Source organism: Rattus rattus, chromosome 8, assembly GCF_011064425.1.
Source record: "Rattus rattus isolate New Zealand chromosome 8, Rrattus_CSIRO_v1, whole genome shotgun sequence".
In the NCBI taxonomy this organism is placed as follows: domain Eukaryota; kingdom Metazoa; phylum Chordata; class Mammalia; order Rodentia; family Muridae; genus Rattus; species Rattus rattus.
This window is the reverse complement of record NC_046161.1, coordinates 60,836,388-60,980,223: the sequence shown is the minus strand read 5'-3', so window position 1 is coordinate 60,980,223 and position 143,836 is coordinate 60,836,388. Positions and strand designations below refer to the sequence as shown.

General features: G+C 42.9%; 3 protein-coding genes and 1 pseudogene across 5 annotated transcripts in view; 2 read left to right on the top strand and 2 right to left on the bottom strand.

Annotated features, from left to right (window-relative positions):
• Window positions 1-31,894: 31,894 nt before the first annotated feature.
• Window positions 31,895-104,531, top strand: Usp3 (ubiquitin specific peptidase 3). Of its 2 annotated transcripts, none has more exons than XM_032911303.1 (15): window positions 31,895-32,179; window positions 54,912-54,972; window positions 59,208-59,339; window positions 71,335-71,418; window positions 73,024-73,105; window positions 74,711-74,793; window positions 76,196-76,309; window positions 78,586-78,699; window positions 85,906-86,052; window positions 88,768-88,874; window positions 88,963-89,043; window positions 99,916-100,034; window positions 100,277-100,390; window positions 100,496-100,563; window positions 102,122-104,531. In XM_032911303.1, exons 1-15 carry the CDS (start codon window positions 32,089-32,091, stop codon window positions 102,285-102,287), a joined length of 1,563 nt encoding a protein of 520 aa, XP_032767194.1. In that variant the 5' UTR covers window positions 31,895-32,088; the 3' UTR covers window positions 102,288-104,531. The 2 variants fall into 2 exon arrangements, with proteins under 2 accessions (XP_032767194.1, XP_032767195.1); XM_032911304.1 differs by lacking the exon at window positions 31,895-32,179 and adding an exon at window positions 51,784-52,480.
• Window positions 66,684-67,341, bottom strand: LOC116907147 (annotated as a pseudogene).
• A 51-nt stretch (window positions 104,532-104,582) lies between the features above and the next one.
• Window positions 104,583-109,104, top strand: Fbxl22 (F-box and leucine rich repeat protein 22). 2 transcript variants are annotated; one of them, XM_032911307.1, is made up of 3 exons: window positions 104,583-105,240; window positions 105,973-106,523; window positions 108,692-109,104. In XM_032911307.1, the coding sequence occupies exons 2-3, from the start codon at window positions 106,189-106,191 to the stop codon at window positions 109,065-109,067; spliced, it is 711 nt and encodes a 236-aa protein (XP_032767198.1). In that variant the 5' UTR covers window positions 104,583-105,240; window positions 105,973-106,188; the 3' UTR covers window positions 109,068-109,104. The 2 variants fall into 2 exon arrangements, with proteins under 2 accessions (XP_032767198.1, XP_032767197.1); XM_032911306.1 differs by lacking the exon at window positions 104,583-105,240 and having other exon boundaries at window positions 105,509-106,523.
• Window positions 109,105-112,585: 3,481 nt separating this feature from the next.
• Herc1 (HECT and RLD domain containing E3 ubiquitin protein ligase family member 1) overlaps window positions 112,586-143,836 on the bottom strand; it is a 183,683-nt gene continuing 152,432 nt past the window's right edge. The window contains exons 48-68 of the mRNA XM_032911483.1: window positions 141,612-141,758; window positions 141,068-141,169; window positions 139,167-139,340; window positions 138,089-138,382; window positions 136,797-136,862; window positions 136,500-136,625; window positions 135,483-135,621; window positions 133,946-134,127; window positions 133,057-133,212; window positions 131,960-132,082; window positions 130,857-130,959; window positions 128,661-128,830; window positions 126,811-126,949; window positions 123,959-124,128; window positions 122,716-122,885; window positions 122,314-122,479; window positions 121,227-121,303; window positions 119,631-119,883; window positions 118,988-119,140; window positions 116,566-116,871; window positions 112,586-113,225 (exon numbers count right to left, since the gene is read on the bottom strand). Of these exons, the coding sequence (XP_032767374.1) occupies window positions 113,040-113,225; window positions 116,566-116,871; window positions 118,988-119,140; window positions 119,631-119,883; window positions 121,227-121,303; window positions 122,314-122,479; window positions 122,716-122,885; window positions 123,959-124,128; window positions 126,811-126,949; window positions 128,661-128,830; window positions 130,857-130,959; window positions 131,960-132,082; window positions 133,057-133,212; window positions 133,946-134,127; window positions 135,483-135,621; window positions 136,500-136,625; window positions 136,797-136,862; window positions 138,089-138,382; window positions 139,167-139,340; window positions 141,068-141,169; window positions 141,612-141,758 (3,402 nt within the window). The 3' untranslated portion in view covers window positions 112,586-113,039. The remainder of the gene's footprint in view (window positions 113,226-116,565; window positions 116,872-118,987; window positions 119,141-119,630; window positions 119,884-121,226; window positions 121,304-122,313; window positions 122,480-122,715; window positions 122,886-123,958; window positions 124,129-126,810; window positions 126,950-128,660; window positions 128,831-130,856; window positions 130,960-131,959; window positions 132,083-133,056; window positions 133,213-133,945; window positions 134,128-135,482; window positions 135,622-136,499; window positions 136,626-136,796; window positions 136,863-138,088; window positions 138,383-139,166; window positions 139,341-141,067; window positions 141,170-141,611; window positions 141,759-143,836) is intronic.

The following is a 143,836-nucleotide window of genomic DNA, read 5'->3' as shown; positions in this document are numbered from 1 at the left end:
AGGATGGACACGTAGGTGGGGCCCAGTTGCAAAAGACCTTGGATACCTGCCAGGGCTGTGGGACTTTATCCTATAAGCTGAGGGTGGGGAGGATGACTTAATGAGAAATAGGTCACAAAGTGAATGGAGAACAGCTGGATGGGGGCCAGGAAGGCCCACAGGTGCTGACTACCAGCAGAGCCAGACACTGAAAGAAGCCATGAGCTTGAGTTAGTGAGTGCCTTTTGGCCAGAACGATATAGGAAGCACCCCGAGAGGGAAAGGGACAGGCCAGTTTTGGTCCTCTGATTCCAATTTGCTCCGCTGGAACTGCAGAGGCCAAGGAAAACTAGCCAATCTGAAACATAACCATAGGACGGTTTTAGAAGGTAGAGAAGTGATGCGGCGACATGCGTCTGTAATCTCTGCACTGGGGATGGTGGAGGCCAGCCTGAACTGTGTGGTAAGGCCCTGTCCCTTATCGTTACGTTCAGAAGACCTACATGTTAACGATCCTGCCCATTTGGTCTCTTACAGCTGCCGCTCTCCAAGCCTGATTTCCCAAAATTTGGACGTGTCGGCCACACGGGGGCTATGACCAGGCCTTCAGGACTTCTTCCCCTAGTGGGGGGTGGGGGTTGCCTAAGGCCCACTCATCAGGCTGTTTGGATTACACAACAGTAGGGCATTATAAAGCAAATAGAGCCAATCCATTCATTGGACGCTCAGCAAATATTTGGCTGATGCAACTGTGTGCTTAAGAGACTTGAGTGAAAGGAAAGGACAAGAGAAGGGGGAGGGTGGGAAGCAGGGAGCTCACATCGTGAGGACAGTGGCTTTTCTCACTGGGGGGGGTGTCACACATTGTGCATCCAAACGGCAGAGGGATGTACTTCTTGATCAATTTGGTATCTTTATGTCTTTCTAGCCTAATGAGGGCATAGCCATGGCACAGACTATCGTTCTGAGCAGCCTGTGAAATGTCCTTAAAGCAAACGATCCCCACTTGGATGGATGAGCTTCCCTCGAATGTACCCACGGGGTTCTTTCTCTAGGGTCATGGAGGTAACAGTGACAGTAATGAGACGCATATCTATTATATGTCGTCCACCCAGCCAAGTGTTCTCCCCATATTCACCCCTCACCTGACCCCAACCCTGCAAGGCAGATTTCTCGTGCTCAGAGAGATCGCTGGCTGGTCCATAGCCCTGCAGCCACTGAGGGGGCAGAGTCAGAATCTGAATTCAGATCTTTCTGGCTATGAAAGTTGTAGCCGTGCCTGTGTGAGGTCATCTCCCGCATTTAAATCAGGAAGGAAGACCCAGTTAAGTAAGCAAAAAGCATCTGCCGTGCCAGCAAGTTCCAACAGGAAGAGTGAGCAGGACTCTCTCACTGGAGACCTCCTCAGAACCACAGGCCACAGGCCCAGTTTCTCATTCCCTCATCAGGTGTGAGATGAGGCCCCCGCATCTGCATTCCTAGCACCCTGGATTTGGAGCTGATGCTGTGGGTCTTAGGACCTCAGGCCATAGTTGCCGATCTCTGCTCTTTCTGTTCAGTTTTGCATCTCTAAATCCCAGTTCTTCACCTCCCTGAAGAAGGAGCTGGAACAGCGGCTGCCCATCCCCAGCTTGCCTTCCTTTGGTTTTGTAGAGCCTGTGGGGAAGACTGCAGACTCCATGCTGACCCACCACCTTCACAGAGCACTGAGGCTGCCTGGCCATCTCTTCCTGGTTCTTTACAGACTTGCCTCTCTTAGGTACTGCTGTCCCTTGGGCCATCTCAAGGCTTTGAGCGTCAGTCACTAGGACTTCTGAGCCTTTCACACTTAAGTGTGGCCTGTGGACTCTGGTAGCCTTCAGACTTTGGACAGGAAAGGAGAAAGAAAGCTCTGTTCCGGGGAAATGTGTGAGCAGAGATTGTCCCTGTTCCCTAGGGATCCTGGTTCCTCTCAGAAAGATAAGCTTTCTAAAGTTTGTTGACTTTTCCCCAGTTACAGTTTGACAAGGGAGCTTGTGTTTCAAGGACACGTAGGTACTAATACTTAGATGAGGTCAATGCAGAAGAAAAGGACAGGAAAGAAACAATGAGGTCACGCATGTCCACCGTGTGTGAGGCATGCACACAGAGACGTCAAGCTTGTCATTAACAAGTCTTCTCTATAACTCACTGTTGTTGCTCTAGCTGAGATTCGAAGCTCAGTGGTTACAGACATGAGGCTGAGCCAGGATTCGAACAAGTTCTGGCCATGCTCCTTCCATCACAGGCCTGTCAGCTCACAGGGCTGACAGTCTAGATATAAATCCAACATGCAGTTTGTTGAACTTTGGACCAAACATTAGGCCTATCCCATGACGTAATAATACAATCTGTGGGTCATCATATGGTGGCCAGTGATGGGCAGGTATAGTTAGGTAACCTGGTCATGAGAATCGGGAAGAACAGAAGGAAGGAATTACCATCAAGTACTAGGTGGGCGGCTGAGAGGTGCCAGGAATCTCCTGGATTGGTGGTCAGAGTTAATAAAAGCAAACCAAAATGGAATCACAGGAGTCTCCCAGAAAAAAACACACGGTGAGACCAAGGGGCCTTAACTCAGGCAAAGCCAGCCAGGACATAGTCTCAAAAGGTAGCTGCTACAGGCTCAATCTGTCTGGTGTCCACTTGGTACCCAGCATTGTGCTAGCTGTTGACACTACTCTTTTCAATTAATTAATCAATCAATTAATTAATTAAAGCATCCTTCAGAGAACTCAAAGCTCGGGTACTAAGCAACTAAGTATTTTTTTTTAAACATGGCACTTTGTAACTCAGAGCGCCAATTCACAGACAAACCTAGCATCCATGAGTATGTAGACCGCCACAGGGGAGAGAGGAAGGACACAGTGCTGAGGAAGCCTTCCAACCCTCCACTCCTGACATGTCACAGCCCCTTGGCACAACACAGGGGAGGGGTGGGAGACTTCCTGGAGGCCCAGAGAGGTCTTCACACAGACTGTGAGACATTGCAGCTATGGCGGAGACTGTCACGTTAGTCTTGTATCTCTTGGATACAAAAAGGCCAGAGTCCTTGAGACCTTTCTTACTCCTGTCTGCCAAGTACTACCTCTTACATCTATCTCCTGTGACAAATCTCTCCAGAAAAGCCAGGCTGCCCAAAGTGCTGGCCCCTTAGGGCCTGATGGGTGACAAGGACTAGATGTGCAAACAGAGATCTCCCTATGTCCTGCATTTTTGTTGTTGCTGTTGTTTTATTTTTTCAATACAGGGTTTTCCTGTGTAGCCTTGGCCGTCCTGGAACTTTTCCTGTAGACCAAGCTGGCCTTGAACTCAGAGATCTACCTGCTGTTGCCTCCTGAGGGCTGGGATTTTAAAGCATGTGCCAACACTGCCTAGCTGCCTTCTAGATTCTTTTAAATTTTCTTTTTCTTAATGTGTATGTGCATTTGTGTGATGTGTGTTGGTGGTGGTAGTGGTGTGTGTGTGCGTGTGTGTGTGTGTGTGTGTGTGTGTGTGTCTGTTTGTGTGTGTCTGTGTGTACACCATATGTATGAGGGTGGATGTAGCATCCAGAAGAAGATATTCATTTCCTTCCAGCTGGAATTACAGGTGTTTGCGAACTGCCTGATACGGGTGCTGGAAACCGACCTCAAGTCTTCTGGAAGAGCAGCAACTGCTCTTAACTGCACGTCTCCAGCTCCCCCCCCCCCAAATGACTATTTCCCTAGAACTTCAGTCACACAACAACCACAAGAGACAACAGACAAGTGAAGAGGGAGCTATAAAGTACAGAGTGTCTGTCCTCATTGGATAGCGGAGGTGTGAGTTAGCCTGGCATCGATGAAAACTTGAGCAGGCAGCCGGAAGGAGAGAGCTCAGTGTGACTCTTTACTCCTGGTAAGTGCAGGAAGTGTGTTCTGAATTAGCAAGCAGTACGGTTTTACCCTTAGAGGACTAGGAACAGGACAGACAGGGAAGGATCCTAAAAGAAAACTTGGATGTTAGCTGGGTGATAGTGTGTTGGGGTGAGAACCTTTGGGCTGCCTGGTCCCCGACCTACCCCACAACCAAACACACAATACCAACATACCTAGGCCCCTCCTAGCAGGTCCAGGACAAGCCCTGCCTGAGGAAACTTGGACAATACCCACAAGGAGTCAGTCCCAACTCCAGCAGTACAGGGATGAGGCCCTGGCCAGAAGAGGTGGATAACACAGGTGGCAGAAGCTGTGAGGAGTGGCTGTGAACAAGAATGCAGCCTTCCTCTACCCTCAGTGTCATTTACGTCCCCGACATCCCTCACCCTGCTCCTGAGCTGCCCAACACAGGCCACTCTCTGCTGAGTAGCCAGGACAATGACATCATGGACTGTACAACAGCTGGGATTGTAGGAAGCAACAGCTCTATACGCCTGGAAAACCCTAGAAGGAACCATGCTTAAGTTGTTAGCTGAGAGCCTGTGGGGCCAGCCAGGCCAAAAAGAGTTAACGCCACTGGGAAAATGACACCAACTTCACATTGGCCCACAACAGCGTAATGATTTAGACAAACCCACTAGACTGGATTAATCCACAAGACAACTCTTGGGGCGGTTTGGTTTTTCAAATGTGGTGAAATTCACATAACATGGGGCCATCTGTTTTAAAACGCAGGATTTAGTGGCATTTAGAACATTCACAATTTTAACCACCATCGCTAGCAAGTTCTAGATCATCTTCACCCTCTGCTGCTGCACACTGAATCTATGAGTGAGGAGCTATGACGTTTCAGGAAAGAGAAGTGACTGATTCCAGTGCACTGTGGTAAAACAGGACTTGAACCCAGACCTTCTAATTGTTGACATCTGTCATCAAACTTGAGACTGCCCGGTTCTGACTGACGCCTTGCCACCCCCACTCCCACCCTGGCCAGAGTATCGTGCACAGAAACAGCAGGTAGAGTAAGACTGCCAGACTCCTCTCTCTCCTCGGGCTCCAATGGGTTCTCACTGGTGTCCAAGTAAAGCCAGCTCCTGTTATGTAACACAATCAATGGTATCCTCACCGGGCAACTTGTCCTGAGCACGTAGACCACATGAAGTGCTCTTCCAACCAGCAGCAGAACTGCATCTCAGGTCACACTGTCCCTTACTTGCTACCTTACATGTCTGCAAGACATGAGGATCAGAGTTTGGTCTCCAGGCCCCATGTTTAAAAAAAACAAACAACAAACAAACAAACAAACAAAAGTCCCTGGATGTGCTGGCATTCACCTGTAACCCCAGAGCTGAGGAGCAGAGCTAGGCAGATCCTTGAGGCTTAGCCACTGACCAGCCAGCCAGCCTAGATTATTTGGTTAATTCCAGGCCAAAAAAGGGGGGCAGGGGGAGTAGAACCTGAGGAACAATAGTCCAGATTGTCCTCTAGTTCCCACATGCGGGCACACACACACACACACACACACACACACACACACACACACACACACACACCCACACCTCTGAAAAGATACTACAAACTGAACCAGGGATGATGTGTTGATGACGGTGATTCACGGTTATGATTTGGAGTGTCATCATTCATTTTTCCCTTTTGTATGTTTGCATATATGCTAAGCTTCTTTGTATACCAACATGTCCCGTGTAAGAAAGAGAATGGTAAAGAGGGGGAATTCTTGTAGAATTTTGTTTCCCCCCACTCTACCTCAGAGTGTGACTGTGTATCTGCCTGTCTGTTCTCCTCTCGCCTTAAGGACCTGTTCATTCTGCCTCCTCCATGACCTCTCCACGATGTACTCAGAAATTAATTACCCAGCAGAGTAGACTCCGCTTCTCTCATCCTCTTCCTAGTCTAGGTCCCCGATGCCCATCCCCCTCCAACAGTTCTCAAGAGGCCAAACTGGGACTTCCCAGCCTGAGGTCCGGGGCTCTCTCCTGCCAGGCAGTGATATCAGTGAGTAACTTGGGCTGGCCCCAGGCTTTCACAGATATCTAATCTGTTTCCTCCACTCACAAGGCCAGTGTCTGGGCTACAGGCCTAGAAACCTTCTTGTGGGTCTCGGCCTATGATTTCATTACTGCTAAGCAGATGTGTAATTACCAGGGCAACCAGGAGCAGAATATTACTCAGCAGCCTCCACTTGGAAGTCAGCTCTATTTGTTAACTGCTCGCCAGGCTCTGAGCTCACATCGCATTTGTGGCTGTAGGAATGTAAACATTCTTCAGTTCTTCTGGGTTTTTCCTCGCATCTTACTTTGCCTCTCTCTGGATGGCATGCCCAGTCTCTCCTGCAATTTTCCAGCATGTTTGTCTTATTTCTACCAGTTCACCTTGATCCTTTTCTCTGCCCTACTGTCTTTGGATGGGAATTGCTCACTGAGAATAGATGGTTATCTTTTTTTTCAGTGTTTTAAAAAACTCACCAGGATGTCAAAATTGGAAATTTCCATTAGAGAGAATGGTTAAGAGGGCAGCTTTAACTATGTTTATTTTCCCTCCTTGATTTGCGCCTCCTCCCCCCTGCTTGATTTCCTGTTCTAGCTCCATGGCTGCACACACACACAAACACACACACACAGGCACACATACACAGGCACACACAGGCACAAACACACACACACAGGCACACACGCACAGAGGAGGGGGCCCTCCCCAACTTCCCTGTTAACAACGCCCAGTGGCCCAGCCTGTCTGGTGTGACTTCTCTTTCTCCTATGACTCTCAGAGGTCTCATCATGAGGGCCAGGGCGGTGGTCCCCTCCCTCAGTACTGACCAGCACCACACAGTCCAAAGTGCCTCTCATCTCAGCCGCTGCCTGGTTGATTATTCTTTTAATCTTTCCTCGCCTGCGTACTAAGGACAGCAGGTAGGGGTTTGCACATGCTAGGCAGATAATCTACTGCTGAGCTATGTCCCCAGCCCCTTAAAAATATTATACAGCATTCACTTTATTTATCTTGCATGTGTTTGTACGTCTGTGGGCACACTCCTGCCATGGTGCACATGCGGAGGTCAGGGACAATTGGGTGGGTCGCTTCTCTCCTTCTGCTATGTGGGTCTCAGGAATTGAATTCAGGGCTTCAGGCTTGGCATCAAGAGCCTTAATCTGTTGAGACAGCTCACTGGGCGTCCCTCCCGAACCCCTTTAAAACTCTGTGAGTGTACAAAATGTGCACATGCACATGTGTAAGCATGCATGTGGACCAGAAGCCAACACCGGGTGTCTTCCTCAGTTGCTCTCTGTCTTAGTGTTTGAGACAGGGTCTCTCATTGAACCTGGGACTCACAATCCAGCTATATTAACTGGGAATCAAGCCCGGGGTTCTTCCTGTCTCTGCCTCCCCAGTGCTAGAATTACAGAAGTCTGAGTCAGCCCTAGCCTTCGTACATGGATGCCATGCCCTGGACTCAGGTCTTCATGCTAACAGACGGGCACCTCAATGATTGAACGGCCTCCGGGGCTCCTCCAGCGCCTTTTGAGTTTTGATTGTGAAACAGAGTCTCATTAAGTCGTCAAGCTGGTGCTGAACTCGCTCTATAAACCAAGATGCCCCTGAATTTGTAGTCCTGACTTCTCAGCTTCCTGAGTGCCTGGGACTACAGGCCTGTGCTGCCAGGCCTCAATCTTGCCCCAATTTAAATACCTGTTAATTGGGTTTTATTTTCGGAATTATGTTACTAAGGAAGCTGTTTTCTGGGGAATTGGCCATTAGCAGCTTAGACACACTTGCCTTACCCAGCACCTGACACTTAGATGTTAAATAAATCAAGTCTAATTGAATAGAATCAAGCCCTATCAAACAAACAGAGGGCCAAGCGGCTCTTCCAGTAAGGACCAAGGCTGCTCAATGGCAGCCCACCCAGAGGGTTCTCTGGAGCCTGAGGGAAGGGGCTCACAGTGCAGGGCCTCTGATGGGAAACTGGGGTTTCTCTTCTTAACTCTTGACTCTTTTTGTTTTGTTTTTGAGACAGGGTTTCTCTTTGTAGCTTTGGCTGTCCTGGAACTCCCTCTGTAGACCAGGCTGGCCTCAAACTCATAGAGATCTGCCTGCCTCTGCCTCCTGAGTGCTGGGATTAAAGGAGGCACCACCACCAACCTTTCGTAACTCTTTGTTCTGGGGGCCTGTGTTGGCTCTCACTGTCACAGTCTTGTTTATGTGTGTTAAGTACTCAGCAACTGTTCTGTTTTCTAAAAATAGGAAACTGTCTCTGCCCTCAAAATGTTCCCCATCTGCTAAGAGTGGATGATCACGACATTCCTCTTGCCTCTGAGCTTGGCCCAAGGAAGAAACTGATCCAGGAACCCTATAAACTTTAGTGTCAGTTCATTACTCTCAAAGCCGGGTACAAGGATGTGGAGTCCAGATGTTCTCTCCCCCTTTCCTACCTAACACAGCTGTTTTATGCAAAGTAGGGAGTCCCCGGAGGACTTGCCCAGTGGTAAACCTAAACTAATGGAGGAGAGGCAAGAGGGAAACTGCTGAAGGACACACACTGCTGAGAGCTGGGACATTCCTTCATGGGGAGTGGAGGAAAAGTCCCCTGAGTGAGGCACACCCAACTTGGCCTGCTGGGATTCAGGAGTCCCAGAACAAGATGGCGGCATACAGCACGGATTTACTGAAGTGTGATGGAAGGGAGAGAAACACATTCATAAATGTCCCTGTGGGTCAATGTGTGTGTGCTTCTCATATGGGTGTGTTACCCAGGTGTGAGTGTTTGGAGAGGCATCACCAGATGTCCTGAGTGAGGCATTGAGGGTAAAGCATTTGCAAGGAGTTAGGACTGGCTAGGGGCATGGAGATCACTGTTTTAATGTGTTAAGGGCTGGGGAGTCTATGGTCTCCCCAACGGCAGAATTTCAGGCTACTGATACCTGAGCAGGCTCTGGGTGACTCTGGAAGGCCCTGGGATCCTGGGATCTTACCCGAGAGGACTAGGCTGAGCTGTATGACCTTCCGATGATGCTTGGGTGCTTGATTTAGGGCCAGAAACAGGAAATCACATTCTGCCGACACCCCCCTGTTCTATGTATCAGGCGCCTGTTCTGTACATGGCTTTCTTTATATTTAATCTTCAGAGTCCTGTGAAGTGGGCATTGTGATGTCCAATTCACAGATGAGGAGCTCGAGGGTCCGGAGGATAAGTTGTTACTCCAAGCTATGCTAATGTTAGGGGCTGTTGCAGCTGATATCTAGACCTCAAAGTGCTTGTCTAACACACAGGAAGACGTGGTTTGGTCCCTGGGACTGCATAATACTGTATGTGGTAAGCACACCTGTAATCCTAGCACTCAGGAGGTGGAGCCAGGACACCCAGAAGTTCAAAGGTCATCTTTGGCTACATAGTAAGGTCAGCCTAGGATATATGAGACTCCCATCACATACATACATACTCGCATACATACATACATACATACATACATACATACATACAAGATTTCCTTCAAAGCATAGTATTATGCTGACTTCTGGGCCTCAGTTTGCCCTTCTGTGAAACCGGTGTAACATCTGTGCCACAGGTCTTTAATAACTAAGCGTAGTGGTTGACTTTTTTTGCTCCCCTCGCTGTGCCCCTGGGATGCCAATACTCATCTCGATAGGTGAGGCTGCTCTCAGGTCCCTCTCAGGACAGGGACACTCACACACACACACACACACACACACACACACACACACACACACACACACACACACACACACACAGAGAACTGGAGAAAATAGCTAATATAAAAATATATTCGCAATATATCTTATGAAAAGTAATTCTACTTTCTAAGTTTAGGGAAAGGAATGGCTCTGTCTTACATTTCACAAACCTCTATTGTCTGGGGCTGGAGAGGTTGCTTAATGGTTAGAGCACATACTGCTTTTGCAGAGGAGTTCTGTTCCTAGCAAACAAGTCAGACAGCTTACAACTGCCAGTAACTCCAGTTCCAGGGAATCTTATGACTCTGGTTTCCTCAAGCACATGTAGTCACATGTGCACACACACACACACACACACACACACACACACACACACCACCTACAGATATAAATAAATCTTTTTTTTTTTTTTTTTTTTTTGGTTTTTTTTTTTGGAGCTGGGGACCGAACCCAGGGCCTTGCGCTTCCTAGGCAAGCGCTCTCCCACTGAGCTAAATCCCCAACCCCTAAATAAATCTTTTAAAATAATCTCTATTATCTGGCTTGCTACCGTGTGATTTGGCCGGCACGCACAGGGAAGAGCTGGCTTCCCACAGGTCTGTAACTGAGGAGGATTATTTCAACAGCCCCTTCGGTAACTGGGGCTGTGTCATGCAGCCTCCACGGCACACTGACAGAGTGAGTTCGAACTATTATGAAAATAGTCTTAACCTCTCAGACTGCCTGAAAGGGCCTGGGGGACCCTGCTGCTCCCTGGATCACACTTTCAGAACTGCCACCACGGCAAATGTATTACACATGTAAAGAATGTGCGCGATGGGAAGAAAGGAAAGCGGCCTGACGCTGGTTGTCATCGGTGGTAAGTGAGGCCGCGCACAAAACAGGTGTTAAGAAATGGATGCGCCTGCCTGAGCGCCCCCACCGGAGAGGCAAGGCGAGTCACCCAGCTTCCTGTTGTGACTCGTGTCACATCAAACCTTCCTCCAGCTGGAGCCTTTTCATTTTCTGAAACACTTGACTTCAGCCCAAAGATTAAAAGCCTGCTTCCTGTTTTGAAGTAATGTTTATGCTGCTACAAAATACCCCACAAACGTAAGACTTGAGAAACACGGGCCTCAGAGGATCTGACAAATGGAGCGATCGTCCCGTCCCCCCCCCCCCGCCCCAGAGATTTGGAAGCACAAATCTAAAGTGTGTTTTATGTTTAAAGCTGGGCCTTTTTACTGGAATAAAAATCTTTCAGGGCAAAAATAACTAAATAAATAAATAAAATAAAAATAAAATAAAAATCACTGTCCTTCTGGTCTCAATTACAAACTAAAAACAGTGAAGAACTTTCTAGAAGCCAAATAGGCCACTGAAATTATCCTCATCAACACATAACCCCGTGGGCTATAGGGAAGTAGACGAGGAGTCCTATGGGTGGAACTGTTTCCCTGTGGGCTCCACCCTACACTACCGCCAGCCCCCACAAGCCCCCACCAGCCCTCACCAACCCCACCCCACCCCCACATGCACACTCACAAGGCTTCTCATATGGGATCAAGTGGCCAAAGAGATCTGAACAGGAGCCTGGTGAAATGGCTCAGCAGTTAAGAGCACTAGCTACTCCTTTGGAGGTCCCTGACTCAATTCCCAGCCTCTACATGGTGACTCACAACTGTCTGTAACTCCCATTCCAAGGGATTAGCACCCTCTCTGGCCTCCATGGCGCGCGCGCGCGCGCGCACGCACGCACACACACACACACACACACACATACACACACATACACACAGTGCATATACATACATGTACGCAAGACACTCCTACACATAAAATAGAAATAAATAAATTTGAAGCAAAACGTCTGAACTGAGAAGCCAGTATCAAAGGTCACACACTAACCCTGGACTTACACACCCACACTAGTAATCAATACAGTGAGACCTCATGGACCCAGGCTCTTTCCTGGCAAAGCCACTAGCTTCCCATCTAGATTGTTCGAGTGCTAGTTTTAAAAGCATTTTTGAGATGTTAAATAACAGGAATTTTCCTCCAGGTGTTCCTATCATGTGATGCCCTTGTGTCTCCAGCATCATCCCCCAAACTCTCACTCTCTTCCCTAGTATAGCTTCTAAGGTCCAGGTAAGCAGATATGAACCTCCCAGGTCAGAAGAAACTCACGGAAAGGAAAGGTCTAGAGAGAGAAGGCTTGATTAGCCACCTCATATTCGGCTGAGGGATTTTTGCCCAGTTATTTGGAGCTTTTTAATCAGTAGCTCTGCATCCATTTGTTCTCCCTCTCTGTCTCTCTGTGACTTTTCCAAACAGTTTAGGGTATGGCCCTCAATCTCTAGCACTGGAATGAATATATATATATATATATATATATATATATATATATGTATGTATATGTGTATATATATAAAATAGGTAAGTGTGTGAATGTAAATTTGCATGTGTATACACAACCACTCCTAGCTCAAGTATGTACTTTAGCTCTATAATAAAACTTCTGATTTCTTTTAAAGAAACTGATGATTGTTCTAAGTAAACCATAAGGATGAAAGGAAAGAGGAGCGTGGGTTATTGAGGAGATGAGGAGCAAAGTCCTTCAACAATGCCTGACCTAAACATACGTATGCACACACACATAGGTACAATAGCCTCTGAGAGGTTAAGAACAAAGCTAATATTTAGTTTTGCTTTCAGGGTGGAGACCTGGAGAAAGTAGAACATTTTGTTGTGGTAAAACTATACAAATCATAAAACTTATGCTGTTGTAACTGTTGTAAAATACGTAACTCAGTGACTTTTAGTACACTCATAACACAGTGTGATCTCTACTGCAGTCTAACTTCAGGACATTGCCTCACCTCAAAGAAGACCCCACATTCATGAGAGAACATTTCCTGTTCTCTGCTACCCCTAGCTCCTGGCTACCACTAACCTTGCTACACACCTCTATCAATTCGCTTCTTCTCCATATTTCATAGAAAAATGATATAGTGTGGCCTTTTAAGCTGGGCAGTGATGGTGCACACCTTAATCCCAGCACTGCGGAGGCAGAGCCTGGAGGATCTCTGAGTTCAAGGTCAGTCTGGTCTACAAAGCGAGTTCCAGGACAGCCAGAGATACGCAGAGAACCCTGTTTTGAAGAATCAAAAACAAACAAACAAACAAACATTTGATCTTTTATGCCTGACTTCTGTGGTGGTTTGAATAGGTATGGTCTCCATAGACTCACGTGTTTGAATGCTTGACCCATATGGAGTGGTACTATTGGGAGGTGTGGTCTTGCTGGAGGAAGTGTGTCACTGTGGGGGTGGGCTTTGAGGTCTCCTATGCTCAAGCTATGCCCAGTGTAGCACAGTCTCCTCCTGCTGCCTATGAATGAAGATGTAGAACTCTCAGCTCCTGCTCCAGCACTGTGTGTACCTGCAGGGCACCATGTTTCCTGTCATGATGATAATGGGCTAAACCTTGGAAACTGTAAGCCAGCCCCAAGTTAAATGTTTTCACGTATGAAGTGTTGCCTTAGTCATGGTGTCTTTTCATAGCAAAAAAAAAAAAAATCCCTAAGACAGCTTCCTTCACTTGGCATGCCCTGAGAGCTTGTTTATATTTTAAACTGCTATCATTTCTTCATTTTTTCCTAGGGCTGAGTAGCACTGCCTTGTGTGATGGAAACAATGTTGTTTGTTATGGTAGGAGGTGGTTCTGCTGTCAGTGTGTGCAGAGGAAAATCCTCCGGAGTCAAGGGTGGGCTTGGGTGGTCAGGTTAGGCAGCCAGCCCTTTTCCCTGCCGAGCCATCTCTCTGGTCTGTAGAGCCACCATCGGTGATGACGCTTGAGCCATTCCCAACTTCAGTTATTGTGATCAGCCCTAGGAACATTGTATATAGCCGAAAACCCTTCAGTGACGTTTCAGTCTTGTGTCATGTCGCATGTATTACCTAACAACCCGAAAGATTGTTTTAATAAAACAGCTAGAGACTTTATAACTGAGACTCGTCAGCTCTTTAAGATCATTACTGGATCTACAAATGGGTCTCCTAGGACCTAAGAGAAACCAAGGAGCCGGGAGTTTAAAATAGAATCCAATTTTAAAAATAATCCAGTGGCTTTTCAAGCTGCAACATCATTGTTCCAGAAGCCTTGCCCAGGCAAGCGTGGAGAGGGCTGTGAGAATGTGTACTTGATCCATGTTTTTCAAAAAGGGAAAGCGGTAATTAAAGTTGGCTTTACCATGTGATTATGTTGACTTGGTCTGATGCACAGATTCTCCCCGGGAGTCGGGCCCCTGCAGCGCCACAGATGTCCTCTAGGGGGCGAGCCCAGGAGACGCCGAGTCCCCTGAGGAGCTCTGTGAGGTAGCCAGGGGGAACTGGGCCAGCGGAGCCTTTGCACAGGGAGGAGGAGAAAACACCGTGACGAAGCACCCAGTGCTGGGAGGACACTTGGGAGACGCGTTTCTCAAGCACTTTATTTTTATAAACAGAGAGATGGAGAGCCAGAATAGTTGCTGCTGTCACAAACACTGGAGGCAAGAAGTCTGGGACTGTCTGTTATGATGCAACAGGCAGCACAGCGACTTTCCATGGAAGAGTGGGGCATTTAAATGTCTCCTCCTTAGTCCTCTACCTTCCTGCTTCCGATCCCACCAGTTACATGCGTGCCCAGGGCCGGTAACTGAGTCCTTTTAGGTCATGTCAGTATCTGCTTACTGGGTGTGCTATCTCCAGACGACAGAGGTTATGACCAGAATTTCATGTTCATCAGACCTCCTTAATGCTCTGTATGCAGTCTCAACATGTGTGTAGTTGGTGAACTACTTTAGCCCTCTCACAAGCTATGGTTCTGTTGGATAAACGAATGAATATTTCTCTCTCTCTCTCTCTCTCCCTCTCTCTCTCTCTCGTCTCAGTACATACCCCAGCTGGCCTGAAACCCATGAACTTCCTGCTTTAGCCTTCTAAGCACTCCACCTACCCCAATAAATCTTGAACTTTTATTTTCTGTGTCGTCGTCGTCAGTGAGGGGGTGGCTGTTCACACGTCACAGTACTGAGCCTGCAGCTATCAGATGACAACTTCAGTCAGGTCTCCTTCCATCATGTGGATTCCAGGAACCTCAGGTGATCAGCTTGTATAACAAGCTCTTTTACCTGCTGTGCCATCCCAGGCTCCCAGATAAATCTTGACTGATGACATCTTCTCATATTTAAAAGGTTTACCCTGGGTGGGGAAGAGAACAAGAGTTTTGAGTGTAAGCACCACAGTTAGGGTCAAAAGTTCCTCTGTGAAGCCCATTCTGGGTAGGCTCTACTGTCTGCCAACCAGGCTTCCTTGGAAGCTTTCCAAGGCCAAAGGGCCACATCCTCCTGCCTCCCCATCCCATTTGGACAAAGCTGGGTTTGGGTGTTTCAACTATCACTGATCCTTTTTACCATGGGTATCGCATGCACAGATTCAACCACCCATGTCTGGAACTGTTCTTTTGGATTTGTTTTTATTATATCCAGAATAATTTGGAAAATGTATAACTCTGGGGTCAGAGCACACATCTGTGGTGCTAGGGTAGGAGTGCAGGGGATTCTTTTTGTTGTTGTTGTGTGAGACAAGTTCTCTCTACATAGCCCTGGCTGTCCTGGAACTCACTATGTAGACCAGGCTGGCCTCAAACTCACAGAGACCTGTCTGTCTCTGCCTCTCCATTAAAATAATGTACCAGACGCCAGCTGGGAGGGGATTCCTAAAATGTGTTCTGTCTTGACTGTCATAGCTATCCAAAGTTTGTTGTGTCAAAATTCATAAACATGTGCAAGAAGAGAGTGGAGTTTATTGTATACAGGAAACTATGGCTGGCTGAATCTTCCCATCCAGTGCAGAGCAAGCAAATGGTTAATGAATTGAAGCTTTTAGAGTTGGTCTTAACAAACTGTATGCTCTCTCATATACAGATTTTACCCTCTAATTTTTTAAAAAGAATTTATCTGGGGACTGGAGAGATGGCTCAGCGGTTAAGAGCACTTACAGCTCTTGCAGAGGGTAAAGTGTAGTTCCCAGCACCCATACTGGGGAGGGCAGCTTTCCACCTCGGGTAACTCTAGCTCTGGGGTATTCCATTCTGCCTTCTGGTCTTGGTGGGCCCTTGTGACACACACAGTACATACATATACTCAGGCCTTCACACATTCATGCAGTTTTTTAATTGTTTTTATCTTATTTTTAATTATGTGTGTGCATGTGTCCAGGTGCCCACAGAAGCCAGAAACATTGGTTTCAGGAGACTGTGAACCACCCATCATGGGTGCTGGGAATGGAACTGAGGTCCTGAGCAAGAGCACTACATGCTCTTAACTGTTGAGCTGTCTCTCTAGCCCCAGAGATAGGGGGTTTTGTTTGATTTGGGGGCTTGTTTTAGGTCTTAGGCTTGAACCTAGTGACTCCTGTGTGCACAGCAAACACCAGGAAGCTACAGGCCCAGCTAATTTTTTCGGGAGTGTAGTTATGGGGATTGAATGTGTATAAAGACCATAAAACCAGAAAGGGCCACTTTAAGGAAGAAGGGTGGGGAGGGTATTGGGTCACATGACAGGGAAGTAGAAAGGTCAATCTGGGGTCAGAGAAGGCAAGCAGTTAGGGAGCAGGGAGGATTAATCAAAACAAAGTTACTTTGTATGCTGGGTTTTTGTTTGTTTGTTTTAATTATGGGGAACTGGGCCTGTTGGCTCACTTCTTAATCCCAGCACTCAGGAGGCAGAGGCAGACATAGCTCTGAGAGTTTAGAGGCCATAGTTCTAGGACAGCCAAGGCTACACAGAGAAACCCTGTCCCGGAGTGGTGGGAGGAGAGGGAGACAGGGGCAGCTGTGTGAGTACATGATTTGGTCGGGGCCAGCATTAAGCTCCAGATTAGGGTGGCTTCGTCAGTAGAGCAAGGAGCCTCGTGTCTGAACTGAACGTGTGCAGGTTTTTCTCTAGTTCTGTTATTTATTCTGTAACAGCCTTAGAACATAGCATTTATATCGTTTTACACCGTAAATAATTCAAGTGTCCAAGAAAACCACCTAAGTCAGATGCAAATATCTCATATGCATATTCTCTGGGAGATTTGAGCCTCTGTGGATTTTTTACTGGAGGGTTTCTGTAACCAATCTCCCTCAGCCTGTGAGGGGTGACTTGCTACCAACCCCAGTGTTTAATGAGAACTGTCACCTGTGCCTAGCTAATCAACAATTATGTAGGGCTAGAGAGATGGCTCAGCAGTTAGGAGCACTGACTGCTCTTCAAGGGGTCCTGAGTTCAAATCCCAGCCACCACATGGTGGCTCACAGCCATCTGTCATGGGATCAGATGCCCTCTTCTGGTGTGTCTGAAGAGAGTACAGTGTACTCACTTATAAAATAAAAAAATCTTTAAAAACAAACAAACAAAAGAACCCAATTACGAAGCTTGTCAAACATAGCTGCAGAATGTGATAGTAAATTTATTTTATTTCTTTGCATTGTGAAAGTCACTTCTCTAAGTCTTCATAATTTATACCTAATATGTAGCAAGAGTTAAAAATTAGATTAGAAGTCTTAATTCGTGCAGGTCTCTTTTGGAAGTGGTGTTAAACCACACACTTTTTCATTATATAAATCTGTGCAGAGCTAGCAATGTGGCTGGGCAAACATGGGGACCTCAGGTCGGATTCCCCACACCTGTAAAAGCTGGCTGTGGCAACGTGCATTTGGGACTTCAGTGCTCGGGACTCAGGGACAGGCAGATTCCGGGAACTCATTGGCCAGCCAATCAGACCAAAATGGTGAGTTGCAGGGATAGTGGCAGACTCTGTCTATAAATAATAGAGTGGGGGAGCCCGGAGCGATGGCTCAGTGGTTAGGAACACTCGCTGCTCTTGCAGAGGACCCAAGTTTTGCTCCCAGCACCCACACATCAGTCAGTTTACAACCACCTGTAGCTCTAGTTCCAGGGGATCTAACACCCTCTTCCGGCCTCTAAGGACACCTGCGTACATGTGGTGCACAGACAGACGAGCGTGGCATGAGCACATACAAACAAGCAAATAGGTAGGAAGGAGGAGCGTGATGGAGGAAGACACCTGGGTTTTACCTGAGGCTTCCACGTGTGCCCTGCCTTGCACCTTGTACTATGAACGTACACACAAATAAACAAACAAACCAATGTGGCTCTTAAAAAAACAAAAACAAAAACAAAAAACAAAAACAAAAAAAACCTGCTACCAGTCTACAGAATGAGGGGACAGAAATAGAGAAAAGAATGGGGGGCTGGGGATTTAGCTCAGCGGTAGAGCACTTACCTAGGAAGCGCAAGGCCCTGGGTTCCGGTCCCCAGCTCGAAAAAAGAACCAAAAAAAAAAAAAAAAAAAAGAATGGGAACCATATCACAATCCCATCACCCAAGCACCATTAGCGGGTTTTGGTTTGGTTTGGTTTGGTTTGGTTTTGGCAGATTTTAAAATATCTTAAATGTATCTTTATACAAAGTTGAGATCATGACATATCTCTTTAAAAATATGCTTTGCTGCACGATAGTATTTGTTTCTCCATCCAACGTGTCTTTTTAAGTGCTTAACACGGGCACGGAGATGAAGCAGACAGCATGTCATGCCTTTTCACCTTCACAGTGGCTCAACTTCATCAGTGCGGAGGCAGGAGGTCGCCCTGGGCTGGCAGGTAAAGGCTGGAACTGGGCAGACCTGAGAGGAGAAGGAAGAGCAGGGAGCCTGGGGAGGCTGAGGAGCCTGGGCCAACAAGAGGAGTCAGGTAGTGTTTGCCAGACAAGTGAATCTTGGCCAGCGTTGTGAGCAGACAGTTTGGCCCTTAGAGTGCCTGGGTAGCGCTTGGATTTCATCTCTCCTTAATCCCTTTCTCCAATATTATTATTTTTTTTTTTTTGGTTCTTTTTTTCGGAGCTGGGGACCAATATTATTTTTTAAAATCACTGTATAGATATCTTTTTTTTTTTGTAATAGATGACCCATTTTTGAAGATGTCATTCTTTGAACTTCACTCTCCAGTTCGCTGGGAATATACCCGACTCTGAGCTTTCTCTGTGAGTCACGTGTGGGAATCCTGCACCCTTCCTTGTTTGATTTCCTCGGAGCTATTTCCTGGTACAGTTAAGTGTTCATTTTGAGATCATGTGTCTGAGTGAATGGATTTCCTCCTGGGAATTTCACCACGACCATCTCTTCCCTCCTCCCTCTTCCCTAACCTCAGTTACAGACACACTGGGCTCATGGACTCCCCGGCAGGCCCCGTGAGTTACCTTCAGGTTTCCACTCAGTCTGTTCCTTTGCCTGGCTGAGTGCCACCTCCCAAAGGTGTTTCAGTGCACACCAGGCTCCTTAGGTCTCGAAGCGGCCAGTGAGCTCTGGGAAAAGAGGAAGGGGATATCTGCTTAGCTGGACAGGACCCAAGAAAGCAGGCTGATCAAGTCAGAGCCCTTCACACCTTGGACCTGCCCCAGCTCCACCCAAAGAGACTATCAGTGTGTAAATCTGGAAACTGTTTGCACAAGTCTTCCTTCTGCCTACCCTTTTCCCCAGAAAGAAGCTACAGGCCAGGCAAGATGTGAGGGTAGAACTCCAATCTGACATTAGGGGAGCAGGGTTCACACTTTCCAGTCAAAGCTGGACTTATTTGCATAGCCGCACCTGTATCACACTACAGAAAGATGTCTTTGTGAGACTGTGACAGAGAACAGGATAAAAATCTTGGCATGGAATGAGTATATCTGGGTTGTTGGCCTCTAGACTTGAGCACTTTGGGTCTCAGTTTCCTTACTGGTAACAGAGTGGATTGAACTACATGGTCTCCAAGTGCCTCGAGTGCCGAGGTCCTCGTCCTGGATCCTGTCTCCAGGGAGAAGGCCACTACAGGGTGTTTGACTTTTCCCATGGTGACCACTCTGCCCTCAGAGTCAATCCCATAATATTGGCCCCTCACAAAGACCTAGATTTAGGGTAGGTTGGCAGAGATGGAGTGTAGAATCAAGTGGGTCATTTTATTCAAAGGAACCGAACTCTTAGAAAAGCCTACATTCTCAAGAGACTGAAAGGACTCTAGGGGCCATATGGCGAGATGCCCTCGAGCCACAGCTACCAATGGGAGTCCATGCTATGATGCCATTGGATTTTTCCACTCCCGTTGTCCTTCCCTACCTCCAAAAATGCTGCTCCTGGAAGCTAAGGTAAGGTTGTTTGGCATGGAGAGTGTCTCACAAGAGTGCTCTCTGACCTTTACAACCCTGATCCCTAAGCCTCTATCCCCCTCATCCCCAAAGCCAGAGACATTAGCCAAGTTCCTAGGGAGTGGGAGGATTCATTTCTTTGTGCTTCAAGCTTCAGGCTCTAGGTAGGCTCAGGCTCCTTCTACAGTCTGGCGGTGAGCCTAGGGAGGGCCTCTCTTACAAGTACTAATCTGTAACCTGTCTTCATGGAGATCAGAATGATTTCTTAGGCAGTATCTGACCTTTTTAGTCAGGAAGAAAGTCTCCATCACTTCCAGGGCATGAAACTGCCCAACTCTTCAAAATCCTTGTAGTCTTTATTATATTATGGCTGGGGTGGGGGGGTGAGGGAGAACAAACCCAAGGTCTTGTGTATGCTGAGCTAGCATTCTATCACTAACTAAGCTATGCCTTGGCTACAATTTTATCTTCCGGTTTGGATATACTGGCAATCTTTTCTCCAAATGACCCATCCTAAGGAGGCTAGGTCAAAAGATAAAGTTCCAAAACAAGTGGATAAAGCTGTGGACTCATGTTTATCACCTACTGTGTGGGTGGCAACTATTACTCGTTCTACACAAGTGGATACATTCCTTGTGTATGCATGATGGGGGATGATTGTATCCCTCTGCTTTATAGGGTTGAGATCCCAGAGGCTCGGTTAGTAAGGCCTTTATCCGAGGTCACTTTGTTAGTAGGAGGCAAAGGGACACACAGACTCAGCTCTGTCCATCCAGCTGCTATACTCAGATGTCAAACATTTACTAAGAACCATTGGTGATCAACGGCCAGGCCAGCATGAGGTTATCTGTTGGATTCTGTTGCTGTGAGAAAACACTTAGGTGAGAAAAGGACTTATCTGGCTTCTACTTCCAGGTCACAGTCTAAGACTAGGAAAGCCAGGAAAACAAGTTACAACTTGAAACAGAAACCATGGGTGAACACTGCTGCTTGGCTGGCTCCTAGACTCATTCTTAACTCCCAGGACCTCTTACCCAGTGAGTGCTACCACCCAGAGTGGGCTGGGTCCTCCCACATTAATAATCAAAACAATCCCCACAGACATGCCTACAGGTCAGTCCCTCAACTGAGACTCTAGGAAGTGCTCCCAAAGAGATAGAAACAAGGGCTATCTCAGCCAGACAACCATGTGCTATGGAGACATGTTCTAAGGAATAGTCATTTGATGATTTCATTGTTGTACATACATCAAAGAGAGAGCTTCCACAAACCTAGATGGTACATCCTGGACCACACCTAGCTATATGGTATCGAGCCTGTTGCTCCTGGGACAATTATGAACAAAACAGGAGGTTACATTAAACACAAGAGACAATGATGCAATCCTGAGGTGGAGTAACCTCCAGATGTGTGCAAGGTTGCTGCCAGCACAACGTATCATTCCATGATAAACATTTTTTATAAGTAGGACTGTACTCTAAAACACCAATCAGAAGCCTAATAAAATAAATGCATAAACTAGCAACAGTCATTTACTATCAAGTATTTACTGAACATCGTTACATGTGTCATACTTTGGTACAGCTGTAGGTTTGTTTACATCAGCAGCACCACAAACACAGTGATGTGCTGTATTCCCCCCTTACAGAAGCTACATTGTCACAAGGCAGTGGGGATCTTTTAACTCCATTGCAGTGTTACAGGGCGACTGGGATCTGCCAGGGACTGAAATGTAACTAAGAATCACAACCACATAGGCAGGGTGTCATGGGGAAGTAATAAAACTTGGAAGAAGAAGGAGATGGGGGAAAGAGAAGCGTGGAAGGAGTAGTAGGAAGAGGAGTAGGAAAGAAGGGAGGAAGAAAGAAAGGGAAGAAGGAGGAAGGAAGATGAAGCAAGATGGGTAGCAGGGCATTTTTGTGGATGATGGAACCTGTATATATGGGAGAACGTCTCCAGATTGGGGGCGGGAACGAAGAGGAATGACCTGAGCCAGAAACCAGGATGAAGACCTTTAGGGTCTGCTTGGCAATCAGACCCATGGAGGAGTGGGAGCAAGAGAGGCTGGCCTGTCAGTAGAGACCAAGTGCAAGGAAGGCCCTATGCCGGGGAGGGGCCTGAGCTTGCTTCTCAGAACAACGGGAGCCAATGGGAACCTTTGATAGTTCACAGGCAGAAAGAAGCCATGAGTGGAAGGAGACGGGAAGCCGGGAGCCAATGGGAACCTTTGATAGTTCACAGGCAGAAAGAAGCCATGAGTGGAAGGAGACGGGAAGCCGGGAGCCAATGGGAACCTTTGATAGTTCACAGGCAGAAAGAAGCCATGAGTGGAAGGAGACGGGAAGCCGGGAAGCCATGATGTGCCTCTCCTTCTTTGGACAGCCTCAGACACCACATGAAGAGGTTTGGTCCTGGTGTTGGGAACTTCATTCTAAATATGGGCTGAGCACGAGGCCTGAGTGAGGGTCTTTCCAGTGAAGCGTGGCCTGGTGGATCTATAGGAAGCACCGAGGGTCCTGTGGCAGCATCAGGGGAGGCAGTGGAGCGACAAAGGAAAGACATTGTTCTGAGTGATGAGCTCAACCAAAGAAGGATGTCCCTGGTCCCCAGGAATCCAGGCTTACTTCTGAGGATGAAATTCTTGTGGGGGGAGTGAAGATGGAGGAGTGTTTCAGACAGCCTCTTACTACATAGCCCAGGTTGGCTTTGCCATCCTCCTGTCTCCACCTCCCAAGTGCTGGGATCGTAGTTGTACACAACCATGCCCAGCCCCTCCCCCTCTTTTTTAAAGGAAATGTAGACAAAAATTTTCCCTAATTGCACTAAAAGCTAGATGAACTTGTGAAACAGTTGTCAGAGACATTCAATTCTCTGTAAGTTTTCTGATTCCATTATAAGAAAAAGAAACAAATGATCACAGCCAAGTTAATAGCCTCAGACTGTCAAACACCAAAGTGTCTACCATTAATAATATCATAAACAGGGATGTAAACATCAGGCACTCGAGTCTGAGGTCCATTGGCAGAGCGTGGGAAATACATGCGTTTTCTCAACCCAATTTATGTTTTTAGAGGCCCCTGAAGAGCTCATATTATTCCTCAGTATATAATTTTAAAATCCTAAAAATAGTCCCGATTTATCTCTCCCTCTTGTTGCAGGGCAAATAGTGCTGTGTGAGGAATGACATTAAGTTTTAATTTGAAAATTATTCTCTCTCTCTCTCTCTCTCTCTCTCTCTCTCTCTCTCTCTCTGTGTGTGTGTGTGTGTGTGTGTGTGTGTGTGTGTGTGTGCTGCAGCACATTCCACAAAATGTGTGGAGGTCAGAGGGTAACGGTGAAGGTGTTGGATCTCTCCTTCCACCACAGGGACACTAGGAATTGACTTCAGATTCTCAACTTGGCAGGTTTTACCTGCTGAGTCATCTCTCTAAAACTCAAAAGAAACAAACAGGTATCCAGCGAAAAGTAACCTCCCTTCCTCGTCTCTCTCTTCCCACCAAGGCTCCCTCTGCTGAGCCAGCAGCTGTTCCCTTTCTTCTGGGTCTTCCGGGACCAGCTTTTGGTGAGCTTTTCAACATGGGTACACATTTATTTGCCAGAGTAATGTGATTTCCTGAGGCCCCTATGTGCTAGGCCTTTTATCCTGGGCTGCCACTGCCTTCAGAGGGCTCATCGTGTTGAGCCTAGAGGCTGTGTTCTGTTATTTTCTATTAGCATTTAGCTAATAGAAATAAGCATATATTAGGCACCAACTGTATACTCTGCTGCTCATTCCACATGCTGAGAGAAACCTAAGCTTTTTTCCCCCTCTTTTAAACACTGGGTATAGTTTTTATTGAGTTTTTTTTTCCTGGTCTAAGCAGCCATCCTGTGCTCCAGTAGAAGCAGTGTGTACATTCTGTACATAGAAAAAAGTCAGGCCAAGTGCACCAAACTCTTTAGTGTGGCCCCTTGCAGAACCCAGCAAGCAAAGGCTGAGATAGCATCAGGAGCTACCAGGAGGACTCCACAGTACTGGGCCTCTGTGTGTTCCCAGACTAGTTTCTTTCTCTGAAGCTCTGGTGTCTGTGAGCTCTCTAATGGCTCTGCCCAAAGGGTGCTTAGTCATCTCCCATGAAGCCTTGCTGCTTCTGATCTCTAGCTTGAAAACTCCAATTACTCAACAGGGAACTGAGAATGGCCAAAGGGCTCTAAGGCCCCTTCCTGCTTTTCCAGCGTTGTTCTTAGGAAGGTCTAATGTTAAATAACCACTTCAGATGCTGCCAGAAAACACTGATAACCAGGCCAGTGCTGGACTGTGTTAGTGACGATGTGGTTATAAAATAAGCTTATGACAATATTTTACTTATTACCAGATAAGTAAATTATGGATGTTGACACCTTTAGAAAAAGTTTTGGCCAGAACTGTGATTCCCTACTCTTTCTTTTCAAACATTAAGAATTTGGGGGAAGGGAGCAGAGCAAGGATGCCTTCATTTAGAAGCAGCTGTTGTTATTCCTGCCTGTAGATGGAGGCTCAAGAGAGGTGGGCCCACAGCCTACCGGACCCCACCGTGTTGCTTCTCTCTCGTGCAGCAGTTCTCAATCTGTGGGCCACGATCCCCTTGGGGGTCAAATGACCCTTTTGCAGGAGTTGTGTAAGCCCATCAGAGAAAAGACAGATATTTACACTAAGATCCTAACTGTGACAAAATTACAGTTATGAAGTACCAACGAAAATAATTTTATGGTTGGGGGTCACCACAACATGAAGAACTGAATTAAAGGGTCGCAGCATTAGTTAGGTTGAGAACCGCTGCTCTAGTGCATTGTGGATTGCACTGACTGGTTCAGAACTATAACATCCGTGCTCTGGGTAATTGAGAAATCCGTTTCTGGGTTAGCTGAATATTCTGATGGGTGAACTTTCGAATCAGATCAAGGCTAGGGAAGAAGATGGGAGACAGAGATAGGGTTCTCTAAACCTAGGGTTCTCTTCCTTCTCAGTGGGCTCTGAGCTCTTCGGGGTGCAATTGCTGTGGGATCTAGCCAGTCAGGGCACACTGTGGACGGTCCTGACCGCACTCTCAGCTCTGCTTGCTTCTGGCTACAATGCCCAATGCTTTCAACTTGCATTTCCCAGATGATTAATGCACTTGAACATCTTATAGATGCTTAATCATTGCTAGTTTCTTTCATCTTCTTACATCTATGTCCCCTACCCCAACTTCCAGGACCCGGGGAAGTACCAACTAAAAAGATACCAGAGTCTCCAGGGATGTAGACTTCTCAGGACCTTCTTTCTCTATCTCCCCTGCCTCTCTGGCCAGTCTCCTAGTTCAACTTTCCACCCTGGCGCTATCTGACTCTGGCCAGTTGGATGGACCTCACCTTCTCTCTTCTACCTCTTGAACTTTTAGCAATATGGTTCCCTCTCTGCCCTGGGGTGCTAGATCCTCTCTCTTTCCTCAACTGAGCACATTTTACCTGGGTAGCTGAGGTATCAAACAGTCCAGGAGCACATACTGTTTCCTCCAGGAGGCCTCGGTTGACACGCTCCCTCCCCCCCACTCACCAGTCTGGGTGAGTTGTCCCTTGTTTGTGGCTTAGCAACAGCTTGCACTTCCCCTCCCAGCACTCTTATTGACTGTTGCAATTGCCTGTTTGCTGGCCTGCTGCTCTTAGGCCTCCCCTCCTGATCACAGATAGGGACTGTGGTCCTCACTTTTATAACACAAAGCTTAGGGCAACGATGATATTTGTTAAATGATCTGGTCCAGATCCCTTTAAGAGAATAATAGTTAAAGAATCTATAAACCTCTCATCCCAGCACTCTGGAGGTAGAGGTGGGAAGATCATAAACTCAAGGTCATTCTCAGCTACAGAGTGAGTTTTCATCTAGCTTGGGATACATAATACCCTGCCTCAAAAAAGGAAAGCAGGACGAGACTCTCTCAGAGGCAGGGGAAATGGGGCTGCTGGAGAGGTGGCTCAGAGAGTACAGGCTGCTCTTCCAGAGGATGCAGGTTCGATTCCTAGCACCCATATGGCAGCTGCAGTCCCAGGGACTCCAACTCTTTCTGGCCTGCAAAGGCACTGCATGCATGTGCTGTATAAACATCCATGCAGGCAAAATATCCATACGGTAAAACGAAAGATAAATAAGATAAAGAGCAAAAGTAAACATCTTCTAACCTTCTCTGCTAGTTATTACTAAACTAGGGATTTCAAGCCACTGCCCCCACCTTCCACGTCAGCCCTCCTGACAAGGTCTGCAGGAAACAGACTTCTACACCACACACCACACACCACACACCACACAGCACGCCATGGTCCATGTCACATTACCGTGTCCAGCTTAAAAGTTCTCAGTCTAGCTGGTGCTGTGAAACTCAGGGGCTCCCCTGTGCACTTAGGCAGTTAATATGTGAGTTGGGGACAGGTTGGGTAGATGAGTGACATCATCAGAGCACTTTTCATCTTTACAGTGGTAGAGTGACGTCAGAAGCCCGCACAGCACTGCAGCCTGCGTCTCTTTAGTGCATGAAGGACAGCATGTGTCAGACTCATCTGTGGAAGGGAGGGAACAGTTTACCTGGGAAGACAGAGAGGGCAGCATGAAAACTTAGAAGACCTAGGGTTCCTTGACCAAGGGTCCCTTTGGTATTTGTTGTCCCCTACTCCCATCTGATAGACCTCACTAGATAATAAAGTATTTGTGTCATGAGCAACTGTCCACAGTACCAGGTACAACTGGTAGTTTCCATTTCCACTTAAATTCCATAGATTAAAAAAAAAAAATTGGCCAGACTTCAGCACGGGGGTGGGGGGGAACCGGTCATTTTCTATGTGTGAATAGGGTGATAGTGAACAATTAGCACGGTTAGAGTGGACAGGGATGACCTTGCATCAAAGAGGGCCCTCAGTGGCTGTGTGCTATCCCAGAAGGGTGGAAGGGCGATGGGGGGTCATTCAGCTTAATTCACTGATTTTGTAAATGAAAAGACTGTCAGGAGCCTGGGGAGGGGGTTACTCTTGCCTTTAATCCCAGCACTTAGGGGACAGAGGCAGGTGGATCTCTGAGTTTGAGGCCAGCCTGCTCTACAGATCCTGTTCCAGGACAGCCAGGACTACATAGAGAAACCCTGTCTCAAAAACAAACAAACAAACAAACAAACAATCAAACAAACAAAAAAGAAAACAAAACAAAAAACCAGAGACAAGAACAAAAAGGAAAAGGAAAAGAAAAGGAAAGACAGCTGGGCACTGGAACCCCACTGCTTTGCTTTATCCGACAGCACTTTTATCTGCAAAGTAGGGCTTTGATAAGAAATTTTTTTCATCTGCTTAAAAAACGGAGCTCCCAGAGATAAAGAAAAAAAGGGATAATCCAGCTTTGGGGGGGGGGAAACTGAGGCCAGAGGATCAAGAGTTCAGGGCCAGTCTTGGTTATATAGTGAGATTCTGTCTAAACAATCAAATAACAACAGAAACGGTGAGGTGGATGGTAGATAAGTATGACACTGACTCTGTGCATGAATACTTCTCCAGCTACAGAGAAGCCCTCCATGGTGGCTTCTCATCAGAAAGAACATCAGGTTCCCCAAACAGTACTGCAAAAATCACTTAAGCAATCTTGCGTGGGAGGGGTGAGACTGCCTTCTTTGGTAATCGAGCTCTTACTGTGTAAATCCGTGTCATTATTTAACCTTTAAGTTTATCTTGAAGATAGTGGAGATGATAATGTGTACCCCAGAGGTTAAAGGAGAAATGAGAACTCTCCACATAGTCTCTGGCACTTACTTGGGACTCAATAAACGTAGGTTTCTGTTCTTAAGTGGTCCAGGTCTTCTTTCTGAGTACCTACAGGACCATTAGGTATAATTGTTGATGCAGTCACTCTCAAAGGGGACACTTGTATCCATCAGCAGATATAATCAGTTTTAATATCTTGCTATTGCTAACTTGGAGCGGGAGACTCCACAGATGAAAAGAAACATACGTGCTCCCTAGGGAGATTGAAATGTGAACGGAAAATAACAGCACCATGTGACGAGCTGCATGGGGCAGAATAGGGGTGGTGGGAGTGGGGAGCACAGTTGGACATCTGCTTGGGTAAGTGACAAAGTGACAGAGGGCAGCCCTGAGAAGGCTCAGGCTTCAGGTCGAGGAGGAGGTAGCAGGTGGGAAAGGATGAGCTGGGGTGGGACACTGGAGTGAAGAAACACATTTTGTATAATGAGGGGCTTTTTTGGAACTGTTGGGACAATTAAAATAAAATAAAGGAACTTGAGGAAAAGGGAAGAGGCCAGGTGACACTGACAAACGTGAGTTGGGACTTTACTCCCTCAGTCATGGGAGCAAGTGAAGAAATTTGAGCTGAAAAGTGAAAGAGAAGGGATGAGTGGAAGGTGGGGAGAGTGACCCCATTAGTCTTGCCTAGTGGTGAAGTGGGAGTAGGCAAACTAGAGCCTCTTGGTACCCAGCCCAGCCCAGCCCACTCTATTTTGGGAAATGGTACACAGGACTGAACACAGGGCCATGCACATGACACATCTACCTGGTATCAGTCTATCCCCCCACCCCCACCCCCATTCTTCCTTTAGTCAGTCATTTAACAGAGTTATGGAGGGCCTGCTGTGTACGGAGGGAGGGTCAGCTGTATTCCAAGAATTAGGAACCAGGCAACACACAAGGACTGGGCAAAGTCTGCTCTCAAGGAGGGGGAGGATGGTATGAAAGCAAGGCCATACAGATAAAGGGCCAGGAAAATGAGGCTCCGTGTTTGAAGAATCCTCAGGGGCTGCCCTCCCTCAACTTAACAATGCCTACTAGTCTCCATTGGTCTAACTTTGGTTTTTCTTAAAAAAGGCTTTGGCTTCTGGAAACATTTCTATGGTAAATAATTAAACCAGTATGTTGTGTATTTCCAGGGTGCCTTGCCTGAGCAGGAACAGTTAAACTTTCCCCAGGACCTATTCAATCTTGGTAATTGAGGGCCACAGAACCAAGATGTTACAAATCGAATGTCTTAGAAGGGTTGCTATGACCTCAAGATGTTCTCCACACCATAGTTGCCCTGTAACGAGACCCCCCACCCACTTCCCTCCTTTCCTCCCTTCCCAATGCACAGAAAGATCATATTGGCAAAACTGTGCATGGCTCCCCTGTACAATGTGCACACTTTAAAAACAGGTCCACCCCTTCTGGTGGGGTTTAAGCTGAAACTCTGTTTCTAATGCACCTTTTCAGGCAGCTGGGCAGTATACATCCCCCTCCTCCCCACAGCTGCCAAGCATAGCAGAGTGGGGGTGGGGTGCTGGAGGCTAGCACATCACCTTCAGGGGTGCTGGTATGTAAGCCTTTGGTGTTCTTTGGTGCCAAAGGGATGCTGGCCAAGAAGAAGAAGCGAGCATTGTATTAAAAGCAGCTGCAGAAGCCAGGGGCTTGAAAAGGCAGATTTCCCAGTGTACCCTGTGGTCTTCCCACTTTTGACACATTTACTCACTGTGGTTTTATTTTAGTTTTCTGTGATAACTTTCAAAGACATAGGAAAATTCAGTTTTAGGGTTACAAGTGAAAGCCCCTCTGACCCAGTTTCTTTGGATTACCTGTTAGAATTTGTTCTCTGAGAGACAACTGTCATCAGGGGTGACTAAATTAGGGCTCCAGCTCCAATTTCTTTTTTAAACTCTGAGAGAAAACACTAATAAAAATTGTAACATTGTTTCTTTAGCAGTTTACACCTTACAAGGTCCTTTTCACATTCCTTTTAAAATTATCAACTCAGAACTGAATGCTAATTTACTTATCATTTCTGAGATTCTGGATATGTGCTCTACATTGATTGACCCTACTTTTTTTTTTTTTTTTTTTTTGTTTTTTTTTTTGGGGTTGGGGGCCGGACCCCAGGGCTTTGGCCCTTGGGGTTTTAAAGAGCTCTCCCTCTGAGCTAAATCCCCAACCCCTTGACCCTACTTCTTAAGCCTCTCTCTTCCTGAGTCTTGAGACCCACTCCTAACTCATTCATCCGCGGAACAGACGTCTTCCAGGTTCTACATATATTTTTTTTTTTTTTTAGAAATAAAGCAGGAAATCAGGCAGACTTGTTTGCTACCTTATGGCCCTCCAAGGGGAAGACAGATATTAAACAAATGATTACATACATACAAAAAGAGTGTTTTTAAAAGGCCCTGTAGGGGCAATCAATGGCATGACACCCTGGGAGGTAATCTGGGGCTGGAACAGTGTCAGGAAAGACCTCTGGTAGGAGATAGGAGTGGTGTTTAAATTGAGGTCTAGGGGATTAGAAAAAGTTTCTCAGAGGTTGAAAAGAACATGGCATTACATGTTAGTATGAAAGACAGGGTGGGCCGGGGTAAGCTCCACACTGAATGAGCAGCTGTGGACAAACTGATCAGGATCGTGTCCAGAACGACACTGAGAAGGTTGCTTGAGGAAGACTTGTAAAATAAATAGGTGGACGAGACTGAATAGGGTTCAGATATTTATCTCCTCTCTCTTAGAAAGGAAGCGGTCTTCACCTACTGTTTTTTAAAAAGAGGAAAAACAAACTATCTGTTAATTACTACAGGGTAGGAATTCACACAGATAAGTATTGTTTTTCCAGTGGATAGGCGAGGAAAAAGACTCCGGGAGGACTAGCTAAGGTTTGCCATTAAGTAGCTGGCAGAGCTAATCTGAATACACATTAGGCAGCTAACTTTCCACAATTTCTCACCGTCAAAACCTGTCCAAACCTTGTTTTGACAGCAATCATTTACAACTCGGGGAAGTGGCAGAACTGCTCGCACCGTGGGCAGAGAAGCCCTAGGTGGGTGGACATTATCAGGCAGAAGGTTACCAGGTGGAGCAGTGGGGTGTACGGAAGTGGCTTAAAGGGTGCTAGAGGCGTGCACTTCTGGGAGGAGTCCTGTGCTAACTAACCACTATCCGGCCCAGCCGGTTAATCATTTCCTGACCTTTCCTTTCCTGCCCCAAGGATTGCCACATCGTTCTTCCCTCTCCCCTTGCTTGCCAGGAGATGAAGGGAAGAAGCTCCTTCACCAAGTTAAACAAAACAAAGCCAAATTTTGGAGGTTAGATTTGTGGGAACTCTAGATATCCTCAAGGCGGAGACTGTGAGGTTTCAGGCTTTCTACCTCTAGATGCTTGTCCCCTCTTCTTCACCTCTTTCTAGACAGAGATTTGAAGCGGTGCTCCAATTTTCACAAAGCAAATTATACTCTCGGTTTCACTAGCTATAAAATAGGGGACCGTAGCAACAGCTTGAGAGGGTGTTTTGAGGATTAAACGAGGTGTGGTATGCAAAGTGCCTGGCTGGGAGCCATGTGGGCTTCTAACAAATGTTACACTGCCTCTTTTTATTACCTCGCACCCCGGACCTTACACAGCAAACTGGATGGTTATTTCACTCAACTTCAAGAGGTATAGGTATAAAAATGCCCATAATGGGCAGGAGATAACAGTGAGTCATAATGGCATGGCGTGGACCGGGGAGAACGGGCAGTCTGGCAGTACCATGCAGTACCCAGGTGACGCTCTCAGGCCAGAGTTTGGAACTCAGAACGGTTCCGGACCGCGCCTGCTACTGGGAGAACACGAAAGTCAGGACTGTTCTGGGCTCTTTGCAGCGGGCTGGGCCATCGAGGGCCACGCCTCCAAAGTCTGTTTCTTCCTGTGCAAAATGGGGCTTCAAAGCGTGAACCTGCGAGTGGTTTTCATTTTCATCACACTTTCTGGTGTAGCTACATTTTCTACTTCGCAGTTGTAGTCAACTCATTGCAGTAGACGCAGCGGTCCTAACCGGTCTGCCCCGATGAGTATCCACACTTGTCAGGTCCCAAGAGTCGCCTGCCGCGGCCCGGGGCAGTCAGAGTTGGGAAAGTCACTTCACATCCCCTTAGGGACCCTACGCGAGCAGCCAGCGGAGCGTGAGCGCCAAGGCCCCGCCCACCGGCTAGCGTGGGGGCGGGGCGGGGCCGGGCCTGGGGGGCGTGACCAGCAAGGTGGGCGGGGCAGTCCGAGAAGGCGGAAGCCTACTGTTTCTGGACCGTGGCAGAACCAGGAGTCCGGATTTCCACGTTCTCTGGAGCGGGGCGCCGGGAGGCGGCCGGTGGCAAAACCCGGCGCCCGGAAGCCCTTGCTTTCTTTGACGCAAAGGCTCGGGACCCAGCAGCCACCTTCTGCCCAGCGCCGGGTCAGAAGCGACCCCAGACGGAGCCTCCGTAGTCCCTCCGCCCCAGAGCCTCGGCCGTCCCCGCCGCCGTCCTCGTGGCCATGGAGTGTCCGCACCTCAGCTCTAGCGTCTGCATCGCCCCGGACTCAGCCAAGTTCCCCAACGGCTCCCCGTCGTCCTGGTGCTGCAGCGGTGAGTGCGGCTCTGGTGCTGGCCGGCCGCGCACCCGAGGTCCGGGCTCTGGCCGGGGCCTTGCCGTCGAAGGGCCGCGGGTGCGAGGGGCGGCGCGCGGCCTCCGGGAAGGCTGAGGGGAGCGGGCCCGGCGCGCGGGGCGAGGGGACGCGGCGCGGCGCGGCGGGCGCGGCGGCGGCTCCTTTGTTTCGCGCGGCCCGACCGTCGGGCCGGCTGAGGTGAGGCCCGCGGGGGCCTGAGGCGAGCGCGCAGCGGCGGGATGACGCGGCGGCCCGCACCCCAAGGCTCCACAAACATAAGGGCCGGCCCCGCGTGCGGCCGCACGTGTGGCGGGGCCGGGCTCGCAGTCCCCCGTGGGCCGGACAGGCAAAGCGCCGCTCTGCGGGCGCAGCTTTGTCTGGGCTGCCGGCGCGCGAGCCCCTTTAGACTGCGTTTCCTCCAGTTCCCACAGGCTCTTGCCCCCCGCAGCCCCTAAGCGGACTGCGCTGGGGGCGGCTCATCTCGGAGTCTTGCCTCAGCCTGTGAGGGTGAAGTTTGAAAACAGGCTGTGGGCTCCAAAAGCTCGGGAGAAGGCAGCCAACAGCTGCTTTGGAAGGGTGGCTCGAGTTTTTTTTCTTTCTTTCTTTCTTTTTTTTTTTTTCCCCCTTTCGAAGATTGTTTCGAGACAGTCTTTCGGGTTGGCCGGGATTTCGTTGGGAATTCCCGAGTGCGTTTAAGTCACTTTGTAGGTTTATGCTATGCTTTTGAGTCGCTTACGCGTTAACTCCTTCGGACCCCTTGGAAGTCCCGGTGCCCTCTCATTGTCTGGCCCGACTTAAGGTCGGACGGGCCACCCGGCTTTGATTACTTCCTGGTAGGGCCTGGTGCCGACGCTGGTCTTTGTTTATGAGCTTTAAGAATATCACTGGCAGGTTGGACTGTAGTGTAAAATGTGAATCGCAGTCATCAGAAATCAAGTTCATTTGCAAAGCTGGAAGACGGCGGTACGATTCTGCAGAGTGGTTTTTCATCCTCCGTTGGATTGGAGCTAGGAAGGTAGTTTAGGGACTGCTTTAATACTTTTGACATATTACTTCTTCAAAGGTGATTATATTTTTGAAGCAAAATATATGGGGTGACACAAAGAGAACTGTCCTCCGGGATAAGGAATAGAAGTAACTGAAGTTTTCTGGAGCACCAAGACTTGGTGTCTTACTTACCTTTGTAAAGTCAGGTGTCTTTTTCTGTTCTGCATGAAGCCTTTAAAAATTAATAGTTAATTGGTCTCACAGGACAGTGTTGCAGTTCCTTTGGTTTGTGAGACTGGGTCTCTATTATAGCCCAGGGTGACCTAGAATTCATAATTTTCCTGTCTCAGCCCTTGGAGTGCTGGGATTATAGGCATGTGCTACCCTGCTGGGCCAGTATTGCAGTTCTTTGTGGGAGTGCAGAACTTGTGTGAATGAGCCTTACCTGCAAATGCATCTTCAACAGTGAGTCTCGAGCTTGGAACATAACTACTACCAGACCAGTTCAAGTGGTCTGTTAGTTAATTAACTATAGCTTTTGGGCTATAGTTGAAGTTTTTCGAGTCTCTCTCTCTCTCTCTCTCTCTCACACACACACACACCCTCCCTCCCTCCCTCCCTCCCTCCCTCCCACTAGGAAAAGCTTACACCTCACAAGGAATGAGGGCCCTTCTTGTCCATCTGTAGTCAACTACAGGAATTCAGAGGTGGGCGCATCAACACAAGCCTAATTTTTTTTTCCTATGTAAAATCACATCAAACTTAGAAATGGCTTCATTGTGCACATGCATCTAAAAAAAAAAGGCAGGCAAGAATTATGCAAGTGGCAGATATCCTGTTGTGAGTCAGTCTTGCCTCCATCAGTTAAGGAGTCCACTTTGACTGGGGAAGAGAGATGCAGCAAATGAAGCCTCTCTTGAGGAATTCAGCACATTAAAATGGAGCATAACTGGGAGACTTGTGCTGAAAACAAGAACAAATTAGTAATGGAAGGGCGATTTCTTTACCACGTGTAGCAAATGGTTGCCTCTGACCCTGATGGGTCTAATCACTTGCATTTGTAGGACCAATAAAGCTAGTTTCACAACTCTGTGGGTGTTTTTTTCTATCTCAGGCTCGTTTCATAATGGCCTCCCATTTAAACCTGTTGGCATCCCTTCTATGGTACAATCAAATGTTATTGTATTAAGCTTGATCTTGTTCTTGCCTGTCTGTAGTATCAGTAATTAAATGATCGGTAAATCTGTGATCCCTAAATCTGTGATCCCTTAACTAACTCATCATCTTGGAGTGTTATGTATTCTGTTTTTTTTTTTCTTTTTCTTCAACACTCCAGTATTTATTTATTTATTTATTTATTTATTTATTTATTTATTATTTTTTGTAAGAGATTAGAAGGGTAGCCAGTGAGTTGAAATAATGCTCTCACTGGTATTGAGTCTCATACTTCTTACTGAGGAGGGAGAAAATCCCTGTTTTGGCACCTGGACAATAAAAAGTAATGCCCCTGCCTTATTTTTCATTGGGAGTATGCAACTATACCCCAGTGAGACAGCGAGGCAGATTACAAAAAACCAACAGCACAGACTGTAGCAGGCCCCACCTCATTGGACCAGCACTCCTTTTTCCTTGAGTGTGAGTTTCATTATGTCATCTGAAAAAAGAACAGTGCTTTGCATTTACTCCACAAGTCTCTGTTAGGATGAGCAAGATTGTGTGTGTGTGTGTGTGTGTGTGTGTGTGTGTGTGTGTGTGTGTGTGAAATTTTGCTTTCTGGTGTCTTAAGTAATTTATGGTATCACAGATTAGTACATTTTTATAAATAGGACTCTGAAAATTAAATATCTGAGCCCACTAAATGGAGCCCAAACACGTTGGCTTTATGACGAATTGTTTTACAAGGAGAGAGTAATGATATTTCAGAACTTACTAGAGCTACTTAGCCATGGAGGGTACAGTGTGTTAGGTTATGTAATTGTATGCTACAGACTTCATACGACTTTTGTTTGTAAGGCCTCTTTATAATCTGAACATTTTTCAGAATCCTGGGTATTTGTGTGACTTAGGTCTATTAATACTATATTAGAAATTAAAACTAAATATTTACTTATTTAATTATGAGTAACAATAAATCTGATACTTATAAACAGAAATGATCATTTATGTGAAAAATTTTCAAAATTGAATGGGGAGAGTAGCCTTTTAAGTTTATATGGTTTTGTAATTTTTTTTTCCCAAGCCAGTGTGGCCTTGGCTGTCCTGGAACTCACTGTGTAGTCCAGGCTGGTCTTAAACTCAGAGATTCACCTGCCTCTACTTCCTGAGTTCTGGAATTAAAGGTGTTTGCCACTACCACCACCCAGGCATATTTTTGTAAACACATTTGGATTGTCACATCTGCTTCTCATTGCAGTCTCTTCAGATATCAAACTTCACATATTATGTAGAAAACCTACTTTGTGCTCTTGAGAGATCGAAAGAAAACATTCAAATAACATAGACCTGGTGGTAGTGGCAGATGCCTTTAGTTCCCAGCACTTGGGAGGCAGAGGCAGGTAAATCTCTGTGGAATTGGAGGCTGGTCTACAGAGCAAGTTCCAGGACAGCCAGGACTACACAGTGAAACCCTTTCTTGAAAAACAGCAAAACAGAGCAACAAGCACAGAACCCAAAGTAATATAGTAATATCTTTTTCTTTCTCTCTACCTTCATATCATTCATGGACCTTCTGGATCTACTGAAAAGGGACTCCTGAAGTCTAGGGTTAAAGATCCTACTTTGAGATCTCATAGGCAGAATGGTTAGGGGCACCTGCTCTTATCAAACTCACATTATAAAATTAGAGAAATTCATGAAGCTGGCAACAGGTAGTCATATTTGTAAGTACTTGAAGTTTGAAACACTTTAGCTGAGAAATAGATCATGGGGTCTAGTGGATACTTGCTCTCAAAAAGTAGGTCTATTCTAGTTGGAGAGCCAGGAAACTCCTGTTTAGAAGACAAATCCATGTAGTAGTTTAAGGTAAATGTTGAAAATAGGGATCTCCTAATGAGGTAAAAACTTATGGCTGCCTAATGTAGCTAAGAACATTCTAGTTTTAAGTTACAAAAGTTTAAATTAAAAAAGTTTGAAAAGTTAAATGGGCCAATCTCTCGATCCTTGTGTTCTATGCACACACCAGATGTTATTTTCAGGAACTGGAGGCTTGGGCATTCCATATTTATTTTTGTGGTGGAAAGTTTAACTAGTGACAAAAGACAGGGATAAAACATGAAATGCTTAAAAACGATATCCTAACCAGCTCTGTTTTTAAACTAAGGAAAGCCAGGAGTTTAGGGCTATAGTGTTGTTTGTTTGGAGCTATGATATAGTAGGAGTCCTGAGACTTTCTCCTGATTAATTCTTCAGAAAGTTGAGGGAGCCTCTAAATTTCCAGGACACTCACACTTAAATCACTCTGTTCAAGAAAAAGGAATGATTCGATTGATCTGCAGTTTGTGTTTGGAGGGGTTGTTGGAGGTAAACCTGTCTGTCTTATTTTTTAAAAAAATCCTTTTAGTAGGATGAGGTGCCGGCTGGTTCTTTTGTCCATGGTGATAAATTTATAATGTACTGATCAGTTTGTGATAAAGGTAAGAGGTCACCTTGATGGAGTGATGAGTTATTTTGTATCCTATTTCTCTCAGCCTACATTTAAAGACGACTAGTTTGTCCCTTGGACTAAATTTTCTAGATAAGATCAATTAGTTTACTGTGGTTGAATATATTAATTACTTTTAAGTAGCATTCTGTGCTGTGTTTACTAAATATCCACTGAAGTGCTGTACTCAGTGAATGCCTGCTTAATGAAGTTTTTTCACATAGATTATAAAATGGTCTCTGACTTCATTTTGGGAATAAATGCAGATGAAGTGAGTTTATTCCCCCAGAATGCTTTCCCTAGCCTCCACTTCCCAGTGGGTTAGCCAGAAAGCTGGATTGTAAGAAGGTGACCGTTCATGACCTTGTTAGTACAGAATAGGTAGTCTTTAGGCAGTGTAGACATAGATGGGCAGATGGAAAATTAGTTGTCTAATGAGTAGGGTCATTTAAGTCAATGGTTAGATGATATTCATACTGATTTGAAGATTAGTATTTGAACTTTGTATTATGCTTGTGTACTTTCTGAAGAATTTGAACTATCTCAGTAATATTAATAAAGCCTAAGTCAGTGGAGTTGTCTTTCTAGTCATGCTGGCAGTGTTCTTCCCCAGCCCAACCCTAGTACTTTAAGCCTTAGCCTGTTCCTACAGCCTCTAAGTGATTGATTGTGGATTTGAAAGCCCTGGAGCTGTCCACGTGCTCTGTTTGACAAGGCACAGGGCTGAACCTGAAGGGGTGAGCCAGGGCTGTTTCTTTTGTGATCAGATGTTATTTTCCAAGTAATATATAAAGAATATAAAGTATATAAAGAATATCCTGCATGACTTAAGCAGAAGGAAAGGTTGGGCTGAGGGAGAAATTAGGACTCTTTGTTTTCCTGGAACTCATTTACCCTCAAGAAATTATAACCATTTTTTACATTGATACCATGAACAGTAAGATTTTATAACATTCTACTTCCCCTCATTGAAATTTATTTAATATTTTAAAGTGTGTGTGTGTGTGTGTGTGTGTGTGTGTGTGTGTGTGTGTGTGTGTGTGTATGTATGTGTGCCGTGTGTGTTTGAAGCACTATCAATTAGAAGATAACTTACTGTAACCGACCCCTTCCTTTCCAGTGATCTACCACATCAGGCTTGGTGGTATGTGTCTTCGCATGCTGAACCAATTGCAGGCCTCCTTGTTGGAATTTATGCAGTTTTCTTCTGAAAGATTTGCTTGTGCTCTTTTAAACTAGATGTAGAGATGCTAACAACTTTATAGTATTTTGTAGGTAGTAAGCAAAATAAAGAGTAGTTAGTAACTGAGTAATTTAAATTCCTGTCTTAAATTTTGAGTCCTCTTCTGTTGGAATAATTTACATGTGAATTTTTTCTTCATTTTTTTCTTTTTGAGCCCTTCTTGTCTAACATTATCTCTGTTGGGGGGAAAACAGTCTTTGATTAAGCTGCTTCAAACTTACTTCTATAAATGTTTTGTGTTCAGGCCAGGCTTGAGAAGGGATTTAGTAGGAAGCACTGCAGTAGAGCATGTGTGCTGTGCAGTCTGTCAGTGTTTGGTTTATTCATATCCTTTTAGATAGAAGAGCAAATGCTCTAGGTGTTTTCATAGCGCTTTCCTGGACAGATGGCTGAGGAGGAAGTACTTTGATAGATTCTCAGTGGGGGTTGGTACTTGGAGGGTATGCTTGTGATGATTGACAGTTGAGAATGCTGAGAATAGTATCAACCTCAGTAACAGCTTGTTCATCTTACCTGGATTTGTCTTGTGCCAAGACCTCTCAAGATGCTCTGAGATTTTTATATAACAGTCTGTTTTGGGAATGTAGGTAAGAATAGATATCATTGAGGCTCAAAAGGTATTCACCAAAAAACTGTTCATTGCAGTCATATCTTGAAATCAGTGGTAATTGTTGAATGAACTTTGGCTTAGAAATTTGTAAACATAAACCATCTTTTATAACTACTATGAGTCTGCAAATGTTATTATCTGTAGTAATTCCAGATGTTTTCTCATCTGTTGTTTTACTGAGTAGGAGGAAAACTGAGAACAATATAAAGTAACTTCAAAGCAGTTCGCTAGCATTTAATCCTAACTAATTTAATTAACCACCTATCCTTGTAGTTTCTCTTGATTTATAGATTGTGAAACTGAGACAGAGGTTAGGAGTTGCTTAAGATGTTCCGGGATATTAAAAGATAGCCCAAAGCTTAAATTCAACCACTGAGACTTTTTTAACTTGTCTTTTGAGAGTAAGGTCTTTCTTTTGTCATTTAGAAACTTAATGCTTAGTGATTTAAGGGGCTTAAAGGGCTTGGAAACATGCTTGAAATGAGTTCCTTGAAAGATTTTTGCTATGAGAATATGTTTTTTAAATTCCACATCTTAAAAATCATTCATTTTAAAACTTGGTGTTTGACTTCTATCATCCAATTTATTGATTAAAGTGCTAGCAAATGGGCACAAAGCATTGTCTATGTAACTGGGAAGAAAATAGCCTTGGAAGTCAGCTTCACTATGCTCAGTTCCACTTTATTTTTTGTAGACTGAAATTCACCATGCGGATATAATGTAACAACCGGTCAGTATAGGTATAGAAACAGGCAGTAGGCTTCTGGTTGTTGAAAAACATGTCCTTCAATTGAGTTCTTGTCCCCCTGCTTGTTTCATTTTGTTTCTAGTATTGGAGATTTTTGGTGGTGGGGTTTGTGTTCTGTAGAAGAGGGAGAGATTTCTGAAGCTATGGAATTTTGCTTTTGCCTCTGATAATTCAGAGGTAACCTGAAATCCGCTTTTAGGTAGCATGTTTATTATATTTAGTTATATTCTAAGATTTTCCAGGTGTAGTTCCTATAAAAGTGAATTACAGTTTTTAAATTGCAGGTCTTAAGACATATTCCTCCCTTGTAGTGTGTGTGTGTGTGTGTGTGTGTGTGTGTGTGTGTGTGTGTGTGTGTGTGTGTGTTTGCTTTGAGTTCCGGGCCAGCCTGGTCTATATAGGGAGTTACAGGACAGCCAGGGCTACCTAAAGAAATTCTGTCTTAAAAAAAGAAAGGAAAAAAAAGGGGGAGGGGGGAAGAAAATTAAACTTGGACATTACAAAATAAATTTGCACTTGCCTTTAGTTGTGTTAGTTGAATATGTCCACAATAAATTGTAACTAACTTAATTTCACAATTCTGAGAAGGCAATTAATTGGGTGTTTCTTTTAAAAGATAGTATTTCGAACTGGATTTTATCTGCTTTAGGACTGAGTAGCTATATCAGTGATGTGTTTTCCATTCTTGAGTAGAAACTGGATCTTGTTTTTTTCTTTATTTTAGCTGGATTGAAGATAATCTTCCTTGTAGAAATCTGCTTGTCTTTTTATCTTTGACCTGCTCTCAAGACTAGCTTTTAGGGACTTTTCTGTTCTTCTCATCTTTGAGAAGAGACTACTATATTTTTGTAGATTTAATAGAACTAGTTGTAAGGTAGTACACTGTTAGCTTCTTTAAGTCTTTGTTTGACCTTGCTGATTAACCTGAGGTTTCATTTTTGACTTACTAGGCTTTGACCTGTGGCAGTTCTCCTGCCTCAGCCTTCCAAGTAGCTAGGAGTACAGGTGTGAGCCATCACACCTGGCTTGGATGTTAATGCTTTGATAAGTTTTGGAGGAGAAAAATTAATTTTTTTATGAAACAAATTTCTATGATGAATTGTTTCTCTATGGTTATACATATGCTGCAGAAATCTTCTTGTATACTAGGGAGCTGCAGAAATGGCTCAGCTGAGAACATTGGCTATTCTAAAGGATTCTGCTATTCTCCAGCATCCACATAGCAGCTCTCAACTGTCCCTTACTCTTCCAGGGAATCTGATGCCCTCTTCAGAACTACCCAGGCACCAGGCATACATATGATGCACAGATAAACAGGCAGGTAAAAACACCTATACACATGAAATAGAGATTTTAAAAAATATATTACGTGGAGACCATAGAGCAACGTTATTATTGATAAAAGAATTTTAAATTTTACTTTCATGTAGTAAAGTTTGGATTTAGTTGAAATTTGATTTAATTCAAGTTAAGTCTTCATGCGGGTTATGCTAGCTGCTAACAATGAGCTACATCAGCTTTGTTGTTGATGTCTTTAGTTTTTAGTTTTTCTGTTTTTTGAGACAGGGTTTCTTTGTGTGGCTCTTGTCCTAGAGCCTGCACTGTAAACCAGGTTTGCTTCGAACTCAGAAATCTGCCTGCCTCTGCTTCCCGGAGGGCTGGGATTAAAGGCATGCAATAATACTGCCACTGGGCCCTGTATCAGCATTTCAAAGAGAATTATAATATATCTAACAGATCAAGCCTCACTTGTGTGCACCATAACTACTGAAGGTCAACATTCATTATGTGAAATTAGTCCTACAGCCTAATTAATTGTTTTGATTTATTGATTTTCAGTATTTTTGTTTGATGTTTTAGAACCTCATTAAAAATCTTTTTTCAGATCTAAAAATATTCATGGTATATGTTTTGGAAGATTGTTATATTTGAAATTGTATCTTTTAAATTTAAGTTAAATTTAAAAAATAAAAAAAGTCCAACCTTTTTTTTAAAGTAATAATAACTATTTAAAAGAAATGAAGTAGTTAATACTTGTGGAGTTTGTAGGTGACTGTTTAATAGAATTTGGGAGACTGGAGAAATTGCTTTGAGGACCCACATTTTCTTAGCCCACATCACAGGACTTAACAGCAGCCAGAATCTCCAGCTCCAGGGGATCTGATGCCCTCTTCTGGGCTCTGAAGATACCTGAATTCTCAAGAGCACAAATTCATGCAAATAATTGAAAATACAAATCTTTGCCAAAAAATGGAATGTTGTCTCATATTTAAATACATGCCCAATGTGTATTTTTTCTGTTTTTTCATTGACAGTCTCATTAGTTTTAAAAGAATAAAATTTCCCATCCCAGCTAGCAGTTAGTATGGGATTTTTTTTTTCCACTCTGCTTTAGCACTAACCTTTATTACAAAAATCAAAAGAAACTAGAAAGAAATGTAAAATGTGGGTGTCAAACTAGTTGTTCTCTGAAGAAAGTTTTACACTAAGAGGTCTGTAGATCTCAGGGCCTAGATAGATGGGTCAGATGGTTAAGAGGTTAAGAGCACTTGTTCTTCTTGAGGAACTGTGTTTACCGAACCTATGTGTGACTCAACCATCCTAATTCTAGTTCCATGGGATCCAATGCCTTCTGACCTCTGGAGACACTGCATGCACATGTTGCAGAGACATATATGCAGGCAAAAATCACCTACGTACAAAATCCAAATATTTTTACAAAGGGACTGAAAATGTAATCATTTTTTGTATACTTATAGGAGGAAGTATTTCCTTAATACATATAAATTTTTCTTAAAAATTTGAGTACTTGCTGTTGTTTTGAAAAAAATAATGTATATGCTTATATTGACTTATTTTCTTTTAAAATATCAGTACTTTTTAACTGTATATTTGCTTGCTTAGATTGTTGGCAGAGGCATAGAATTTTTACATCAGATCTTGCTATAAATACATGGAAATATGTATTTACACTAGATTTTCTTAAATGATTCATGGCTTTTGTTTTCATTCTCTATATAATTGGCTTTTAAGGGAAGTTATTTTTGAAACAATATTAAACTCTTAGTAATTTGTTGCTATTTGTGTCTGGTTTCCTAGACAGGAAAGTGTCCTATTCTGATTGTGATTTAATGATCTGTTGTAGCTTGATCTTAGCCAAAAGGTCAAAAAGTGATCCTGTTGTGGCTTTAATGGTTATTGGCTTCCATGGGTAGAGACACAGTGTAGGATTTAAGTTGAAGACTGCAAAGTAGAAACAACCGAGAGATTTTTGTTTCCCAGAATAGGTCTGAACAAATCTGAGTTTGTAATAGAAGGAATAATTACAGGAATGTTTAGCATGTTACAGTTTTGAGAATGTGGTTTCATACATTATTTTATATGATGTTGAAACTGATTTTAGATGTCCTCTTAAAACTAGAGTAAAATACTTGAACCATTTGGGCAATGAGCCTTATGTATAAGTTTGCTTTCATGTGTGGGAGTCACCAGGACCAAATGCCCTCTTTTCCAGCTCTGTAGGTATCTGGATCTGGTAACATATAGATGATAAGTTTTGTCCAGCTTTGAAATTGCATTTATTGTAGGAGAGAAGGACAAATTAGTGTAAAAGTAATAGGAATTGAATAGGTGGCCTGGTCCAAAATGATGAACTGCTATTTAAATTTTATGCTTTGTAATAGAATTTAGTGCCCTGCCCCCATCCTCTCCCTACAGTGGTTGGGATTTGATTCAGGCTCTTGTACACACTAGAGTCCTGACAAGTTTTTTGAATTAAAATATGATTTGGGCAAGTTTGTGAGTTGATATGACTGTTTTACCCCTTAAGAATTAATCCATGGGGCTGGAGAGATGGCTCAGTGGCTAAGAGCACTGGCTGTTCTTCCAGAGGTCCTGATTTCAATTCCCAGCACCCACATGGTGGCTTATGACCATCTATCTACAAAGGGATCTGATGCCCCTTTCTGGCATGTAGGTGAACATGAAACAGAGCACTCATACATAAAATTAAAAAAAAATCATGTTTTCAGAAAAGTAATGTGTATATACATAGTTGTTGATTAGTAAACCAAAGATCTTTGAATAGAAAAGCAATTTCCTTCTCTACTGTCAGGCCTACAGTCATTTTCTAGCTCTGCTTAGTGCAAATGCTCTCATAATTACTTGAGTACTTGTCAGAACACAGTTATAAGTTTACCAATTTGAGGCTTTATTCCTTACCCACTTTCTATGCTAAATGACCATCATTTATCCTGCTGTTGCCTATCTTTACTTCCTAACATAATTAGATAATAAATTTTGATTAATACAGTGACTAATTTTTCTTTCTTTTTAACATTTATTTTCCTTATTGTCTTAGAATTGTTTAACTTTAGACATTTTCCCCAAGTGTTCTTATAAATCAGTCAAGGGTGGTGAATGATACTGTGTTCCTGCCTCTGTAGTAGGTTAGATAATCTCCCTTTTCCTGGAGACCTTTCCAGAACTCTGTGCTCCCATTGGGGATAATTGATTCTAGGCTCACAGGGCAGGCAGCTTTCCTGTAGTTACCTTTGTTCTCTTATGTTAGCTCTTCCACATTCTGGATCCCATACCTGCTTCTTTCTTGGTTTATTCTATTCTTTTGTGCAGTATATTACTTAGGTCCCTTCCCATGGAATGTCAGTTTTTGACTATTTACAAGTCTGGCATTTTGATTATATCTTTAAAGTGATAGCTTGGCCGAATATGGATTATTAGAGAAGTTTCCTAGTTGAAAGACTGTTCCTTTATTTTTAGGTTCATTGTGTTGCGGTTAGGACCCTGATGCCTTCCTAGTTACCTCTTTCATGCACATGCTTTTATTTTTTGCAGTGGTTTTCTTGAAAATTCAAAATGTTATCTTGGTGTGCATTTTTTTTTACATTTAAAGAGACTTAAAATTTTTTTATTATTACTGTGTGTGTGTGTGTATGATGTGGGGGAGGTGCCTGTGTGTGGAGGTCAGAGGACACTTGTGGACTCAGTTTTTTTCTTCTACCTTTATGTAGGTTTCAGGTGTAGAAATCCGTTTTCAGGCTTGTGTAGTGAGTGCTTTCCCCTTCTGAACCATCTTAGTTCACTCTACAGGCTTTAATCTCATACCTATAAGTTAGGTATATCTTTATAACATACATTCTTAAATAGGTATACGTTACCATATCATCCTTATTTAGATTTGTTAATTGTTAGGATTTTATCTCATTTCTATTTATTTTATCACTTTTCCATAGGTACCCTCTGTTGATATAATCTACCTACCCCTGGATAATTTGTGTACATAATGTCCATTATCATAAAATAAGTACATAAAAATAAGTACAAGGACTCTCTTTGCGGTAAGCATAGGATATTGGTCAAAATTAAGACATGTAGTAGTAGTATAATATACATTTCATATCCAGATTTCTTCAGTTGTCCATATGTGTGCTTCATATCTGCCTTCCCCTTACCCTAGGTAAAAATCCAGGATCATGTGTTACTTGTAGGTGTTGTAACTGTTTCTCTTTCATATGGAATAGTTCTTTTATCCATTTTTTGAAGAACTCCAGTTTACCTGTCTATAAAATACTACTAATTTTGACACTCTATCATAGATAGATATAGTAGAGATACTTGCTACTGTAACTAGCAAGTACTATGTGCTCACACTAGGCAAGTGGTATACTACTGGGATTCACCAATCTGTTTTGAAATATATATATATATATTCACAGGTATGAGTGCATGCAAAGGACCTGTACAAGATCAAGCCTACCAAAATCCCAAAATCCCAGCATGGTAGGTGAGGGGCTCATAAAGACCAACCACTAGCAGAGGAGTTGTTCTTGGCAACTAAAGGATGCTGGATGAGGGAACTCAATTTTCTTAAGGGATGCATCCCTTGAGGGGCTACCTGTGCTCCTGTAGATAGCCTAATATCCATGGACATACTGGTAACACTAACACATGTGCACACATATGCACATATGTGTGCACACACACATTCCATTAAACATCAGAAGATTAAACCTCTTTACTCTCTTGCTGGCCCTACCCCTAGTTAAATAAGTAAGTAAGTAAGTAAATAAATAAACACAGAAAGGAAGGAAGGAAGGGAGGGACAAATGAATGAATGGTCAGGATTTTAGTCACCTAGACTGCATTTGAATTCACTCTATATGATCAGTCCTTGGTATTATGCGTGCCACATGTCTGGCTCATTAATCGTTCTTGATTTTACTTTATATCACTAGGTATCTCAAGATGGTGGTGCTCTTTTTCTTTTTTAAATCTTTTTCTTCTTTTTAAAGATTTATTTATTTAATCTATGTGAGTACACTGTAGCTGTCTTCAGATACACTAGAAGAGGACATCGGATCTCATCACAGATGGTTGTGAGCCACCATGTGGTTGCTGGGAATTGAACTCAGGACCTCTGGAAGAGCAGCCAGTGCTCTTAACTGTTGAGTCATCTCTCCAGCCCAAGATGGTGGTTTTCTAGCTAATGCTTCTTCCACATATGTTGGTTGGTATTCTGTAAGGAAGAGTTTTCCTTTTTCCCTTACTTGATTATGCATTTGCTTACACATTATAGCACAGGCACAGATTTTCATTTATTTGGTGATACTGTTATCATTATTTTAAAACTCAACTTGTCTTAGATTTGGCCATTGGGAGCCTTCTTAATCTGTAATTTTGATATGTTCTTTTGGGCCTTTTCTTTCTGCTACCACAAGAAGTTCCATGTATGCTTTGTACCCAGCTTACCACAACCTTGCTGTCAGTCATTTTCTAAAAGAAGCTCTCATTTGTTTTTGGTTGGAAGTAATGTTTTATAAACTAAGATCTCTCAGCAGAAAGATCTAAGTAAGAAGTATGAATAGGTATGTCTACTTGGTATATATGTTTATATTTGTATGACCACGAGTTCCCATTGGCATCCATGATTCCTTTCAACATCTTAGGTTGACCCCCATCCCTTCATATTTGCTGCATATGTTCAATACTGAGAATCTGGTTCTCTTTGCTTATAGTATGTATACTCACTCATTTAATTCTATAATCAGAGAAAGTAGTTCTGGAATTGTTAACCCATACCATTGCAAAAGGTATTCTGGTAATTAGAGTTCGGCAGTTACTCATGGTTGATTTTGTCTGTAAATGAGCAATAAATAAAGCAGTATGTTCAAAGTTGGAATTAGTCATCCCTCCCCTTCAATACACTTAATTGAAATATAGCTTGGCTCATTTGTATGTATTTGATTTTTGTTTTAGATCTTCCACCTGATCTTTGCTGCTTTTATTTCATATTTTGAATACCTAGACTATTAACATTGTTTTAAAGGTTAAAATTTTACAAAAAGCTATTCTAAGTAAGACTCATCAGCGGGTGAGCCAGCAAACTATATATACTTTCTGTGTATTTTTGTTTTTAATCATTTAACATTGTATCTTGTATATCAGTCCATGTTTGTAGAAGTATTTTTTCCTTTTTCGTGTGTGTGTGTGTGTGTGTGTGTGTGTGTGTGTGTGTGTGTGTGTATGTATGTATGTATGTATGTATCTGTGCTTTTTTTGTGTGTGGAGGCTAGAGGTCAATGTTACATGTTTTCCTCTAATACTTCCCACCTTATATTTTCTTATATTTTAATTATATTACTTACTATTTTTTCTGAGGTAGGTGACAGAATAACTTTTGGGGGTCATTTTTCTGCTCCCCCTGTGGTTTCCAGTTGAATTTGGATAATCAGGTTAAACCCCAACAGTTTGGCAGCCTACCACCCTGATTTTTCTCAGTGAGCTCAATTATTCAGCTGGACTGGCTGGGCAGTGAGTTCCAGAGACCTCCTATTTCTGCCTCCACCTCCCCAGTGCCAAGATTATAAGCCAACTCCATCATGCCCTGTTGCTGCTGCTTTTGTTGTTGTTGTTTGTTTGTTTGTTTGTTTGTTTTATCGGGACAGGTTTCTTTTTGTAGCAGTGGCTGTCCTGGAAGTAGCTCTGTAGACCAGCTGGCCTCAGACTCAGAGATCACCTACCTCTGCCTCCCTGGATTTGGGATTAAAGGTGTGCACCACTACCTGGCCTTGCCTAGCTTTTTAAAATGTGGGTTCTGGTGTTAAAATTCAGAGCCTCATGCTTTAGAAGAAAACATTTTTCTGGCTGAGCCATTTCCTGGGCCTCATTGTGTACCATCTTTGTCTGTTCCTCTATCATTCATCTGCTTGTCTGTCTGTCTGTTCATCTGTTTATCTGTCTATTGATCTATCACTTTCTAGTGTATTCAATTTGTGTGTGTGTCACAGTAAATTGCAGCTGGTCTTCCATGTGTAAAATGTAGGTTGTTTAGAGTATTTTGCAGCTAATAATAATAATAATAATAATAATAACTAATAGCTTTGTATACACAGTTGTTATTATTATTATTATTATTATTATTATTATTATTATTATTATTATTATTAGGCACCTTAAGGGATGAATAAACATTTAACTCTTTGTGTAAGTAGTAATGTATAAAAGATTTTATAATAATATAATAATATAAAGGTTTGCATAGCCTGTTTTCATTTCCTGTGGTTTTACTGAAATAAAATAGTCAAGGCTATTGAAATGAAATGCTTTGTTGAAATTATTTTTCTGACTGGAAAGCCTTGAAATCAGTTGGAAGTTGCCTTGGGAACATTCTTAGTTAAGAAATAACTACGCATATGGTTTGGGTCAAGGTTCATGTTGAGCAGTAGTCTGTTCCTAATACATATTCTTTATCAGTGCTGTTTCACCCCACCAGACCGCTGAATGTCTGCTGTTTAGTGAGACTTTTAATTTATATTAGGTTCCTCTGTTTTGCCTATTACCTGGTGCTTCTTAAGGATTACAGAGTGGCTGTAGTACAAGACAATTCTGCATTGTCTAGAAATAAGGATTTCAGCTTCTAGAAATAATGCTGATCCTCAAGGGCATGGTGTCTTAGATTTTGAGAAATGCCCCAGTCCTCTGAGGTGATTGATGACTTCAGGTCTCCTGACTCAATGCAGTGAAATAGGAGGGAAACCTGCTGCATTGCTAGTTACCCATGCAAAAGATTGGTAGCATAACTTCTCACTGGAACTGACATGAGTGGGCTACATATATATGCTGAGGTAGATGATCTTGGCTAAGGGTGGCTGGAGCTCCCAAAGCAGATCACCTTTGCCTCTGAGAAGTCTTCAGTTTCCATTTATGAACCACACAGTCTTAGTTTCTGTGTATGCCCTAACATGGGAATGGCTTGAAGGTGGGTCAGAACACAGTGTCAAGAATATAATGCCTCTAAGGAAGTTGCTTTTTAAAGGAGACTCAGGTGATATGGTGGATAAGGAAAAACTGGGCTATCTAGAAGTTAAAACTGCTGGCCCAGAAAAGTTGGTAACCATATCTTAAATCTGTGTGACTTGAAGTCATTCCTATTCACTTATTTGCTAAAATTAGTTAGAAATTAAAAACATTTTGAAATGACTTATAACCCCTAATAGATGTTGAAATATAGTACAGATCACATTAAGAAGCTGGGTGTGGTAGCTCCTGCTTCCAGCTTCAGCCTGTAGGAAGGCTAATGCAGGAGGTCTGAATTAAGAGGCCTGCCGGAAGACCCTGTCTCAAACAAGAAGAAAAAATAGACTTTATCATATGTTTTAGTCTGAACTTTTGACATTTCCATTTGTTGGAATACTGAGAATGTGTATTAACAGTTGCATTAAGAATAGTTACCAGGCTGGAGAGATGGCTCAGAAGTTAAGGTGCCTGTCACACAATCATGAGGCTCTGAGTTCAGCACCTACATAAAAGTTACGTGTGGCTGTGCTAATCTGAAGTTCCAGTATTGAGCTGGGGTGGGCCTGAGGCAAAGTAAGTCCATGGTGCTCGCCAGCTAACTACCTTAACCAAATTGGTTAGCTCTAGGTTCAGTGGAGACCCTGTATTAAAAAATGAGGTGAAAGGACTGGAGACATGGCTCAATGATTAAGAAAGAGTGCTTGCTGCTCTTCCAGAGAACTGGGATTTGGTTTCCAGCATTAATATTATAGAACACTACTTACTGCCTATAACTCCAGCTTTAGGCTATTGGGTACCCTCTTCTGACCACTGTGGGGTTCCTCACACACGTGGGTGTGTGTGCTTGATGCACATATATACATTCCCACACACATCTTTAAAAAAATCATAGAGACCTACATACACAAGTGAACATGGTATACAGCCCCCTACACACACCTCACATCAAAAGCAGCACAGATACCAAGGTGTGTTTCGGTGGATTAGGTTGGTGAACCAAGATCTAGTGTCTCTTCTGCAAACCTCTAGAGTTTGCTGTATTTCAGTGTTCTGGTACTTGAGTTCCTTCAGCCCTTATGTGTTCATAGTATGAATGGTTGGTTACCTGTATGAATGTTGTGTGCCGCATGCATGCCTGGTGCCAGAAGAAGGTGTTGGATCCCTGGTAGAGTTAGGGATGGTTATGAACTGCCATGTGGGTGCTGAGAACAAAACTCTGTTCTCTGCGAGAGCAGCAGCAAGTGCTCTTACCAGCTGAGCCATCTCTCCAGTCTTAGTACTTAAATGTTTTATCTGATTAGCATCTTATTAATGTGTTTAAACCTCTTTATATTATTTCTCAAAATGTGCTTCTAGATGTATTTTATTTTCCTAAAGTATTATGCTAGACATATCTGATTTTAAATATAACACTAAGGAAGTTTTAACAATTGTGCCAAATCTGGAATAAAGTATTTCATTTAATGTGGCTTTGAATATAATTTAGTTTAGGTCAGGCATAGGGAGTCTTTTGTTGGCTAGTGCTTTCTATGTGTTAGAAATTTTTCTGTGAAAATATGTCTTCAGCTCCAATTTTTAAAAATTTTGTTTTCAAGACAGGGTTTCTCTCTGTGTATGTAGCCTTGGCTGTCCTGGAACTCATTTGTATACCAGACTAGCCTCAAACTCAGAGACCCATCTGCCTCTGCCTTCTGAGTGCTGGTACTAAAGATGTGTACCTGACTACAGCTGCAATTCTTTTAAAGAGTTTAAGCTAAAGGAAAAACTTTTTCCACCCCCTATACATGTGAACATCTTCAGTGCAGTGCATGTAGTAGCCTCTGGCATTAACTCCTGGCAGTTGTTTTATTCTTTTTAATATATTTTTCAGGTAGAAGAAGCCAAGGCTTAAAAAAAGTTCTTTGCTGTATGATTCATGTTTCTTCTGAAGTTCTTAACAAACTCATATGAGGTAGCTGTGTCCCATCTAGTGGTGAAGAAGCAGGCTCTGGTACAACCAACTGTTGTAGGTTAAAGCACAAAGAATTAAAAGAATGGTGGATTGTGGACTCAGAAGTCCAAGTTAAATAGAAGACTCTAGCATGTTTACTTGGAGTCTACAAAGTAATAATTAAATTTCTGAGAAGGCAACCTATTTTATTCCATATACTTTATATAAAAAGGAAGGGTTCTTTTGGTAGGGTTGGGGGGTCATTGATCAAGGATTTTCCCTTGTTCAAACAATACAAGCAGAAGTTCAGATCACTGTTTCTCCTGGTAAGGATTTTAAGAGAAAATCTAATACTTCCTTCAGAAATCTTGGGGTTCTGATTAAGATGTGGGCTCCTAATAATGGGGAAGCCTAGTATTAGGCTTTGCTGGGTGTGGTGGGAATCAAATTACAATATCAGAACTCTTGGGGTGAAGTCAGAATTAGAAACAGATGGTGTAGGTATCTTCAACTTTTAAAATTATTCAGAAGTTTCCAAGAACCTTTAGTTCAATCTGAGGTTTCTCAGAATGGTTATTACATAACATAACCCAGAGGCAAGAAGATTGAAATATAGGCTCTGTAGCTTTTCATGAGGAGAAAAGGGAGTCCTGTAATTGCCTAAGGTGCTTTTTAAGAATCTTCACACATGGTCTGGAGAGATGGCTCAGTGGTTAAGAACACTGACTGCTCTTCCAGAGTTTCTGAGTTCAAATCCCAGCAACCACATGGTGGCTCACAACCTGTAATGAGATCTGATGCCCTCTTCTGATGTGTCTGAAGACAGCTACAATGTACTCACATATAATAAATAAATCTTAAAAAAAACTTCACACATGACAGGGAGGGTATTCTAGAGAAACAATGCTTTGAAACTTTTGAAGATTTGACCTATTTGTTACTGAGGCTTTTTTGATTTTGTCTTGTTTTTTTTTTTAATGTAATACAGGGAGACAATAGAAGTGATGTTTATTCTCATGAAAGAATTACTCAGACTTAAGACTGGGAGCATACATGGATTTGAGCTTTTGGGTTTCTATAATACTCCCCAGTACAGAAAGATCCCCAATGTAAAGCAGCCTAGTTCAAGATGACTGCCATGACTTTGCCTTCACTGTCTTTTCTGTAGAAATGGTTGTTGAGCCATTGGACAGCTTCAATTCCTGTTAGGTGGAACCCTTATTCATTTAACTAAGAGCGCCAGTAGTGCTGGCGAGCTGCTTGGCAGATGGGAAAATGTTTCATTCTGGGTGGCTCTCTCGTCACTATATCCTAGTAGTTCAAAATAAGTGCTTTGTTTGAATTTACAATTTTGTGGGTCAGAAAGAACTTGACTAGGATTTTGTCAGGTAGCATATCTGTACCTAGAGCATCTTAACTCAGGTCTTTGTATAAATGATTGTTTTCCTGTGCTTCTATGACCTCCTATGATCCTGTGATTTCTTCAGTTTAGGCTTACAGTATGTTTCAGAGTAGTCAGACTTCTCACATGGTGGCCGAGCAAGCCTTCCGAACAGTAGGGACATGTTGAGTTTCCTAAGGCTTGAATTAGCATGTAATCACTTTTGTCATATCAGCTACCCAGGGCAGTCACAGAGTCAGAGAATGAGAAGAGGAGACTCTTAGTGGGAACAACCACAGAACAATTAAGCAGAAAGGGAAAACTGTTATGATGAATGCTTAACTGACTTCATCAACAGATAATTTACTCATCTAATGAATGATTCAAGAGAGGCTGATTGCCAGCCTGGAAAAAGAAAAGGACAGAGGTAAGAAGAGTGGAAAGGGTTTTCAAGGAGAAGACTGAGTTGTGCCTCATAACTCTTCCTTGCCTCCGCCTTAAACTCTTGGTTCTGCCATCTTTCCTTGAGGCTTTGTATAGCACATCTACACACTTGGACTTAGGTATTCACACGTGGGCTTCTCCGTGATTTGATCTCTGCTTAGTCCTTACAGTCTTCCCTGGCTCACCCTTCCTAAATGCTGGACATGGTGTGTGCCTAATGTTCTTCGAAGCCAGAATAGTGTGTTGGATCTCCTAGAACTGGAGCTATATGTGGTTATGAATTTCCATGTGGTTGTTGGAAACCTAATTCATATCCTCTGCAAGAGCAGCAGGTGCTCTTACCTGCGGATCCATCTCTCCAGTCCTTGTTAAAGCTTTTTAAGAACATTAGGTAGAAAGAACTGGAATTTTTTTATATGAGGGAGGATGATGCAAGTGCTTTCCCCCTAGTTATACCCACTCTTAGAATTTTATGATTTTAGAGGGTATGTTAGTCATTACCTACTTTCCATTTTACAGTGAAGATAGAAAAGAAACATGATGACCTCACTCTGTCTCTGGTAATGATGGAGAGAGAGCCAGTGCTGGAATCTGGGCATCTAGTACTCACTTTTTTTTTTTTTTTTTGGAGTTTTTCAAGACAAGGTTTTGCTGTGTAGCCTTGGCTGTCCTGCAACGAACTCTGTAGACTCAGAGATCTGCCTGCCTTTGCCTCAGGAGTGCTGGGATTAAAGGCATGTGCTACTCACTGCCACCCAGCACCTTTCCAAATTCTAAGGAAGAAAGTTTTCTTCTAGTTTGGAAGGGCTGGGTCTGATTGATGGTAGAGGCTGGAGCCCTCGTGTGCATTTGCCTTTCCTGATGTGTGTTACTGCATATAACCTCTTGAGCCTGGCTACCTCAGGAGAACAGCAAGATTCTTCATTTCAGGACACATGAGCTGTCTTACTTGAGCTGGACAGGGACAGAAAAAGAGTCTGTGGCTGAAGAGGCAGATAGTGAAAGGGGCTTCCCAGTGCTGTCCTCCCATTCAAAGTGTTGTCTAAGGGCTGGGGGAACAGCCTGTGACTCCTCCTAGGAGAAGACAAGGAAAATGGAGTGTTTTTGTTGAAGTGATGGGTGGATCACTGTGATACAGTGTGATGAAGCTTTATAATCTGAGTGATACATAGGAATCTGATTTTCAGATGTCACAAGAGCCTGCTGTGTGTGAGGTGTGAGCATATAAGAAATACACTACATGGCTCTTTTGCGTTGACACCACCCCCTTGAAGTATATTATAGGAGTATTAAAGAGTTCTTGTAAGTTCTCAGCTTTAACTTTTAGAATGTTCACAACACTCTAGTTGGATATTGCTTAAAAATCCCTTTGGTCTAATATTTTTATGTTTTTCTGAATAGACTCTGATTATGTGGTGTGTGCACATGCTCCAGCTTCTTCTCATAGAAAAGTCTGGAAAAAGTTCTGGTCCTGTAAGAAATGTGTTCACCTATGGTTACACTTCTGAAACTCACCTGTCTGTAAATTGAAGCTTCCTTTCATAATAAGGTCTTGTATGAAGTAAAATTTCAGGTTATAACCTGTTCTATTCTTAAAATGATTGAGAGTTAAATTTATATCACATTAGACTTTTGGGTGATTGAATGAGGAAATGACTTTATTTTTTTTTAAAATAAGTTGCTGAACACAGGGACTCCTAATATTTTATGTGCAAATGTCCTATCACTGACTTATAACAGCCCAACACCAAAAAGTGTAATCAACAGTTTTTAAAAGTTTCCATATGTACTCTTGCCTGGCTCAGCTGTATCCCCCCCCCCCAGCTGAGGGCCTTGCGCTTGCTAGGCAAGCGCTCCACCACTGAGCTAAATCCCCAACCCCTTAGCTGTAATTCTTAAAATAATTGGCCTACTGACACCGTCATTTAGAATTTTGTGCATTTCACATATTGTATTAGAAAAATAGGATTTGTCTTAACTGTGACTTTAGGATATACCTCTAACTAAATAAAGAAAGATTTGCTATTTATAGTTGTAATTATTACCTGAATGGAAAAAATTATGTGATTAAAAGATACTTGAGAAAAAACCCACCAAATGTTTTTTAATGGGAAACTAGCTTATTAACTTGTTGACTTCAAAAGAGAGTAATAGAGGGAACACTTGTACATATGTTTAATTTATGGCTAGGCTATTTGAATTAGTCAAGACACACAACACCATGGGCATGCATTTAAGTTCTTTTTGATATAGCTTTGGGTAGACAGTCATCTGTGTTAGTATTCATGTAAGCACCTGTGTAGCTGTGGGATTTATAATGGAATCACAAGCTATGATTAGAAATTGGCAGGGTTGGGGGCAGGGATGGGAAATAACACGATCCAAATGCTATGTTGTATTTTTCTTTTTATTAGTGTGCAGGTCCAACAAAAGCCCCTGGGTCTGTTTGACTTGTTCAAGTGTCCACTGTGGAAGGTATGTGACATATCTATTATTCATTACCTACTTGCTTTAAAAATTTGCCCGAAAATTTTATATTAAAGTATAACTAACACTTTTCCTTTTTTTTTTTTTTTTTTTTTTTTTTTTTTAGTGGGGACCAACCCAGGGCCTTGTGCTTGCCCTGAGCAAGCGCTCTGCCACTGAGCTAAATCTCCAACCCCCTAACACTTTTCCTTAATCATAGAATGTCATACTTTTGTTAATCTTCTGTTAATCATAGCATGCCTTTCTTTGTAGTACTCTCAGGTTGAATACTTGTCTGACACAACAAGGGAAACTCTAGGGGAAATCCTTTTATGCTGCTATGTAGAATTAACATTTGGTGATTAAGACAACTTACTAGTAATATTTGGCTGGGAAAATGAAACAAGGAAACATTTAAATTTTGAAACAAAAGTTGAGCAACTGGCTGTTTTTAAAAATCATTTTAGAAGTGGATTTAAGTGCACTTGAGTAGAATAGTTGAATCTTGTGTTTTCATTACTTCAGCAGTATCAGTGTGAAGCGATCTTGCTTCACTTGCTATCTGCCGTATCTACTTCCTTTACTTGAATAAAAAAATGTAAATATTTATAGATAATGGAATTAACTTTGTACATTACTTCTCTGTGGAGTTATTTATTCCTGCCTGAGATATACCAAACATTTCATTATTCAATTAAAATATTGTGCCTTCTGAGTCTGGGGATGTGTTTCAGTTGGCAGAATACTTCCCTGGCATGCTTAAAACCCTGGGTTCTGTTCTCAGCACTGCACAAAACTTAGTGTGGTAGTTATGTGTGTGTTTCCAGCTCTCAGGAGGTAGAGGCAGGGGGACTGGAAGTTTAAGATCATCCTTGGTTATGATCAGCCTGGTAAGTTTTAGGCCAGCCTGGCTTATATGAGACCTTGCCTCAAATCCAAACCAAACCTAAGCAGCATATGTTTTGCTTTTCATGTAGATTTAGCAGCTCCTGTTTCAATCCTCAGCAGTTCTTTCCAATTTTTGGCTTCAAAATGCCATTACTTAGATACATCAATAACTAATTCTAACACCAACTCAAGGACAGTTAGAAATCATCTATTGTGAGAGCTGGGCATGGTGTTTTCACACCCTTAACTCTAACATGTAACATGCAGGAGGAGGATTGCTGTGAGTTCTAGGATAGCCTGGACTAGAGAATGGTATCTCTCAAAACTATAGCAAACAAAACCCAATCAAAAAGAGGGAGAGATGATCTACTTTGAATTTCTTTTTTCTTTTTTTCAGAGCTGAGGACCAAACCCAGGGCCTTGCGCTTGCTAGGCAAGCGCTCTACCACTGAGCTAAATCCCCAACCTCTTGAATTTCTTTAAGTAGTCACACATTGGCTAAATTTAAGGGATTTAAGTTTATATTATATTTATTTGGAATATTTTCCCATTGTTACTTTAAATCTTCACTACATGAAAGAAGCATTTTTGTTTTGATATTGCACATTGAGTATTGGAATTGAATATCTGTCCCATGCACACTTAAAGTACTTTTGGAAAATGCTATGTATCTTAATTATGGCTATTAGGGTTTCAAACTCTCTAGGATCTAGGGAGCTTGAAAATACTTTGCGCAGATAATTTTTGAAAAAAGACAAGTAGACGTACTTAAATTTTGCACTGAGGAGTTAGGTGCCTCTCCTAGCTTTGAGGGGTGAGACTGATAATGCAGTAAGGGTTCTTTGGCTCCTCCAGATGTTACAGAGCAGTTCAGATCTAAATGTTGGAGGTCATGTGCCAGTGGAAAGCCCAGGACATTTTTGAGGAGAAGGGAAAAAACCAAAAAACAAAACCAAACTGGGGGAGAGGAATGTTTTTGACAAATAGGAAGCAACAAGCAATTCTCTGGGCTTTGGGAAAGTAAGTTGAAATTTTTTTAGACACTGAAGGTGGATTCTTTCTAATCAAGGGTAAATTCAAGTTTAGGAATTTAACAGGCTTTCAGAAAACTATGATTAGGTAGATTAAACAGATAATGGAGAGCAGCCTGATTTGATTTTGGTATTTCTTATGTAATTCTAATGACTGTTGCCAAAAATACTGGTTTTTCAGTAACTTGAGACTATTTGTCTACAGGGAACTCTTAAATGAATATTTTTTTCAATTTAGCATTTCAAAAAATGGTGTATAAGCAGATCTGAGATAAACATTCTACTGTGTTTTATAACACCATCCTACTTAGTTTTAAATTTTTGAGATTGTTATTGGGATCTCTGGCATACATGGTAGACTAGCTCCTTGTATAATAGTTAAAATTAGTTAAAATAGTTAAAATTGTGCAAAGTTAAAACTGAGAGAAAATTATTTTTTTGATGTAAGCTAGCTTTATATTGTTAACTTCTGACTAGTATGTTTGGGTATTAGCAAAACATTGCTAATGTTAATGTTATTCATCAATAATTATACTTTTATCACTGACCTTTATAGGGACTTAATTTGGTTTTATCAAAATTTCAAATTAACATATTGGGTTTTACCATGACATCTCCATACACCTCCGTCTCCGTCTCCTCCGTCTCCGTCTCCGTCTCCTCCGTCTCCGTCTCCTCCGTCTCCGTCTCCTCCGTCTCCTCCGTCTCCTCCGTCCTCCGTCCTCCGTCTCCTCCGTCTCTCCGTCCTCCTCCTCCTCCATCTCCTCCTCCTCCTCCTCCTCCTCCTCCATCCCCTCCTCCTCCGTCTCCTCCTTCTCCTCCGTCTCCTCCTCCTCCTCCTCCTCCTCCTCCTCCTCCTCCGTCTCCTCCGTCTCCTCCGTCTCCTCCGTCTCCTCCGTCTCCTCCGTCTCCTCCTCCGTCTCCTCCGTCTCCTCCTCCTCCCCCCTCCTCCTCCTCCTCCCCCCCCCCCTCCTCCTCCCCCCCCCCCCCCCTCCTCCTCCCCCCTCCTCCTCCCTCCTCCTCCTCCCCCTCCCCCTCCCCTCCTCCTCCCCCTCCTCCCCTCCCCTCCTCCTCCTCCTCCTCCTCCTTTTTTTTTTTTTTCCTTCTGGAGCTGAGGACTGAACCCAGGGCCTTGTGCTTATTAGGCAAGAGCTCTACCACTGAACTAAATCCCCAACCCCAAAGTGCAGCTTCTTGATTAACTACTGCACCTTGAGATGAAACTTCCTGCTCTCTACGTCTGCTATTTTGATGCCAGTGAGCCAACATTTGTTTTTTTTTTGTTTTTTTTTTTTTTAACCAGTTGAGTTTTTAAGTAATTCCCACCTTTTGCACACTGGTTGTTGTAAAAGAACTGGGATGTTTTGTGTCCCAAGGGCTTTCTTAAAGAGGCCAGGGACAACATTCCATAGTCTTTAGGAAAAGTGTAGCTAAATGTGGGTACATAGATACTTACTTTGGCTTCAGTTTTCCTGCTGTAATAAAATGACTTATTAAGGCTTGCAAGATGGCTCAGCAGATAAAGGCACTTGCCACCAAGTCCGATCCTTCTGGATAGACCTATTAGGGAGGAAGGGAACTCACCCCCATGGATCATCTCCTGGCTTCTGCTTATATTCTGTGTCATGGACAGCCTCTCACTCCCAAGCAAATAAATGTAATAAAGCATGGTTTATTAAACTCAATTGGAAAGTTATGAAATTGGTAGGAATATAGCCAATCATTGGCTATGTTTGTTCACATGGACAAATTACAGTTTTTCTAAACTCAAGTTGATTTGTGTTTTGTTTGGATTGTTCTACACAAATGCATTTCCATGTGTGTTGGTGATGAGGCATTCAGAGGAAAAATCTGAAGCCATAGCCAGGAAAACACAGATTGCCCTATTTACTGTCTGACTTTCATATCGTAGGTGCAACTTCAGCATATGGCACTGTGGAAGGAGGTTGATTAATTTATGTACAGGGTTCTTATTTACTTATTTTTAAATAACAACTCAAGCTGGGAATTAGCAATTTGAGAAAACCCTTAAAAGAAAGAAAACATAGGAAAACATCAGCATAGAAGATAGTATAAATAACACTGAAACCAATTTGGGTAAGTAATGCCTTTCCTTGCTTGGCCCTACTCTAGGTGTAACTAAATTTGACTGTAGTATTGAGTTGCAGATGTGAGTATACTTTAAGTATTTAGCTTAATATATTGCCAGATGATTAACTTTCTTTTTCAAGAGTTCTCTTTAATTTGATTAACAATTTCACCATCTTTGACTACTTTCCAAAGCAATATTTAAATTAAAGTAATAATTTCATTTGGCTTTGTAAGGTATGTGAATGGCCATGCAAAAAAACATTATGAAGATGCACAGATACCCTTACTCAACCATAAGAGATCAGAAAAACAGGAGAAAGCTCAGCATACAGTGTGCATGGATTGCAGTAGCTACAGCACATACTGGTAAGTTAATATTTTCTGGAAATGGAATTGTTTTCACAAATGTGATGTTACAAGTTAAGCCTCTTTGTTGGAAAGATTGTTTTGATAATCTTTCTTATCTCTTTTCTACTTCCTGAGAGGTAAATGACAAGAATTTAGTATTTCTAACTCAGCATTTCAGGCTTTCCCCCTCATAAAGTATATTACGCTTTCAGAGGAGGTTGGAGATAGCCATGGCAGGTGGTATATGCTGGTATTCCTTGTATTATGCGGGCTAAGCAAGAGTCTGAGTTAGAGGTCATCCTGGGCTGCAAAGCTATATTCTATGTCCAAAAAAGTATAGGTTGTAAACTTTGTGACTCCTTGTAATATAATGTATGTATCCATCTCATATAAATGGCAGTAAAGTCCTGTCTATTTTGTGACTGTTCAGGAGAAAATTATTTAGGCTGCAAGCAGTGCTCGATGATTTGTTACCCATGTGGTATATGCAGAAATATTTATAGTTTTAACTTTTGTTGAAGCAAATTTCTTTCCCTGATCATAAATTATGATGAGTAATTTTTTAGTTTTACTTTCAATTCTAAGGGTTGCTGATATTGGGGGAGGGGCATTTAGAAGATCCTTTAGAATTATGTATTTTGCTAAACAATCCTTGAATTTTACATGAAGGCAGTACTGAGGAGGAATGGGCATTTAAAGTCCAAATATCCCTGCTTGTTGATTTGCTTTTGGTGTAAGGAGTTTGAGACAGGGTTTTGCTATTTGGCCCAGGCTGGCTCCTACCTCAGCCTCCTGAATGCTGGGCATGTGTTGCCATGCCTGTTTCCAGGTATCCCTGAGAACCACACTTTCCTGTTGAAGGGTGTGCTATTCCTTTTTCACAGTCTGTAGGAAGATCTCCAGCAAAGGGAAGAAAATTAGACCAGTGCTTTTTCAGGTCTTTTACTGTTTTATAACATTTAACTATTGCATAAGTCTGTAAAGGGTTTAAGTCATTCAAACAAGTACTCTTTTAGTGGAAAAGATAGAAGGGAGAGAAGCTTAGAGGTAGGTGAAGATTTTAGTAAAAATCAGTGTTTTCTAAGATTTTCACACACAGGGCAGTGCTCATTTATTGTTGCTTGCTATTGTGGAGTGCTTCTTATAACAGCTAAACATTAGCTCAGTTGCTGCTGTTGCTTTAACCCTTAAATAAGCCTCTACACCCACTCACATCCTAGCCCTCCATTAATTCCTGACCCATTAAACCAAGAATGGTACAGCTTCTTGGTTTATAGAAGCATGTGTTCTGTGTTTATAACTAGTTTTGCTCTAGAGATAGCAGAAATTCAGGTCATTCTTGACTGTCTTTCTTCATCACTCTATCAAAGTCATAGGTCATGTCATTCTATGTGGTACAGGTGATGACAGCATTCATTCTTGATTTCTGTTAGCAGCGTGCAGAGGATGTTCAAAAGGAAGCTTTTTAAATACAGTTAAGTCTGTATGCTATAACAAATTATTGTTGGTTTTCTTGTTATTGGTAAAATTCTAAGGGAATGGTAAGTCTTGGAGGAAATTTTAAGGATCAGCTTAATGGAATGAAATTATTTTCATAGGTTGCTATGAGAACATCTGTTATATATTTTAGCAGCTTTGCATTTTTGTTAACTAGACATTGGAATTTAATTTCCTTTACATTGCTATAGTATACTAAGGTAGTAGTCATCATTTCATGGACAAGTTGATACAGGAAATCTTTTACTATACCCGGGAGTGGCAGAAGCTTCTTGGCCAATTGCCAGTCTTTTGTGTGCGGTTAAACAGAGCTGCAAGTGTGTGGACACCCAGAGCTTCTGAAATGCAGGAAGGAAGCTGCAGGGGTCACATTAGTGCTGCATTTGTGGGTTTGAGAATAGAATGCCAGGGAACCACCCTGCAAAATCACACTGCCATCTAAATACCCCAAAGGAATTGATGATTGTTGTGAGGTCATGAAACTTTGGTTAAAATTAGTATTTCTATTCTATCTTAACTACTACAGAGAAACAGATTTCTCTGAGTATGGGTATTGTATCATTTCCCAGTGTAGTTTAAGAATTTCTTTTTGCATCAGTTTCTGATGGCTAGACTGATTAATAGGGTTCAAAGTAAAAATGTTTGTATATTTGATAATGAAGCATTTTTACTTCAGCTCTTCCTCCACTTCCTCTCTCTAGTAGTAGGAATCAAACCCAATGTCTTGGACATGCTCAGCAAACACTGCTAAATTATATCCCAGACCCTTTTTACTTTTAATTTTTTAATTTGAGACAAAGTTTTGCTAAAATTTCAGGCTGGCCTTGATTTTACTCTATAGGAGCCTAGGATTTAGCCTCCCAAATGCTGAAGTTACAGCTGTGAGCTGCCACACTCAACTGTGAAGCCCTCCTCACCCCTTTATGGTTCATGCTATAAGATATTCTGAGGCTTACATTTGTTTTTGCCTCTGTGTGTTTCATGTGTGTACACATGTGTATGGAGTTCATAATTGTTTGGATATCATTGCTCAGGTACCTTGTTTTTTGAGACAGGATCTCTTGCTAGGACTTGGAATTTAGGTTAGACAAGTCTGGCTATCTAGAGAGCTCGAAGGATCCCCTACCTCCCCTGGTCTGGGGCTACACACACCCCCTAGCTTTTTACATGGGCATTGAGGCTCACACTCAGGTCCTCAGAATATGTAATAGGTACTTACTTTACCCAGTGCACCATCTCTCCTGCTTTGCTTACAGTTTTTGTCTTTATTTTCATTTACCAAGAGTCTTGCCCTGCCCTTTCCTTTCTTATGAGTTGTCACTGGAAATTCTCTTCTCTAACTCCAGTTATGGGGAGTAATCTATGCACTTCTAGCTTCTGGGGCGTTCAGCATTTCTTGCTACATGTTAGTAATTTGTAAATCTCCTTGACAATTACAGAACCTACCCCTTAGATCTTTGTATTTTCTTCCTTGTTTTATACAGACTAGGCAGTGTACTGGCCCCTAACTAAAGTGCTTGCCAAGTATGTGGCTGTTCCTGGGTCAATCTCCAGTACTGGGGTGGAAAAGATTTTGTTAGCTATCTTTAAAAAAGGAGAAAGGTTGCACCAAGTCTGTAATATTGTGTCCTTTGATCATCATAGAGGACTGAAGCCACATGACAGAAGGCTAAATTCCTTTTCCTTTGAAGATAGGCATCCTTGTATGCAGCTCTTCTTAATTCTGAAATAAGCAGAGCCTCCAAAGAGAAAGCATATACTGTGAAAGTTGTGGGTTGGCACAGGCTCTCCCCCTGAGAAAATCCAATTAGCATGAAATAGAGATAAATAAAGTTTTCAATAAAAGTGAAAATATTCCCAGGATTTTCCTATAGAAGCTAAGTTTCTGTGTTAAGAAGTTATTGTTTGTTAAGTACTATTTCTCCCTTCCCATTCTGTTCCCTTTCCTATCAAATGGAATTACATGTGCTACATTATTGTAGTGGAAAAGAAGCACCAATTAAAATTAGGAGTTTTGTATAAGTAGACATACGAAGGTAATAGTTAAAAATACTAAACAAGTAATTCACTGATATCTGACTTAGTCAACTCTAATCTTTGTACACAGTAGCTAAATGTAGAAATGAAGAATTAGGAAAAGAATATTACTAGAATTCCTTGTTCCCAAAGCATCTTTTCAAACTATTGTGAAATATGAACTAATTCATGTCTAAAAACTGCTTATATTTCAGGTTATTTTTATTTTTATTTTATCACCCCTGGCCTGCTTTATCATTTTAAGTTATGATCAAAAATTTAAAAAATAAAAAAATTTATCATCATATAAACTCTTTAAATATAGATTTTATCCCCACCCTCCACCCCCTTTATTTTTGTGTTTTCAAGAGGGTTTCTCTGTGCAGGCTTGGCTGTCCTGGAATTCACTCTGTAGACCAGACCGGCCTCAAATTCAGAGATCCCCTTGCCTCTGCTTCGTGAGTGCTGGGAGTAAAGGGATATGCCACCATGGCCCAGCTTGCTCCTTTTTAAGATGGAATCTTGCTCTGTAGCCCAGGCTGGTCTCAAACTCGTGCTTTGGTCTTGAGTGTTGGTATTGATTACTTCTCCCTTCCTGCTCCTGTTTCCTTCCTTTCCCATGTTCCTTTTTCATGTAATGGACAGGAGTGGAGTGGTAGGAGTCCTCACGATGTTGCCTAAGCTGTCCTGGGCTCCTACAGTCCTCGTGAGTAGCTGGGATCACGGGCATAAACACAAACTGTCTGTTTTAAAGAATGGAAAGCAGAGAGAGATTTACTTAAAAATTGTGTTTAAAAAGAAGCGTCGTAATAGAGGCAACCTCAGATCATGAAAGGCTTCTTGAATAAGCCAGTGCTTATCTGCTTTTAACAGAGGAAGGTTGTTTTATCTGCGTATACTCTTTTTGTATCCATAATTAGATATTTGAGGCTAAGACATCAGAATTTAATAAAAGCATTTAAATATACACTTAATTTCTAAAGATTTCAAAGGTTTTAACTGTAGTAAGTTTGAAATATAAAATCAGAAGTCAATTTGCTTTTTCTTCAGTATCTATTGTTTATAGTAAAGTGGTCAGTTATATTTATAAATACAGAAATGTTAGACATTTGAGTAAAGAGGAATGTAGAACCTAAGGAATCTGTTTCTTCTTTGTGAAGGTACTTTCTGCCTCCTAGATGCTTTAGTGGTGTTCTGTATGCTTACTGTATGAAGAGCCTGCTCCTCCACCGTTAATTAAAGCCATTTCATTTATATGATGGTTCCTTTTTGTTTCAGATGAGTGAGGAATAGTTTCATTACGTACATTTTCTTAGTTCATCAATAATTTAATGTGGAGGCTGGAGGATGGCTCAGTGGTTAAGAACACTGACTGCTCTTCCAGAGGTCCTGAGTTCAATTCCCAGCAACCACATGGTGGCTCACAACCATCTGTAATGAGATCTGATGCCCTCTTCTGGTGTGACTGAAGACAGCTACAGTGTACTCACATACATAAAGTAAAAATAAATCTTTTAAAAAAAGCAAAAGTAAATTTTATAAGTATTGAAAACAAACCCTCATTTTTAATAAAACTAACAATGAAATAAATAGAAATTGTTAGAAACAGTGCTTTACTAAACCACAGAAAGAAGTTTTATACTGTAGATGCAGAAATGCCGAGACTTCCATTAGGACAGAAGCACTTTCTGCCACCATGTGCAGCTCTGTTACTGTTATTAAACATTACCTGTCAGCTCCAGCTGTGGTGGTAAGATAATAAGTGAAATAATTAGTCATATTTTAATAATTGTGAGTTTTATAAACAAACCTTTTTGTATTTTCAAGTTATAAAATGTCCAGAAAATCCTGGAGGCTCTAATAGAAAAAGCAGCTACATTAATTGAAAATTTAGGAAAGCAGATTAATGAAAACAAATAGCTTTCTTGTTATTAGCAGTAGTTATTTGAAAATTGAGTAATCAAATGAATGAAAAGATACTCAACAGGATTAACAAGCCATTAACTGTAGAAATGAAATGTGTTTGAGGAACTACACCCCAGAATGTGTGCTTAGCATGTATGTTGCTTTTATTCCAATTCTCAATGAGAATTTATTGTGTGCTGGAGATCTTGTTTTGTGGCTGGGTCTCCAAAATCATGAATGTATGATTTTGGCAGTATGGGAGAAAAGAGAACCTTTATTAAAACACGTTTTGTGGGGCGGAAAAGTCTTTGGCACTTATTGAAGGCCCGTGGTCTGTAAGTTTGATGGTATATGTGGGAGTTATAGGGTTTCTGAAGCAGCTTCACATGTGGTGTACTGTCCTTATTTTTCTCCAAGGCTTTTTGCAGTGTATACCTAGTTTTATGGATTTACTGTTCCCAAATGGACTCACATTATTAAGATTTTGTAAAAACAGAAACTCTGCAAGACAATAATGCATACATTTGAATAAGAAAAAGACAAATAATCAGATTGAATAAGAAAAAGACAAATAATCAGAGGTCACTGAACACATGATGATCATGTCAAATAAAGCAACAGGAATGAATGCAGTGAAAAAAAGATGTTGTATGTTTTTTTTTTTTTTTTTTTTTTTTTAGAGCAAGCAGAATGTGGAATAGTAAGCTTCAACATTACATATTTCCTAATTCGGCTGTATACTGGTGTAAATAACTTGTACCATTTATGAAAGTTCTACCTTCCACTTGATACTTGTTTTTTCAGTATATTACAGTAAAGTCATTCAGGTATATTTTTTCTTTATGGTAATATGCATGTAATAGTATAATGTATCAGTTTTTGTTTTTTCTCTGTGTAACCCTGACTGTCCTGGAACTTGCTCTGTCCTGGAACTTGGTCTTGTTCAAGACCAGGCTGGCCTTGAACTCAGAGATCCACTTGCCTCTGCCTCCCAATATACTATATGTCTAACTAGGATTTATTAACCGTTGACTAGGTTTTTTGTTTTCTGTTTTTCTTCGTTGCTAAGGATTGAACTTCAAATGCTGAAGCACTCTACCACAGAGCCTTAAACTAATTAAGTCTAGCTCAAAGATACATGCTCTCTTCTCTGCTTGTTTCATGGATTAGAAACGCAGATACCAGTGCTGCCCTCCATTTCCTTATCCAGTGGCTTCAAATGTTACTATGCTTTCTAATTTTTAAAAAGTTTTGTTATACACACACACACACACACACACACACACACACACACACACACACACATATATATATATATATGCATGCATGCCTGCCTGCCTGCCTGCCTGCCTGCCACATCTGTGTAGGTGCCTGTGGAGGCCAGAAGAGGGCTTTAAATTCCCCTGGAGCTGGAGTTATAGGTGGTTTCTGAGCCTGCCCATTGTGGATGCTAGGATTGAACTTGGGTCCTCTGAAGAGCTGTCTCTTCAGCTTCCCAAATATACTTTGTAAATTTTTTTTTTTTAGTGATCAATTTACCTAGTTTTTCTGTTTTGCTTTTTTGTTTTGTTTTGTTTTTCCCCTTTTCTATGAAATAAATGAGGCTTTCGCTTTACTTAGAAAATAGTCTAAGTAGAGCTCATATTTACTTGAAAGTCACTAAAAATCACTAAATAAAAGCTCACATAAGTATAAATGTAATTGCTTAACAGTTAGTCCAGTGATGTAGTCTGTGTGAAAAGATCACGAATTCTGGATTTGCTTGCACAACAAAGACTTATCTGAATCTTGCCCAGTTTCTCCTATCACAGTTTCTCAGTACAAGTTGCAAAGAAGCTAAGAGGAGAGCTTTCTTCGTTTGTTTCATTTTTTTTTTACTTTAAAACTTTTTATTGACTGTTCTAAATTGTTTATTGGATATGAATTTTACAAATATCACGTGTATTAGGGGTAATGGTGGAGCTGAAGAAGTATTGTGCTTTCTCCAGGCTGCACAGGGAGATCCACCAATAGTGTGGTGGAACTTGTGGCCCTTTCCAAGGCCACGGCTCCTGCAGCCAGCAGTTGTTAGCCCATGCATCTCCCTGGGCTTGTGGACTGGTTTGGTGATTCACTGGGTGTCAGGATTTCTTCTGATAGCTTTATGGAATGGATCAATGAGGATAACCTCAAAAAATTTCTATGTGGAATCTTCACCAACCCAGTAGGAATTCAGGACTTTCAAAGCCCCACAATGGCCCCCAGCTTTCTCCTCAGGAACAGACTGAAGGCTTTGGGTGTTACTGCTAGTTAACACCATGGTAGACAGGCTTGCCATAAGTTGTACTCTTAGGAACTGGGCATTTGGGACCACCACGGAGGACACGAATCCTGTAAATAACATAACCTTGCTTAGCCTTGTATCCCAACCTCCGAGCTTTATCAGGCCAGGTGGGATAGGGAGCCCTGTGCAGCGCAGAGAGCTGGTGATATTGCCAGCAGCGGACCCTCAGAAGAAAGTGCATCACATCGGACTGCTTCTTGCTCCACAGCTCCTGGGTGTACTTGTATGCACCCATCTTGGCTCACCTGATGGCTGCCACTAGAGGAAAGGAAGAAGCCTTTTTCCACTTTAAAACTTTGATTGGATTTTTTAATTTACATTTGAAATGCTGTGAGAGCTTTCTAATGTACCTTTCAGCTGGACTTTGTGGAGCACTTATTTTCACGTGCTAGGGCTTGTTTGTAGCTGTTAAGTCAATGATAACCACAGAGTTGAGGCACAGAGTGAGAGACTAGGGTGGACAGCTAGATCTCCCCTAAGAAAGGGAAATAGAATAGATAGTTATGAATGGATGGGGGTGGGGCCTCGAATAGGAGGTCAAGTGGAGAGTGGGAGGAAAGAGCAGATGAGGGAGAATATGTGGAGAGACTTCTATGATAAGAGCCATTAAAGGGGTAATATGGAAATCTAATACAGTAGACTCTTCATAAAATGTACACATATATGAAGGGAATCTAAATGAAATTGCCAAATAATGTGGGAAATATAATAGACCATATTTTATCATCAAATCGAGCTTTCAGTACCAGGATTGGCTTACATCTAATTAAGTTGTCAAAATGGAGGGGTTCCATGGGAACTCCCAAATGACCCAGGCTGTTGCCAAGACTACAGGTTGTTCTTCAGAAACTGATTCAAAGCCCCATTGCTGAAGGACAATACCTACACAACACATGGAACATGCGGAAGTCAAGCTTGTATAGCCATACATAGTCTTCACCCCATACATGCTAGTAGTGTCTTTAGTACAGGAAAGTACTCTGCACACCGCCAAAGGAGAAATGTAAACATCAACCCAGCCACAGACTCTGAGCTGCAATGTGTCCTGTCTGTAAGACATGCTAGCGCAATGGTGGCACAAAGCTCCAGGAGAGGGAATCCACACCTGACATCATTTGGGTGACTAAGAATGTGAGAGTAGATAGCTGTTGTGGTTTGCCTTGGAGTTCTCTCTGAATTTGTAAAATAAAGGCAAGAGCTCCAGATTTGGGCAGAGGGAGGAGTCGGGAGCGAGAGGGGAGGGGAGGAGCCAGGAGGAGAGGAGCCAGGAGGGGGAGGGGCCAGGAGGGGGAGGAGTCTGGGGAGGAGAAAGGAAAGAAGCGAGGAGAGAGTTGTCTTGGGAGAAGGAGAAGCTAGAGACCTGGCAAATAAAAGGTGCAAGGGATGAGGGATTTGGGAGCTTGGAATAGGACAGTGTAGGGTGGATCTGCCCAATCTGGACGCTAGATTGTTTTCATATTAATTGAGTTGCGTTTTCTTTGTACTGGCCGATTCGGGTTGGAGAGGAAACTGCAACAAACTGCAACAGATAGCCCAGGGACTTAGGATAAAACCAAATAATAAATATTACTGTTAAATACATGAAAAGGTGGCAATGAAATGTCTCCCAGTGACATCCCACTACACTTGTAGATCGGTGCCTTGCTCAGCCATCAGAAAAGCTTCCTCCCGAAACAGATGAGAACAGATACAGAGACCCACAGGCAGACCTTATATAGAGAGTAAGAGACCTTGAAATACTCAGCTCTAAAAGGGACATTTCCATCCAATCCCTCCCTCAGGGCTCAGAATCCTTCAGAAGATGAGGCAAAAAAATGTCAGAGCCAGGAGAGATGGAAGGTACCCTGTCTACCCCTCCCACTCCCCAGTACTAGGTTATGCTTACGTGCTGTTTTTACACGATCAAACTGCCATGCCATTTTTTTGTGGATGCTGGGTTTGTACTTAGGGTTTCATACTGTACAGCAAATCTCCACAGCACCTCCATTCTTAATTTTCATCTTGAAAATGGTTATAATTAAGTAATAATATTTCAGTTTGCTTATCAGTCAGTTTATTTACTTAGGTCTTCCTGTAACTGGTGCTGTTTGCATAATCTGATATAAACATACTACATCTCTCCATTGTTTCGTAGGAATGCCATTAGACTCTGTTGATATATGATTGGTGATGTTCTGTGTAAGGCTAGAAATGATGCAAGCACCTGGCTTGTACATCACCACATCTTACATCAGAAGGATGAAAGCAAAATACAGGCTGAAATTGTGGCTAATAGAGGAAGGTTTGACATTACATTAGCTGTGGGGTAAGCACACTAATGAAACTTTCTACAAGTTCAGTTGTGTTTGTGTTTAGCCATCTCGGCACATTTCTACAATTTAGTAATGAAGACAAAGTGACTCATTTAGAGAGAGGAAATGACTTGCTTGAGCCAGGCTCAGTACAGGACAAGGTTACACATAAATCTACATATTTCAATATATAAAAATATTATTTTAGCCAATGTTATTTTATATCCTAGGCTGAATCCATGGCATACCAAAAGCTATACTTTTTTTTTTTTTCCGGAGCTGGGGACCGAACCCAGGGCCTTGCACTTGCTAGGCAAGCGCTCTACCACTGAGCTAAATCCCCAACCCCCAAAAGCTATACTTTAAGAAGGAAATCAGTTACTTATTTTGAAATCTTTTATTTCTTTAAACAAAAGAACCATCTTCGGGGAGCAGCTAGAGGTTTACTCCTCGTGTGTGGTGGCACCTTGCAATCTGAAGTTGCTTACATTGCATCTCCTAGTGTGGCAATTGGAGTGGTTCTGGTTTGAACACCTGGGTACTATTTTATCAAAATGATGTACATTGATTTATGGAAACAGAATAAAAAGGTAATTTGTTCTTTAAGGAATGCTTAATGTTCTTTGAGGTACCACGTACCTGAAGCCCAGATTTTCAAAGATAAAGTAGCCTTACCCCTTATTATTTATGCTGAGAGGGGGAATAAACCTATGCTCTTATAGGCATCTTGATTCTAGAAAGAATAGTAGTTCTGGGGTGTGAAGGTTTGCCCTGGATGTTTGTGGGAAAGCTTGGAATTAATCATGGTAGCTTGAAGACTGTCTAGAGAAGTCCTGATTGACGTGTATGTTCACTAACCATACATGTGACATTCTAAAGTCTCCAAACACATCATTTGTTTAAATTTTCACTGCCATAATTTTGTGTGTAATTGTTTTCTTAAATTACTTTCTCCTGTCAAGCAATTTCATATACGAGACACCTTTTTGGATTGTGCTCCAGGTGACCAAACAACTTATTACTAATTGCTATGCTTTCAAAGTTTTGTTTTCTCAGAATGTTATTTTTATTTTTGGGTGCTTAATAAACAATGGTTTTATACAAAGCTGCATATTAAAAACCAAACCAAACCTTTAAGTAGTTTTTGTTAAAACTGACCTTCTTCCAGGAAAAAAATTGAATGCTAATGCAAAAAATCAAAGTTTGGGGTTGGGGATTTAGCTCAGTGGTAGAGCGCTTGCCTAGCAAGCGCAAGGCCCTGGGTTCGGTCCCCAGCTCCGAAAAAAAGAAAAGAAAAAAAAATCAAAGTTTATTTTGTGCAAGTCCTTGTATTATTTATTTACTTACTGACTTAATACCACATAAACTATCAATTTTTTAAAACGACTGTAAACATTTTTTTTTCTCAAATCTTCATCATTGTACTGAAAAAATACAGCCTAGGCCTGGAAGATATTCCCCACTCATCAGAATTTTTTTTATTAATTAAATGTTTACTGTACTTTTTTTTAGGTTTTTTTTTTATGGGTTTTCCTACAGGTTAATTACATTTTCTCTACTTTTCACTTTAGGTTTTCCTCCTCCAAACTTCCTACTAATTTCGGTTGAGAATTATCACTGTAAGGTGTGAGGCTTACTGCTTCTGGGAAAGAACGGGCGCCTTTTGTTTCCTTTTCTGTATATTATGTTCCACTAAAAAAAAATGTAGCTCATGGAGCAGCTTATTTCATTTTCAAAAGAAGAACTGAAGAGCTTTTACATAAAAATGTGAAAAGACTAATGTTCATTGCCTACGTGGCTTTAAGAAAAGGTTGTTAAAAACATTCCATTGTGGAATCCAAATCCTCCTGAAGCTCAGCCCAGCACAGTGGCTGTAGAGCCAGCCCTGTGAGTCTGTTGCAGCAGCCCGGCTCTCAGTGCTGCACTGATGATGCACTTTTCCCAGGCTCTTTATACACACTGATTAGGATTTTCTTTGCAGTTACCGCTGTGATGATTTTGTGGTCAATGACACCAAGCTGGGCCTGGTACAGAAAGTGAGAGAACACTTACAGAACTTGGAAAAGTGAGTAGTGGAGTCACCAGGTGGTGTTTTCTGTTTGTTTGTTTGTTTGTTTGTTATTTTGTTTTTTGTTTTTTGTTTGTTTTTTGGAGAGCTTTATAAACAGCAAGATATGAATGCAGTTGAAATGTAGATAAAAAAGCCTTGGAGTTAGATAGCTAAACTCTGCCCATATTTCATTCAATATTTATTGTAAACTATATCCAAGGCCCAAGAGCTTGTTTTTAAATTACTACTACCCACAAAGTTACGAGCTAATTTCAGTTCACTCACAAGGAAGAATTTGGTGGTTGCAAGGAAGCATCAGAACAGAACATTAAGATAATTATAGAAGTATTTGGCATTAGAAATTTTCTGCTGAATTGAAGATCTGCTTTGGAAGACAATTTCTGTATTATTTTAAGAGAAGTTAGTTTCAAGTGTCTTGGTGTGTACTTTGCAAATAAACCACAACATAGGACCTCAGTCTGTTCTTCTCTTTGGTAAAGAAGTCCATAGAACTTGAAATTACAAGGAGCTGGGGATGATTTGTGACCAGAAAGAAATTGAAGAATTGATGTGAAGACTTGTCTTAATATAGTTAAATTGCTTGTTCAGATAAAACTCCCTAGCTGAAATGGTAAATAGAAACCCACATAGCCTTTGAAGCTGCGTGGCCCCATAATGCAAGTTGCCTCAAGTGAAGTATGTTGAGTTCATTACAGATCACCTACAATTTATTTTGGCAGTTGGTTTGGTGTATTGAAAGTATTGTGAAAACATGCCATCTAGAGTGTCTTTTGATGTCTTCAGTGTAAATTAGTAGAATATTCCAAAATAATAGAGAGGAAATATATCTTCATTTCAACACTATATGATGTCTGTTGAACTAAAGGTTTTTATGCACTTCCCACTGCCTGAATAGATTATAACACTGAAAGGGAAGAGCCATGAGTCTAGGTACTTGTGTCATCCTTTGGCTACTTACTTTTTCAAAGTGCTTTTAGTTCCTTCATTGGAGATAAGCCACATGGGGCTATGTCTGGTGAGAGGCAGAGGTACTGAAGAGCCTCTAAGTCACTGAGAAACTGCTGTTCAGTTTTAATTAAGTCTACGTGTAGACAGCTGCTACACATAACGGGGATGCTGCCACCTTTCATATAGCTAGGAAGAAGCTCAGGGATGCTGTTGAAAAAGTACAAAGGTACAGATCTTTCTGGATGTCCACAAGCTTGGAAACTAGTACACACATTAGCACAAGCTAGAAAAACAAACAGTAATTTTTTGCAGCTTTAAAAAAAAAATAGCAACGCTGAAAATAACTCCAATACATACTTACATACCATTAAGAAATAAGCAGAGGTAGCATGGGCATATTGGTGTCATGACCCCAACTATAAAATCATTTTTGTTGATACCTCGTACTGTAAATTTGCTCCTGTTATGAATCATATCTGATATGAGACTCCTATGAAAGGGTTGTTCAACCCCCACAAAGGGTCACAACCCATAGGTTGAGGACCATTGGTCTAGAGGATTCCACTATTTTGAGAATAACTGAGAATAAAATATGACTTCTATTTTAAAAAAAACAAACATCTTTTAAACTGTCTCCTTATGTTTTAATAGCTCAGCTTTTACAGCTGACAGGCACAGAAAAAGAAAATTATTGGAAAACTCATCACTGAACAGCAAGTTATTAAAAGTAAATGTAAGTATTTAAAATTTATTCTTATGTCTAATTACTCTTTGTTACAGCTCTAACAAGTGCCTATTACAAACTTTTATTAAGTGTGCCTTGATTTGAAGTGTTTCGCCCTCCCAACTCCTTTTTGGAGACAATTTATGTAGCCCTGGCTATCTTAGAATTCTTTATGTAGACAGGACTGGCCTCAAACTCAGAGATCTGCCTGCCTCTGCCCTCTGCCCTCTGCCCTCTGCCCTCTGCCCTCTGCCCTCTGCCCCCTGCCCCCTGCCCCCGGCCCCCCGGCCCCGCCCCTGCCCCTGCGGGCTGGGTCTGAAGGTCTGGCCCACCACACCCTGCACACTCAGTCAAGCACTTGGCTCTGAGTGCTTACTTAGGCACTTCTGTGGCCCTCTGAGAGAGCCTTCACTCTTGTTAGGATTGTTACTGCTTTCATGAAGTGCTGTGACCAAAGAAACTTGCAGAGGAAAGTTTTTGTTTGGCTTACACCTCTACAATACAATTCATCATTAAAGGCAGTCAGGACAGGAATTGAAACAGGGCAGGAACCAGGAGGCAGGAGCTGATGTCTGTAGAGGCCAAGGAGTGGTGTTGCTTACAGGTTTGCTTCTCATGGCTTGCTCAGCTTGCTCACAGAACCCAGGATCAGGGGCCTCATCCACAGTGGGCAAGGCCCTCCCTCATCAACCACTAATTAGGGATATTCCCTACATGATTGCCTACAGCCTGGTTGTAAGGAAGTCATTTTCTTAATTAAGGTTCCCTAGTCTCAGATAACTATAGCTTGTGTCAAGCTGACATAAAACTGTCCCACACAGTTCCCCAGATTCAATTGGTCTGAGCTTTTGGTGTTTTGTTTTGTTTTGTTTTGTTTTGTTGTTGTTTTGTTTTGCCTCAGGGCTTCATTAGTGTAATTTCACCATGAAGTATTCATCCTCATTTTGGAAACCACTCATAAATTAACAGAATTTTAAAGTCACTACATATTTTTAAATGACTCAGTATTTTTGCCTTGTGTTTAACTCTTTGCTGTTACTATGTGGATCAAGTCTTAAGGATTTTTTAGAAGAAATAGCTAAGGTGCTCTCTTAGCCATCTGAATTATAGACAGATAACTTTTGGGTTGGACTGCAGAATTTGCCTCTTGGTGTATTATTCAGATGTCTTGGGGCATTTGTTGAACTAATCAGAAAACCAAGCCTTTTGTATTTAAGAAGTTCAGGTAGTGTTTTACGGCTCATGCCTCACTTCTAGGAAAATATCTTTCACTTGAGTATGCTTTTCAGTTAAAAGTTGAGGTTTACATGTTTTGATTTTTCAATTTATATTTTTAGTAGAATCTTGAAAATGTATTACCTTAAAATGTATTTCTCTATTGTTTTGCATCCATGGTACTTATTGATGCTTATTTTCTGAGACAGATGCTAAAATATTTGTGCCCTCATATAGCCTAGAAAATTTGTCTGAAATATTCACTAGGCAGAAAAGGGAAAAGGAATACTTCCAGATAGGCATGGTGCTGGAGTTTCAAACAGACTGAGGCTTAACTTAGATGTTTGAGGTAGCTAGCCGTCCTTGGCAGCACTGATGGCCTCTTCTTCCGTGTTACAGGGAAGTACGGCTGCCATTTGTGCCACAGGCCTTCGGAATTTGGGCAACACGTGCTTCATGAATGCTATCCTTCAGTCACTCAGGTAACAAATGCTGTAGTCTGAAGCTTGGGACATCACAGCCCATTGTTCAGAGCCTGTTCTGTCTCTGACTCTAGTTTCTGTGCTTTTTCCTCATCAGTAAAATTGAGAGAATAACTCCTACTTCATAGAGGAGGGAGAATAAATAATGCAATTTGTCTAAACTCCTTCAGGCATCTTTTGTTAGAAAATTACAGCTAGCTCTTGTTTCTCATTGCTTCTTGAATGGCCACAGGAGGGTCAGGACCTATCTCTGGTCACACCTTCTCTGTGATGGTGAGATAGTAAACATTTTAGGCCAAGTACATGTTTCTCTCCTATTTTATCCAGATCTCAGCTACTCAGGAAGCTAGGGCAGGAAGATGGGCAGCTTAAACCCAGCTTGGGCAACATAGCCAAACTCAGTTAGAAGGAAAAGATACTTTTTTTTGAAAAAACAAACAGCCCTTCATAGAAAACATGAAAGTTCCCTGGTTGGGGGATGTGTCTGGCCCATGGCTTTGGTCTGTAGACCCCTGGGCTACTGGGTTTAGAGCTGATTTCAGCCACTGTTGTGAGAGCCTTAGATGTCACAGAGTGTTGAAAAGAGAGTGGCCAATAGGGCTGACGTCAATAGAAGAAACTATTTTGAAAGTTTTATACTTTCAGACTTTAATGAGGCATCAAAAGCTTGAGTTAGTTATCTTCCTGAGCCACACTCCGGATAGAGCTGAGCCACACTGAATCCGCCATAAAGGTTTTGCCTTTTGCTCACCTGTTCTTCCTCAGAGAAATTCTAGTTCATTTGTCCCTGTGATCTTATATAGCATGTCTGAAAAATATGGTTGGTTTCATGGTTTGTTTTATTTGAGGAAATTATTTTATTGAATACCTGGAACAAGTACCCTAAAAGAGGGAAGTAAAAGCAGGTGTGTAGCTCAGTTGTTGGGGAGCACTTCAAGTACACATCAGACCCTAGTGTGTGATCCTCAGCACACATAAGCTAGGAACTGTCTACATACGTAGACCAGGCTAGCCTTGATGCCTGATTATGTGTGCTGATACATGCCTGTAACATCAGCATTTGGGAAGTAGGGCAGTAGAGTAGAAGTCTAAGGTACCACACAGGAAGTTCAAGGCAAGAGGGGGCGGCGGGGAGGAAGGTAAGGAGGTAAGGAGTGAAGAGAAAGGGGAAGGAAGGACAGGATAACCTGTGATGGAAGGAAATCCCCTCAAAATTGTATTTCCGTGCTATTTCTAGAGTGAAGGAATAGCAGTGAAACACAACTGTAATGTGTACTGTGTGAGGAAGCAAGTGACATGTCACATTTTGAAAATTCTTGTGTAGATTTTGTAGAGCCCTTTTTACTGTCCTTTAAATTCTTTTCTTTAAAAAAATAATTTTCTTCACTTCCTTTTAAAATAGTAACATCGAGCAGTTTTGCTGTTATTTCAAAGAGCTGCCTGCTGTGGAGTTAAGGAATGGGAAAACAGCAGGGAGGCGGACATACCACACCAGGAGCCAAGGGGACAGCAACGTGTGAGTTATCAGAAATGTCCTTGCTGGCTTTGAGCTGCAAAATAAATGAACCTCTCTGCTGACTTTTGTATTCGAGCTAATAAGTAGATTTTATAAAGCTCTTCTTAAATTGTGTTTATCTAGCTTCTAATCTTAATAATTGTTTTTTTTTTAATTCCTGCTAATATAATGGGAAGGCTATTTTAGCACTGCACCTGAGCCTTTGCAGGCATCTGCATATATGCACAGACTTTCAGGTGTGGACATCTATAAGTATCACTAGTTTATTTAGTCTATTGGTCTGATAGTGTTAGGGAAAGCCCATTTGGATAATAACATTAATAGTCCATTTGAGTTAATATGGAGTGGTTATAAACAGAGGTGGTTGTTATCGAGGATCAGTTTATATTCAGACTCTGCAGCTTTGCCCTTCTGGGGTTCAGAAGGTCTGCTTTGTTACAATAGAAGCTTAGTGCATCTTTCCCTTTACCCTCAGGAAGCACAGCTATAGCTTACCCGTCTGTTATATATGTAATGTTTTTTCTGCCTGCCTGCTTCACTCCCCCACACAGTCCTTTCTCACTAATTATGAAAGGCCGATTTGTAAGACACTGCCCTGCCTCAGTGACTAAGAGAGGGAGAAGAGGGAGAGGGAGTAGGAAAGAACATGTTTGAATATTGGCTAATGCAGCTAGAGCCCCAATAGGAAAAGGGGTCATTTGGTGTGTAAAGGGAGTTTTGTTTTGTGGGAGCTTATAGAATGAATGGGAAAGTACCTGTGTTTAATGGAGCTTCCATTGTGTCAGAGTCAGCAGTGAAATAAAGAGGAGAAAATACATATGTGCAAAAGATAAGAATAGCATTTGGTGTTTTGTTGATACTTGAAATTTAGTTATAGCCTACAGAAATTACTTCTGGCTGATTTGGCCAAAATTAATTTATTGAAAAACAGTTGGTGAATCTGCATTACTGGATGTGTTGAAAGTGAAACAGAACCAACACCATAGCCACAGGCATGCAGGCTGCCTTCCAGGGAGGGACACTGCCACCTCTGCTGTGGTGTTTGTTACCTCATCTACCTCCAAAGAGCATTTGGTGCTGTGTCTGCCTTCTTTTTAGTGTTAGTTAACCTCTGCTGCCTCAGACATGCACATTGCTTCAGCTGCAAGGAAAGCTGAGCAAGCCCCTTGTGGCCACTCCAGCCACAGATCTAGGGACTGAATTCAAAGTATCGGTTTAGCTACGTGCACAGAAAATCATAATTAACTAAAATATCCATGGTTTTATTTTCTCATGTAAAATTAGAGGTGATCTGTTCAGGACTATTTTGCAAAGTCATTAGGTTCCTTGCTGCTCATCTTTTATTTACTTAGTCCTAGATAGTGGGTGGCCACCATTAGTAATGTGCCCTACTTCTGAGAAAAAGAAGGGATTGATAAGGATTACTTTTTTCCTGAGGCAATTCCCCCAGAAGGTGGCACACTCCCAGGTTTTTATTCTAGGAGTTTATATGATTGATGAAAGAGGTGAAGTATAGCTGGGGGTGGGGCAGGGAGAGCATGGAACAGTAGAAACTGGAGAAGCTTTGCACATAATGAGTTTGACGTGAACGAGAAGATGTGCAGTAGGAAGTCACCGTCAAAAGTAGAACAAAACCAAGTAAAGGCAGTCCTGAAGGCCTGACATGGTGGACACACCTTTAATTCCAGTAGAACCAGGGGAGTTTGAGTCTGAGGCAGCCTGATCTATTTGTCAAGTTCCAAGATAGCTAGGTGTACTGTCACAAAACACTAAAAGTCATCAAGAGAAAGTTTGTTCTAGGTTTTGGTTTAAGGATCACCATGTGGTGTTAAGCCCAGAGGCAGCCTTGTGACGACTTACACTGAGGCAGAGATGAACAGAGAAGGCTGGAAGTGCCTTACGGGGCAAAGAAAGAAACATGTGGGAGAAGGGGGAGGGATGTTTTATTGTTTGTTGACATTTTTTAAATGAACATGCTTAAGTGCTTTGCCTGTACATGATCTACTGCTTTACTGTTTTATGTGTTTTCTTTAAATTCTGTAAACAAAATGATACTACCTTGACGCACTCAAAGATAACTATATAGGTAAAAGTTAGTTTTGCCAGTAATGCTGCTGTTTATATGGGTCTTTGAAATGCTCTTACATAGCTATCAGACACAGAGCAGAAGACTAAGCCTTTTCATTTTCTATTGTGTATTTTAGACAGCTGAGTGTATGTATTGAACTGGTGGCCTTTTGGAGATGTTAAAGCTGCCATCTTTTCCTCTGTTCCAGGTCTTTGGTAGAAGAGTTTAGAAAGACACTGTGTGCTTTATGGCAAGGCAGCCAGACTGCATTTAGTCCTGAGTCCTTGTTTTATGTTGTTTGGAAGATCATGCCTAACTTTAGGTGAGTATTGAAGAAAGGCACTGAAGAAGTCTGTGTTTTTCTACTGCTTCTCAGTGCTTACAAAGCTGGTAGTACTACGGGTGTTCTGAGTAGAGCTTTTGTTAGATGAGCAGAGGGACTGAGTAAACACTGGCCTATTTAAAATCCCCTAGGAATATGTAACGGACAATTAAAGTTTCTTGATTATTTCTAGTCTTTTTAACTTTATTTTATGTGCATTAGTTCTTTGCCTACATGCATGCATCTCTGTGTGAGGATTTCATTAGCCCTGGAACTAAAGTCTCACATGATCTGAGCTGACACATGAGTGCTGGGAATTGAACTGGGGTCCTCTGAAAGAGTAGCCAGTGTTCTGCTATGGCTGAGCCATTTTTCCAACCCTGATTCGTCCAAGTCTTACAGAGAAATAATTGTCACCGTGTACTATCTTATTATTCCAACCTTAAGAGTGAAGTGAGAGCTAGGCTCAGTGGTAGAGTACTGGCCTGCTATGTATGAGCTCACAGGTTCAATCCATAATAACCACACACAAAGAAGTGAAATAAAACCAACAGAAATCTAAGTGTCAGGCACTGTGCTGTCCAGCTCTACAGCTCTAGAATGATGAATCCATGTTCACTAGAATCATGCTTTGGGAGGGTCAGTCCTGTTTAGTTACCTGTCCTTTCTCTCTGGTAGCTTTTTCTACCTCTCTTGGATGCCATCCCTGTGAGAATTCAGGTCATTACAAATGTATGGTACTGCCAGTGTTTGCCATATTTGACTGATTCTGTTCTTTCATTGAGGCAAGTTATAGCTCTTAGAGTCATGATTTGTCACCTTGCATTTATCCTTCCTTTATTTAAAAAACACATTATAGCGTAACTTAACAATATATTTTGTACTTTTTAACATAAAAAATATGTTTAAAAGGTTAAAAAAAAAGTCAGTCTTACAATTTACCAAGTGAGTCCAACCTTTGACTTAACCACTGCTAACCCTGTTTTCAAGGAAGCTTAAATATCATTCTCTTTAAATCTCCTCTCAGAAGAGACTCCTAAGAATTTTAGAATGTCCTGATTCTAAGTAGGAAAAGCAGGAGTGAGGGTTCAGATGTACTCACTAGGCTTGAACTTGACATATAATAATAGTTTCCATTCATTGACTGTCTACCATGTGGCAAGCCCTACGTACTTTATCCTTTCTGAAAACCAAGCAACAAAGCATTTTGGCCAAGGCTAACTCCTAAGCTTAGAGAAGTCAAAACAGAAACTTCTTGTTCAGTCAACACATCTCCTTGGAGACCACCAAGGTCAGATCAGACCAAAATTAGAAGTGTTTAGGAGTTGTTCACAGCAGATGTGCCTTGAGCGAAGCCATGGTGCAGCTTCCTTGGTGCCCAGGGTGATCATAGTCCTTTCATCTTGAATGTCTGACGCATCCCCATACTTTTGTTTTATTATTTTATTCACTTTACATTCCTATATCAGCCTATCCTCCCAGTACCCCTTCACACAGATCTTAGCCCCCATTTCCCTCTCCCATTCTCCCACTTCGATAGTTCGCGCCCCCTATGGTACATCAAGTCACTGCAGAAGTAGGCGCATCCTCTCTCACTGAAGCCAGACAAGGTGGCCTAGTTAGGGGTACTGGATCCATAGGTAGGCAACATTCAGGGACGGCCCCTGCTCCAGTTGTTGAGGCACCTGCATGAAGATCAAGCTGCACATCTATACCTATGCAGGAGCTCTAGGTCCAGCCTGCATTTGCTCTTTGGTTGGTGGTGGTTCAGTCTCTGGGAGCTCCCAGGGTCTGGGTTAGTTGACCCTGTTGGTCTTCCTGTGGTGTTTCTGTCCTCTTTGGGTCTGCCGACCTTTCCCACAACTCTTCCACAAGATTCCCTGAGCTCCATCTAATATTTGGCTGTGGGTCTGTTTCTGTTTCTATTAGCTGCTGTGTAGAGCCTCTTGGAGGAACTCCTGTCTGCAAGCAAAGCAGAGTATCATTAATAGTGTCAGGATTAGTTCTTGCCCATGGAATGGGTCTCTATTTAGGCCAGTCATTGGTTGGCCATTTACTCCATCTCTATTCTACCTTTGTCCCGGCACATCTTATAGGCAGGACAACAAGCCCCCATAATCTCTTCAGAAAGACCTGTCAATAGCAGCTAAATTGCTGATGGAAATCACCAAGCAGGAGTCACCAGACCCTAAAGGCTCCTTCCTGGGGTCCTAGTTGGCTGGGAAAATCAACCTTCTACTCAAGAATTAGCAAGTAAACCTCTTTCTGTGGGTGACATACTCCAAAGGCTTTTGGGTACCACTGGTCAAGCATTGAGCAGGCTCAGTCAGTTGTAGCACACTCCCCTATTTTAATATAGTACAATCTGCCTTTCTCCAAACTCACCATGTCACTGCCCTTCCTGTAGCCTGTCTGCGAACATGATTTAGTTAATGGCTGAATTTACTAATTTTATTATTTCCACTGATAAATGAAAGAACTTAGAAGAGATAGCCATATTGAGAAATTGGGTGATTTCTGATCCGTATGAGTTTTGATGTCTCCTTAATTACTGCTGAGCATCAGCCGAACTTTCTTCTTGTTTTGCAGTAATTGATATTGTTCTCCATTTTCATGTAATCAAAGAATTTTCCTTTGTTGAAAAATGCAGGTCTTATGACTATCACCACACAGTACCGAGGTGTAAGCTGGGAGGTAGGGCTTTCATGACGGTTCTGTGAGGATGCTGATGGTAGTGCCACTGAGCTCTGGTGGGGCTTTCCTATCATAGCCCTCACCTATAAGTGTGATTCTTAAACCATGGTCATGTGGAAGCACAGTTAGTCTTGGATTATGCTCCTATAGTATTTATTTATAACCTCAAACCATTTTTATGTTTTAAAGCCTGCTTTTCTTGGTTAATGCAAGACAAGGCCTGGGAAACTAACTCCTGGGATGAACATTTGATGGTTCAGAAACACAGACATGCATGTAAGAAGTAGAGCACCTTTTACCTCTGAAGTGAGCATGGCCAAAGACCGTGAATGTAACCAGCAGCTTTTGTGTACACATCAAAGCTATTAGCATGGAAATTTCTTCATGTTTTGACCTTTTCCAGTGTGCATATTCACTTACTGACTGTATGTATGCTTTCCTTGAATTCCCTGCCTTGTCTGTCTCTCTCTTTTTTTTTTTTTTAAAGAAAATACATTTAAGTTTATTTTGGTAGATAAAATATACACAGTTCAAATTTAAAAGATTAAGATTAGGATAGGCAGTGAATGTTTTCTTTCACTCTAGTTCCTCACTATCCTTCTGTTTTCTGGAAACAAGTTACTAGATCTCCATGTATGCATTCGGTGATAATCTTTTACATGTTCAGGTGTTGCTGTTCCTAACAGTGCTGAGATGAACAGCCTTATGTACACATACATGTATGGTTTCCTGAAAGTGGATCAAAGTGTTTGTGCTAGCCTCTATTACTCTCACTTGCTTCCATCAACATGAGTAGCCTTGTGGTCTTGGTGTCTGTGCCAACTGCTTCTGTCCACTGTATTTGCCTTGTGATCCTGAACTCTTTCTTTAGGATCCAGCTTTACATGTTTACTTCAGAGAAGCCGCTTTAGAAATCAAAATGGGGGAGGGGGACGCTGTAGGCTGGAGAGATGGCTCAGTGGTTGCTTTTCCAAAAAACAGTATGGGTTCAATCCCAGCACCCACATGATAGCTCACAATTGTCTGTTCCCCTGTTCCAGAGGATCTCATATGCTCACACAGACATACATGTAGGCAAAACATCAATGCACTTAAAATAAAAATGAATAAATCATAGAATCAAATCAGGCTATGGTATTCACTTGCATTCTGTATCTACTTGCCATTTTTGCTTCCATGTACAACCTGATATGCCTTGAGTTCCTAAAACGTGTAACTTTCTGAGTTAAAAGCTATTTTTTTTTTTTTTTTGGTTCTTTTTTTCGGAGCTGGGGACCGAACCCAGGGCCTTGCGCTTCCTAGGCAAGCGCTCTACCACTGAGCTAAATCCCCAACCCCGTTAAAAGCTATTTTAAATGTGAATAGAACTTAAAATTCTACCAGGCATGCAAACAGTATAATAATAAGTCATTTAGTCAAGAGCCATTAATGGGCCAGGTGTGATGACACACATCCTAGCCCTCAGGACTGAGTCAGGAGGATTGCAGGTTTGAGGTGGGTAGCACACACAGTAAGACCTTGTTCTACCCCCCATACTCAAAAGAAAAAGAAAACTCTAATATGTTTTAAATATTTTAGAGGTTGTTTATCCTAGACTGACAGACTTTGTAGAACATGTGTTATTCCTTTTTCTTTTTCCTTTTTATTCTTTTTTGCTTTGAGACAGGGCTTCTCAGTGTAGCCCTGGCTGGATTGGAACTCACTCTGCAGACCAGGCTGACCTCAACTCAGAGATCCACCTGCCTCTGCCTCTGGAGTGCTGGGATAAAGGCGTGCACCGCCACTTCTGTGTTACTTTCTTTTCATGTGCGGTGTTAGGGATTGGATCTACGTTCTCACACATATTAGGCACATGATCTACCACTGAGCTATCCTCAGTCCTTTTTAGTTTGAGACAGAGTCTTGTTAGGTTGCCCAGGTTGGCCTTGAACTTTTGATTCTCCCACCTCTGTCTTCAGAGTAGCTCAGTAGAACACTTGTGTGAAATAATTTTGATTTTTCTTTTCCCTTTGAGATGAGGTCATACTCAGTTGTGTAGGCAGGTCTGGAACTTAGTGCTCTTCTTGCCTCTGCCTGATGAGTGCTAGGATTACAGGCATCCACACCACACCCAACAGTGCTTGTAGTGTAACTCTACATTGGTCTTAGCCATCTTGTTTAGGCAGTACCAGTACATAGTATCATACAGGTATGCCAGTCATGATGTTCATTATTCAGAATGTGTGCTTTCACACCTGGCCACGTGCCAATCGATAACCACTGTTGGGTTATTCTTTATCAAAGCAGGGACTGTCATTGAGATGCGCACCACAAGTTATAAAGAGACCCTTGTTCTACTGTACTGTGCTACATCAGTATGTTTCTTTCCTGGCTTTCCATTTAGGAAGGACACTTCCAGGTCCTTTAGGTGTTCTGTATTTGCAGTGTGGTTTCTCATATCATCATTTTGACAGGTTTCCAGTTAGTCTTTCTGTAGGCATCAAAGAAGAGGACAATCTTAGGTCTAACAATTAATTGTAAAGAACCCTATTACCATTGAGAACGCTGTTATTTCTTTTTTCTGGTCTGTAACAGACTGCATTTGGGTTTTCATAACCTATTTCCTCATTAGTTGACAGTAATCACTACAACACCTTTAAAACCTACAGTGCCGTTTATGCCGATTACAAAGGGAGAGAAACCCAGGCAGCTGTAGAGGATTCTGAAGCCTGGATTATATAACTGGGAAACAATTGAAACTACAAAATACTGAGTAATACTTCTGAAAGTCTTTAGAATGAATTAGTTATAGGGTGCTGGAGAGATGGCGCATCGATTGAGGTGGCTTTTAGTTCTTGTAGAGGAGCTGGGTTTGATTCCCAGCACCCACATGGTGGCACACACAGTTGGTAAGTTCAGTTCCAGGGGATCCATCAACTAATGCCTTCCAGTAGGCATCAGGCATTTACATGGTATACAGATATGCATGTGAATATTGATATACACAAGATAAAGTCTTTTTACTTCTTTGAGATGGGTCTTTCTGTGTAGCCCTGGCTGTCCTAGAACTTGAAATGTAGACCAGGCTGGCCTTGAACTCACAGTTTTGCCTGCCTCTGTCTCCCTAGTGATTAGATTAAAGATGGGCATCACTACACCTAGCCAAAATGAAATCTTTAAAAAAATTATAAGGAATACATTATATTTTATTGAAGTGCAGTTAATCCTAAAATTAAAAAGTCAAATAAGATGAATCAATCTATATATCTATATAAACCACCCCCCTTTCTTTTTTTTTTTTTTTTTTTTTGGGTTCTTTTTTTTTGAGCTGGGGACTGAACCCAGGGCCTTGCGCTTCCTAGGCAAGCGCTCTACCACTGAGCTAAATTCCCACCCACCCCCCCCTTCCTTTTTAGGTTTGAGACAGGGTATCACTATGTGGCCATGGCTTAGAACTCACTATGTAGAAAGACTGTCTTTCTGAACCCCCAGTGAACATGATTGTTGGGGGGAGGGTGGTAATGGAGGGGAGGATGGGGAGGGGAACAACCATAGAGAAGGGGAGGGGGAGGGTTAGGAGGATGTTGGCCGGGAAACTGTGAAAGGGAGTAACAATCGCAATGTAAATAAGAAATACTCAAGTTAATAAAGATGGGAAAAAAAAGAAAAGAAAGACTGTCTTTGAACTCAAAAGAGATCTTCCTGCCTCTGCCTCCCAAGTGCTGGGATGTTTAAGACTATGCATTTTGACAGGTTTCTGTTTGTTTGGTTGTTGTTTTTTTGTTTGTTTTTTTTTTTTTTACTGTTTTTTTTAAGACAGGGTTTCTCTGTGTAGCCCTGGCTGTCCTAGAACTTACTGTGTATATCAAACATCTTTGAATTCAGAGAGATTTGCCTGTCTTTTGAGTGCTGGGATCAGAGGCATGCACCATCACCTCCCAGCTGCACTCGATAGCTATGTTCTTACTAACTTTAGAAATATTTGAACATATGTTGATAGTTGCTAATTCTATATTTTATATTTAAGACAACCTAGACTGAATAAAGTGATTTCTGCATTTTAACTAAAATATTATTTATTATTGCGATTTTTTTTTATATATAGTGCTCTAAATTTATTTTAGTATAGGCTTAGACAGAGTTTTCAGGTTAGGGTAAGTTATAAAATTTAAAGTTTTAGGTCTTTTCTAGAGAGGAGCTATGGAGAGTGGGAAATTTCAGTGTCTGTTTAAAAGGTGCAGATTTGTATCCTACTCCATGACTCTTCTATGATTTTAGTTAAATCACATGCTACCACCTCATTTGTTCCTCAGTTTATCTCTAAAGTGGAGAGATCAGTGAAAGTTACAACACCTCCAATTATCTCTAATATTCCATGGTTTTTGAAATTAGGAGAAATAGGTATCACATATGGAAATTGTTAGGCAGAGGCCGGGGTGCTGGAGGTGTGCTTGTGAGCATGGGGCCGCAGTCCTTCATGATGGTTAGTGAGCAGGCAGAGCACCCTCACACACTGTATTTGTTGACTTCAAGGGGTTATCAGCAGCAGGACGCCCATGAATTCATGCGCTACCTTTTGGATCATCTGCACTTGGAACTTCAGGGTGGCTTCAACGGTGTTTCCCGCTCAGCAATTCTACAGGAGAATTCTACTCTGTCTGCAAATAACAAATGCTGCATGTAAGACTTAGCTTATGTTTACTTTTAGAACCCTCAGAAATGACTGCTGGTATTGCCATGTGTAATTTTTTTTCTTGTCCCTTACTATGAAACGTACTCTGATATATGAGTATTTGTTTTACTGAAAAAGAAATTATTTCAGTCTGGATTCTAGTCATTTACTTTTTTTTTTTTTTTTTTTAAATGACAGAGCTTTACTGTCCAGCCCTTGGCTAGCCTGGAACTCACAGAGTATGCCTGCCATGTTAGCTTGTGCATGCTCAGCCTTTTCTGTTGCCAGTATTATCTATGTAGGATTCTTTAACTAGGATTTATAAGACACATTCCCCAAAGAAAGAAAGGAGTGACTAGTAATTTCTGGTAGTTGGCACTCACCCTCAAATCCTGCAGCATCACAGAAACGTAACTGGTTTGAATTGCCAGCTTCCTCAGGAACATAAGTTCCAGTCAGAGTTTAGTATAGAAAGGGGAGACTTAAGATCCAGTTGAGCTGTTTTTCCTTCTAGCATCAATTTAAAACTAGTGTTAAATAAAAATGTAAGTTTATATATTATCTTGGCATATTCATATATAAAAAATACTATCAAAGTTAGCCTGTCTGAAATGAGGAGTATCATTATCTTATGATGCCATGGGCCTTCCAGTGAACTGCACTGTGTAGTCTTCACAGGATCTTCTTTAGGACCAGCTTTAGTATTCCTGTATTTAAATGCACTGTGTAGTCTTCACAGGATATGCTTTAGCACCAGCTTCAGTATTCCTGTATTTAAAGGCTGGTACTTTCAGCTGGGCAGTGATGGTGCATGCCTTTAATCCCAGCACTCGCAAGGCAGAGGCAGGCAAGTCTCTGAGCTCGAGGCCAGCCTGGTCTACAGAGTGGGTTCCAGGACAGCCAGCGAAAAAATTTGAAATACTAAAACCAAGCTTTCCTTTTATTTTCTTCATTTCATGGGAGGAGGTATTTGTTAAAAGCATTTCTTTTTTTTTGGTTCTTTTTTTCGGAGCTGGGGACCGAACCCAGGGCCTTGTGCTTCCTAGGCAAGCACTCTACCACTGAGCTAAATCCCCAACCCCGTTAAAAGCATTTCTTACAGGAAGGAATTGGTGGTGATGAGATAGAAACGCTAATACAACAGAACAGCAAGCACTTTGGAAATTATTTATGAATCTTAATGCCATACCCATCATGTGGCTGCAACTTGATTTCTTCCAGAAAGGGACTGTAGGAATGAGTTTAATGTGCTGCTTTAATGAAGCAGTTTCCATCTCAGTTCAAGACAAGCGTGCATCTGCACACTGGCACAAAAGGGTCAGTTGTTGCCCTTCATGTTCAGTGCATTTCATGTGTTCTTGTTATGACATGGATATAAAGGAAACCCTGAGATGGTTATGTCCTATAGTTCCTGATGTCCTTTTATCCTTTTAAATCCATTTCTTTTGTATGCAGTGGAGAAGTTGCTTGCATAGGTTTTTGTCTGCATCATCAAAGGAGCTTTAACTTCATGTGGTGCAGAAAGTGCTGTTCAATCTAAGAGAACCTAGTTGTTACAGGCAAAATATGGCTTATTTTCTGGTTCAATTAATTGCTTATAGTCTCACAGGGCTCATGTACAAGCATTTGTTATATTGTCATTACTATTATTATTAGAGACAGGGTCACACTGTGCACTCACTGTACTCGCTATGTAAATCAGGCTGCTCTTAAACTCTGCCTTAAGATCTGCTTGCCACAGCCTCCTGAGTGCAAGTATTAAAAATGTATCAGGCCTGACACTTGGCCATCATAGCACTCTTAATGAGAGCAGACACCGAGCCACCAACCTCACTATCCATTGATAATGTCTTGGTTAAATAAAGGGCTGAGTGTGAAGACTAGCTACATGACCTGAGTTCTGACTCTCCACTGAAAAGCAGGAATAGCAGAATATACACAGTTATGAGTGCTCACTTCACAAGCAGCATGGATGCTCAGACTGGCACTCATATTCTGGGACATTCACTATTCCAGGTGCTCTGTCTTGATACTGAGCCTCCTGTGGGTAAGATACCAGCAAGAGGAGATGTTGCCTGACTTTTTTTTTCTTTTTGTAGAATTATTTATTTTATGTATATTGAGTACACTGTAGTGTCTTCAGAAAGAGGGCATTGGATCCTATCACCGATGATTGTGAGCCACCATGTGGTTGCTGGGAATTGAACTCAGTACCTCTGGAAGAACAATTGGTTCTTTTAACCTCTGAGCCATCTCTCCAGCCCCAGTTACCTTACTTTTTACAGATAAAATAATGGTGAACACTCGAACTGCTGCTGGGTATAAGAATTTCCTCTCTAGCAAGCTTTGGAGTCAGGTGCTCTTCCTTTTGCTTTCCGTGTTCTGTTAGTGGAGCTGGAGCAGAGACGTAACTATTATTGGAGCATTAGGGTGGTTAAGTTTTTCTTTGTTTCATAAGGAACTGTTTTACTTAATCTGCATTAAATGTCTTTACTTCTTTAAGTAAATAGTTTGTAGCATTCTGTATCCTCAGCAAGGCCTTGCATAAGTGAAAGATTAACATGTAAGGCAGTTGCTTCTTTTTTGAGGGGTATATTAGGGATGATGAAGCTGTCATCTGGTCCCGTATTCAGTCATATCAGAGATCTGTTTGCCCAGTGTTAATGTTTTAAGGATCAAAAGAGCATTTTACCAAGCTGTTTTCCATGTGGTGTTGTCTTTAGAAATGGAGCATCAACTGTTGTCACAACAATATTTGGAGGAATTCTCCAGAATGAGGTCAACTGCCTCATATGTGGGACAGAGTCGAGGAAGTTTGATCCATTCCTAGGTAAGACCTACTGGCCAGGGTATCTGCTGCTGTGTTCTTTGGTAGTAAAGTCACATGCCTTTAACAACTCTGGTTATCTCCTTCTAAGATCTCTCCTTAGATATTCCAAGTCAGTTCAGAAGCAAGCGCTCTAAGAATCAGGAAAATGGGCCTGTTTGCTCCTTACGAGGTAAGTGTATTTAATGTTGGGTGTTCCTGTCAGAGCTCATAGTTTGTTCAGCATTTTTTCTGTGTGTGGTTCACGTCTGTGCTGCTCTTACTCCCCAGGCCCCATTTCATAAGGGTAAAATATTTAGATTTATCTTTTTAATATTGGCTTTTTTTTCTAGCCAAATGAAACAGGATTTAGTTTATCCCACAATATCTTCAAACAAAGGAAAGAATATTTACTGGAGTTTCATCAGTTACAACAATAATTTCAGAAATAAGTGACATAATGTCTAGGTAGGTCCCAAGACTGGCTTTTAATGGCAAGACCCTTAAAATTCTCCTATACTGTGAGAAATTTTGAATTTATTTTTTCCTTAATGAGTATTAGGTAATCAAAGAAAAAGACCTGATTGAAAATTTATGGGGAAAGATTCCAGATGGCTGTATGGAAGTGCTTTGTATGCCATTAGGCACAGAAGCAAACTGCAGCCCCAGATGCCCTGAAACTGTCTGTGTAGACCAGACTGCATCTTCAACTCAACACCCACCTTCAACTCAACTCAAGACATATGTCCCCACACTCAGTGAAGAAATGTGTATCTTGAGAAGTGATGCTTTAAAAAAAAAAAAACTTTTTTTAAAACACACACACACACACACACACACACACACACACACACACACTGTAGCTGTCTTCAGACACACCAGAAGAGGGCATCAGATCCCATTGTAGATGGTTGTGAGCCACCATGTGGTTGCTGGGAATTGAACTCAAGGACCTTTAGAAGAGCAGCCATAGCTTTTAACCGCTGAGCCATCTTTCCAGCCCAGGAAGTGATGGTTTGAGGGAATAGGGGAACTTTATAAATCAGTATGGGGAGTCAAAAAGGCATCAGAAACTAGGACAAAGCAAATTGCAGGACTTTAACAGTCCTAGCCAGTGGCTCCTCCACTGCAATGAACAGGGTAGACAATAAAATGTGAGCAATTCCATCTGCAGCAGACACAGGGCCTAACCACAGGCCTCCACAGTCCACTAGCCTGAGATTCTTTGTGGGAGTTGCTGCTTCAAGAGCAATTCACTGTGCTACCCTAGAGCCCAAGCTGCTTAGTAACCACTGATAGACCACATCCCACCTTAGGGGATACAGTGTACCAGAAAGGAGGAGGAAGTTCTTCTGAGTCCCACTGATACCTGCTTGTGCCAAAACACCAGTGTTATTACTGCTGTCCCCTTGCTGAGGGAGTTGGAACTACTTATCCAGAAACACAGCTAAGATGGCCGTGCTTGGCATCAGTTGGATTTAGCACGTAGGAACTAGAGACGTTCTCTCCTACAGTTAGCACCACAGATACAGAAAAGCTCTAGTGTTAGCCAGAATTGCCCTTGAGATAGTCGGATGGAACAATAGTTGTCCATGTCCTTAAGTTCCAGAACTGCAGGCAAAGCCACATGCTCTGGTACTAACCATGTTTGAACTGCTACAGTATGGGCGAATATAGAACAAAAACTGTGAGAGTTATAGGGCACATGAAGTGAGTAAAGGACTTCTTCCACAGAGTAAAGGCAAGGTGAAGGACCCTGAAAACTTATCAAATCTTCAGAGAAACTGGATGCCCACACATACCAGAAGCTCAGAGCACCACATTCAACAGAAAATAGACTGTCACCAAAGATGTGTTATAGTGAACATGTCAGAATTACAAAATAATTCTGAAGACAGCAAGAGAAAAGCAACTTGGAGAATAGTCATTATATTTATAGTAGTTCTTACATCAGAGACCTAATAGGCCAAAATGGGGTTAAATTATGTATTCAAACAACAGCCTGGGAGCTGTTATCATGAAAAACACATGAATGTACTGAACTCAGGAAGAGTGAAGCATTTGCATGACAGGAAACTACCAAATTAAAAAAAGGGAGATAAAACAAAAAATACACAAAACCACCAGATAAATGAAGAAAACTCTATCAGTAGTAATCTTAAATGTAAGCAGTTTAAGTTAGCCAGCCCAGAGACAACATGCAAAGTAGTTTAAAACAACTTACAAAGCTGCCACACAGGTATTTTAAGCAAGCCACTCAAACACTTGCTCAGTTTCCAATCCTCTCCATTTCAGTAAACTTCTGTATAGTTAGAACGTCCACTCTGAACTCATGGAGCTTCCCTGAGAGGTTTAAACTGCCACTGTCAATTACATTACTTACTTATTTTTTTTTTCTTTTTTCTTTTTTTCGGAGCTGGGGACCGAACCCAGGGCCTTGCGCTTGCTAGGCAAGTACTCTACCGCTGAGCTAAATCCCCAACCCCTACTTACTTATTTTTTAGTGGTTTTGATATCCAGGAATTTAAAGAATAAGAAATAAAAACAAACCTACAAACTATGACACAGTTGAAATGTGTGTGGGGGCTTTGTAGCCTCCTTATGACTAATAAGTCGTCTTGTCTACTACTTTGCAATGCAGAATTTTTAAAGTTCTACCCTTGCTGCATACAAGTTGTACACTTCACTGGTAAAGATGCGCCTAGATCCAAAGTCTAAAGGGTTGGAAAGAGATACAAGTCCATTATGTATTAAGAAATGGCTCAAGTCAGAAGATTTAACAATATACCTCACATGGAACCACCCAAATACAAAGCAAATATTATTTCTGTACACTAGACAATCATCCTCTACAACTAGGTGTGTTGAATTGTATTGTGTAGAGATGGAAATGCATGATTAATCTGTAACCTTGTACATGCTTCAAATCTGCTGCAGAGCTGGACCTGGACGTTGTCCTAGGACGTCCCTTTGAGTGTTTACTAGAGCCTTGAATCTTGTGCTCTATTCAAACCCTCTCCTTTCAAATGAATTTGTATGTTTATGCCCTGGAGACCTCACTGGGTGAAGTCTTGCTCTCAGGTTACCAATTCTGTTGTCTCAACAGAATACATTTAAATGGTATTACAGTTGTGTAGGTAGAGATCTGAGGACAGCTTGGAAGAGTCTGTTCTCCTTCTACTTCATGGGTCCCAGAGATCAGATTTGGCTGCAGATGCCTTTACCCACTAAGCCATCTGTCTCAATGGCTCTAGATTGTAAGATACACCTTTTAACAATACTAATCGTTTTAACCACATAGCTTTGTTCAAGCCACTTCATCCAGTTTCAACTGCTCACACCTCCCTCCAAAACTACACATGTTCTTAATGTTTTCTCTACTTCTGTGTAAATATGGAAAAGTAGTGAGCTGTAACCATGATACAATCTGTATATTATACTGTTTTAAAATTTTCTCCACCAAATAAACTAGTCCATGACATAATTCAGCTTCACTCAGGGTAGCAGGACACAGACAGATATGCAGACTGTAGCCTGTATGCCAATTCCCAATAGAGTCCTTCAACCTCAGGAGATCACTCTACTGTCTGCATTTCTATTGGGGTTCTGATCTTTTTACACTCCTTCCAGAAAAGCTTTTAAGCTCTGCTGACATAATTCTAGGGCATCTCTACCTTGTTGCTCCAAACTTTTATATATTCTTTCTACAAGCCAGTTCTAAAGGCCCACAGAGATCATAAAGTCAAATTTATGACAACACAGATTCCATTTCTTGATACCACTTCTCTGTGTTACTTTCCTAACACAAGAGAACACAGAGATAGCAACACCGAGGAGAAAGGGTTTATTTTGGCTCATGGTGTAAGAGATCAGTAGTCCACCATGATGAGAAGGGCATGAAGACAGGGTTCTCTCTGTGGCTATGGCAGTGGGAGCTTGTGGTATAACTTAGCATGTTATAGACTGGAAAGCACAGAGCTCACTCACGGCAGATCCAAATCTCTGGTATCACTGCAAGGGTTATTCCTTAGTGGCCTGCCTCCTTTAGCCAGGCTCCACCTCTTAAGATTACACAGCCTGCCCAGACAGTACATGGTTCAAATACATGTACTTATGGCAGGGAATTCCACCTTTAATCCATGACAAGCTGGGAGCCCTGCTACTGAGTGTGTTCACTTCACCCTCTTCTGGAGGAAGAGGCCAATAGGCAAAATGAATAAACCACAGAAGAGGAAGGAGCAAACTGTCAGCATTTGCAGATGGATTGATTACATACCTAAAACATTTTATCAGTCTCCTCCTCCCTCCTCCTCCCTCCCTCCCTCCTCCCTCCCCCTCCTCTCATACAGAACCAAGTGTCTTACACATGCTAAGTGTGCACTTGACTACTGAGCTACATCCTGAGCTCACTCAGCTTCACTGAACCCAGGGCCTCAGGCATGCATGTTAGGCAAGCTCTCTCCCACTGAACTATATACATCCTCAGCCCCACTCATTCTTCACTTTATAAAAGAAAATCAAGGTACACAAGTAGTACTTTGATTAACTAATTCTAAACACAGAAAAGCTGAGTGAGTGGGTTGCACAGGAAATAGAAAAAGGCTCTGATAGAGATGGTCCAGAATTAAAAGCACTGGCTGCTCTTTCAGAGGACCTGGGTTCAATCCCAGGAACATACATGTAGCTCACAGCTATAAGCCATTCAATGCCTTCTTCTGGCTTCTTGGGGTATTGTAAAGACATGATGTAGGAACATACATGTAGACAAACAGCTACATACACAAAATACAATAAAAATTAAAAACAAGAAAATAGAGGAAAAACAATTCATTTTGGACACAGCAAAAGACTATCCTAGTAACAGCAAAAACTCACAAGTATTCAATAATATACTTTAAAATATGCAAGACCACTGGGCATGGTAGAGAACTCCTGATAATCCCAGCACTTGTAGCCAGAACAGGAGGATTTTGAGTTTGAGGGTAGCCTGGGCTACATAGGGCTACATAAAAGAAACAAATAATCTAGAAGAAGAAAGTAATAAATAAAAACCTCAACCATGATGTGTGTGTGAAGACTCAGCATGGTAGCAGCACACTTTGCTTCAAAATTCCTCCCTAAATTTGTTCAGCAGTTTCTCTGTAGGCAGATGTTATTTACCAGACACTAAAGAAGCCAAGTGGAGATGGGATGGAAACTGGGTAGGAATGTTCTAAAAGGCTGAAACAGTAGTTGTTGATACAAAAATATGTGCATATTACAAAGAAAAATTTCAAACCCGGAGCAAGGCCAAATCAAACCATAGTGGACATATTTCTAGTAGCATCATTGACCTAGAGCACAGCCCTGGTTTTGGCCTGGGAGTCGCTGGGCTCTAGAGTTGCTAGAGCAGTTCCTTCACATCCAGGGCTGTGATTTCCAATCAGGTGACAATTCTAACCTCACACACAGGTGGGAGGTAGTTCTTGAGAAGGTCTGCCCAGTTTGCCTTGATAGGTGTTCTGCCAGTATTTTTCTGTGAGAGCACTGCTTACTGCCAGAGACTGGAATCAAAACTGGCATAGACTCAACCCTCCAGCGACCTCCAATAGGTCAGGGTGGAATAGATTTTGTTTTGTGATTAGAAAGATAACATGAATAGCTGCACCAAAGGAACAGTCACAAAATATTGTAAAGTCGCTTGTGAGTGAGTGGATATATAAATATAAATATAATATACAATACGTTAACGTATAGAAGTATGTAGGAGACTAATGATGAAATTTAGGCAAGATAAAAAATGGGTGCCTTTGTTTTTCATGGGTGGACTCTACTGAACCCAGGCTCACCTAGAAGCTTGCACACAGGTCGGCAGGCACACTGCTGAGCTGTGTGCAAAGCCTTCGACATCTTTTATTTGGGGACAGGGTCTTTTAAGTACCCACTTCATCTGTAAGCTCACTCCGTAGCCCAAGAAGACCTAAGCTTTTAACCCTCTTGCCTTAGTCTCCTAAGCAGCTAGGGTAAAGCCTGCACCATTAGGCACAGTTCATGTGCATTGCAATTCTTTTTTTTCTTTCTTAAGGTTAGGGAGGGTAATTCTCCCAGAATTTCTTTTATTTTTGAGTATAGTTTTTTTTTTTTTTAATCTTTATTAACTTGAGTATTTCTTATTTACATTTCGATTGTTATTCCCCTTCCCGGTTTCTGGGCCAACATCCCCCTAACCCCTCCCCCTCCCCTTCTATATGGGCTTCCCCTCCCCATCCTCCCCCCATTACCACCCTCCCCCCAACAATCACCTTCAGTAGGTGTTCAGTCTTGGCAGGACCAAGGGCTTCCCCTTCCACTGGTGCTCTTACTAGCTATTCATTGCTACCTATGAGGTTGGAGCCCAGGGTCAGTCCATGTATAGTCTTTAGGTAGTGGCTTAGTCCTGGAAGCTCTGGTTGGTTGGCATTGTTGTTCATATGGGGTCTCGAGCCCCTTCAAGCTCTTCCAGTCCTTTCTGATTCCTTCAACGGGGGTCCCGTTCTCAGTTCAGTGGTTTGCGTGCATTGCAACTCTTAAGAACACTTCTGATGAAGGTGTGATCCAGGAGAACTGTACCTAATGTTTTTCTGACTTTTAAACATTTATAATTATATAGTTTTAAAGGCAATAAAGTATGTATCCTGTATACTTTTCAGCTATGGGTTCACAAAGTTATTCTTTGCAGAGTTCAAAAGATGATCTAATGACTAAAACAAACTGGTTTTACCTCTTTCTTTCCGTGGAGATGCTATTTGAACAGTTTCTTTCATGTGGAAAACTGCCAGTTGTGAAACAGAGGCCCTCAAATGTGAGAATCTTGAGTTTCAAAAAGTGGTGTCATTTCTCCCTAGAAATGGAATAATGTACTGTCAGCACCCCTTACCCAGACCCTCAACAATAGATGAGCAGAGATCAATGAAGCTTTGGCAAGGTGAGGGTGCTCATAGTGGACTTCATCAGCCATGCAGTTTGCTTTCAGATATGGGCATCAACAGAACAACACACCGGTGCATTCTGGGCTCACTCTGACAGTGCTCACTTCTGTGTACATTAAAGATACGCTGTCTCTGGGTAGGCAGTCTCTTAAAAAAAAAAAAAAAAGCAGTGTCTGCATGTGCATATATATGTTTACAAATGGCCTTCCTTAGAGTAGAAAAGCATGTTCTAGTTGGCAAAGCACAAGGCTATGGAGTACTTGTTTCAGAGGTAGAAATGCCAGGCATGCTGTGGTCTCTACAATGGGGAGGAAGACAGAGGAGGGTCTCTTGAACTTGGTGGCCAGTCCGTCTAGTTAGCGAGCTCCAGGGCAGAGAGTAAACTTTCTCCAGGGAGGCGAGTGACATGCCTGAGAATGACACACGGTACACACACACACACACACACACACACACACACACACACACACACACACACACACACACACACACCCCTACCTTTTTGTTTTTTGCAAAAAACCTGGTAAGTCTAGAATCTGGGGAAAACTGTCCAAGTAACAAAACCCAGAAGAGCACAGCATCTTTTAGCCTGTTGCCAGATTATACCGTGGTTAAAAAGACTTGGCTCTTTAACATCGTGACTTGAAAGTTGTTTATAGATTAGGTGTGGTAAGTATACAGCTGGACCCTGACATTTACAAAGTGGAAGCAGGAGAGTCCTCCTGAATTCTGGCCCAGCCTAGGCTACACAGTGAGACCCTGTCTTAAGAAGGCAAAGCAACTCAAAACATCAAAGTTTGCAGTTTTTAAATAGAACAGTCACACTGGGCTTGTTTTCTGTTTTGCCATGAGATAAAGTACTAGGGTTCCTGGAGCACTAAGGGAAGAGAGCTTTTGGAAATCCCAGAGTGGAGGCTGCTTCAGTGGGCAGATCCCTGTAAACCCAGCCAGGTTCCACTGTTGTCCCTTTACTCAGTTTCCTGGGAGGTTCCCTTGGAGCATTCTGACCTGATGCAGCTTCAGTAATATTACGGTTACATCTGTCCTGGCAGGTGTAGAGCTCCAGAGCCAGCTGAAGAGGAGGGAGATGGAGAGGCACTGAATGGAGTTCTTAAAGCAGTTAGAGCTACCCAATTTAAAACCAATCTAGCATCTGCCACTCACGGTCATCACTGTACCTACTCTGTTCATACCTTCTGGTGCATTTTGGTTTTTCCTATGACCTCATCTTGATCTTCTTGCCTGTAATTTAGGTGAGGAAAAATACTGGGGAGTCACTGAAAGCATCTCAAGAGGGCAGGAAGGGTGAGGAGACACTGGGACACAGTGCAGAGAACAGACAAGCACTGAGGAGCACTTACACTTGGCTTTCCCGAGGGAGGAGGTTATGGCAGGGTGCTGGTGTGCAGTGTATAGACCGGCTGTGCCATTGCCTGTGTGAAGTGTGCTGGAGCCCCATTCTGCCCACATGGCTGACGAGGTGTAGTAGGCATGGACATAGTGGATAGCAGACCAGCTAGTATCCTCTGCATTTTGTTTCGGTTTCAAGAGTTGCAGATGAGTTGCTCTGAATGGTCAGATATCCACTCGTTAAATGCCAGTGCCTACTTCTACAGCAGTTCTCACCCTGTGGGTTGAGACCCCCGTGGGCCTTGGGATCACCTAAGACCTTTGGAAAACACACACACACACACACACACACACACACACACACACACACACACACACTCTCTCTCTCTCTCTCTCTCTCAACATGAGCAAATTCACAGTTCTGAGGTAGTAAAGAAAATAACTTTACTGTTGGGGGTCACCACACATGAGGAACCATATGAAAGTGTCACAGCAGTAGGGAGGTTGAGAACCATTGGTCTAAGACATCAACTTCTTGAAAGCAACAATTTTCATTACCAAAAGAGACTGGCAGAGCCGTCTAGTGACTCATCAGTCACCCTCTAAGTAACAGTGCTTTCCATGCTGAAACCATCCACACCCAAGGGCAGTATTCTCATGTTTGTTTTCAATCAGTACTTCACAGTTTTCATCTGCAAGTCTTTTGCTGCTTTAACATGTTCCTGAGTGTTTTATGTTTTTATGCTACTCCAGATAGAATTGTCTCGTGTCCTTTACGGCTGGTGCATTGTTAATGTATGGAAATGCACTTGTGTTTGTGAGTGACGTGGCATTCTGTCTTCTCAGTTCTAACAGTATCTTTTGCACACTGTCTACTTTGTAAGTGCTTTCCTGGGCCCTGCTTTGGTATTGCAGCCACTGCCGTATAAGTAGCTATCTAAACTGTTCACTGCCGTCTTTGAAGAGTTCATCTTTTACTATTCGAGTTGTTTTGTGAGAGGTGCAATGCCATCAAGGTGATGACTTTGGCACATGGCTATCTGCATGTGTCAGTACTGCTTCCCCCAGAGCTTCCCTGTCTGTGCTCTTTGTCAAGTGTCAACTACTTATGGGGGTTGTTCCTGGTCTTTGACTGATTCCTCACCATATGTTGACTCATTTGGGTGGGGTCAGCTTTCCTCTTCCTGATGTGCTGGATGCTGTGAGCCGTCATTGAAGCTTCTCAAAGGCCCCTTGCTGGAAACTCAGTTGGAACTGCATTGACTCTCAAGTTTTAGATTTTTCCTCATTTCATGGCCCCTTCCTTTAAACCCTGAAACAGTTAGCTTTTTACATGATGCAGCTATACTGGCTGGTGAAAACACCCATGGTTAGTTTCAGAACTTGAGAGTACCATAGTGACTATCTAAAGGGAGTCATAGTGCCAGCCAGTGTGCATTGTAGCCAGTGGTCTCTGTGGTTACAGACATGTGGATACAGTGTCCTATATATTACTTACAAAATTGGGTTTAGTAGCTGAGGCTTGCTCTAGGAAGGGTAAGGCTGAAGCAGTATGTCTGGAGGACACTAGGATAAATAGGATCCATCCAGACCAAGCTGAGGAAAACAGGGAAAGCTGAGAAAGGTTTAAGGGAGGAAGTGAAGGGAGCTGAGAGGGAACCTGTATGTGGCTCAAAGGTATTGGTATCATGGAGCAATAGCACAGTGACAAATGCATGGGCCTCATGATCCATGGTGGCCCATCACATACCAGGGTGCACCTAAGCTTTGCTAGACCTTGCCCTGATTCTCCCTAAGGGGCTTGTTCTGGCACTAGAGCAGGGAGGCCAAGGCTGACTGACCTGAAACTCCTGAGAACAGTGACATCATTGCTTTTCCTTGCCCTGCCAGGTTCTGCTTGCTGCCCAACTTACCAAGCAAATCCACTGTTGTAAGAATACACAATTTATAAAAATAAGCAAAGAGATTAACACAACAGCCAGGGGCCACAATCAGGGAGAAGCTGAGGAAGTGAATAACCTGGATCTGACAAACATCTGCACAGGGTTTCACTCTGCGGCTCTCAGTCATGGTGTGCTCTCAGGCCTCTCAAGTATTAGAGCCTATTTCTTGTTTGAGAGTTGGGTACAGAGACATTTGTATTTTTCCATACAGGATACATGTCTTTCACAGACAAATTCTAAGTTACTAACTGTGGCAGGAGTTCAGAAACATTTCCTGTACAGGCCCAGTGGGCAGAGGCCTTTCGTCTTCTCTTGCAGTGTAAAGGCAGCCAGACCATCCATTTATGAACAGAGCCTCATCTACAGAGCCGGCAGCTGGCCAGTTTACAAACTCCAGATCAATCAGTTAAAATCTCTAAAAGAATACAGCAGCTCTGCCTTCTCTGGGGGCTTGAACTAGGACAGAGGGTTTAGATTAGCTCTTCACTCTGTGTTCATTTTAAATAAGACGGAAATGTTTGATCTAAATTTTACCTTTTTAAATGTGCTTGGGTCACACATTGAGAGTAAATAGCTATTGAGATGTTGATTTAATTGGGAATCCATCTTTACTTGCATTTATTTAAAAAGCATAAAAGCTAGGTGTTTTAAACACGTGCTTTCTTCCCTGCAAACATTGCTGGTCTTCAGCGTGCTCTGAGGGTGGCTGACTTTTAAAGTTACAAAACTGAAAACACAAGCTAGGAACTTGGTCATTTGACCACAGGGTGCTCCCCTATAAAAGCCACCTCATTATAACGCTATCAAACGCCAATCTTTTCACAGATTGTCTTCGCAGCTTCACTGACCTAGAGGAACTTGATGAGACGGAGTTGTATATGTGCCATAAGTGCAAAAAGAAACAAAAGTCCACAAAAAAGTTTTGGATTCAAAAACTTCCCAAGGTCAGTGACGCGGTTCGTTCGGTTAGGGTCTGTCTTCATGTGAGCAGTCAGTTCTGATTGGTCTGTAAGGTCTGCAGCCAACACTGAAACCTCTGATAATGTATAAGGCACACAGGAAGAGAGCAGTGTCAGCATCAAGAAAAACTGGGGCACCCAGTATACTGAGCCTGTAGTCTTGGTAGGTACTGAAAGGTGAGTTAAGTTGGAGTTGGTTCTCAGTCTCCACCCTGCTTTGTTACCAGGCGCTGTGCTTGCACCTGAAAAGGTTTCACTGGACAGCATATTTACGAAACAAAGTAGATACATACGTTCAGTTCCCACTGAGAGGCCTGGACATGAAGTGCTACCTACTAGAGGTAAGGCAGCGGGGGAGGAAGTCTTCACAGAGAAGTAGGTACTGGGCTGCCCTTGATAACTGCTCCTAACCAAGCCCTTGGGGTACCCTCTCTTTTTTTCTGTAGCCAGAGAACAGTGGCCCTGACAGTTGCCTGTATGACCTCGCTGCCGTAGTTGTTCACCATGGCTCTGGGTGAGTCGTCAGCTTGTCAAAGTTGGAAGTACTTGGTAGCTACACAAAATGGCATGCAGTTTCCAGTTACTCACCAGTTGTCCCAGTACTCCCTGAACATGAATGTGGAGTCATGATAGGGTACAGAATGTTCCTCTGTGGAGCACTGCTGAGGAGGATGTGAAGCATGAGGAGCATCCATCTTTTACTCTGCACCACTACATACTGCTTCCTTATGCCAGTTCAAATTTAAGAAATGGTAATATTTGAAATAATGTACCATGTCATCTACTTTTAAAAATTAATTTTTAGTTTTGCTGAATAACATCCATTTTTTTTCATCCTGGAAGTTTGGGTTGTACTTTGGGTGTATCTTTTTCATTTCTAGTCTGATAAAGACATTATTTTACTTCCAAACTTGGACCAGTATACTTGGGATATCAGCGTCCTTCTCTCACTGCAGACATGGCTCCATCAGCTTGTCATAGCTGTGAGTAGGGCAGGACGCTGAGCCCTGCTGATTTATAAGCATCCTGTTGCTTCTAAGTTTGTAGGATTTTCATAGACATAAGAAAAATCAGGTGTATTTCACATTAGTAGTTAACAGGGACACTCTGAGTGTCATTACTGATAGAAATATTTTTATATTCTATCTTGATTTTTATTCCTGGAATCCTTACTAAAGATAATTTGCTGAATTGTCTCCCAATTTGTCTGATCCTTCCTGCCAGTCTACTGGCAACTTTGTATTTTGCAATAATTATCCTTTTTCCCCCTAACATCCTACTTGTTTTATGGTTGGGGTGTTGCCCTGTCTTCCTGTCAGTGTTGGCACTGGACAGTTTTGTGTCCTCTCTGAATTTCTGCATGGATTCTATGATGACTGTCTCATGTAGCCTTTACCCTCCATATATCTCTAATGCTGTTTTCTTTCCTCAGTAAGAGGGAGGAGGAGACTGGGCTAAGGATCTTTGTAGCAGCTATAGAGGTCTCCACCTGCTGCTGTCTGACCAGGCAGTGCTGACAGGCCGTCCTTCGTGACCAAGCCACTGAGCAGCTTTCTTGAGGGCAGACAGATTCTCTGGCATCAGCTTTCCTTGGGTCTAGAGGCTTCCGCTTATGCATAAAAGGCTGTTACAGCTCTCTAGCTTCTGTGCTGGCTCCGTGCCATCTCTTTTGTTCTAGAAATTCATTTTTGTGGTCAGTCAGTGTATTACTTGTTTCCCAGTGTCAATACAATCCTTGTCTGTGGATTTAGAGGAAGGTAAACATAAGAGCTCTCAAACTAGAGATCTCTGGGATTTATTCTCTAATTACTGTGCTTATTAAGATCAGTGACCTTTCACACCGCTCAGCTCCAAAGATCCTTTTGTGACTTCTGTAGCCTTTCTCATCATTTGAGACAGGGTCTCACTATGTAGCCCTAGAACTTACTATATAAACTCAGAGATACCCATCTGTCTCTGTCTCCCAAGTGCTGGGGTTAAAGGTGTGCAAGACCCAGCCCTTTTTATATTTACTATTTTACTTCTATAGTCTTTTTTTTTTTTTTTTTTAACTTTTTGCCTTTTCTTTACAGGGTTGGTTCTGGGCATTACACAGCATATGCAGTTCACGAAGGCCGCTGGTTCCATTTCAATGACAGCACTGTGACAGTGACTGATGAGGAGACCGTTGGGAAGGCGAAGGCCTACATTCTGTTTTATGTAGAGCGTCAGGCCAGAGCTGGAGCAGATAAACTGTGATACCTCCTGACCATGATTCATCAACTATACCGGACAACATTTCCATTCTCCATAAATACTTGATCCAAGATTTAATTTCAGTATGCACTTTTCAATTTCCAGTTTGGGGTTTTAGTTTGGTCAGTGGTAGTGACTTACCCAATATGGGCACCAACTAATTTTTGTTGTTGTTCTACCAGAAAACCTCAGCAGGCATTTTGATTGGCTGCTTTAGTTGTAATAATTCAATTTTTATAAGTAGTTTCCAGAACTTAGTTCTGTTTGACTTTTTATATTAATGTTTTCAGTTCTCACGGAGGCACATTTTATTGCTCTGTACTCACATGCTGAGAGCCACCCTGCCTGCTGTCTGCACAGCGGGCAGGTCAGCGACTCCATCGTGAGGGTCGTGTGCGCAGGTCTGTGACCCGCCGGTTTCACAGCGACTGCTCAGGAATCCCTTCTGACTGTAGGCCGTAGTAGCTGAAGGTCAGGAGACCAGGCCATCACCACTGCCTGTGCCTCAGGGTTGCTGTTCTCAGCATTAAATAAATTTGTCAGTTCCGTTGCGTCTGTGCTCAAGTTCCAGAATCACTCTATTTCTTGTTTCTGTTCTTCTGTTAATTTTTTCTTGGGGGCAGGCAGGCAGGCTAGGAACTCTGACAAGTGCAAATATGTGTTTAAAAGCCCTGTGATTCAGCTGCATGACAGAGGTGTGTCCTGTGTGCGGATTCTGTCTGACCATCAGAGGTCAGGTCTCCTCCAGACTTGACTTCCAGGCAGAAGTGGATCCTTGACGCTCTGGGTCTTAACCCACTCCCTGCCTAAAGCAGAACCAGGTATATTAAGTATTTGTCTCTGAACAAGAATAGTTTCTATTAAACCCAGTAGCTTAAAAAATACTGTTCACAAAAATAGGGTAGAAGCACTATTTGGATTCAACCCAAATTAAAATTGGTTCATTTAAAGAAGGCGGCAGCTAGTAGCAAGTGTGGAGGCCAGTGATCGAGTTTGCAGGTTATTTGTAACCTGCAAGTCAGAGTGTAGAACTCCAGCATGGCCTGTACCATAGTCACTTCCTTGAGGGACAAAAATGCACTTCATGCAGACTTTTTAGTAATCTCATTTTTTTCTATTAAAAGTTAGTGTAGTAGCTTTCTTAGGTCACTCTGAGGTTGATGAGGACACATGGCCTAATTCCATTTTAATATTAACTAGAGAAATCTTGCATTCCCTCAGAGCAGAAATTACACACTGGATCAGCACCTTATTAAAACACTAACTTGAATCCATACAATGACCACATGTGGTTAAGTTGAAAACTCATTCATTCCTCAGTCATACTAGTTAGGTCAGGGATGGACACAGGAAGGTCTAGTACATTTCCATAGGGCATGAGGTCTCTCACACAACACTGGTCTAAGCCACCATGTCTAAGCACTACAGCTTATTTAGTGCAGGGAGAAATTGAGGAACTGTGCTACGTTACATGAGGTAGAGGCTTATGCACTTCTATTAGTCTACTGGTTTGACCCACAGATCGAGGGTCGCATGATTTGCTCTAATATATCGACCTTGACACCATCACAGCTAAGCCTGAATGTGAGTCTCATCTAACTTTGCACACAGCTCCTGCTAATCCAGGCTCCTCTGGCATTTGTGTCTTGGCCTCTGAATAGGCAGTTGTAATGACTTACACAATACTCAGACAGAGCTGACACTGTCACACCAGGTGGAACAGCAGCAGCTGACTGGGCTGCCATGTTGGGGAGAGGTCATTAGACAGGCAACACTCTTGACACAAAAGGGAATGAATGTCTCTGGGAATTTTTGTAGCAGCTTTATTGCTTGATTTTACTTAGGCAACAGTGGCCGAGTGGCACCATGAAGACTCTGAGGAAGTGACTGCCCATTGGCTGTGCCCACAAACACCCACGATGTCCATGTACCTATTTGTTTGTAATCTGTGTAGCCTTACTGCACCTGTTACAAGCGTCTCTCTGTACTGTCTAGGGCTGGCTTTCCCCATGTGTGCTAACTGGCATGCAACTTCTTGCTCAGAGCTTATGCTGAGGCAGGGCCTCATGCATGCCCTGTCCCATCAGCCCCTGGCAACAGGAAACTCCAAGTCTTCCCACACAGGTGGGGATAGAAACTGTGGCAACATAAGTCTCTCTCCATGGTGGAGAATCCTATGCTTATCCACTGTATTCTACTCAGTGTGTAGTGACAGATGATGTAATTAAACCAGTCACATGTGCTGGCGCTGGTTGAGTGTCATGTATCACACCTGTGGAACCTGCTCAGATTTATTTCACTTCGGTTTATTGTACATGTTTAACCCACTGTAACCTCCCCAGTCCCTTAAACTTTCATGTTAATCGGACTGCTGGAGTCACCTCTTGCCCAGGCTTTGGAAAGGCTCAGGTAAGAACTGTTTCCAGAGCATGGGTCCTCGGTGGCTGGGGACAGCCCTGAGAAGATGCCACAGCACAGGAAAGAGGAGGCACGTGTTTGTGACTGTTAGCACTGGGCAGTAGCCGTCAAGTGAGTGGTGGCTGTGCCAAGATCACTGGCCACTAGAACTTAGTTGTCCATATGATGCCAAGAGGACGTCATTGAGAACGTGACTCACTCATTCGTGCTGCAATCACATCCTAGTCCTGCCTCACCAGCTGGGCTTTTCTGTGGAAAGTGGCATTAAAGGTCTGTCTGCTTTCCCATGTTACTCCTGGATTGTTTCCAGTGGAGTTAGACATGGCAGAGCTACAGGCAGCAAGGGGTGGTCCTGTAGCTTACATGAGCAGGAGGAAAGGGGAGTGGTCATTAAGGGATTCTGTGGAGTCCTTTCAGGGGAAGCTGTAGTTGTCTTATGTTTCTACCATGTCGTATGTACTAAGAGCAGCTTCATACTTCCAGGTCCGCAGCACAGCAGTGCCTACCCTCAACTGTGCTGGATCACTTCTCACCACAGGTACACATACTGCTCCTAAAAAGCAGGGCAGCGGAGGGCAGCCTGTGAGCATCTAAACCCGTCAGACTTCCAATTCACTTCCCATCATTTACAGTCAATTAAGTGTTCAAAAATAGAAACTGAAAAAGAGCTGCCTCTGCCCAACCTCACATTTTGGGAAATACTATCTAGGACAGATAATGAAACTATGCAAATTACCCCCAAGAACACTTGCACATGTCAGTCAGTTTCTCTCTCTCTCTCTCTCTCTCTCTCTCTCTCTCTCTCTCTCTCTCTCTCACACACACACACACACACACACACACACAAAACACTTTTAAAACATTTCAGATGAATCTTATGACAGTTCAGGGTAAAAATGGAGCCATTGGGGTTTGAAGATAGCTCATCCTTGCATGGTAGCCATCGATGTCCTGAGCTAAAGTAACAGGCATGATCCTCACATTCCACTCACAGTTTGGGGCATGTCACCTCCCTTAGCTCAGTAGATAGGACTCCCCCCCGCCCCCAGCAAGGGTGAGCAGGGGAGCCCCACTGACACACTATAACAGCGAATACTGTCATCCTGCTAGGGAGAAAGGCTGCGCCCAGGAAGAGCTGTTGTAGCTAATTATCTCCAATGAAAACACCTTGGGAAGAGCCAAGAGCCCTGTGCTCAACATTATCGGCTCAGAGGAAAAGAAATCCCTTTTAAGGAGAACTTGTAACTTCAATGGGCTGCTCTTTTGCCAGGACTTTCAGACCCTCTGAACATAAGCCGAACCACAGATGGCTTTGAGTAAGTCTGGATCCTGACACCCGCCCTCCCCTCCCCGGGCTTCAGCACCAGTTGTTGGCCAAAAATAAACACCATTCCTCAACCATATATGTCCACCAGTCCTGATCTGGGGAGGAAGCAGGAGGCAGGTCAGATCCTTGCTGGGCACTCACGTGAGGCCACCACTCACCATGCACATAACCCAGCTCAATCGGGAGTGTCTGCTGCGCCTCTTCTCCTTCCTGGACAAGGACAGTCGGAAGAGTCTCTCCAGGACTTGCTCCCAGCTCCGAGATGTGTTTGAGGACCCCACCCTCTGGTCCCTGCTGCACTTCCATTCCCTCACAGAGCTCAAGAAAGACAACTTCCGGCTGAGCCCTGCACTGCGCAGCCTGTCCATCTGTTGGCATTCCAGCCGTGTGCAAGTGTGTAGCATCGAGGACTGGCTCAAGAGCGCCTTCCAGAGGAGCATCTGCAGCCAGCACGAGAGCCTGGTTAATGATTTCCTCCTGCAGGTGTGCAACAGGTAGGCCACCTTGCCCCTGAGCAGTGTGGCTTTGCTGGCCTTGGCTCCAGGGGGACTGGGAAGCACACATTCCAAGAGCAAAATGGCTCAAATTGAGACCAAGGCAGACAACCAGTTCTAAGAGTTGGGTTAAATCGGCTTGCTCTCAGCTCCTGAAGATGCTTCTGTGGCAAAGGAAGTTCTGAGTTCAGCTGGCCCTGTCCTTGGAGCAGCTGTCTTCACTGGCAGCCATTAAGGCCTGGTTAGGTTCAGCTGAGCCTGAATTTTCAAGGTTAGGCCCCAGGAAAAGGCTCCCAGAGGCATCAGGTGGTGCAGGCCTCTAATTTGGCCAAAAATAAACACCATTTCTCAACTAGGAATACAGTCACCGAGGCCTGAGAGCTGCCGATGAGGAAGGAGAGCCAGGGTGCTCAGGTGAGCTGAACCAAAGCCTATTGCAGAGTAGCAGTGAGCATCTCCTCTGAGGGACACACTCATCTGGCATATTACCCGTGGAGGATTTCAATTGTCGGGGGCAAAAGGGATGCTCTGAGACATAGTGTGGTGCGCCCAGTTTAGGACTTCCAGATTTTAGCAGGTAAGACACACACCACACAGTTAAATTTGAATTCGAGATAAAAAAATTTTAATTTAAGAATGCCCTGAAAACATCCCCTATTTGACCTTTTGACCACCACCCTCATCCCCCTATCCCTTGCACAGGCTGAGCCACAAAATTGGTTGGTCTACCTTCCTGGGCAGGGCAGCTATAGCCAACATGGCCGTGCCAGGTGCTGAGGAGAAAGAGCTCTCTGCTAGCTAAGATGCTTGGGTGGTTGCCAGCTACTGCCATCTAGGGTTAGTAGTCAGGGTTGGCTGACCTCACCACAGGAAGAGGAGGTAATTACAGTGGCCTGCCTTTCACTTGTTCTCTTCTCAAGGTAGATTTGGGCTTGGCTCTGACTAGACCAGGCCAGGCCATTTTGATGGGTTTCACTAGGCTCAAAATAATCAGACTGCAAGGTGATGGGTGGAGGAGAGGGAGCATCACAATCCCATATTGGTTGTAACCAATTCTTGATGGGAGGTAACCAGGTTTAATCCCTGAAACCAGCAAGATTCGATTTAAGATTACAGGATCTGCTAAGCACCAGTCCCCAGCGTCAGAGAAGGTGCAAAGGGCATTGGGTTTTCAGTTCTGATATTGTACAACTCACCCCAGACCAAATGCTTCAACACCCACCTCATACCTTTCTCTGGAAAATGAGAAAATGTATATCACAAAGTGAGATGAAGTGAGAAAGGTAAAGTGAGCTGGGGGATGTAAGCGAGTCAGCTGTTCTGGATTCTTCTGCCTTAGTCGTTTTCAGTCTAAACCTTAAGGCCAGGTCAGGCAATACGCTGAGGGCTTAAAAGCACCTTCATATTCATCTGAGTAACTGTACATGGCCCACAAAGTATCTTCTTGCCAAGTCACTTGAGCCACTGTGTGCCAGTCTCCTCATTTACAAAACTGGGGCAGTAGGTGTAGTGTGTATGAGGGAGGCATGGGCTCGGCGTGTGAAATGGTACCAAGCACAGCACATTTTAATTACTTTTATTTTCCCAGGCAAAAGGGAGATGAGCTGCCCCAGCTAGGTGTAGGCAAGACACTAAGGGGAGGGTGCTGTGGAAAGGAACCTGACTCTCCAATCCAGATTCAGTTACTTGACCACAGGGTCCAGGCCCACTGGAGGCTCCTCCCAGGGAGGAAGCCACGTGGCCATTCTGGGCTCTAGGAAAGTGTTGTCTGTCTGTAGTTGGCTCTGTTCACCCAAACCTCAATCCTCATAAGTGCATGGCTACACACTGTACCAACTTCAGGGCCTGGCTCTAGCGGCCCTGGGTTTCAGGCTGCTGACCCAAAAGCTGAAGAAACCGAGATGAAAGTATGACCCAACACTGGTTTTCAGTCACTAGCCATTACTCCTAGAGACCTTTCCGCCCAGAGTCTATGTCACTAACGGACCCCAGCCTCGGGGAGGATCAAAGCCACACAGTTGTCCCTTTCAAAGACTAATAATGGATCCCAGATGAAGGGACCGGGACCGGGACCGGGCTGCAACCCTAGCCTCGGTCTCGCTGCAGTCTCCTGTAAAGGAGTTCTGTCTGTTGCGCCTCGGCCCCGTGTCAACGCGCTCTCCTCGCAGGTGCCCCAACCTGGCGTCCGTCACGCTTTCGGGCTGCGGCCACGTCACGGATGACTGCTTAGCGCGATTGCTGCTCAGCTGCCCGCGCCTGCGCGCGCTGCGCCTGGAGAACTGCGCGCGCGTTACCAACCGCACGCTGGCGGCCGTGGCCGCGCACGGGCGCGCGCTGCAGACATTTCACGTGGACTTCTGCCGCAACGTGAGCGCCGCCGGCCTGCTCCGCCTACGCGCCGCTTGTCCGAACCTGATCCTGAGCGCGGAACACAGCGCGGCCATGATACCCGATCAGCCGCCGCGTGCGCGCGCGAGCCCTGCTTCGGTTTTCTCGCCTGCACCGGGGAGACAAAGCGCACCTCATCCCACGGGCTCCTATTGAGAATGTGCGCACTATTAAACGAGCGGATGCCAGTAAAGCATTCTGTGGTTCTCTTTAAACGTCTGTCCCACCCCCGCGGCTCCTGTAGGGCGCGCGCTTACTCGCCCTAGCGGCAGGGCTGTGTACTAGGTTGGCGAGGAGCCTCCGAATGGCCGGAGGAAGAACTCAAAATGAGGGCTTCCCTCGCTGCTCTTTGCCAGACCCTGCAAGATGCACAAGCCATTCTAGAAAACTCACTCCCGTCCCTGCATGGCTGATAGTTACCAATATTTCTCCTGTTTTTCACAGGGGGGGGGAATGCATCACTTTTTAAAAAGACAGCATTTAAAGATAAAAGTAGTAGCCCTAGTTAAAAGTACTTAGATATGAAACTATTATTAGTTGATGCAAAATTTCTGGACTTCTAGGTCAACTTCACTTTAGTCGTCGAGTCCCCATGGCCAGGACCCTCTCAGTTCACCCAGCATCCCTCTTTAGGCAATGGACGGGCAAGCAGGCTAAATGAACGCAGCCAGGGGGGTGCTTCTCTGGCTGCCAGCTATAATCAAGACTCCTTCATTTATCTGCAACCAGGCCTCTTCAGTTTTCTGAGAAGTGGTTTTCCAATCCCTATCCACAGGTTTCTTAACATATTGCCCAAATGGAAAACAAGAAAAATTCTGTAATGTTCGCACGGAGCCTCTGTTCTTGAGACAGTTATTGGTACAAAAGAAGGCTCGTGGGGTGGATGGAGATGACTCCGGGATTTATGGCAACCCTGGGGGTGGGGAGGCACTCAGAAGGGGTTAACCAAACTAAATCTCATGGAGAAGGTGACATTTGAGCCATGAAACAAGACAGGAAGCCGAGCAAGCCATATGGAAAGTGTTACAGTCCAAGAAACTGTAGGGCACCAAGACTAGGAGCATGCCATGCCAGGGCTGTGCAACAGACATGAGATCAGCATGGCTGAAGCAGGGAGAGGAGTGGAGAACGGGATGGAAGGAACTGTGAAGGACAGATTATGTGGAGGATAAAATGAGCCCTTGGAGGTAACCTCATGCCAGCAGGAGCCAGACCACCAAGCACAAGAAAAGCCTGTGAAGTTCCACTGAACAACATCCGGGCACAGCCTCCAAGGGCTTCCCCGGGGACTGCAGAGAGGCTTTCCTGCTGCTGCCAGGCTCTGAGTTGCAGCGGCACCTAGCCCAGAATCAGGGTATACAGACTGGTCCTGGTCTGGTATAATGCCTTCTAATCTTTGGGAAGGCCAGTGGATCGCCCAGTGGAGTGTTCCAACTGTGATGCCTACATTCCCATTGGCAGGCAGAGCTCAGCAAACCCATGACACCCTCAGGGAAGGTGGGTAAGCCACTAAGCCTGTACTGACAGCAAAACCAGAAAACTGGGCTCTAATTTCCCATCTGTCTCTGAATGAATGAACTCTTCAATGTAGTTCCCTGCTTGCTCATACCAGGAAACTTGAGTGCACAGCCTCTGCACAAGTCAGGCCTCTTTCTTGGCTGGAAACTGCCCTAAGATTACCACATCAAGCTGGAGGCTGGAGTCGACAGAAACCAGGGCCAGGAGTGCTTAGATGGTGGACTCCAGAGTCCCTGGGAAAGTCTGAGGTGGGGCTCAGGGGGCATGCACCAGTGTCTGCACCACCTGAGCCTCCTGGATTCTACTATGGTAGTGCTGACCTGTGATGTAGCACTTTTCCCAGATCTGTAAAGGGAAGACCAGATGGCCCCCAAAACCCCTCTTGCCTGCTGCTCTCCCAATCAATGTCTAACTCATGCTTTTTGCTAAATACTGAGCTTCCAGACACAGACAGCTTCATCTGGCAAAGGTCACACTCTGAGAGAACTGGAACAAACTCACTTGTTCATGGACATCTGGGAAAAGCTTGAGTTTTTTTTAAAGGTAGAGGGGCTTATGTTTTCTTGAGGTTGATTAAGGGCATAAATCTGCAAGTCTTTGTTAACTGAAAGAGGCCAGCAATCACAGAAACACACAAGTCGCTGCAGGAGTGAATGTAAACAGGGCAAACCAAATCCCTGCCCTGAGGCCCAATGGTTGCTCTACAGATAAGGGACTTCAAGAATCAAGAGGAGGGGGGCTGGGGATTTAGCTAAGTGGTAGAGCGCTTACCTAGGAAGCGCAAGGCCCTGGGTTCGGTCCCCAGCTCCGAAAAAAAAAACCAAAAAAAAAAAAAAAAAGAATCAAGAGGAGGAAAACAAACACAAACAAAAAACCAGAAAGCAAACAGGCAGGTTTCTAGCCAAGAGGCAGCATGGTGTAAAAGTCCATCTGCATCTCTGCAGACCTGAGACAGTGGTTAGGTTCATCTTGCACCATCCTGCTAGAGGCTCCCACACTCTCCAGGCAGAACAAATTTGGTGTCAAAGGCCGGAATCCATAGGTTTAAGGCATTATTTTCAGTTATAATAAATTGAGACCTGCAGAAGCTACACTCTCAGCTCAGGAAGAGGGAAAGCAGAGCCCAGAGGAGTCAAAGGGACCACAATCTCATTCACATGGAGCCTTATTCTCTGAGTGAAACTCTCCTGGCCCAGAGGCCCAAGAGGGGCCTTTCTATTTCAAGCCCAGACTTAAAAGCATGTCTTTATCTCGAAGCCCCTGGCATCCTCCAGGAACTTGAATCTTTCTTTAGTGTCCAATTCCATACAAAAACTTCAATAAAATGATGCCTGAATTCTCAGCGTTATCAGGGATTTTCACTCAGATTCCAAAAGACAAACACCTGCCTTTCCACTGATAAATTCTAGCACTTGCCTTCCTGTTTCTCTGCCTGCTACCTTATTTGAGCAGGCTGTCAGCAATAGCCTTTCCCTTGCGTCCACAGGAGGCATCCTGTGACACAGATTAGGTGGGAGGGAAAGACAGGCTGCCCACTGATCTCCAACTCTTTCTGGTACCCTGCAGCAGGAGCCTCACATCCAGCGGGCTCCTCTCCCCGCAGCATCCTCTGCTGACGTTCTTGCACAGATGAGCAACTCCCAATGACCACAAGGGCTGGGTTTCCAAATGGGGCTCTTTCTCAGGCCCTCATCCACACACTAACCCTTACATGAATGTACATAGTCAGCCCCTCATCCACAGCCACTTACTGATGCGTGCTGAATCCCTGCACAGCAGTCCCTCTGGACCACTGTCCCTTTCGCTGCTCTTTGGTGCCATCATGGCTCACTGTCTTCTTTACCACATGGCACTGGCACAGAGGTGCTGCCTCACACTAGGTGTGCTGAGGCTTTGCAGGAGGAGGGGGGACGGCCAAAAGGCTCTGCTCTAGGGCGAGAGAACAAATCGAGAGAATCAGAATGCCAGAACAAAGGGAAGGAGGCACAAGAGCCCTGGTTTCTCCACATGGTCCTGTGGTCCTTGGTAGGTATCTTTTAGATGAACTATGTCCCCAGTTCTTGAATGGCCCGAAGAGCAAAGGGACACTGGCAGACAGGGCACATGTCTGCTTCGCTCCCAACCTGAGGCTCGCCTGGATCAACAGCAGCCCCCACTCTGATTCCTGAATCTGCTTTATTTCTCTGCATAAGGAACCCTGCACAGGCGAATCAAACTAAAACAAAATAAATATATGAATATCCATGTAAAACTGTCCTTTCTAATGAACAATTATACACAATGTACAATTTCATGTTCACTGGGTGGGCTTACAAAAATGTATCATTCTCAACTAAAAATGCACCAAAATGGCTCCATGCAAACTTACCCAAAGTGACCAAAAATACAGAGGAAAACCTGACCGAGCAGTTTGTTTCTGCTTTTTGTTTTGTACAATCACAGAAAAATAAAACCATCTAATTTCTTTGTTTCATTTGAAGTAACTAAACGTGGCCACTGCTTATGTCAGCTTATGTTCCTAAAGCATCTATGGAGTTACCACAAAAGTGTATCAACATCAAATCAGAGGTGAGCATTATTGAGGAAGGTGGGTGGCAGCACCCTCATCAGTCAGTAGTCGGTGTCAGAGCCCTCCGCATTGTCCACGTTTCTTGAGAGCATGTAGTTGTCCATGTCAATCGAACGGCAGTTGTTAATGGCATATCGCAGGCGCTCAGCCATGACCAGCTGGCTGGAATAGGGGGGCAGCCGCAGCTGGAAGAAGCAGGTCTGTGAGGTAGGCAGACTGTCATAAGGCTGTGGAGAGACAGACCGTGACCGTTAGTTACCAAGTGCACTGCCATCCCAGCGGGTATAGGGCTACTCACTGCCCGCACCCCCCACGCCCCCAGACGGTGAGAGCCTCCTTCTGTCTTCTGGCTGATTTGCATGGAAGCAGAGTGGGTCTTGGCAGAAAGTACACAGGGCCCACTGCCCTGGCCCCAGATACTTTTAGTCGGGTTGCATTCTCCTTCCCACTCCCTTCAATGGCCTATAATGGAAGGTGGCTAGCCCTGACCACTTGGGAGAACACTGCACAGACCTGGTGGAGAGTAAGAGTATGGTGAGAGCTCCCTCCTGTCCACCAAGGGGGCAAACCTGAAGTCATGCTGGAAATCCTGGCAATGAAAAGGAAAGGGGCTAGGGTGCTGTCCCCTCTCTATTGCAGTGTGGTCTGAAGCCCCTCACTGTTGCTTACAGCTGGTGAGGAAAAGCAGTGAAACCCAGGGTATGCACGTAACCAATCATCACTAGGAATGTGTTTAGAAAGCTGAGTTTTCGGGGTTTTTTGTTTTTGGGGACCCCCCTTTGTTTTTTATCCAGACAGGGTTTCTCTGAATAGCTCTGGCTGTCCTGGAATTTGCTCTGTAGACCAGACCTCAAACTCACAGAGATCCACCTTCCTCTGGTCTCCTGAGTGCTGGGATTAAAGGTGTATCCCAGAACCGCCTAGCTTGGAAAGATGGTTTTTAAAAATTTAATTCTAAAAAAGTCCCACCCCCTTTAAACACAGGGTCTCACTATATAACTCTGGAAGGCTTGGTATGCAGAACTATAAAGATGTATCTGCCTCTGCCTCCTAAGTACTGAGAATATGCTACCATGCTTGGCTTTAAAGAAGAATTTTAAAAGTACACAATTGAAAATGGCTTCTGTTAGAGGGCAGTTACATATATTTTCTCTGATCCTTCCTGCTGACAACCATTTTACAAATTGTGTGCAAGGACAGTAACGATATTATGCTTAATTTTTTAGACAGTGTGGTGGTTTGAAGATGCTTGGCCCAGGGAGAGGGGTGTGGCCTTGTTGGAGTGGGTGTGTCACTGCGGGTGTGAGTAGTGAGAGTCTTCTTTTTCTTTTTTCTTTTTCTTTTTTCCTTCGGAGCTGGGGACCGAACCCAGGGCCTTGCGCTTGCTAGGCAAGCGGTCTACCACTGGGGTCCCCAACCCCCAGTGAGAGTCTTCTAACCACGTGGGAGCCAGCATTCTGCGAGCAGCCTTCAGGTGAAGATGTAGAACTCACAGCTCCTCCTGCACCATGTCTGCCTGGATGCTGCCATGCTCCCACTTTGATGATGATGGACTGAGCCTCTGAACCTGTGAGCCAGCTCCAATTAAATGTCATCCTTAGAAGAGTTGCCTTGGTTGTGGTGTCTGTTCACAGCAGCAACACCCCAACTAATACAGACGGGGTCTGTTATGTAGCTCAGGCTGGCCCTAACTTGAACTCTTCTTAGGTATTAGGATCATAGTGTGTACCACAACTGGCTACATAGCATTTAATAGTAAAGGTCTCTCTTTGCAGTGTTGGGCTGCGAGTGTCAGGGAAGCACTCCTTACTGGTACATTCCAAGTCCCACCTTCCCTCCCTAGCTTGGCTTTCTTTGAATCAGAGCTCTTCCTCAGAGCTTCCTGAAAACCGCGCTGCATTTCAGTGGTGGCATCTGTATCAGGCTCCATGTGTGAAAGAGATGATGACAGATGGGCAGCAAAGCTGAGGACATCAGATTGCTCAGATGACCTAAATGTGCACCCTAAAGAAGTGATCTAAGAGCCATAAAGGAAGACACCCACAGTGGTCAGTTTACTGAGGCAGGAGATTAGTTGGAGATTAACTCCTGGGGTGACTGGGCAGCTTGGGGCACATTCAAAGCAAGGGTCATTTCCAGGACTAAACAGAAGGGAACTATCACCCCCTTCCCACCTCACTGTGCAACAATAAAGCAGACTGACAGCTTATAGTCTCTGGCTAGTCATGCAACAAATGTATGGAAAGGCTCTATTCATAGCATCCCAGAGCACAACAGTCCCAGTGAACCAAGGCCCTAGCCAGCCAAGAGCAGGGCTTCAGCTGGGGCTGCAGGAGGCAAAGCCCTGCCTACAGGAGCAGTTCTCACCCTGGGAGTCTCCGCCCCTTCTCGATCAAATGACCTTTGCACAGGGTTAGCATATCAGATATCCAGCATATAGATTTAGGATTCATAATGGTAGCAAAATCACAGTTATAAGGTAGTGACGAAATAATTTTATGGTCTGGGGTCACCACAACATGAAGAAGTGTGTTAAAGGGTCGCAGCGTTAAGTGAGTTGAGAAGCACTGGTTTACAGCAACTTCCAGGGGCAGCAAGAGACGGAAGAACACAGGGCAGACATTGAAACCGAGGAAAGTGCTGGCTGCAGTATCTCACTTTCCTTACCATTTCCTCATCAAGCACCATGCACCTGCTAGGAGGAGCGCCCACACGAGGAAGGGGAGGGGCTGTGGCTGAGTAAAGAGGACAGGGATACTCCAAAGTGTTGTGTCAGAGTGCAGAGGCCCAGAGGAAATCAGGCAGAAAGCACAGGAAAGAAGCCCAGAGGACTTCCTGTAAGAGACAACACTGGCACTGTTCTTCAAGGGCGATGCTTGCGAGGCACAGATGGAAAGAGCATGAAGGAGACTCACTGTGGCAGGGCTCCAAAGCAAAAGAACAGGTAGGTAGCTGGAGAGACAGGCAGAAGCCCATTATGACCAGAGCACAGAGGTGGGGGTGAAGCCTGACTGTGGAGAGGGCTAGCAGCTGTCCAGGATCCCTGAAAGGTCTGTAAGGATAGAGCCACAGCTAGAAAGAGGGCTCTGACTGCAATGTGTGCTTCAGATTCTAAGCATGTTTATTCCTGGGGCTCTGCAGCTAAGGCCTCTACCTGGTGCACTCCTCCTACGGCGGCAGACGCCTGCTGCCCACATCTCCAGGTTCCTGTACACCACGTGTGCACCAAACAAGATTGGACCCTGGCACACAAGTACACATGGAAAAGGCACAGGGCCTGAGAGGGAGGGGAAGCATGAGGCTCCCTTGCACTCAGACCTAACACCAGGCGAGCGGAGGGAAGGGTGCTGGTGGCAACACGCTTTCCACATCCACTCAGGCTCTTTTCTCTCCATAGCTAAGGGAAATTCAAGTTTTATGCTTTTTAGATTTGGACAATCTAAAAGCTAAGATCCGAATGGGCAGACCTTCTGGAGGTCTAAAGTTTGGTTTCCCTAGCAGGCAAGCAACAGAGAAGGAAAAAAAAAAAAAGTAAATTTTAAAAAGGAAGAAAAACTGCCTCCTTACCCTATCGACCTTCATGATTTGAAACCTCTGGGAAATGTCGGCGGTGTTGGCTGGCAGTCGGGAGCGCCCAGACACGAAGCGCATGAAGAGCACCCTCTCCTCGTTGGAAAACTCTTCCAGCGTGCGCCAGAGCCACTGCACCAGCTGGTGCTGCTCGTCCACCTCCCGGTAGCGTACCACCTTCTTCAGGACATCCACACAGATCTCGGGCAGCCCACACACCATCTGTTCCAGCTGTTTGGCCGTGAGGAGGGACAGCAATGGCACAGGGACAATCCAGGACATCCCTTCTCGAACTGCAGCCACCTGTGCCCATTAAAGATCGTTTGCTTTAACACACATGTGGTGTAGTAGACAGACACCCAACATGACCACAGGTTGTCCATTCTAGGCCTGAGGTCACATCCAGGGCCACCCTTGTCTGAGTCCTACCCTGCTCTGGGACTCTTACACTCCTAGTCTCAATTCAAAGTTAATATAGGAACCTTTCTTCTCTCCGCACAGAGGTTTTGTGCCTGGGCCTCTTCAGTGGCCACCCCCTACGTTTCTAGCACATGTAGCTGTGTGCTGTTAGAAGTGTGCCGTGTGGCTGGTCCGTTTCCTCATCCACACTAGCAGCTCCTGAGGACTGGTATGGCATAGCTGGCTATTCTTGTCAAAACTGTATCTATTGCAAAACAATTTTTGAAAAGCACAAAGAATGTACAATAGAAAGTCAATAAAGGTAAAAAAAATTAGTCAGAACATCTAGGACTCACCACTTACAATCAATTTAATTTTCTTGCATGAAAAATGAGGTAACTATTGTTCACCATGAGTAACGACCAGATGATCTGGGTGAGCCATATCACCCTGCTTCTCTTCCAAAGCACAGCAGAGGTGGGTAGCTGCAGAATGGAGGAAGCAGCTCCAGCCTCTGCCTCTGTGGTACAGTAGGGCAAGCCTATTTCAAACACTTCTCTCTAGGCCGACTTAAACCATCCCTGATAAGGAAAACTACAAGTCTGAGAACAGAAGCAGCACCCTAGGAAGGGCCCTAGTGCCCTGCTCTGATACATGAGTGTAACTGGTGCTCTGGTACTATGGCTGGGCCGAGGGACTGCCCATAGCATCCCTAAGGTGCTAAGGGGCATGTCCATGCCTCAGAGTGTCAAAACCAACCCGCCAAAGCCAGGAAAATAGAAAGCTGTTTGGAAGCAGTATGATGGACTGCTTTGAGGTAGCAAGAGGTGACTGGGGACAGTCACAAAGAACACTCAATTCTGTAAGATGAAGTGGAAGTGACAGCAAAGGGACAATTCACCTAGAGAGGAACAAGGACAGTGGACAGTCAGAGCTCAGAGGAATGGTCAGCAGAACCAGCCTGCGGTGAAGCTGGCTCTGGATCTTGGCCCTTTGGTAGGTATATTCTTATTTCTCTACATCCTGTGCTTCTGTGAGTGGCTGACAATAACCCTTATTTGCCAGAGCACCCAAGGGAAAAAACTGCACAGAGTGAGGCCCAGCTCTTAGCAGAACCACTACACTTTGAAGATTATCGACACTCATCAGAATGAGGATGGGTAGCTCAGTGGTATAACGCGTCTTGCAGGGCACAATTTTAATCTTCAGCATCTCTCTCTCCTCCTTCCATCATGAACTGGAGACAAACAAACCCTGAACTTTGGCCCTGTAAACACTGTCACTGACTGAACCTACCTTTGCCAAACTAAAGAAAACAATTTAATAACTGAACTTAGATATCCTCAAAGCCTGGATTCAGAGTTAAAAAGGACCCAATGTGATCTAAAAATAAAACACTGAAACTATTATTGATTTTATGGAAAGAACCAACTTTGGACTCATCAATTCCTAGGGTCATGTACTCTTCTCCCCATCATTAATTCAATGCTTATTCATGCTTCAGCACAGACCAAGGAGAACACAAATGAAAATGAAGATTCTCCTTAAGTGGATCTGAAGACACTGACCTAAATGTCCTTAGGCCACCACATCCACAATTATGAGACAAGGGAGTGACTTCAGAGTGCAGCAGGAGGGAAGGAGGGACGTACACTCCTGGCTGTGCCTGAGGGTCCACATCAGGAGCAGGAAAGGATCCCGTGAGGCTGTAAGACCGTGTTTAGGGCTCAGTGACCCAGCTGCTGTGGGCACTGTGTGGGGAAGCAGTTAGGAAATGTGGGCCAGATAGATATGTGAGGAGTGAGGAGACAGCCCCATACAACAACAGTCATTTGGAGCTGACTTAAGGATGTGGGTGGTAGGCGTGGCCTAAGAAGTCTCTAATAAGGTCTGAAACAGAGATGCAAGTGAATCCATGCATGGACAGCAAACAATGCCCAGACCTGGAAGTGATGCATGTGCTCTTATCTGGACAGATCAAAGCATCCAGGCCACCAGGCACCATGGTATTCCATCTTACCTGCCGGTCCATCTCATGAAGTCGATACTCAATGGCCCTCTCCACATACTCCTTCCTATTGGAAAATGTGAGTGGGATACTATTTCCTCCAGGGATTATGGGAACCATTTTACCATCGGCACTCTGGCCAACAAAAGAATCAAGAGGAATCATCTAAGTAAAGAAAAAGAAGAAATTTTATTACACGATAAAGAGGATAACAAAAGGCATGCATGTCTCATATACAAAACAATGAAGTCAAGGCTTTAGTTCTATAAACAAGGCAGGCCAGGCAGGTCTGACTGCTCAAGACCACGCTGACCCATTTGCTACAGGTAAAAAGAGGCATATTTTTGTCCCAAACCAGGTCTGCTGTGTTCTGGCTTCCTAGGCTTCCCTGTCCACTTGGTGCCCTGGTTGTCCACTGATGGGCAGAGAAGTTGTTCAAGTATAGGAAGCGGAAGTGGGGGCTGGGCTGGAGCTAGTGCTACACATCAGCAGCTTCCTGGGTCCCTAAGACTGAGGTGCCAGGGCAGCCTGGCCAGGCATGCCAGGGTCAGGCCAACAGAAAGAGGGAGACAACATCTAGCTCTACACAGAAAACTTCTGATCGGAGAACACAGGAAGTCAGCAGTTACAGAAGACTCCATGTGCCAGGGTTTACCTCATGGAAACTCTCTTCAGTAATGCCACTGTCTTCAATGTGAAGGATGCTGTTGAGGGTCTGCACATAAAGCAGATCCACTTCCTCCAGGTCCTCCAGGGTAAGTGGGACACAGCACAGCTGTTTCCACACCAGAGGGGCCAGGTGAAGGTCCAGAGGCTTCTTTGTACGAATGGCAACCCCCATTAAAATTCCTAAGAACTTAAACTGCATTAAATGTTCATCAAGACAGGCAGAGGGACTGAAGAGGAATCTGTGAAAGAGAAGTACATCTTTCAGCTAAAGGCTCCTCCCATTAGAAACAATCCCCACAGCTAGAGCGTTAGAGCAGATCTGCCCCTCTTTGGTTCATGGGCTGGAACTGTAAGCTGTACTGGCAGAACAAGCTCAAGTTCAGCCGTTAGTTACTCTAATCACACTTGAGAGTTCCCCAGCTACACAGGACTATCCTTTTGAACAGCACAGGGACAACATTCTGAATCAACACCCCCCCTCCCATATGTCTGTGTTTATACGAGTAAGATGGAGATCAAGAGCATGTGCATAGGTGTGCGTGAGAGAGAAAACACGTGTGTGTGTGCACGCGTGTGTGTGTGTGTGTGTGCGTGCGCACGTGCTTATTATGTGGTAGTTGATGAGTATGTAAAGGCCAGAGGAGGACGGTGAGTATCCTCCTCTACTGCTCTCCACCTTATATTCCTGAGACAAGTCTCACTATTACTGCTGGTTGAGCTGAAACTATGTAAACAAACCTGACTTCAGACTCACAGAGGTCAGCCTGCCTCTGCCTCCTGAGTGCTATGATTGAAGGTGTGAGCCCCAACACCTGTCTTCTACCTTATTTTTTGAGACTAAATCATTAAATATGAAGTTCGCCTGGTTTTGGCTAGGTTAGCCAGCCAGTGAGCTCTTAGAATCTGCCTATCTCAGTTCCAGGCACAAACAGCCATACCCAGGTTTTCTGTGCTGGGGATTAGAACTCAGGTCCTCTTGTTTTCAAGTGCTCTTACTGAGTCATCTCTGCAGCTTGTATTTTGTTCCTGTTTGTTAAGATGGAGTCTACAAAGCCACGCTAATATCAGATTCATGATCCTCTTATCTCTACTTCTCAGATGCTGGGGTTATGGGCATGTGCTCACACACCCAGCTATACTTTGAAAAACAGTAAGAGCAAGTAAATGGCCGACTGGCCTCCTGCTCAAGAATGCCCCACATTCTGAAATCATTTCACTTATAATTTCTAAGTCTTTAGAGCAAGATGAAAAAAAATTTAATTGCAAATACAAGGGCACGGGTGGATGGTGAACAACTAGTTTCCTGACACGGCATTCAGCGCAGCACCCTAATGAATCATGGTACAAGGAAGCTCCAAAGCCTGGAGAAACATAAGGCAGCCAAGGCTCATAAGCAACTCTGGGTTTCCTCTCCCCTCGGGATTATCATCAATCTGTCCCTCAGTACTAAGTGAGGATGGCAATGGCTGTCTTTCCATGACAGGGCTGGTGGGCTGGTAAAAGAGATTTAGTAGGGACCAAGGTATGAAGCACTGAGAACAGGAGACACTCATAAGGCGTTAGAGAAACATGCCTGTCTTACCTGTCTCTATTGTAACCGACTTCTGCAGTAGCATTGGGGGAGGGTATGAGAAGGTCAACTATACCAGTCTCAAGTTCCTGCAGAAAAAGTGTTTTGTTGAGAGGTGATCTCAAATGCATCAAGAGAACAAACTACATTAAAAATAATACTGGGAAGGGGATATCTTTAAAATTTAGAACATGGGGTTGGGGATTTAGCTTAGTGGTAGAGCGCTTGTCGGTCCCCAGCTCTGAAAAAAAGAAAAGAAAAAAAAAAAAAGAATTTAGAACGCTATACTTCAGTGACTTCTACGTGTAGTTATTTTTGTGATTTCAGGTTAAAGTGAAGTATGAAGTCCTGCGTCCGTGTAAGAAACCTGAAGCATGAAGAGCCAGAGGCGAGGACACTAGTGAGCGGCTGGGCAGCTCTGTACAGGGCGGAGGCTATGTACAGCGTGTGCTCAAACTCCACACTGACTCAGCAGTGTTTATCAGACAAAGCAGAAGGAACAAAACCAATCTCCAAGCATCTGCCAGTGTGGCTTCTAAAATCAGAAACAGTCCAAACTTTTTAAAAAAAGCTTTAATTTCAAAAAATGTATTGACTTGTATGGGTATTCTGTCTGCAGTTTGTCTGTGCACTGCATATGAGCAGTATCCTTGAAAACCAGATGAGGGCATAGAATCCTCTGAGCTGAGAGTAGGTGCTGAGAAGCTAATCTGGGTACTCTGGGAGAGCACCAAGTGCTTCTAATCACTGTGGCATCTCTCCAGCCCAGTTTAAACTCTTCAACACTCATTTTTCTATTCTTCTGGAGCCTGGTGGATCCACTGTGCTCTAGAGTACACAGTGGTCCTTCATCTGTCTCCTCCATGAGTGTGTTCATGTTTCTTCTAGTGCAGCATAATTAACAACAATCAGTGCCACCTAAGTCGCTGATCTTGATGTGCTAAGCTACCTCCACAGAACACTTCCCACACTCACTACGATTCACTCCATAGCACTAGTAGAATAACTACAAGACTCAGAGATGTTCCATGCTATACGGACAAGGACTGGCAGCAGTCAACACCATTCAGAGCTCAGTAGGGACCCCACATGCAGGTACCTGGCACATCTCTGTGATAGTGTCATCAAACACTCCTCCAGCATCATCAGCTCCTTCTCCAACCAGTTTAACCTTCCATGCTCGGGAGGGTAGACGGAGGTCTGATGCATTTAGCTTTACCACTTGTCTTGCTATTTGAACAAAGATGGGTTTACACTTCCGTCCTCTAAAAAAAAGAAAAAGGAAAACTACCACCACCAACAAAAAACATGAGGAGTAGTATTACACAGCTCTTCATCTCCACAGATCACCATAAAGATCGTTGGTGACATTTTCCTATCAGTGAACAGACATGGGGACCAGTGTGAGTGCTGTCACTACCATTTATAAGGGTTCACAGAGATGGGGTAGCAGTAATATTCTAAACAATCCTAGCTAGTTAGTGAAACACACATGACCTACCTGGTTGATATTCTCTTCACGGTAATCTGAGGTCCATAGTTTTTGCCTTGAACCATGGTTTTCCCTATGGAGCGCACCATGGGGAGTGTGTAGACTCTTGGAGCTAACAGAGGCCGAAGCTGTCCCTGTACAATGCCCCATGTTCCAGCATTGTAATGAGATGTGCTGTTCTGTAGACAACATAAGGGGATCAAAGATGGCATAATACAAGATTTAAAAGAAATAGGATTTTAAGATATAATTTCTTTCTGAATCATCCTTTAAAAGCATAGAACTGAATATCAGTTGCAATTAGTTAACTTAAAAAATACTGATAAAATGTGGTTACCATTTTTTTAAGTCCTAGAAAATACAGAAAAAGGAGAAATACAGACATGGCATCCCACCAACCATAATCCATCCACACAGAGATAGTCCCACCAATAGCATTTGTGCTTTTCAGTTTGGTTGTGCACACACAAATTCTCAACACTGGGAAAATGAACTATTTAGATACTTCTCAGCTACTTTTCTCACATGGCTTTGTATCAGACATTTCTCAATTAATTAGAGCCAGCTTACTGACAGTCTAGCACAACAGAGCATTCCCTTGCCTGTCTGATACCTGCTTCTAAAAGAGATGTCAAATCTATTTCTACCTGTCATAAATGGTGATCCAAAGGTTCTGACAGAGAGTTTTATAAATGGGTACACATTTTGGCAGACATGCTTACTTATCCAATAACCACTTTCTTCTTAAATGTGGGACTGTTCTATAAAAGCAGACAAAACAGCTCGATTTCCTTCATCTCCCAAGCTTCCCTTTACTAGATTGAGAATGCTGCTTTGTGGGGAGAAAGATGTCTCTTAAATGTCTCAGCTGACTTGATTCTTTAGCACCCTATGACATCACTGGCACTGTGAACTTATTTTCCCCCTTCCTTTTTCCAGGACTCGGGATGGGCTCCAGGTGCCTTGTGTAGGCTAGGAAACTCCTTTCCATCTGGCCACATGCCATCCACTTAACATCATGTATCACACTGGGCAGGAGCTAGGACATGCTCAGTCACCCATGCTTCCTCCAGTTCTGAACAAAGCAAAACGCTTTCTGTTCACATGTTCCCAAATCAGCAATAAAATGGAATTACAACTGGTGGCCTCTCCTTAACACAAAGAGCATAACACATTAGCCATGAGAGAATGTTTTAAAAGCTCTGGGACCTGGCGGGTACGTCATGGGTACCACTGAAGGCCAGCACTGTACCTGGTTGTTGGGGCTGAGATTCAGCAGCCGCCACGATGAGTACATGAGGTCAGAGAAGTGGTAAAGCAGCCGGAGCCTGGCTCGCACAGTGTGAATGCTCACTTCTCTCAGTGCCCCATATTGTGGGGGCACTGCGTCAGGCAGGCCCAACTGGAGAGGCACTGACACACCTGCCCAAAGCACAGAAGCACTTGTCAAGGGAAATGTAATGCTTCAATTCTGAGTATTTGAAAACTTTAACAGAGAACATAAGATAGCAATCAATGGATACCCAATCCAACCACTTACAGTTCATACCTTTTTTTTTTCTTTTCTTTTCTTTTCTTTTTTTCGGAGCTGGGGACCGAACCCAGGGCCTTGCGCTCGCTAGGCAAGCGCTCTACCGCTGAGCTAAATCCCCAACCCCGTTCATACCTTTTTTAAAGTTAATTTATTTTATATATGTGAATACACTGTCAGATACGTCAGAAGAGGGCATTGAATCCCATTACAGATGGTTGTGAGCCACCATGTGGTTGCTGGGAATTGAACTCAGGACCTTTGGAAGAGTAGTCCGTGTTCTTAACTGCTGAGCCATCACTCTAGCCCCTATGGTTTATACTTAATATTTTGCTATATACACTGTTCTATATAGATACATATCTCTCTACCCATTAATTCATCTTTTTGTTTTTATTTTTTGGATGATTTAGTACTTGTGATAGTTTGAATGAGAAAGACCCCAAAAGGCTCACAGATTTGAATATTTGGTCACCAGGGAGTGGCACTATTTGAAAGGGTTAGTAGGTATGGTCTTGTTGGCTTTGAGGTTTTACAAAGCCCATTCCAAGCACAGAGTTTCTCTCTCTGCTGCCTGTGGATCCAGATGTAGAACTCTCATCTACTCCCTCCAATACCATGTCTGCCTGTGTGCTACTACTATAATGAATTAAACCTCTGAAATTATAAGTCAGCCACAATTAAATGTTCTCTTTTATAAAAGGTGCCATGATCATGGTATCTTTTCATATCAATAAAACACCGACTAGTTTCTACATAGAGTACTACTCTTTAAAAGAGTGAATATCATAAGCCTAGCAATGGTACTGTAGGCCTGTAACTCCTGCAGAAGTTCAAGACCATCCTCAGCTACATGTTAAGTTAACGGTTAGCCTGGATTACATGTTAAGTTAAAGGCTAGCCTGGATTACATGAGACCATCCTAAAAATCCAAAACAATGAAACAAAACAAATACAGACAAAATTAAAACAAAACAAAATAGCCCCCCCCCAAACAAACAAACACAACCCCCCAGGAAACCTGGTCTTTCCTCCTTTAATATTTCTGTTTGAAAGAAAGAGACAAAAACAGTTAGGGCAGGGGCCAGATTCTTCCTTTCCTATCCAATAATTGTCAATCTCATATTAATGCATGATGCAAATGAGACCAGTATTCATCTCCTTCATGACAATCGGTCCTTAAGAAAAAATATCTCTGAGGAGTCTTCTTCAAGGACTTGCTGTGAAGTAGGGAGGTAAGAAAAATGGAAGGGACCTCTAAGCACTCGGTCACACATGGCTTCAGAAATTCTAGGACCTTAGACCCCAAAGGCTAGCAAGTAGAAGAAGAGGGCTTGGACAAGCAGTAACACAAACTATGACTAAGGGAAACGAAAGACAGAGCCAATCACAGGACCTTACTAAAGGAGACAATTATGCACATGTGTATGCATGTATGTGTAAGAGGTCAGGCCTCAGGATGACCATCCACCTTGTTTGTGGAGACAAGGTCTTCTTCCATTGGCCTGGAGCTTGTTCATCAGGCTAGGCTGGCTGGCCAGTGAGCCCAGAGTTTGCCTGTCTCTGCTTCCTCAGCACTGGGATTACAAATGTGTGCAACACTATTGGCTTTTTTGTGGATGTTTGGACTCAAATACTGGTCCTTATGCTTGTGTGGTAAGTATTTTGCTGGCTAAGCTCTCTTGTCAGCCCTGCCTTATATTTTCAGGTCTTTTTTTTTAAAAATGACTTTAATGATTTTGTAATATTTAAAAAAATTTAAAACTAGAAGCAGCCACTATTTATATTCTATGATGGAATAAAATGGTAGTAACTAGACTTGTACTGAGTCACTGAATAAACATTTGTTTTAAATGGCTACTGGAGTGAGGAATATGACACCTCAGAGCTTTTATTTTATTTCATTAGTTTTTCAACATAGGGTTTTCCTGTGTAGTCATGGCTGAACTAGAACTTGCTCTGTAGACCTTGGCTCTGCCTCCTGAGTGCTGGGATTACAGATGTGAAGCACCTCACCCAGCATTCCTCAGTATCTCTGCAGTAGTAAGCCTTATAAAGCAACTGTTACCTTTTTGTTGGTGGTTTTTGAGACAGGGTTTTCCTACCAGCACTAGCTGTCTTGGAACTTTCTATGTAGATGAGGCTGGGCTGGAATTCAGATAGATCCCTTTGCCTCTGCTTCCTAAGTGCTGGGATTAAAGGTGGACCACCATGGCCAGTTTGATTTGTTATCTTTTTATCTATACAAGTATATTTATACTTATCTATATAAGTATATGTACACTTAGTAGATGATCTAACTTAATTAATTTTTGTTTGTCTAAAAAACATGCTGATTTCTTTGGGGACTGGAAAGAGAGAAAGAGAGCGGGCATGAAGCTTGGCTACACACTGAGTACTGCAGAAGAAATGTCTGATATGAAATATTTATGGTGCTTGTAGCAGAAAGAGTATTCCAGAAGTCTTGACGGTTTTTAGACATTCTGAATACAGTCAGACCCGCAGGCAGACAGTGCATCACGGTACTGAAGGCAGAAGAGCATCTGGAAGAGTACAAATGGTCTGTCCCCCACCTGGTGCTCTTGGTGGGACAGGTGGGGCTGTCCACGCAGCACTGTGGCAACGGCCAGCTGAAATCTGACGGATGTTCTTCCCCTGTAGAACTGTTACCAGGGTTGGTTCTCGAACGTGGTTGGTGTGGCCTAGGCCAAGCTAAGAATAAAAAAATCAAATGCACAGAGATTGAAGAAGCAGAAGGCGAGCCAATAAAATCTATTAACATTTGTGTCATGCACCAACATCAATAATGAATAAATTCTGATTTCTCTATCACAGTAGTCCTTGTAAGTTTATACTGTCTCCTGAAAGAAAGGGGCAACAGGATTAATCTTAACTACTGGTCAAACTCTTATATTTTTGGTTGTGAGCCTAGCCTTTAACAGCTGAGCCATCTCTCCCCAAAAGCTCGAATTACCCAAGATACAATCCTCAGATCACATGAAGCTCAAGAAGAAGGACAACCAAAGTGCAGATGCTTCAGTCTTTCTTAGAAGAGGGAACAAAAATATTCATAGGAGGAAATATGGAGACAAAGTTTGGAGCAGAAACTAAAGGAAAGGTCATTCAGAGACTGCCTACCTGGGGATCAGCCCATATACAGCCACCAAACTCAGACAATATTGTTGATGCCAAGAAGTGCATGCTGACAGGATCCTGATATAGCTGTCTCCTGAGAGGCTCTGCCAGAGCATGACAAATACAGAGGCAGATGCTCCCAACCAACCATTGGATTGAGAACGGGTCCTCATTGGAGGAGTTAGAGAAAGGACTGAAGGAGCTGAGGGGTTTGCAACCCTGTAAGAACAACAATACCAACCAACCAGAGTTCCCAGGGACTAAACCACCGTCCAAAGAGTACACATGGACAGACCCGTGGCTCCAGCTGCATATGTAGCAGAGGATGGCCTTGTTGGGCACCAATGGGAGGAGAAGCCCTTGGTCCTGCCAAGGCTCAACCCCCAAGTATAGGGGAATATCAGGGCGGGGAGGCAGGAAGGGGTGGGTGAATAGGTGGGGGAACACACTTACAGAAGCAGGGGGAGGGGGATTGGATAGGGAGTTTATGGACAGGAAACTGGTAAAGGGGATAACATTTGAAATGTAAATAAAAAAATATCCAGTAAAAAAAACTGGTCACACTCTTGGATTCTTGGAAGGGGTATTTTGGGAAGGGTAGGAGTTCTTATTAAGTGGGGGGGGAAAAAAAAGGGCTCTCCAGAGCTCTTACTTAAAACACACTGGTTTCTGATAACAACAGACAGATATAAAATATACATGGACTCCAATTTTCTGTTCTTAGCAGCAGCAGCAGCAGCAGCAGCAGCAGCAGCAGCAGCAGCAGCAGCAGCAGCAGCAAGGTGTTCAACATCAAGGAAGATCTTGTTAAAACCTAACCTGGAATTCCCCAAGCTTCTTTGTCATTAATTCTCCTTTCATCAAAATTACTGCAACCACAACTTCCTGGTCTGCTAATGCAGTTATGAGGAGACTGTAAGTGCTCACTAAGGCTACTGCGGATAACAGACCTTGAGCAACAGGATCTCTGATTCTGTGGGCAATCAGATTTGAGATTATGGGAGGAGGCGAGGAAGGCTCTGCTGGTGCTTGAAAACCACTGTAGAAGCATCAATCTCAGGCATCTCCTATCAAAGTCTCTCTTCACACACAGATAGACAGAAGGACTAAGTGCAGCAACCTGATGTCTTTTCACATTCTCTTTCCCTTCATTCCTGCCCTTACTTCTGTGACTCCAGGAGATGACAATATTTCTTGCACAAGCAAAGGAATTATAAAATACAAAGATATTCTTACAAATAAACGTCAGATTTCTAGAGTATGCAAAAGCAGCAAATATGACATTTACCTGCCCTTCTGAATTGCTACCCCAGGCATAAACATCTCCAGTTGATGCCAAAGCAAGTGTGTGTTCAGCTCCAACTGCCACATCTTCAATGACCACGCCAGCCAGGACAGGGATTTGCTGGGGTCGATTGTGATTACGAGCACGCCCCTCAGGCAAGCCTATCAATCGGTCTGAAGGACAGCAAGGGGAAGTGTTATGAAGTTTGTGTTTTGTAAGAGACCATTAACTTTTTGCATTAGAATGACAATCATGTATATAGCGTGGTGCAAAAACTGCTATTCCAGCAAAATACACCAGGTTTTAGGTAACAAGTCTGAGGCTATCCCTGTATGAAATGTTAATCTTTTTATTTATAGAGAAAATTAAAACTAAAGTCTGTAAGCCAAGCCACGAGGCTTTTCAATATGCTCATACTGAAAGGACTGATACACGTTCAACAAGGCCTTCAAAGTTTCTTGTGTTCTTAAAAAAATGGCATTCAACCTATCTTAGCCTCAAATTTCTACCCCAACTCTCTCTTTATCCCTGCTGCTCAATAACCTCCAGGCCCATTAGGCACGGCATCTGCCACCTGGCTTCCACTTTTACAGCTGCCCTAAAGCTTCTCCTTAAAACCATGAGTTGACTCCTGCCTGGTTGCTGCGGTGGTCTTTCAGATTCTGGCCACTGGGAATGACACATAATCATCTGGTAATATGGCCTGAGCTTCCCCAGTTCCCTGGAGACTCTTCACTATTCTTGCCAATATTCTATTCAAAATCTTCTGCCCCAACAGTCCCTAGAATTCTACTCTATTTTTCACTCTACAGGTTCTTTGGGATTCTTAAATCAATGAGTAAGTTCATCTGTTACCACCAGGTAAGTCACCAAATCCCCTCTGGAGTCCCAGATACAAACCCCAATAGCCTGCTGGATATCTCCATACAGAGAAGTCTAGAACAGAAGTCCCTATATGGCGGCTATGATTTGGACATAAAGCTTATGTGTTAATGCTATAGACCCAAACTGACAGTGCTACTGAGAGGATGCTACCTTCATCAATAGATCCTTCCACAGCTCAGTGGTTACTAAGAGGTGGGACCTGGTCAGAAGAAGTAGCAATTGGGAGGCATATCGTTCTTTTCTAATATTTATTCATTTAAAATATTTATTTTCATTTTATGTACATGTTTGAGTGCCTGCACCCAATATGCCTAGTGCCCATGGAGACTAGAGGCATGTGTTGAATCCCCTGGAATCAGAGTTAGAGATGGTTGTGAACCACATGGTGTGCATGCTTGGAACCAAAGCCAAGCCATCTGTAAAAGCACCACGTGCTAGTAACCACTGAATCATCTTTCCAGCCCTTTATTTATTTGTTGCTGCCTCGTCTTCTCCCCCTTCTCTTCTTATGTGTGCACACATATAAGCCATACTACATATGTTTAAGGTTAGAATTTTTCCTTTTTCCACATGTGAATTCTGCAATGGAACTCACAGGTCTCATGCTTGGCAGCAAGTGTCTTTATACATGAAGCCATCTTGCCAGCCTGGAGGCACATATTTGAAGGTTCTACCTTGTCTTCAACCCTTTTCCCTTTCTTTACTTCATATCTACCACAAGGTGACTAGCTTTGTTCAGACATTCTCTTCTCCCAAGAGAATCTGTTTCTTCATAAACCCAGGAGCAATGGACCATAAAACTACACATTGCCCCTTCTGCATCCATGAAACAACTACACACACAGATTTTTCTGCATCCATGGAACAGAACCTTTCTTCCATTATGCCAGCAATTTTTCATTGCTAAAGAAAAAGCAAACTCACACAATGACTACACCAAGCTCCTTCTCTCGTGAGCCAGCTCATTTCTTACTGGGAGGTCTTAGTGCTCTCCCAAGGTAGAAACTCTAGTCACCGTTTACTTCATCTCTTGCACCACCCTCACACAACTCTCAGTCTCTACAGCCTGACAGCAGCAGAAAGGAGGAGGCAGAGTTCTTGTGATTGTTTCTTTCAGCAAGTGTGAAGGCTCTCACTTGGGATTTAATGGAGGGGAGCTTGTCCTTGAAAACGAACTCATCAAATAGGAGCAGAGAGTAGCAATGAACAAGGGTAACACTGTAGACACCACTCAGAACTCTCTATGAACCTAGAAGGCAAACAGTTTTATAATAAACATGTATAAAAAGTAATATAGGCTAGAAGATATCTTACCTTGACCAAAAGTATACACATGGCCATCTTTAGTCAAAGCCACAGAAAACTGAGTTCCACAAGCCACTTTTTTAATTCCAATTCCACAAAGGACATCAACTTTCTGTGAAATAAAAGTATAAAGTATGTGTTTGGAAGGAAAAAACAAATAAACATGCAAAAACCTCTTAAATTTCCTACTGACATTTATAACATCAAATCCTGTCTTCAATAAAAAGGCCAACTGTTACCCAATATGACTTGTTTTACCCAAATCACATTCCTAGAGATTTTTCTCTCCTACTGCTCTGGGTGGTTGTGTTCCAGAGACTGCAGAGGCTCAGGACCTCTGGCTCACGTCCTCGGGAACTTGTGAAGTGGAAGCATTCTACTGAGCAACAGAAACCAAAGAAAACCATAACCTTTAAAACAATATTTCGCGTTCTTGTGAGACCCCAGGCAGCTTCCTGTCAGCTTGCTTTCCTTTCAGCTTTCCCAGGCGGTAACAGCTGCCTGCCTTCTACACTCCCCACAAATGAAGTTGTCTGCTTTTCTGCACCCCTACTGAATAAAGCAACTGTTAACATGTCACTAACTATACATGATAGCAAACTGAAGTGGAAACAAAGTTATAAATCATGTCACGCTATTTAAATATGGAAGGAAAGCTGATGTAGCAAAGCTGCACAGGCTGTCTACAGACCCAAGAAACCTAAAATGTGAGTAACAGGGCCCTGTTAATTTTATAAGCACTCATTTCTTTTCTTTATGTTTTTGAAAGATGCACAATTCAATGGTAATATGCTGAAACAGCAGCTGCAGGCAGAGTTGTAAAACTCTGTCCTCCATAAGGACAGGGAGGTGCCTCTTTACGTGGGATATAGTCGTACAGCACTTAGTTCATCTGAAGAGACGGAGGCTTATTCCTGTGGGATGTTTACATCCACTTCACCTTTCTAAAAGTCAAGATCTAGAATGCTGGATATTTGAGAGTAAGCAACTGAAGGCCTTAAACCTTCATTATGAATTATAAAAATGTTTTAGCCAAAGTACTTCCAATGTAAAAGAGGTACAGTTATAAGCAAAACCTAATTTCTGTTGTATAAAAACTAAGAGTAACTGACCTGAGGAGAAGACTTTGCAGTCGAGTTTCCTAGGCCCAGTTTACCATAGTCTCCGTCTCCAAATGCCCACACCATGGAGCCATCTGCTGACACTGCCAAGGTGTGGTTCAGCCCACAGGCCACCTGTAGAAACACGGGTACTTAGTGAGCAGATCATCTGACCTGAGCACAAACTCTGTTTCCAGAACTCTTCCTTCTTCTCAACTGAAAAATTTCATGTGTTGTTTCCCAAGATCCTTATTGGTTTTGGTAACTGCTTCAAAAGTTAACCCAAACACATCAACTAGAATTCCCAAGACCCCTAAATAATTCTTTTCTTCAAAGTAAAATTCTTCAAGCATCTGTAGCTAAAAAAAGTAGAAAAGGCAGGAAAAAAGTACATATATCTCAGAAATACTCATTTACTACAGAGGCTGTCTCAGCGATGACATAGGGAAAGTCAAGAGATCTTACCCATTATTGAGAAACACTTTCAGTGTCTTTATGCAGACGGAAAAATCCAGCTATCCAACTTAACACTGACACACAGGAGCAACAAAAAGTTGCTGTGCTGTGTAAAGGCAGTGCTGTGCTGCTGTGCTGTGTAAAGGCAGTGCTGTGCTGCTGTGCTGTGTAAAGGCAGTGCTGTGCTGCTGTGCTGTGTAAAGGCAGTGCTGTGCTGCTGTGCTGTGTAAAGGCAGTGCTGTGCTGCTGCTACTGCTGCTGCTGCTGCTGCTGGCTTGCTTGAGATGTGGTGCTGATAAATCACCTGGGCTAAGCTTGAACTCTAGATCCGCCTGCTTTGGCCTTTCAAATGCTGGGATTACAGGTGTGTGCTACCACACCCAGATTTTAAAAAGACTTTATATAGCAAGTTGTTGGTAGTACTTTACGGGTGGTGTTTTTTAAACAGTCACATGTAAAAATTAGGGGCCAAAAAATGTGAATTTTTTTTCACATTGGGAAAAAGTCACGAAATTGTATGCCAAACAAAAGATACAGAGGTTACATGCAACTAGCAATCCTGGTCTTTCTGATTGATAGAAGAATATCTAAGTGGAAACAGAAAAGGTAAGAAATTACTATCAACTCAAACATTATATTGACTTATGCCATGCCTGTCCAATCTGATATCCCTCCAGTGCAGTCACTCTCTCTGGAAGTTTTTTGTTAGAGGTGTTTCCAAGACCCAGACGACCATAGTCACCATTCCCAAAGGTAAAGAGTTTGCCATCTGATGTTACCACTGCTGAATGCTTGAAGCCACAAGACATCTAGGGCAGAATCAAGGAGAAAAAAGTTTATAAGAAGACAGACTAGGAAAGAAGTCACTCACTTTTGATTATGAATCAGCTGACAAGGGAAGAACAGCCAGTCCCCCTGCTCACACAGCCTCCTAATCTGCCTAGCAGGCTCAGAAAAGCCAAGTAGACACTGGAATAACTGCCATCACTCTTTTGGCTGTGTCCACTGATGCAGACTGAAGGAAATAAATGAGTGGAAAATTTATAGTGAACTCTGCAGTGCTATGTGATTTTACAACATGACCTTAGATCACTAGCTGATCTAACAGACATGCACATCCCTTTGCAACAGAAAGGAAAAGGTTAAATGAAAAGAACCTAGTCCTATGGAGTTTTTCCCAAGAATATGCAGCATCCTATCCTGGACCAAGTCTGCTGGCTTGGAAAAGTTAAGTCCATTCTATGTTTTGTTTTTTTTTTTTGTTTTTTTTTTTTTTTGAGCTGAGGACCCAACCTAGGGCCTTGCGCTTGCTAGGCAAGCGCTCTACCACTGAGCTAAATCCCCAACCCCAAGTCCATTCTAGTATTAAAATCTATTTAATTTCTGAAAAGCTCAGTAATGAGCCTACATAACCAAAAGTTGAGGATCTCTTATTCTGCCCATGCGGTCTGTCTTTATACTACTCCTTCTGGCTAAACTTCAGAGTGCTACTAATGACACTGTATGTAGATCAAAGGCAAACTTAGGAATGCTGCGTCTGACCTGCACCACTTCTTCTCCTTGTAAGGCCTCAATCTGCCTTGGCCGCCGCTGTCTGTCACTGTTGCCATGGCCAAGTTTGCCATAGTCCCCATCTCCCCAGCTAAAGACTTCACCACTTTCTGTCAGGGCCATTGAGTGTCCATCTGAGCCACAGGAAGTCACTAGCTGGGTCACCACAAAGCCTAGAAGATAGCAGAAACACAAGGTCTCAAATGGTAAACTCTCATTCTTGCACCCGCTAGAGTATGGCCTAAAATTTGAAAAAAACATCAAAATGATACTGTAGAATATCAAACTTTTTAAAATTTTAAATAAAATTTATAGTCATAAACTTGCATATTTGAGAACAATCATGCAAAATGATGAAGACAAGGGAGGACATGAACAGCCATCACAGCTACCAAGACTGATATTCTAGCCACTCCTATAAATGCTTACTTAGGATGTCTCATTTTTCCTTTCACAGAGGTCTACTGGCAGACATTCCCATTTTCTACAGCAGCAGAGACTAAGTTGGAAAGTGGTGTAGTGGTCGTGCAAGGTTCCAGAGCTGGGGCTGAGAGAACAGGGGACCTCGTCTGTGTTCCGCCTTACACTGCAGCACGCTCCGACCCAGTTCTGCACCGATCTCCTGGGAACTTACTGGTAAGCCTTAGTAGAAGCATTTTCCTTCTATATTCTTCATGAACAAGCATGCTCGCCTTACAGCTTGTAGGCCAAATACATCTGAAGAGAGCTATGGATAATGTCATTCCACAGTGTTCAAAGGTGGAATATCCCTTATTGTGAGTTTTGGGATCCAAGAGATCCCATAGCAGTTTTTATTGCTTTCTCTTATATTTTTGGTTGTGAGCCTAGCCTTTAACGGCTGAGCCATCTCTCCAGCCCTTTTATTGCTTTCTCAAGTGACACAGAATTCTGTCAGATGCCCTTTAAACTCATTAGCACAGCTGGAGATTTTCATGTGAACTATTTTTTTAAAAATATTTATTTATTTTATGTCTAAGTACACTATAGCTGTCTTCTGACACACCAGAAGAAGGTATCAGAGCTCATTACAGCTGGTTGTGAGCCACCATGTGGTTGCTGGGATTTGAACTCAGGACCTCGGGAAGAGCAGTCAGTGCTCTTAACCACTGAGCCATCTGTCCAGCCCTGTGAACTATTTTTTATGTTAGTGAAATGCTTGTGCGTGCGTGCGCGCGCGCACACACACACACACACACACACACACACACACACACACACACACACACCCTACTACCTAATTAGAGTTTAACAATTTTTTAAAAATCTGTTTATAATTTTAAAACATTTGGTTTTCATTCGATCTCAAATACATATATGCTGCTGGATTCTAGCCTCCTACTTGTGAAATAGCTTAAAATGTGAAAATTAAGGATATATACATTATGTAACTAGAACCCATGCATAAGCAAACTCCATGGATTCTCTGAGTTGGGAAATGTTCCAGTGAATGCACACATTCCTACAGTCAGGTCAGTTTCTAACCTTTCTAAATTCAGGGCAGTCTCACCTTGTAGGGCTGAAATAACAGTCAGCACATGAAGGTCATCTGAATTTCCTTGCCCTAATCTGCCATAACTTCCTTCCCCACAGGCCAACACCGTGCCATTGGCCTGGATGACAAAGGTACAGTTCTGACCACATATAACCTAGTAGAAAACACAAAATTAAAAACATTATCCTTATTTGAGTCAGACATAATCAAGATATACTGTGTTTATGTGTAAAGTTATTTAAGACTAAACAAAAACATTACCACCCCATTACTCTTATTGTGTATCTCTAACATACAGACATTTTAGGTGATCCCATGCACCCGAGGATATCTCTACTCATTCTTTTTTTCCTTTGTACCAAAGCAGAAAAACTGGCCTACCTGAGGCTTCCCTATAACCTTTGATTACTATATTCTGATTACAATTAAGGAACATGAGTCCCATCTGACTGAAATAATTCAGAACCACAAGATGTCAGCTACCTGTGCACAGTTAAACAACAACATAGATAAGAGAAGAAAGGAAAGGATACAGAAACTAGTAAAGTCTGGTGGAGAAAGAGGCAGATGTCGGAGGGGACACACACAGGGAAGAACAGTGACCTGGGACAACTTTAGGTAGAAGAGAACACAAGTGAAATGAGTGGTTTCAAGGACAGTTTGGGAATTCAATACCACAACTATTGGACAAAGGGAGGGGTATTAATAAAGTCTGGCTCAAGATCCTAGGGAGATCATGGTTCCCCAAGAGCACAGAGATTAAGATTAGCCCAGCTTCCATAAATATACACTCATTGCCCTAATATACTGTGACAATACTTAGAAACAAGAAAATTTTAGAAACTTATTAATAAAATGTCAAGTACAATAAAATGTACTAGTAATGTTTTATTTGGAGGCCACATCTAAAATGAAGTTCTTTAATGACTGACCACAATAGACTACAAAACTGACAAGACTCAACTCCAAATAAGTTACTGACAGCAATCTGAATTCTCACACTTCTTCTCTGCTCTTCACTCTGCTAGTTACCTGTTGGGCTTGTGAGAATGAAGGCGCTGTCGCTGGTACCATTACATTTCTCCCAGCTTCTGCCAGCTGTCCGTGCCTGCCAGCACCCCATAAGTAGACATCACATTTACCTCCCAGGTGCCAGTCCTGAAAAACCCACAGCACCTCAAGTTAGGTTCGTCTAGTAGTTCAAACAAATACACACTGAGCACAAACGTGTGACAACCTCTCCAGAAGACAGAAGGACACAGAAACACACACATTTACAATCAAAAGACTGACTGAAACCTACCACAGAGTAAACTTATCCTTACTGACCTCAGGTCTGGAAGTTGCCCAGGACATAATTTGTTCATCCATGCCATTGATCCACTTGCTGTTATCCTGTAAGACAGAGCACACATCAGAAACAATGATGCTTTCTCAGAACTTGTCTGCTCTTTGGTGATTATATTTCCTTTCTAAAGAATATGGTGATATTATGACAAGTCAGGAGGAGTTGCTCTTACTTTCTTTTTTGTTTTAAAAAGACAGGGTCTTGCTATGATGTTTACATCAGCCACCTTCAAATTCTTGGGGTCAAAATTCTCTTGCCTTTTCCTTCTAGGAAGGTGGAGTTAGAGGCATGTGCCACCCCACCCAGCAAGTTCAGTATGATCATAATTTCAAACTTGCTTTTTGCATTCTAATATTTACTTTTTTACACACACTTTCATTATTACTGTAGTCTAAGTTCAAAGTTAACTGTTCCTGTTTACTGAGCAACAATATTAAGCACCAAGGAGTTCAAGGCCAGGTACAAATTCTTTGTCTAGTTTAGTGGGAAGGTTTTGTCATTGTTTTGAGCTTCAATTTCCATATCTATAAGATGATATTAAATCCAAGTGGGGTTCAAAAAGAGCTGTTATACTCTGTTCTATTTATGTTACCGATCTCCTCTCTATTCCATTATCCATCTATGGTGCTGGTACTGGGGACCAAACTCAGGGCCCTATGCACGTCAAGCAGGTATGCTGAGTATAACATTCACAATACTATGGAAGACATTTCTTGATTAAAAATTACGTATTCAGATGATTTTCTTTAATTCATTTATCTGTTTTATGTTGTACTTACATTTTTATGTTCAAATATATAAACCTTAACTAAAGTTAGGTCAGGTGCTGGCTCATGCTCCTTACTTTGGCATTTTATGGTCAACACCGTTTCTATAGCTAAACACTATTAGCTACAGTGAAAAAGAAGCGACACACTGAATGCTCTTCTGTACTCTCACCTGACGCTGATTACTAATGTTTTAAGTGGCATCATATGTTTCTATGTGGCATCAATCTCACAAAATGATCAGAGGAAAACTAAAAATGTGTATGATTAAGTACTTAACAAGCACTTACAGATGAAGAAAACAGAAAAATATGGAACTATATATGGAGTCAGCACATTCAGAAAGGCTCTGTCACCAGAGCCTTGAACAGCCATCTGACAGAAACATATATTCAGTTTACCCAAGGGCATGTCACTAGTTAGTCAAGCCAGCAAAGATCTGTGGCACACCAAGCAGCCATGATGCAATCTCCACCACGAACGGCAGCAGCTCACGCTGCACTTACCATGAGCAGCACTAGCTCGTCCTCCGGAACGGGCTCTAGATCTGGGACAGTAAATGACTCTGGGAACTGTGCTCCATTGGTCAGGGCTTCTGCAGCCTTGATGGTGGTTGAGAAGCATTCTAACCAGGCCCACTCATTGGGATTCCAGGATGCAGGGTCAGGGGGGCAGTTCTGATGGTGGGGTGGCACTGGAGGGCTACACAACAGCTGATCCAGATGAAGTCCCACAGCAAGGGAAGCCAGACATTGCATGTAGGGGCTGTGAACAAGCTGGTCACCACAAACTACATGAGGCTAAGATAAAAAAACAAAAGAATGCCACGTTGAGGAGGAGCTTGTGTCAGATATTCTGAATAAACTTACGTTGTGAAAGCTTATGGGACTAGTAAAGAGAATTGAGCATATTCTTTACACATTTTCTCTAACATCATATATATATATACTATACTATATATGTACACATATATATAGTATATATATAAAATCTTATATAATCATATTGTACTGATAAGAACTAAGAAACTTATTCTTAGCTAAACTAGCTAAGAAACACTAGCTAACTAGAGCTTTATTTGGTCTTACCGCTGTTATCCTTTTTCGTTCCAGGATCCAATATAGGATCATATTAGACTGTGTCATGTGTATTTTTTCTTGACTATAAACAAGGTAGCTAACAGCTAAATCACAAAGACCTTACTCCTTTCACATTTCTTCTTTACCAAGAAAACCTTGGTAGTCATCAAAGGTAAATCCCTTTTATAGCAGTCTTTCATCATGGCAAAGCAAATCTATCACAGACCATGGACATTAAATCCAGGCATATTCTCCAGTTAAATTAACTGGATATAGAGTGAATAAATCATATGAAAAGGAATGTATCAACACTAAAAATTCTGGAGTTACAGTGTCATTTTACTCAAGTGAATATAAGGAATGGACTTAAGATTACTGAACAACCGCTTAGGTATATTGGCTTCATTTCTGTACAGATAGCTGCACTTCATGTCCTTGGGTGGTTTGTGGAGGAGATCCAAATTCCAAACCACTAAGCACTATGGGAGATAGGGCCATGAATTACCTTTTCATAGGCATATTGTTCTTGAAGCATCATGGGTAGCCGTTCCAGAAACGCTCTCATGCAGGGAGCCATGTTCAAGCCCAGAACGCCCTGTTGTTTCAGGGCTGTCCTACAGGTTGCTAAAATGTGATTGGCAGAAGCCCATTCTGCTGTGCAGTTCACAACCAAAACATCCTAGTGGAAAATAAATCATGCCAAATAATTAATTTGTTTATATAAAAGATTAAAAACCATGCCATCACCACTGAACTAGAGAAATTCTAGTTTAATCCAATCAGTAATTGGATTAAATACTTTGCTTTTTTTAAAATTTTTATTTTTTATCTTTATTAACTCGAGTATTTCTTATATACATTTAGAATGTTATTCCCTTTCCCGGTTTCCGGGCCAACATCCCCCTAACCCCTCCCCTGCCTTCTATATGGGTGTTCCCCTCCCCATCTTCCCCCCATTATCACCCTCCCCCTAACAATCACATTCACTGGGGGAGTTCAGTCTTGGCAGGACCAAGGGCTTCCCCTTCCACTGGTGCTCTTACTAGGCTATTCATTGCTGCCTATGAGGTTGGAGCCCAGGGTCAGTCCATGTATAGTCTTTGGATAGTGGCTTAGTCCCTGGAAGCTCTGGTTGGTTGGCATTATTGTTCATATGGGGTCTCGAGCCCCTTCAAGCACTTCCAGTCCTTTCTCTGATTCCTTCAACGGGGGTCCCATTCTCAGTTCAGTGGTTTGCTGCTGGCATTCGCCTATATATTTGCTGTATTCTGGCTGTGTCTCTCAGGAGAGATCTACATCCGGTTCCTGTCAGCTAGCACTTCTTTCCATGCCTACATTTAATTTTTTTTCTTTTTTTCTTTATTAACTTGAGTATCTCTTATTTATATTTCGATTGTTATTCCCTTTCCTGGTTTCCGGGCCAACATCCCCCTAACCCCCCCCCCCCTTCTATATGGGTGTTCCCCTCCCCACCCTCCCCCGATTACCACCCTCCTCCCAACAACCACGTTCACTGGGGGTTCAGGACCAAGGGCTTCCCCTTCCACTGGTGCTTGCCTTTTTACATATTAAAAAATGTCTACAGAAATTTTAAAACATTCTAATTTCTATCTAAGTAAAATGAGTGAATAAAAAATAATTTAAAAAGTGTGAACTACCTTAATGAATTTTCTTTAAAAACAGTATCAATTATCTGTTAGTTCATAGAACTTATAAGACGAGGCATGAAACACACCTCACAAGTCTGACACAAATGTAAGGATACTAGCAGAAACAAAAATAGTTGTTTCCTAGGAAACAATGCAAAGGTTTCAGAACTGCCCTGCTCTATGCAGTAGGCTTGATGGCTATTTGTACTGCTTAGGGTGCTACACACTAGATACACTGCCAATCTTAAAGAGAACCTAGGATTGGTTAGTTTTTATTTTTACTTTTAGGACTATTCACATATGATTATAGCTTCTTTTAACACTATGTAAGTACATAAAATATAAATCAAATAGCACACTGATCTTGATATTTAAATATCACAGCAAGCTGGCTAGTATTTTAAAGTCAGACATATTTTGGATGTCTTAATGTCTTTGAATTTTTCCCCATAGAATATCCTTTTGAGATAGTTTAATGCTGTCAAAAATCATGTGAGAAAATCAGAATCTACTTGTGTCTTCCAAGGGAAATAAAAAATCAAGCACTTTCAGCAAAGCCCAGGTATAGCAAAAAGTATATTAGGTAAGAAATGAGCATCCCTGGGTTCTAACTCCCTTCTATTATTAAATAGTTGTATTATCTTGAACAAAGACTAATCTTTCAGATAGAAGTCATTCCTCTGTAAGGGGGGAGGTGGACTGCAATTTCTAAACTTCTAGGCTCACATTCTACAGTTTGGTGTGTCTGTAATGGTACCTTTGATCTATTTGAGCAGGCAGCTACCCCAACTTCTGGAATCCATACTGTGGTCTGAATAGCTCCAGAGCCTATCACAACAGTTTGCAAGACAGAGCCATCCTAAAATGAAAAATATTTATTAAAACTCATTTCTTGACTTTAGGCACTGTTGCTGCAATATCTGTTACCTTATATTCACAAAATATACATTAAAAATTATAACTGAGCTGAATTCAACAGCATTCAATTTATAACCTGCTCCCTGCTTTTCACTTTAAATATACTCATCAGAAAGAAATCCAGCAGAGAAGACTGGTTCATTTGTAGTGGACTACTCTTCATAAGCATCTTTATTATCCAATGACATTCTTGTTCTTTTTTTTTTTTTTTTTCGGAGCTGGGGACCGAACCCAGGGCCTTGCTCTTCCTAGGCAAGCGCTCTACCACTGAGCTAAATCCCCAACCCCTCCAATGACATTCTTAGGGTTGGTTAACTTTTATTATATATGATCCAAACTAATGTAAAAATATATTTTAAATAAAAAACAACCTGTGTCCTTACCCTTAAAGACCAAATGTTCATAAGCCCTCCGAGTCCACCAGACACCAAGGCCAAGCCATCGGAACTGAAGGCCACAGTCCGAACCGGTGTGATGTGTCCCCGAAGCTGATAGACACACTTGGCTCCTGCCGATTTCTTAAAGCCATCCTGTAAGTCATTGTTTTGATATGTATTAGTTTAAAAATAATTTACGGGCTCAAGAGTCACAGCTCACTCTTGGAAATTTTACATTTGAGTAGTATGAAACTGGAGATCTAGGTAGAGACACCTTCTCCCATAAAGTTCCCTAACTTAATAAATAACAATAAACAGCAACCTGGCTCTGTTTTGATACTTTTTAAAACTAATTTTCTGTTCTTTAAACAAGCAGAAATTACTGTATTTCAAAGTTCCAATATCTGAGACCAAAAAAAAAACCTGAAAAAACAAACGAAAAAACCAAAACCAAAAAAAAAATCCATGACTTTTGCTTGTGAACAATAGCTTTTATTTACAAAATTTAACTCCATGTAAATTTTATTTTCTTACCTAACACTTATGAACTGCATGTGTTCACTCTAAACAAATAGGTTTCCCTATTGTGGGCTGACAGCTCTGTCTGGTAACACCATGCCTGTTGGTCCAAGAATGGAGTTGTGAAAAGGAAATTCTGAGTGCTTGTAAGAAAACTCCAGAAAAACAAGACAGAGTCTTGTTACCTCAGTTTCTTCTAAAAACAAAATTGTTCTTGGATTGTGATTTCATGTTCCCTCACAGGTGTAGCAGATGGGAGTGAGTTTACTTCAGATTATTCATTACAACTGGCTATTGTTGTTTATATGCTTCAGTGGGAAAACATTTCTGCCATGAGTGGCTTACACAAATATACTCGGGTGATTCTTCTTAGCCCCTGGAGCATACACTATCTGGTTCTCTGAATAGAACTGGCTATTGCATAAGCCTTTAGTCTGTCTCATTTAGGCTCCATCCTTCCAGGTCCCACCACCATTAGAGCAGTTAAACAATGTCCAGTCAACCTATTTGCTCTGCCAGGTTTTGAAGTGAGGAAGCTAAAGCCAGTCAGTGCACAGGGCAACTCACTTGGACAAGGAGTAAGCCATGTTTATCTTTACTGATCTCATTTCTACTTCTGTGGTACCTTCCTATCACAGCTGACTACTCCTTCCCTTAAGACAGATGATACTATCAGATACACTCATCTCCCCAAAGGTCACTAAAGAGAACTTCTTCAAGGCGCATTTGTATCAAAGACAAATGGGACCTGCAAACTGGTTCAGATATTCAGTTTAATCAGACACTCAGTTTGTTTTTTAAGAACTGTAAAATGTTAATATTAGTATCTAATTATTTGGAGGTTTTACTTAAAATAGTATGTGGTTTGGCTTGTATTAAAAACAATTAGCTACTTTGTTACGAATAGGCTTAATTCTAGGGAGGTGACAATCAGCCTTGGCAGCAGCTGAGCACTTTATATCAACACTTAGTAAATGGGGTTAGTAACTGAACTCTGAGGCTCTGAAACATCTGGCAACATGAAGCACATAGTGATGCAAGGTGTCTCTGGTGACAATTGCATTTGCATCTCATGACTTTACTGCAGCCTTGGTTCTGACCTGATACTGTGCATGTTGTCACACTGTGCAACACTTTTGAGGGTTTTATGAAACATTTTGGTTAAAATTTGAAATTACATATTATGAATTGTAGCGATTATTACACACAAAGTGTTCTATACTTACAGAAATGCAATGGTTTAAGTATGAAAAAAAGTCTTTTTGTATTTTCCTATTGCCGTTCCTGGCAAATATCAAACTAGTACATCTTTGGGTTGTAACCTGTTTGAATATGTGGTTTTAAAATTTTCTGTTTAAGCCACTGAGAAAATTTTCATTAAAAAAATCTTTTGGCTAAGAATTAGGACATAATTTCCAAAAATTTTAAAATGGTTTTAAATAGTTATAAATATATTTATGCAAAAGTATTCTTAGTATTGACAATTATAAAGTTGGAAATTGATCACCTCTAAAAATCCACTGAAGATGCTCTGTGTCCCTATCAAACACTCAGCTGAGACCTAATTCTTTAATGTAAAAAGTACACATATCCATAAGTATGTAAATTTGCTTTCCTCTTTAATAGATGAAAATATCAAATGTATATCAAAGAATCTTTCTAAAGTAAATTTCATTATGATTTTTTAATCAATGAATGTTTGCTGTTCTCAC

Coding starts and splice junctions, on each gene's coding strand:
- Usp3 (XM_032911303.1), top strand. CDS start 32,089: ATGGAGTGTCCGCACCTCAGCTCTAGCGTCTGCATCGCCCCGGACTCA. Junction 76,310..78,585: donor AGCCAAGGGGACAGCAACGT/GTGAGTTATCAG, acceptor CCTCTGTTCCAG/GTCTTTGGTAGAAGAGTTTA. Junction 78,700..85,905: donor AAGATCATGCCTAACTTTAG/GTGAGTATTGAA, acceptor GTTGACTTCAAG/GGGTTATCAGCAGCAGGACG.
- Fbxl22 (XM_032911307.1), top strand. CDS start 106,189: ATGCACATAACCCAGCTCAATCGGGAGTGTCTGCTGCGCCTCTTCTCC. Junction 106,524..108,691: donor CTCCTGCAGGTGTGCAACAG/GTAGGCCACCTT, acceptor CTCTCCTCGCAG/GTGCCCCAACCTGGCGTCCG.